This window comes from Triplophysa dalaica, chromosome 17, assembly GCF_015846415.1.
Source record: "Triplophysa dalaica isolate WHDGS20190420 chromosome 17, ASM1584641v1, whole genome shotgun sequence".
NCBI lineage: Eukaryota > Metazoa > Chordata > Actinopteri > Cypriniformes > Nemacheilidae > Triplophysa > Triplophysa dalaica.
The window spans coordinates 17508600-17640000 of NC_079558.1; the positions used below are offsets into that span (position 1 = coordinate 17508600).

Below are 131401 nucleotides of genomic sequence, written 5' to 3' on the forward strand. Positions count from 1 at the left end.
TCTCAAATGGATTGAAAAACTGAAATACCTTAAAACCTACTTTAGTAGCATCTTTTGCACCAGAGGATGCGGCAGCTTTTGCACCATTGAATGCAAAAGCTTTTGCACCACAGCATCTGACAGCTTTAGCACCTGCCGTGATGCCCAATTGAAAACATAATCCTACAACAGATAAAATCAACATTTCCGGAATGGCGGCAGCAATAGTAGCATTCAGTCCACCTGAATTTTGAAACAACAAGGACCTGGTGAATGTTCTGATAAATTCCAAGGGAACATCTACATTATTTCGTCTTGCCACTGCGGACATAATTTGAGTGGCCATCTCACAATCTACATCTGAAGATCCATGAGCGCCATTTTGTTGAACTCCACATTCCTTCTTCAGATTTTCTATTGCCTTCTGAATGTTCTTTACAATCTTCTCATCTTCTTGCATGATATTTTTAGCGTCCTTCATAGTACTGCCGGAGATGATTGCCTCTATTGCTGTGGAAGCGATGTCGACAGCAGCTCCCGCTATGGTCCCCACTGTTGTGGCAAGAAGAGGGGCGGCCAGACCTCCTGTCAGGAAAGTGACGACTCCTGCTGTAGTCAGTGCAATCACGGACGTGGCAGATCCTACAAATTGAAAAGCTGTACTTTTTTCATGAACATCCTCCAACTCCTTTGCCAAATCCAAAAGCTTCTCTTCACACTGCTTCCTCTTTTCCAGCCATAAAAACAGCAAACCGCACAACTCGTCTGCTTCATCCATGGTAGCAAAAACTGTTAAAAAGGAAGAAATGCAAAATGAAAGAGTGTGCGCTGTTTGTCGAATAAGAAAAAAGTTAGTGATGCTTGTCTTGTGCCAATTCCAGCCACTTTTCAAATTCTTCAAACTGAATTATATATTTGGACTGCTTATGTTGTTTGCCAGGGGAGAACTATGAAAATCAGGCCATGTTAAATAACAGATCCTAACAGACTCAGACTCAAAAAACATAAGGATCCATTGGCTCCTATAGAGGAAAAACACAGGCGGCAAATCATTTTTTACACAGAAGCCACAAAACTTACATTTTTAAGTGATATACTTTTAGTTATCATGTTGTATGTGCATCTTCCCTCTCAGGTTTTGCTCACATAAATCTTTTTTCAAGTTGCTTTTCCTCATAAGCAAGGGCATACAGAAACTACAGACTTTCCATGTTAATTCTGCACTAAAATTTGGGAAAAATCTGCAGAATTCTGTGGAATACTGTCAACTGTGTTTACATTTGTCCACAAATATAGTTGTGTTAATGTGTTCAAATAGTCTTAAAATGCTGCATGTCTATTCTGTATATTTAAATCCAGTTGATAGCGGAGTTGGTTCTGCTCATTTAAAAAGTGGCAGGGAAGATTTTGTTATTGATTGAAGCTAAAACGACAACCTGTTTAAACTCTGAATATACATGACCAAATGTGTACTCAGAAAAAATCATGTCAATACCATTTTAATATTATATTTACTGTATTAAGGAGTAAATATTTTATTGTTTATAGAGCTTAAAGCAAAAAGAAAGGGGTTGTGTTAATACGTCATTATATTGACTGTAGTTTGTGATAATGACTATTTTCTTATTATTTTATATTATTATGTTCACATTCACAACACAGATTACTTAAAATAAAACTTAACAAAAGAATTTGCATGTCGTTTAGTTCCCTGAACTTCTCCGTGGATAGATTCGTTTAAAACGTCTCAAATATCACATTATTCGTCCTTAGGCTCACTAAAATCTTTCACAGCAAACACGGCATCATAATTCGATCATGTTGTGTTTGTATATTTGTCAATAACAAGCACTCAAATCTGTGGAATTCCATGGAGTTTTCTACAGGCGCTCCTGCAACGAGGCATTAGAGTCCGGCGATCTTACGATGAAAGACTGCAGCCTCTAGTGTCTGTCGCTAGAGCACCTCTTGGGTCGGGTTTACCAGCTCTCTCTCCCTTCACACACACATGCGCACAGGGGTAAAATTTGAATACGGGAAATGTCTTCATAATACAGTATATTGTGCCCTATTTTTACGGATTTAAAAAAAACTGTTCTTGTTTACCTGTTTTTATTTATGAGCCCTGAAGATCGTCTGATGTATCAGATCTCAACACTTCAAACTCGGTTGATTTCCTCAGCTGCAGCTGCTTTACTGAACAGAAAGCAACTGCTGCAGAGCTTTTATATTGTGACATTTTTGCTTTCACTTTCAAGATGACTTAAAAAGGCCCTTGTGATAAAGCAGAGGAAAATTAACTATGATCACAACCTGAACGACAAAACTACACCTGTACACATTCTCCATCATACATGATTTACATCATATCAATATCAGAAATGCATTTCATGAACCAACAGCAACAACATCTATTAATTTCACTGTACCTAACTGGCATATGCAAGCACACCTCTTCCAATTCAGTTCTATCTGTCAGATTCTTAAAACTTCACACAAAAACATACATACACACACACCTGTTAAAGGGCCGCAAATCAAGGTGTTTTCTGCAATGTAAAAATTGTCAGTGGTATCCCCAGAATGTCTTTGTAAAGTTTCAGCTCAAAATACACCACATATCTTTCATTACAATATGTGGAACATGGCCATTTGTGGCTGCAATGGAAAACGTGCCATTTTGTGTGTCTCTTTAATGCAAATGAGCTTCTCTGCTCCCCTCCCCGTATGCAAAATATGACATTGAGCGCTTACACATGTGCTTTGGATGACAACAAAAAAAAGAAATATGGAGGAAAGCGCAATTATGTGTGTAATGCCCTATCCAACCAAAGCCATACACTAACTGCAATAATAATCACCTTAATGCCTTGTTCATAAATACGAATTAAATGGAGAAGACAAAAACATAGATAGAACAATACATGCTGTTTAAAATGTTGGCCATTGATGATTAAAACTTAAGTTTAAATAAGTTTAAAATGCATTACCCTAAACATTTATTCATTTGTATTGGTATGTACAGTACACTGGGTTCGAACCCGCGATCTTGTGTTATTAACGCAATGCTCTCACCACTGAGCTACAGCAAAGTGTTTAAATAATAACACACGCGTGTATTATAAATATAATGAAATAGCATAAAGTTATAAATAATAACTATTTAAATTTCCCAAATATTATATTTCCAAGTATTGTATCACATCAGCTCCGCCATTCACTTGCGTGCGTTTGTATTGGGAACGTTGCCACCACTAATATGGCGGCGCCGTACATTAGACGTAAGATCCAGCAACCAACGCATTGTCTAAATATTTCTTATATCTATGGGGTTTACGACATATTAACACATCGGTAAAAATTAAAATATTTTGTAAAACAGAGGAGCTGCGAGCCAACAACACACCATTCCACACTGGTATTCAACAACACTCTTTCCCTCCCTAACTCATATTCACCCGCCTCCACCCACCTTGATACGAGTCTTGAGTGAACCGAGTCTCTCCTGAGTCACTCTCGGATTCTCATAGACTCGTATCAGCCAATACTGTCCCTGTATCCAGTGTCTACTAACAACTAACACCAGCTCGCAGCTCCTCTAATAACCGACTATTGTCGCCAGCTATTTATACCATCAAAAAGTAACACCTGTTTCATCAATGGTATTTTTTGAATATATTGATTTCACACTTTAGAAGCTGAATTCATCAGAAATTGATTTGTTATACACATTACTACCCAAAACAAGACTTCAAACACAACTATATTAATAAGTGACAATAAAAACACCCCCAAAACAGCTCCCAGGCCTGGGTCATTAATTATTCAAACGACAGCCAATGGGAAGTCTCCAACAGCAGACCTAGCAATGTGTTACAATTAATATAGCTTTTGTTATATTGTTGTTAAATAATTTAAAATAACATATTTTATATTATAACAACAAGTGTGTTGAAGTCTGGAGACAATAATGAGATTGAAGGAGGGGATATTTTGCGTAATGTTATGTGAGTAAAGGAGATCAAAGCAGCAGCCGAGTGAATTACAGTAAACTGGTTACTATTTATACCTTTTTCATCTTTTATATGTGTATCATCTATGTCGGATTATGGGAATAGTTTAAGATTCTCGTAATGTGTCCGTGTGCGGCTTCAATGTGATATTTGCAGTATGTCCGTTACACTGACGTACAAATTAAAGCCAGATTCGTCACAAACACAGATGTCACACAAAACACAAAAGTCTTTGTAAAACACAATTTTCTTACCACTGAAGGACGTCGAGTATTGAATATGATATAAAATCCAAACACATAATCCTCAGTGACACACAAACCGGTTGTGCTTCCCTGAAAGAAAATGGCAGCACCAGCAATTAAGCGGGAAAGCGCGTGCACACCTCGTGCACTTCTGCTGGCGCAAAAAACTAAATTATTTGTGATCTACAAAATCTTTGTTTTTGTCACGCGATTGTTTTTTCTCAGAGTTTGTGATTTATCATTTAGACTTTGGAATTAAATGTTTTAGCTCCTATACTTGATCATACGAAAATAAACCAAGAGTACTAGCGACTATAATACATAATCCATAAAACAGAATATGAACTAAATAAATTAATTAATATTCTGCGAGTTTCCTTTGATGTTTGGTGAAAACTATAATATATTTCATGTTGATGGCTGTATTTTGTTGTCCAATTTTGTTGATTAACTGCATGAATTGTTTGCTTTTGCTGCATGTTTTTTAATGTTTATTGAGTGAAGAAGGATTTTTACAAACAAAATGTGTCGTTTTGATAAATAAGCTTCAGTTACAGCCTTTGTGTTAATTGATTTGAGAATGTGATGTCAGAGTGCACAAATGTTTAAGCAATAGACAAAAACTGTGAAGGGTGTTGTTACTGTAAACTTCAAATCAGTGTACATGAGAGTTAAGATATTAAAAATTATGGGTGAACTAATAATAGTCAGATTACAAAAAAATCATATTCAGTGCAACAAACAAGTTGTTAAGGATAATATAGTATATAGTTATTCGATTTGTCCGCTAGATGGAGCTACATATTAATGTGTGTAATAGTGAACAAATAGTTCAAGCTCCTGGGTCAAAACTCAAAATCTACTCAAGTCGTCCAATTTTGTTGATTGACTAAATACATTTTAATATTTGCTTTTGTTGCATGTTTATAATGTTTTGTGAGTGACTAAACACGTATTGTGGTAAACAGGAGCATGTATGAGTGTACTGGGCTAAAACTCTATTGGGAGCGCGCTCCCGTCGCCTGCACGCGCCTCAAAAGTGTTTACGATTGAAAGCGCGAAACTCGCACCGAGTGTTTCTCTACATTCATAATTTGCCAGTAAACCTTTAATTTGATCTTGAATTGTGTTTCTTATCAAATAATCTGAAAGAGTGAGATTTGACTTTTATATACAATAAATAAACAGGCTATACATTAAAGTCATTACCTTGATTATTTAATTAATTAAATAATTTAGGCGTTATTATTACTATCGAATACTCATACGATTCTTTGAATTGTTATTATTTTTGTCATAAAAATGTATAATGAAAAATATATTATTTTAGATGCAAAATATTTGTAAAGGACAGTACGTTACGTGATTTGATGCCGGCATGACGTCATGTAGACGTTAATCACTGCGTGAAGTTGTACGTGCAGAAGATCGTGGCGATAACAAAACTTCGTTTGTTATTCATTAGATATTTTGGTTTTGTTCTTCACTTTTTTGTGAATTTACATGAATTCACTCCGTCATTTAAACATGAGGGACGTGGACAAGACGACTCTCCAGAAGCAGAAACTGCCGTGTTTCATTATCACAGGTAACCCTACAAAAAACACTTGTTACAACCAAAACCGGTGGTCTGGTCTTAGCTGGTCTCTCAACCTCGTTCTATAGCTGATAAAAAGCTGTTGAAGGAGGCTCGTTTCGGACACTTTTTTAAGTTCAATCTGGTTTAAGCTGCTCCTCCACCCTGACCAGCTGAACTCAGGGCTGCGATGTTTACCTTTTATTACTCGGCGGACCGGCAGGCGGCGCAGTCTAATCTGTCCCGCTATTGTTTTAAACGAACCCAAAATGTTTTTACACTTCACAAAACAACATAAATATTTTCAAAGTTGGTCGCCTTGTTTTATCAAAGCGTCTGTCAATCACAGTGCCGGGAGTGCCCCGCCCCCTCAGAGAAACACTAAAGTTAAAAGTTTATTGAGTTTTTATATAAAGTTCATTACACTGTGGACTTAACAGATGTATAGTCACTTCAAACTTTAACTTCTAATGTTTTGCCTTGTTTTTAATGTATTTATTAAATATGTATCACAGGTAAAAGGCTTTCTGGCAGACCTTCTGGAATTTCTTCATCAGAGATTGGACAGAAGACAGCTAGAACTTCCTTCTTGCCTGAGATTGTGCAGAAATCGGCTTCAGATGGAAGACCTGCAGGCCGTCGAGGGCTGAGAGCTCCTTCAGATTTGACTGTCCTGTCAGAGGGAAATCAGAGGGACTCTCCATGTAAGCCTGGCAGGACCAACACATTCCTTCCACCTTTATCTCGGCTGCACAGTCTTGCCGGTCAACCAGCCCGGGTGGACAACTCTACATTCAAAAGAAGCAAAAGCATGCTTAGGATCCCTGACAACATGTCTGTTTTAAAACCATTGTGTGTTTCCATTGAGCCTATCACCCGCCCACAGAAAACAGGCAATGCTTTTACGGAGAGACCACGGCTGCCCAGTCTTGTGAGTCAACCAGTCAGTTTGGACGACTCTATATTCAAAAGAAGTAAAACCATCTGGAGGATGCCTGACAACATGTCTGTTTTGGAACCATCGTGTGTTGCTATCAAGCCTGTCCCTCGCCCTAAGAAAACAGGCAATGCTTTTACGGAGAGTCCACGGCTGCCCAGTCTTGTGAGTCAACCATTCAGTGTGGACGACTCTACATTCAAAACAAGTAAAACCATCGGGAGGATGCCTGACAACATGTCTGTTTTGGAACCATCGTGTGTTGCTATCAAGCCTGTCCCTCGCCCTAAGAAAACAGGCAATGCTTTGCAGAGACCAGGCTGCAGTGCCTATCCATGTCATGACATCTCATCAGATCGACAGACTGTCCTAAAGTCCACAAGAAGAAAGGAAATCATATTTTGTTGGACATAATTTTTGTCTTTTCTGTATTTAAGATTTAAGATTAACCCGACTGCTCTGGATTAAAAAATCTTGTTTGCATCAAAACAAGTTTACTGTGCATCATAAAAATCTTGTGTGCATCAAAAACAGTTTACTGTGCATTAAAAAGCTTGTGTGCATCAATAAAGTTGCACTCTTTGTAATAAAGACCTTTCAAGAAGATCTTGTGTGTGTGACTTGTTGCTTTACAAACATAAAGATATTAACCATAGTGAAACTGATGTCATTCACATTGTATTTTATTTACAAATAGTGAACAAATGTAGGTCTTGACATCAATATTCTATTGCTGTGCTTGAACTCATGTTGGTTTCTAAACACAATCTGTGTTTCCTTTTACTGTAACGCAAATGCTAAAAGATTTTCCTTCACACAGTTTGTGTATTCTGAAAAGTAAAGACTTGATTTAGATCACCTTAAATACATGATAAAGTAATAGTATTGGATTTTGTTTGGTTTAATCATTAATAATAAATAAATAAGTTATTTATTAAGGATACAATTGTAATGTTGTTAATTTAAAACAAACATTTTAAGATATAGTGTACAGTTTAATCACAGATCCTTTCCGAATATGTTCGATAAGATGGTTTAATGAGTGACTCTGGCATAAACTGACAATTTATATAAAATAAACATATTTTTAGACACATCAACCTGCAGAGCCGCAAAGGCAAATCTGAATATTTCTAACCAGTGGAGAATGTGAAGTTAGTAATCCGGTTTCTGATCACAGCACCACTTCTGAATATCTGTAATCTCTTAGATTCTATAAATTCTGCCCTCATGACACTGTTGACCTGGTGCTGTGAAACAATATGATTCTCCAGCTCTGAATAGAAACACTCAAAAATCATCTAATGTGTTGAAATTGTAGACTTGTTTCACAGCTTTGCTAGATTAATGTTCAGAAGCATAAGTGTGTCTGTCGTGTCTCTCGGATCAGATCCCGACCTTTTCAGAAAATTGAGTTCGCTGTTTAAGTTTGTACAGAGGTAAGTAATGTTCAATTATTGATTAATGGTTAGATACAAAAAAGCACATTTATTCAGTGTTACAAACAGGTTAAGTGTAGTTCTGTATAAATATAGTTCTTCTGTATATCCACTATATGGAGGTTCATATTTATTTGTATTATTGTGAACAATCGCACTGTTTCATTACACATAGAAGCTCCTGTGTCTGACCTCAAAATTTTACTCATGTTAAAATTTAAAAACGCAAGCAAAGTATAAACTTAACATTAAAAAACGTTGAAAGTTAACATACTGTACAAGTTTCCTGGTTAACAGGATGATGTATGAGTGTTCTGGACGAAAACTCTATTGGAGCGCTGTGGGAGGCTACACGCACCTCAACATTGTATTCCATAGAGAGAGCGAGACTCACAGTTTATTACTGTATATACCCGAAAACAGACACTCGGCATCTCCATCCTCCATATCTGTGAACTTCATGGTGAAAATCTGCTTGTCTGTGTTGTTTTCATCTTTATGAGATAGAAGATCAGAAATGAACCAGCAATAAAGCCACAGAAAAGTTATTATAAATATTGGCCCTGAATGAAAAGAGTTTATTCTTTACAGAAAATGCAGCAGGGTTTTTTATTCATGTGGATGAAGACACAAACCCGTTTCTCTCCTCCTAAGGATTGTTCAGATATGAGTGAGGACTTCTGTTCAGATTGCCGTTATCAGTTCTCCTAAAATGATGAGAATTCGTGCGGGTCTTAAGTTTCTGTGAGAAATATCAATGCTCTGATGAAGGGAATTGAGGCAATGTTAGATTTTCCTGAATTAGTTAGATTTTATTTGAGCACAACACCATTGTGTTTAAAGTGAAACATACCTTTAATGTTCCATTGAGCATGGCTTGTACAGATGGTTTAATGTAGCCGCTGCTGGTGATCATGAAGAGGGTGAACTGGAAATATCTGGCCAGACCTGAATGTGTGCCACTCATCACCACATTGTCCTGTCTGTAGAGATCTCCGTACATCACTTTCAGCTCACGCAAAACCTGCACTGGTTTCAGATCAATGTTCATAAAAATCTACAGCGCATATGCCGAGATCATAAATGTTTCATTAACTTTCAGAACGGCAGCAAAGAACGGGAATTGGTTTAAGATTTAATTTTGAAATGACTGAAGTAACTGTCCTGCCATAAAATATATATTTTGTATATTTAAAAGAAGTGATTGTGACACGGTCAGAAATAATTCTCACTGTAATATCAGTTACATATTTTTTATCTTTTGTCACCCTATCCAGACCATGCCCAAGTCAGAGGTGACAAACAGCACTCGTCTGCTTCCATCATCCACGATGAAGGCTCTGCTGAACAGATGCGTCTGAATACTTCGTGCTAGCTGCTCAGTGTTGTTGTAGCCCATGTATCCCAAAAAAACAATAGATAAATTATATCACTAAAACATATTTATGACACGTGATCAATGCAAACATCAGTAATAAACATCATCAGACTGTGATAAGTGATGGATCGACAGCTTTCATAAGTCCTCACCTATACAAGTAAACAAAGTATAACATAACAGGCAGTGGTTTTATCTAGCGCTGATATGCAGAAATAATGCAAACAAACTGACCAGAGGTACATCATCCACAGGTCCTGTGCAGTCATAGCTTTCCTGTAGCTCAGTGGTAAGAGCATTTTGTTAGCAACACAAGGTTGTGGGTTCGACCCCAGGGGATTGCAAATACCTACAGTTGAAAGAAAAAGTATGTGAACCCTTTGGGCTTACTTGGATTTCTTCATAAATTGGTCATAAAATGTGTTCTGATCTTCATCTAAGTCACAACAATAGAGAAACACAGTCTGCTTAAACTAATACCGCACAAACATTATACGTTTTCATGTTTTTATTGAACACAACATGTAAACATTCATAGTGCAGGGTGGAAAAAGTATGTGAAACCCTAGGCTAATGACTTCTCCAAGAGCTAATTGGAGCCAGGAGTCAGCCAACCTGGGGTCCAATCAATGTGATGAGATTGGATGTGTTGATTAAAGCTGGCCTGTCCAATAAAAAACACACACCAGTTTTGAGTTTGCTGTTCTGAAGAAGCGTTGTCTGATGTGAACCATGCCTCGCACAAAAGAGCTCTCAGAAGACCTACGATCAAGAATTGTTGACTTACATAAAGCTGGAAAGGGCTACAAAAGTATATCTGAAAGCCTTGATGTCCATGTGTCCACGGTAAGACAGATTGTCTACAAATGGAGAAAGTTCAGCACTGTTGCTACACTCCCTAGGCGTGGTCGTCCTGTAAAGATGACTGCAAGAGCACAGCGCAGAATGCTCAATGAGGTGAAGAAGAATCCTAGAGTGTCAGCTAAACACTTACAGAAATCTCTGGCACATGCTAACATTTTTGTTGACAAATCTACAATAAGGAAAACATTAAACAAGAATGGACTTCATGGGAGGACACCATGGAGGAAGCCACTGCTGTCCAAAAAAAACATTGCAGCACGTTTGAAGTTTGCAAAAGAGCACCTGGATGTTCCACAGCACTACTGGCAAAACATTCTGTGGACAGATGAAACCAAAATTGAGTTGTTTGGAAAGAACACACAACGCTATGTGTTGAGAACAAAAGGCACAGCACACCAACATCAAAACCTCATCCTAACTGTGAAATATGGTGGAGGGGGCATCATGGTTTGGGGCTGCTTTGCTGCCTCAGGCCCTGGACGGATTACTGTCATCGATGGAAAAATGAATTCCAAAGTTTATCAAGACATTTTGCAGGAAAACAGGAGAAGTCATTAGACTAGGGTTTCACATACTTTTTCCACCCTGCACTATGAATGTTTACATGTTGTGTTCAATAAAAACATGAAAACGTATAATGTTTGTGCGGTATTAGTTTAAGCAGACTGTGTTTCTCTATTGTTGTGACTTAGATGAAGATCAGAACACATTTTATGACCAATTTATGAAGAAATCCAAGTAAGCCCAAAGGGTTCACATACTTTTTTTTTTAACTGTATGTAAAAAGTAAAGGATAAAGCAAAGTATGTTGCTTCCAAAGCGTCTGCCAAATGCCTAAATGTAAATGTTAATTTAAATATCTGCTCGGCCTACATCAATGAGACAGCAGGTGTCTGAAGGATTCACTGTGGGGATTGTGGGTTCCTCTGGTTCTGCATAGGAAAACAGTGCACGTTTATTTGAATTAAGCTGGATATTGAAACATACAAACTAACAAATACCTAATAAACTCAGCAGCAAAACACTGCACAGAAAATCACAATTTGAAGGAGATCAGATTCAGTCTATACTGTGCGCGTACCCGCTGTGGAACAGATTGACAATCTCTATCATCAGGTGCATGCAGACAGGGTTTAATACCCCACGGGGCATTTTTAATATCTAGTCATGCCTTTTGGACTTTCTAATGCCCCGGCCGTCTTCTAGGCGCTCTTTAATGAGGTGCTCCTTGATATGATCAATAAACTTGTATTTATGTACCTGGATGACATTTTAATCTTCTCCTCTCCCCTCCAGGTTAACATTCAACTGTCAAAGGTAAACTTGCTTTCCTTTTTGAAAAAATAAATACTATTCGGATGTTACACTTGTTCCAGGTTTTGCTGTAATTAAAATAAAAAAATAGAATGAAAACAGAAAACCATTTAGTTGATTCAACAGCAAAACCTGTAAAACAGAGCAGTTTCCATGCACGACATTTACAATAAAAAAAGTAAATGTCTGTCTATTTGTAATGTAAATGTGAATTACTATTAAGAGTTGGTATATTGGGAATTGGTCATAAGTCACTAAGAATGCTAAATTTTTAAATGGAACTACAAACAGCCAGGGTGGAAAGGTGATCATAATACATCATTAAAGAAGAACCCATCACCTCCTTGTTATTACACACAATTTGTGAACCAAGAACAAATCCTAAAGGTGAATTTAGGATACCTTCATAAATTATTCTTTGCAAAGAAAATTCTTAACATCTCCGTAAAGTATTTGTTTGTGTTGTTATATACTGTATATGCTCAAAGAGCCAGCTTCCCTTTATATATATTGGATGAGTGTTTGTATACAAAATTTTAAATATGTGCACGCACACCGTAAACAATGTTTGTGTAGCATATAATTAATAATCCTGTAACATGTAGGCACAATACAAGTGAACAATTTTACAGTATGTGGCTAAGTACCTGTTTGTACATATTTAAAATGTTTTGCAGGCAATGTTTTCTGGTGCCTAAATCCAATTTTTTTAAATGAAAATGTTTATTGTTTTTTTAAGATTTCACATTAAGCATTACTGAATTGTTACAATCCTGCTCTCTTGTTCAGGTTTTCTAGTCTTGTGTCAGTACCCATGTGTTTCGTGTGGAGAGAGACATGCCATTGTTTGTTTTGACTCTCTCTGGTCTCGTCTTTGTCCCCGCCCTCTCGTTTCCTCATAATTGATTATGTTATGGTTTATGCCCTGCACCTGTTCCCCTCTTGATTTGGTTCCCTATTCAATCTCCCTGTGTTTCCTGTCTTGTGCCAGTTCGTTAAACTGTGTTTGTACGAAAGTGATGCCTTGCATATGCCTGCATTGGATGCTATCATTGGAATCGCCGGCGTGTATGAGAGTGCCACATCGCGCGCCTCCGTCAAGTTTGCTATTTGTTTAGTCTTGGTAATTTATGTCAATTCTTGTTAGTCCAGTTAGTGTTAGTTCCATCCTGCCTAGTGTGTTCCCCTTCAACAACCTTGTGGGTTAAGTTTATTATGAGTTAATATTAAAGTGTTTTGTTTGCCTCTACACCAACTGTGCCTAGGTTCTGCTCCTTGCCATTCCTGATATGAATTACTAGCATCACATTTTTTTTATACTACAAAGTAGTTGTTTGCAGAACATTGATACAAAAGCTTTTCTTAAAGGCCAATAATGGGAACACCATGAGGTCGGTTGGCCACTTTGACATCTTAACCGCAACATTTTCTTAATTTTCCAACACAAACTGGAAATTCTCAAAGACACCGAAACTCAGCTACTCAATGACCCAACAGGCATCTTTAAAGTTTAGCTATTTTCATTGTGGCCAAAATAAAAAATATATATTGTTTTGGCTTTTCTCATTTCAAAATGGTGTTGCATTTAAACTAGTTGTAACAAACTCTTGAGCTAGTCTAATATTCCATAATATAAAATGAACAGCGCACACTTGTTTTCATCTCGGACAAATATTTTTCTTTCTTAAAAATCGTTCTACACCACCAAGGTGAGTAATGCACCTAACACTGTGCAGCTTTACAAGACATTTAACTCTCTTCTTTGCCCCCCTCCTCCCCCATCTACTTCATCTTTGACTGCGGAGGACTTTGCTGACTTTCTCACTGAAAAATCATCATCTCTTGAATACATCAAGTATTCATCTCTTCTGTGAATACTTGAGAGGCAAATTAAAATATTTTCCAGCACTTTAGACACAGTTGCTCAGTTGCGCTTAAAACAGATAAAAGAAAATAGTCCAACACTGTGATACAAGGGGCCCTCAAGAGAGCAGCCAGAAAAATGGAGCACAGTTTGAAAAAACAAATCGAGAGGATTTTCACATTTCGTGAAAAGAGAGCACAATTGCATATAGAAAGGTCTTTAAAAAGGTTAGATCTGATATTTTTATTCTCTTAGAAGACAACAAATGCAATGCTAGTGTAAGAATATTACTTTTTGTCTAGGTAGAAGGTTGAAGAGTCTGGTCGATGGAACACACAGAGTTGCAGGCCTGGAGACCAAGAATGACACAGACACAGAAGTGCAGTTCAATCAGAGTCCAAAGTTTATTGAATTTGGGACCAATATTTATATGGATAAAACAGCAAGTCAGATGCGTCATGGACAAGCACCAGACCTCCGTTTATATCATTTATCAAAAGACAACATGTGATTAGCATCATCTGGAACATTCAAGGACATCTGTTATCTTGGTCAGCACATAAAATTGATGAAAGTAAGTAAGATTAAACATAACTTGTGATTGTTACTAATCCCAATCATGATGTAGTGCTTAGAAAGCTTAGATATGGGTTAACAACAGTCATGAATACATTTCACATAATATGTGGGACACAAGCAAAACCCCAATTCTCACAATGGCCACTTTCAGACCAACGGTCTTACAAACAATCCTGTGTCCCTTAAAAGAACAAAACATATTTGAAAAAGGTGTTAATATAAAATCTATAAAAATGTATTAATACAAAAGTGATATATATCAAAAGGAAAGTTGCACTAGCGTATTTTTGTTTGGTTTTCTGGTTTGCAAGCTGTTATGAGATAAAAGAAACATTCAAAACAGATTCTAATAAAAACATAAAACAAAATCACATCACTTCCTCATCATCTTCCTTATTAATCTCTATTATTGAAACTTCAATCTGATCCTCTCTTTTCACTTCATGTTCATTTCCTCCATCAACATTCCTAGGACCTTCTACCACCGGTACTGGTTCTGCTTCTAGTTCATACGTGTGAACATTATCATCCTCATCAGCGTCAGTATCATAATCAAATGTTGATTCCCACAATCAATTCTGTTCTTCCGGATGATAACCGTCCGGTGTGTGTCTATCCATCCTAGTCTGATACACTTCAGTCGTTCTCCCAGCCAAAATCATTTGATAAGTTCCCTGACTTGTCAAGGATTTAACAGATCTTTTAACACATCCAATCATACACTGTAAAGTACAAGGCATAAACAGTAATAACGCTAATCCAGTAATAACAATTGGAATAACCGTACCAGTAATCCAATATCCCCATCCCCCCGATAGGTTGTTTAACCATTAAAACCATGTTGCGTCAACTCTCTTTGGTTCCCGGATAGATTCTCTCATATGTGTCACAATATCAGTGATGTTGTCTGAATAGTCTGGAATTGAAAAACAACAAGATACTCCTAGCATTTTGCACACTCCTCCCTTCTCTGCTGTCAATATATCCAAAGCAAGTATATGTTGAACAACAGCTATTCTCATTGTCTTCAATTAAATAGATATTAGATTTAAAGCTTGTGCTGTATAATTTTCTAAAGAAAGAACTTGCCATGTAAGACCATTGATCTTGTTCAGGGCAACAGTAGTACCTGTTCCTGTAAGAAAACCTGCTACAGACCATCTTAAATTCTCCAAAGGGGTAGTCCATGGATCACTAGTCTTGTGACCTTCATAGAAATCAGGCAAGAGTTTCACTTCCCTTCTCTGACTAGTCAATGATGTAGTCTTATCTCTATTTTCTCCCCTTTTCATTATGGTAGTTCCTGTTGACGAAATAGCAGGATAACAACAACCTTTCCAGTCTCCTGCATCTAAATGGTAATACGCAATTTCACCACAAACCCACACTGTTCCTGGTGCACTGTCTAAGTGTGAGAATGGACATTCAAATCTCTCAATAGTTTTGTTGAGATAGTTTATGGTGCAATTATAACTTCCATTTTTTGATTGAGCAAGAGTGATCATATTTTTACAATCAGACATTCAAACTACATGTCTGCCTGCTCTGGAACCAGTGTTGGGTGTAACTAGTTACTAAGTAATTAGTTACTGTAATTTAATTACTTTTCCCTTGAAAAAGTAAAGTACGGGATTACTCATATGTTTTCTGTAATTTAAATACAGTTACTTTTGATGTAATTAAACTAAATACTTTGTTAAATATATGCGTGTGCAATAGCGTAATTGACTTCAAAATTCAAAGTCTTATTTTAAAATCTGTGCTTTAATGTATAATTCTCACATTTGTAATACTTTGGTCAGTTAATAATATTATTTGAATGAATTCAATAAGCCGTTTCATGTATATCCTTGAATCACTTAACTAAGGTTGATGTATGATATAGAAAGTAATTAGTAATGAGTAACTAAATACTTTTTGGACAGAGTAATTTGGACAGTAATCTAATTACACTATTGAATATGTAATGAGTAACTAGTAATTAATTACTTTTTCAGAGTAACTTACCCAACACTGTCTGGAACATACACATAATTCTGCTGGATGAGCCTGCACATGAAACGTAGGTCCTTGAAAAGGTTCCCCTGTGTACGAACAGTTATAGTCTCGAATTATATATGTTGGTGGTCTATGTTGGTGGTCTTCCTTCTCGCACATTTAGAGTCATTTCTACTATTAAAGACATTTGTTTTGGCATTTTGCATACACCTTTGTCATTTTATAGCATGTCTGCTGTAAGCTCTTGGGTTTTCCACATTGAGTGGAGCTGTAGACATACTCAACAATCTCCTCTAACCTCATCCGTTACTACTCCTCTCTGCAGTAAAGCTAGAGCACGAGTGTAACCGGCAGAGTAGTCACTGTCTGATAGAAGTTTGTCCCTCGGCAGTTATGGTAGCCCTCTGACGTCACCCAGCTTGCTGTGAGTGGCTAAACAGCTCATTTGCGGCTAGGCTGGTTTCTATAAAACCGTCTTTACTTTTGGACTTAGTGCGATTCACTGGTTGTTACGGCAGTGGTATACGGTTCTCCTGTGCAACAAAGGTGTTTAACTGATTGCCAGACGCCCTCCGGGTAGTCGTGTTGTGTATTGCCGAGGGTCTTGGGCAAAGCACCCGCCGGGTAGCTGTACCGCAAATCAGACGTAACGTCAAGAAGGTAAATGTCGGTTGTTTATTGTTTATTGTCCTCCAGTGGGGAGGACTAATAGCTTTGAAGACGTGTAAAATAAGTTTTATTGTGTTGTCCTGACGTAATGCATGGCTGTGTTTTATTGTCAATACATAATAGAAATGTATTTAATGAATATGCTGTGTGTAACCATTATGTAGGGGTGTGAAGATTGGCGCAAAGGGCTGTTTTTCCACGGTGTCATTTCATATGTCAACATTGAGGTAAAAGAAAAGGGTTTTTTTATGAAATGTTTGGACGCTATGTGACTATGTATGTGTATATTAAGCACTAATTTTAATGATTTTGTCTGCAGGCAGATTGCTCCTGCTGCTTTGCCTTGCCTAAATGAAGTGTTTTTACAGATCTACATTTTCTTTTCTTTATTATGGTTAATTTACCGTGGTATTGGCTGTTCACGTAGTGTATAATTTTATATTCTTATTGATAAAAACTTTCTTGTCCTTTCTCTCTTTCTCTCCCGAGTATTAGAGTAGCTGCTCACAAGGGAGGTTCCTGGTTCGGTTCTTACGCATTGCTCCATGCGTTGTAGTGGTAAACTGCACTTCACAATATTGATTGAATTATTAGCTTGTAGTGGTTATGCCTGTCTGTGTGTGTGTGTGTGTGTGTGCGCGCATGCATGCGGTTGTGGGCCCTAGAGTCCAGAGCACGGGTGGTGAACGTCACACGTATCCCGGACAGGTAACTTGCCTTGATAGTGGGTTAGTATTTCTTGGTTAATTTGTTAATTGTATTGTCCCTTGAACAGCCAATGCCAGGTCAGTTCTCTCTTTAGCCTAATCATTGTCGTTTTGTACCTATTGCGCCTCTTGCGTGATGGCGCCAAATTATGTTTAAATTATGTTTATGTATAATAAAGTATAATTGTTTTTCTATTGAAAGCACGTCTCTGTCTGGTTCATCTTTGGTGCATTTCTATGAACCCGCTTGCCTCAGATGATGTTTTAAGCAGTTGAGGTGCAGAGTATATCCTGGTGTGATAGGCACCAGGTGGCGTAGTCAAGAACCATTTAACCTAGATCTGGTCAAAGTTCCATAAGGTCATACATGCATAGTTACCACCATATTAAGCCTTTGCTACTCTTACTTCTTTTGTTTCTTGGTTAAGATTAGAACTCATGAAAAAATCAATATCATGTGATGCTTCTCCCTATGCATCTGAGCAGCCGCTAGGCATGTTTGCACCTAGTTACTTAATCATGTCTTTTACTCCTTTCACTTCAGGTGGTTCTATTTTAGGTGGTTCTACCGTAATTCGTATCTCCTAATATCGGTCTTTACCTAATAGGGCCCATGCACAATAATAAATTCCTTCATCCTCAAGTTTTACATCTTTTATGGTGACATTCATCACCCATGCATAACTCTGCATAACTGTGGGTTTTACCAAAAGTACAGGTATGGTATTTTTTCTGTCACAAAATACACAGCGTGTTCCTCCCCACGTTGTTGTGGGGAGGAACTTTACAATCCAACTTTACAATCCTTATCCCAAACCTGGGGTCGGTGCCTATGGCTTAAGTGCCATGATACGCTGTTACCTCTGACCAGCCACAAGATCCCTTGCAGATTTAAAGTCTTTCTCCGAAATTGTCTGACTACTTCTCTATTGTCATTCATCCCCATAGTTACAGATATTGGGTCATAAAGGAAACTTGCACTGCTCCCTGTCCTCAAAGTGAACTTAAGTTGGTCATCATCAGGGTAACCATTATCCATTTCCCTTTTTGGTAGAGTTTCATTTCTCTCTCCATCTAGTTCTACTTCTCGAATAAGGATTATACCAGTGATTATTATAGTTATTAGGGCTAGAATAGTCGTTGTTCCGCGTAGTCCACACATACCTGGCATCCTGAACGGGTGCCATGGCCTGTTATATTCCACAAGATTATTCTACCTGGCTGTGGGCGCTGCGGCACTACTCTTGTTGGTTCAGGGGCAACGTCTAACGTTGCTTCTACTGTCCTAAGAATGTCTGGACCAAACACAATAAGGGCTTCTGTAAGGGTGCACTCAGTATAAGAATTTATATCTAAGAGATCCATAAGAAATTTGCCCTCTGTGCACTCACTATAAGAATTTGGCCCTCGGTGCACTTCAGGGGTGATTAATTAGTCAGCACTTTTGGCTCAATGGGCCGTCTATCTTCTTGCTTTGGGTAGCCCCCACCTCACGAAAGGTAGTTCTTTCCTCACCGTAGTCAGTGCTTTCTCCACCCTGAGGTGCAGTAAGGTGAATCCCCTGTTGAGATTCTATTTTAAATTGAAGCTTGCCTGCTATCCTGAAGAACACAATTTGAGTCTGGAAGCGTGTATCCACTGTGGCTGGTAGTCCGTCAGAACTCCTGTCCGAGTTACGGCAATCACAGTCGCTGGTCCGTGGTACTTTGGTTCTCCAACTTTGGTCGGCTTGAGACTCCTCACAAAGACTTTTTGTCCTGGAACAAAGTTATGAGTAGGCTGTTCTGAGGGAAGATGAAGACACAAAGAAACATCAGCACATATAGAGTTCAACTTTTCGACTAGGGAAGTCACGTAGTCCTCCTGGATCACCTCCAAGTCACCTAAAGAAGAAATGCCTGCGCGGTCTTTGACCCACGGGGTCGGGAAAGGTCTACCAATCTAGTATCTTCGGTCCACGTTTTCTTAAAACGCACAAAGAATTGAGCCGCTGATTCTCTGGCTGTCTGTTTAGTGCTTGTCGCAAAGGATGTTTGCTTCCTCTTCAAGAATAACTCTCAACTGTTTAAAACATGTTTCAACATTTGCAGAAGTCTTCCAAAACAACTCATGCGGGTTTGCAGCCGTACCACTGTTGGTAATTTTATCATTGTCAATTGATAATGTAGGACACTTTTCAATCAGTATTTCTTCCGTTACATCTTTCTCGAGTGTTCTTTACAACACCGCTCGGAAGTCGCTACCTGTAAAATGTGCATATTTCGTATGTGTTTGCAAAATCGACAAGTATTTTCCCGCTTCCTGTGGGGAAGGCAAGCTTTTACAGATTGCTTCCATATCAGACATGCTTAACGGTCTCACATTTACAGTGTTGCCAGCTCTCTTGGTTTGGCAAGGAGCAGAGTATGCCGGCGGCTATTCTGACAGCCATCGCTTTAGGTTTGCGACATAAGCAACAATTTTTGATTTTTCGGGACCCTGTTCCCAAACCTTTTTCATATCTTTCCATACGGCACAAGCTTTATTCATGTATTGATAGTCCCATAATGGGTCGCCCCAACCTTCTTTCACCATGTCCTCTGCCAATGCCATGCCCTCATCAGAAAATGAGCCGTCCCTGGTATAAGTAACATCAATTTGTGGTTTCATTCCCTCTGACCATCCTGCAAGTTTGTTAACATACGGTTTGACGTAAAAACCTTGATTATTTCTGTACACAAATGCAACTGGCGTTTCACCAGGCAACGGTCTTGAAACAGAACTCCCCATCTTTCACTTCAAGGATGGCAATGATAGAAATAATACAGATATAAATAGTAGCAGTTGAAACTTTGAAAAGTTTCGGTTCTAGGTACCAATATATATTATATAACTCTCGTGTTCAATCGACCAACAGTTTCAAGTATAGTGCATGTAACGTATTGTGATCGTGGGTGATTTATTAAATCCACCGTCTTATCAACATACAGTAATAGTGATATCAATTATTTGTTTCCCATTTTAATACAACCTTCGAATAATAAATGAACTGTTTCAGAATAAACATCAAACAGATTTTTCTGAGTAACAAAGCACATTTTTCTGAATAGCAAAGCTTACACCGCAATCCAAAAATACAGTGTGATCAGGACTGTTTATCGAATTCATACTCGTGAGTTAATAATTGGTTTAACCAATTACTGTTGCCAGCCGCATTGTCAAAACAATAGGACTTGAATCACACTAACAATGAGTTGAAAAACCCTATTACGTCTGTACGAAATAAATCTCACAAAAATCCTACAGGGTAAGCAATATACTTCTTCAAGTCAGAAAAATAAATATTAAAAACACTAACCCCTTTTAATGTAGGTCTGTGACCCCTCGTCAGTGTGCCTGCCTCAGGTATGCTTTGGTCTCTTGGTTCAAAGAGGTCTTCCCCCTTTCACGGACGATCCCCCAACTGTAAGAATATTACTTTTTGTCTAGGTAGAAGGTTGAAGAGTCTAGTCGATGGAACACACAGAGTTGCAGGCCTGGAGACCAAGAATGACACAGACACAGAAGTGCAGTTCAATCAGAGTCCAAAGTTTATTGAATTTGGGACCAAAATTATATGTATTTATTTTAAACAGTGGCTTAATGAACAAGAAATAAAGCTTCAACCCCATGCAGACATTTCCCAACAACACAACAGTAAGAACTTTATGAACTTTATGAACCATTAGGCAATCGTAGCCTAATGGTTAGAGAGTCGGACTCGTGACCAGAAGGTTGCCGGTTCGATCCTCAGGGCCGGCGGGTAACGATTGCGGTGCCCTTGAGCAAGGCACCTAACCCCTACACGCTCCCCGGGCGCTGCAGTGATAGCTGCCCACTGCTCCGGGTGTACGTGTGTTCACCACTTGCTGTGTGTGTGTGCTCACTAATCACTGGATGGGTTAAATGCAGAGGTCACATTTCGGGTATGGGTCACCATATCTGACAAATAGGTCACTTTCACTTTCAACTTCTTTATTTGAAAGATTGATAAATATTAGAGAGAAAATTATATCTATGCAACCATCTATTACAGTATCTCATCAGACTGTGCACTGTAGTGTCACTGAGGAAAACACAAATTCATTCATTGCTATAGGAGAGGAAGAAATGTCTAAATCCACAACATGTTTGTTAGACCATATACCGATAATATACTGAAAGAGATGCTTCAAAAGGTCGTAGATGCTGTTCTTTACATAATTAATTAATCACTGTCATTAGAACACATACAAAAAACTTTTAAGCTGGCTATTATTAAAATACTTGTTAAAAAAATTCTACTTGATCTTACAGAATTAGTCAATTACAGGCCGATCTGGAATCTACCTTTTCTGTCAAAAGGCAGGTAGAAAAGGCAGAATCGTCACAACTTTGCTCTTTTTTAGAAAGAAGTGGTTATGATATCTCAAATTATGAAGATCTTGCCATTATATATTATTAATGTACCTGTAATCCCCATGTAGTACCTGTAAGTGGTATGTGTGAGTATTTTCAGTCAGGATTTAGACCGTTTTATAGAACAGACATATTACAGAAACTGCTCTCATTAGAGTTTACAAATGATTTGCATCCGACCGTGGTTGTATCGCGCTATTAGTGTTAGGGAATTTAGAGCTGCATTTAATATTATCGACCACAACATTCTTTTGAACAGACTCAAAAATTATGTTATCATTAGTGGAAGGCATTGGCATTGTACAAATCATACATATCTGACCATTATCAGTCTGAAGAAGTAAATGAAGAGATGTCATACCGATCACAAGTTCAGTATGGAGTACCACAAGGCTCAGTCCTAGGAACGTTGCCATTCCTGTACATGCTTCCATTGGGAGATATTTTAAAGAAGCATGTGTTTGCTTTCACTGTTGAACTGAGGATGGTCAACTCTATATTTCTTTGCGCCCTGACGAAACTTACCAATTCATGAAATTGATATGTATGATAAAAAACTGGATGACTAGTAATTTCCTACTTATTAATTCTGAAAAAACTGAGATCCTAATTATTGGACCAAAAATCTCTGCACGTACTAAACCTAGAATACTGTCTGACAATTGATGGCTGCTCTGTCAAGTTTATATTGTCAGTTAGGAACTTGGGTGTGCCCTTTGATTCCAGTCTTTCATTTAAAAGCCACGTTTCTAGCATCTGCGAAACCACATTCTTCTTAAAAATATATCTAAATTAAAAAATAAACTCTGAATGACCAATGCAGAACAGTTAATCCATGAGTTCATGACCTCAAAACTAGATTATTGTAATGATCTACAGGGGGTTTTCCCTGCTCGCTTAATAAATAATCTCCAGGAAGTATGACCAGGAAGCATGACCATATTACCCTGGTTCTGTCAACACTGCATTGGTCAAATCTTGCTACTTACCTATAAAGCACTAAATGGTTTAGCCCCGTTGTACTTGAATGAGCTCTTAATGCATTTTAGTCTTTTACGTCTGTTACAATCTCAAAATTCTGGCCAGTTGATAATACCTGGAATACTAAAATCGACTGCTGCTGGTAGATAATTTTCCTATTGAGCCCCCAAACTCTGGAACGGCTTTTCCAAAGACTGTCTGGGAAGCAGACACACTCTGTCATGAATCTAGACTAAAAACACATCTCTTTATTGTAAACATTATCTACTTCTATATTTCAAATCATGTGAATAGATATGCAGGCTGCATAAATTAGGCCAGCCGGAACCAGGAACACTTCCCATAACACCTGATGTACTGGTTACTTCATAAGGAGAATGGTGTCTACACTAATATAAGTCTCTCTGTTTATCCCGAGGTCTACTGTAGTCTGCACGATCCAGGCCGTATCCAGATGAGATGAAGGACCAGCAGAAAATACTAATATGTCTGTATAGTGAATGCCAGACAAGTGATTTGGCGATTTCGCATTGTAGAAATAGAATACGCGTCTGCGCATATGTGCATTCAAAAGCGCATGCCTATAGACTGAACATGTAAAACGCATGTACACCGTAACAGGTCTCAAAGATTCACTTTTTGAAGTAGATAAGGCAATAATGTTTCTTGGAACCTCTCAAAATTCGCATTTTCAAGTCTCAAAACCCCGTTGTCATGCAAAAAGGTGGCTAAAACGCATTAAACATGCATTAAAGGGTTATGGTTTCCAGTTATAATGTTGTGTAAGAAGTAAGTTAATAACTTATGATTTTTACTACAGAAATAAATTAATAAAAAAAAAAACTTTTTATAGAGTTGCTGTAAAGCCAAAACAATATCTGTCCTATGACTTTCCTTTTTTCACTGTAAAGCTGCTTTGAAACAATATGTACTGTAAAAAGCGTTATACACATGAAGGTGACTTGACTTGACTACTGAACCACACCCAAGGAAATATGACCTATGAATAACCACAGCCTGTTATGTGTGATGTAAACAAGTTGTGGGGCTGAATGTGCAATTTTTCGATTCTGGAGAAAGGGGAGGGCACTTCCTCATACCCTCATGAATATTTATATTAATATGTGTAAAAGCAGCGGGACTAGTTGAGCTCTAAAGCCACTGTAGAAGTCGCAGCAGAGGAAATCTCCTGTGGTGTCCTGTCAGATCACTATTGCTACGGTCTTCAGTATAGTTCGTAAAAACTAAGGTAATGTGAGACTATATTTTCAGTTTGGAATAAACCTGCTATTAATAGTTCATCCTACATGGAAGTGGATGGAATCTGTTCAGTACTTTATATTTGCCTAAAGTTTTTTCTTTCCAAGCCATGAATTTTGGAGACCTCATTTCATATCGGCGTCCTGGGTACACACACTGGGCAGTGTTCACCGGGAAGAATGAAAAGGGACAAGATACAGTTGTCGAGTTTGCAGGTACATTGATTCTCTGTAGAAACTTCAAATCATGGTTTCATATCTCTGACTAGCCTCTGTCTTACTAAAAGTGCTTTTAAATACTTTTTTAAAACTTTACAAGAACATTGATAAACTGCTAACTCCTTCGTTTCAGCTACTGCCTTATGCAGTAAAGGATTAAAAACCAGTTATAGTCGATATTTGACAGACCCGGATTGGGGGTAAAAGGGTAATTTATCATAATTTCAGCCTTTCAAAAGCATGGTTCTATATGTGAATCACACGCATAATTGTATTCATGGTCTGTTTGCGCAATGTAATGTGAATATCCAACTAATGTCGATTATCGAACGTCAGCTTGTTATTTTACCAGCAACAGTTATCAGTTTTCTTTTCTTTTATTCATGTCTCAAAGCACTACTTCTATCACCCCAGTCCTCATTCCTATTGTCATAGGCAAGAATGCAATGTATTTAACTACATAATGAAGAATTAAACTATAGATTCTAGCACCAATTTTCACAAGTACATATTCTGAATAGTATATTGCCTATTAATTGATTAAAAATGCATTTAAGGATACACTATACTGTGCAGGATGTGCTGAACTCTTTTATATTTTGTTTATCATCCAGACATGGTCATGCGACTTAATTGTTTGTTATATCAAATTGTTATTTTTACATACAATCACCCAGTTGGGCTTTTACTGGATCAATCTATGTATTGGGAAAACAGTTCGACTTTGACAGTTAAACATTTCCATTAGGTGAAAGCGGATTAAACAGTAAAGCAGGAGCCAAGGTGAAGGAAGGTCTGCTCCAGCCTGGTGGCAAAGTCGACAATCAATTGGATTCGAAATTACCACGAAAATCTGACTCAGAAATGAAAGCAACTATTAAAGAGATGATGGGTGATGGTGCTGGAAAATACGGAGTACTCGACAACAACTGTGAGCACCTAGTCACACGTATTCGCTACGGGATTCCCAGATCACTACAGGTACATTTAAATCGTATTCTATATACTGTAACTCTGATTACAAACAAATCTTTCTTTTTAGAACCTTTTTAGAGGCCTGAAATTATCACAATACCTTATAATAAGGTGTTCTGCACATTGAACATCAGCTTCTAATTGCCTAATACTGTTTTTTTCTCTTTTGTGCAGGCAGAAAAAGTTATCGAGTCGAATGTCCAGTTTCATGGAAACCTTACCAGTGAACTTTCTGATACATTCGGTGCAACTTTCCATCCACCATCACCACTCTCAAAATTTAAATAATTTCTTTAATCTGAATACCTCCTTCACTGCACTTGTAGTGAATGTTTTTTTATTCAATCATATTAAAGTTGATTTGGCTGCACTGTGTAATATGCACTGTTCCTAACACGAACACACACACAGGAATACATTTGTGAGACTAAAACAAACGCATCTCTTATAATTTGTCAAATAAAATAATCCAAAATGCAGATCCACCACAAAAATAAATTGATGACACTGAAAACAATGTGTACACGCACAAAAATAAATTTGGCTCATAAACAAGATGACATGTGTATTTGTACTCAATATGTAATAAAACTGTTCATTTCTGGTCATTTTTGTTCTCTTAGTTGGTAACTGAAGTGCAGATTTTTTTTTTTTAATTAAATGAAAAACAGATGATTGAAATAAATCATAAGACTCCAACTTTTCTCTTTTTAATATCTTTTTCAGGTTCGATTCTAATTATAATATAACATTTTTGAAAAACAGATTTTTTTCAGTACAAAAAAATGCTAAAGTTTGACAAAATATTTTTTATTGTTATTTAATAGTATTTAGATATGAGTGAAAGTGACCTATATCCGAAATGTGACCTCTGCATTTAACCCATCCAGAGAGTGAACACACGTACACCCGGAGCAGTGGGCAGCTATCACTGCAGCGCCCGGGGAGCAAGTGGGGGTAAAGTGCCTTGCTCAAGGGCAACTCAGTCGTTACCCGCCGGCCCTGAGGATCAAAACGGCATCCTTCTGGTCAAGAGTCCGACTCTTTTTTAGGCCATTAGGCCACGAATGCCACTTTTTTGTAGGAATTGGAAGACCGCTCCATTTATCAGTTTCAATACCGTTTATTTGACATCCATCACTGAAATGCCGTGAACAAACAAACACACCTCTATCGCAAGAGTAACGAGTTGCAGCTACAGCCGAAGGCCCACAGCGCAGCCAATCTTGACGCAGCGCAACAAATCTTGATGGAAAGCGGGTCTTCAACGGTCGTCTGTTGACGCATGGGCAGGCTATTTCTTTCGCCTTGCCGTGGCATTAATTTCCAGGAAAAATAGTTACGAAATGGAATTTCATTTTTTTTAAAAAACTTTACGAAACCTGTACGAATGCTGGGGGAGTGTGTCGAGCACAGAAATACTACGTAACATGTCCAACTCGCTTTTGACAAGTTGTCCATGTCAAGAATAAGAAGATGTCGGGGCAAAATCGATCATCAAATGTTGAGACCAAGAAGCCAAGTTTCAAAGGTTTCAATCTTTAATTTGTTCGAACAAGTCAAAGAGGGACATAAAGAGTTCATCTGAAGATGCCCAACGAATACACATCTGACTCCATCTTTTATACATTGTTCCCAAGTTGTTATCACAGTTTAAACCAATCATGTTTTACCTGACATCAACTTCTACCAATCAGTTTTCATATGATATCACCTTTTCATTAGCCCATCCCTCTGTGCTCGCTACCCTTGTAGTTCCGGCCTACAATAGTAGCGAGAGCCTCTCAAAAACTGGTGCCTCTTTATCTTGACACTTTTCCGGGGGTTTCAGACGATACATGATTTAACCTTGATTTATAAAAAATGAGCTCATTGTTTAGCAATAATGAGCTACCCAGTGTCCTTCTTTGTATGCGATTAATTAAACTTCTCTACAAAAGTGTGTGGGGTGTACGTCTTAGTGTGTTCAAAGTCATACAATTAGTTTTAAAAATGAGCTCATTGTTTAGAGATTCCCAGCGTCCTCGGCTCTATGCGACAAACCAAACTTCTTTATGAAAACTTATGTGTGGTGTAAGTGCAGTTAAGATAAGATATTTGTTGTTCATGCAGGTGTTCAAGAGATCAAACTTAAACATGAGGCCCAATATTAATTCTGAAGAATACATGAAACCTATAACTAACTAAATGTATTATTTTATATAAGAAAACTCAATACTATATTGGAAAAACCACTAGCATATTAAACATTGTTAATTCGTCAGAATTCATGAAACATGGCCCTTTTTAGGCCAAAAACCAGTTTCCCAGAATTAGCCGCCCCCGAACAGACACATTAAAGTGGACTAGAAAACCAAACACTCGCTTGAGGAAAGCCAACCCAAGCTAAAGAACATTTATCTTTGTAGCACCTTAACGTCTGAAACGACGGAGGGAATCATTTCTTACGCCTTCCTGTCATTCAGGCCTATCGTGACGTTTGGAAAATATTTTTTCTACTATCTGGCATCTTTTTTATCATAAACCCTTTAAACGCGTCTGCTGCAGGCACTTATTTTGACATGACGGGCTACATGCGTTACATGTTTTGGTGAGCTTCGCATTACTGCTTCCCCTGAAGAGGAGGCGCCGATCCCCACTGTTTCTCAACGGTGAATGTGACATGACTCAACTGGAACCAATCCAACAGCTTCTGGTCTGTGCACGCGCAGGGCTGTGCAGTATTTATGATACATGTATTTAAAATACGTATATCTTAAATACAAAATAGTATTTTGATGAAAATGGCTTCATATTTTGTATCAAAATACAAATATGTTTTATGTATTATAAATATAATGAAATAGCATAAAGTTATAAATACTCACCATTTAAATTTCCCTAATATTATATTTCCAAGTATTGTATCACATCAGCTCCGCCATTCACTTGCGTGCGTTTGTATTGGGAACGTTGCCACCACTAATATGGCGGCGCCGTACATTAGACGTAAGATCCAGCAACCAACGCATTGTCTAAATATGTCTTATATCTAAGGGGTTTACGAAATATTAACACATCGGTAAAAATTTAAATATTAATTTTCGGTAAAAATTTAAATATTTTTTAAAATAGAGGAGCCAAAAACACACCCTTTTCAAGATATAAAAAATTCTGGGTGAACTATCAATAGTCAGATTACAAAAAAAATTCGGTGTAATATGTTTTTATTACAACATTAGTTTCTCGTGGTAAAGAAGAATATGTTTTCATAACAACATTAGTTTCTGGTGGTAAATAAGAGTATATTTCCCTCTGCCTTCTCTTTAGCCCACCTGATCGTGAGAATGAAATATTATTTTCATTAGGCCAAACCCACAAACAACTATAATCACACAGTGGGCAGGGCAGTATTATCAGTTTTGGACTTTTTGTTATTTGCCAAATCATCACCATCAATCAGTGGAGTGAATATCCTATGGGAATAGACAGAAATTATACAATTATGTTTATTTTGAGCTGGCAGTGATTTATCTACTAATCCTGTCAAACATTGCCCAAAATGCTCTGAATAAGCTAGGGCTCATAAAATGCCTATTTCTCGCGGTCATAGCGGTTTGATCACATGTGAAGGCATACTGTGATCTCCAGTAGTCTGGCAATGGTGCACTTTGACCTCTGACCAAACAGGCAGCCAGGTGCACAGTGGCTGTTTTCTTATAGATCATTAATATGTAGGACAGTGCAAAAATGAACATAAAAAAGGCGTCTCTCTTAATGCCTGTACACAATCTATTGGGACCAAGTATGGAATAATAACCCGACCATCTCTGTCCATGTGTCCCTGAAGGCTTTGAAACTCTTTCCACGCTGGTTCATCTGGTTGCAGAGGGGTCAAAACGATCAGTGGGACAGGTAGGAAAGATCTTTGCATGTGGTTCCAGTGATCAGGTAAGGGGTTTGGCTCAAACAGAACTGGCTGGTTTGGATTGTAAAAATGTCTGCCCTCCGTGTTATTCCATCCCTCAGCAATTGCACTTGCAACACGAGAATTAATTAGACAGTTCCACGGAGAGTAGAGAACAGTGTCCTTAATGTTAGGAGGCGTCAAGAGACTCGCTGGCAGGGGCACGTTCGTGATTGCACCATGAGCCACAATCACAATGTCTATGTGACCTCCAGCGTTATTCATCAAACGTTCTGGAAGGGATTTCAAATATAACACGAAAAATGTAAGAAGGTTTAGAAACTGAATCTGATGAGGTAATGTCTTCAGCCAGGACACGACCTCATCATTCGTACATGATTGAATGATCCAATTAATGATTTTCTGTCCAGTCTCGGTCATGCTCAGAGAATATTTCCGCAAGCTCTTGATACGATTTTTCAGTTTCCTTATTTTTTGGGTGATTTTTCTGTAATGAGAAATGTTTGAGAAAAACATGATTTAGGAAGGACTCAAAGTACAAATATAAACGTTACATAGAGAAGAGGAAGACATTTAAGCCTATGCTGTAAAGTATCACAGTTATGTTTGTTAGTTTTAGTTCATGATCTTCAGATTTGTAACACAGACTTTTTGCATGTTTTCCATCAGTTTGCAGTTTCTTTTGTCTATGTTTACCGCTCATCATTTGCAGGTGAGAAGGAAGATTGTCCAATTGTTGCTGGTTGTTTTGCAAAGCATATTATGTTTTTGAGACAGATTCTTGTTTTCACACTTCTCACATTCGCTTTGTAAAAAATGGGTGACTATTCCAACGTGATAGTGTTTTTTGGAAAGTCCTGAACACACAATACTGTTGGTTGCAAGCTGTGTATTTGTGGTTTAAAAGTATAAAACAGTAGAATTTATATAAGAAAATGACTAATCGTTTAGCTAGAAAACACCCAAATTTATCGGCTGGTGTCACATATAGCCATTTAAAGCTGCGAAAAAACTGAAATTGGCCCTTTAATCAGGCTTCCCATTAAATCCATTCTAGGAAGATCCGGAAATGTTTTCCTCAACAACCTTGCATTAGTTTACAGAAGCAATAAAGACATTGACGTCTTGGATGACTTGAGGGTGAGTTAACAATCTTAAAATCTTAATTCTTAAGTCAACCATTCCTTTAATCAATAATGGCTTTTTTCAGTTGTGTGATAGGAGGGCTAAAAATGACTGATTATTGGACGGAGACACAGAGGAAGGCAGGTCAACTTTTTGATGTCCACATGAAGAAAAATTAAAAAAATTACATACTTAAAAGATCTAAAATGAACGTAACATTTTGATTTTGTGGTGAAAACATAACTAGACTGTGTTAAAATTATTACTCGCTAGTCATCAAGATGGGAGTTTTGACATATTTTTGTGTATTTGTCCTTTAGGCACATACCCAAAGTATACATTTGCGAGTACATGGGGAGTAAAATAATATTTTTAAAAAAAAAATTATTTGGATGAACCTTTCCATTAACAAGTTTTACTGTGGTCAGAATATAAAGTTAGTATAATAAATGATCATACTTCATTGCATCGAGTGGTTTTTCCAGGTTTCCCCTGGCTTCCTGTATTTCCCTGGCTGCAGCTCGCAGAGCCTGGCTGGCCTTTGTGCCCTGATTGTTGTTTATCATTTCTTCACAACTCGAATACAAGCTGTACAGAGAGATGCCGAAACCAATAGCACCAAGTGCCTAGAAGGATGAAAACACATGTACAAAATAAGCGTCAAATCTAATGTCAATTCGAAATACTGGATAAAATACAGAATTCTCAACAGTTCTCAAATGGATTGAAAAACTGAAATACCTTAAAACCTACTTTAGTAGCATCTTTTGCACCAGAGGATGCGGCAGCTTTTGCACCATTGAATGCAAAAGCTTTTGCACCACAGCATCTGACAGCTTTAGCACCTGCCGTGATGCCCAATTGAAAACATAATCCTACAACAGATAAAATCAACATTTCCGGAATGGCGGCAGCAATAGTAGCATTCAGTCCACCTGAATTTTGAAACAACAAGGACCTGGTGAATGTTCTGATAAATTCCAAGGGAACATCTACATTATTTCGTCTTGCCACTGCGGACATAATTTGAGTGGCCATCTCACAATCTACATCTGAAGATCCATGAGCGCCATTTTGTTGAACTCCACATTCCTTCTTCAGATTTTCTATTGCCTTCTGAATGTTCTTTACAATCTTCTCATCTTCTTGCATGATATTTTTAGCGTCCTTCATAGTACTGCCGGAGATGATTGCCTCTATTGCTGTGGAAGCGATGTCGACAGCAGCTCCCGCTATGGTCCCCACTGTTGTGGCAAGAAGAGGGGCGGCCAGACCTCCTGTCAGTACAGTGAAGACTCCTGCTGTAGTCAGTGCAATCACGGACGTGGCAGATCCTACAAATTGAAAAGCTGTACTTTTTTCATGAACATCCTCCAACTCCTTTGCCAAATCCAAAAGCTTCTCTTCACACTGCTTCCTCTTTTCCAGCCATAAAAACAGCAAACCGCACAACTCGTCTGCTTCATCCATGGTAGCAAAAACTGTTAAAAAGGAAGAAATGCAAAATGAAAGAGTGTGCGCTGTTTGTCGAATAAGAAAAAAGTTAGTGATGCTTGTCTTGTGCCAATTCCAGCCACTTTTCAAATTCTTCAAACTGAATTATATATTTGGACTGCTTATGTTGTTTGCCAGGGGAGAACTATGAAAATCAGGCCATGTTAAATAACAGATCCTAACAGACTCAGACTCAAAAAACATAAGGATCCATTGGCTCCTATAGAGGAAAAACACAGGCGGCAAATCATTTTTTACACAGAAGCCACAAAACTTACATTTTTAAGTGATATACTTTTAGTTATCATGTTGTATGTGCATCTTCCCTCTCAGGTTTTGCTCACATAAATCTTTTTTCAAGTTGTTTTTCCTCATAGGCAAGGGCATACAGAAACTACAGACTTTCCATGTTAATTCTGCACTAAAATTTGGGAAAAATCTGCAGAATTCTGTGGAATACTGTCAACTGTGTTTACATTTGTCCACAAATATAGTTGTGTTAATGTGTTCAAATAGTCTTAAAATGCTGCATGTCTATTCTGTATATTTAAATCCAGTTGATAGCGGAGTTGGTTCTGCTCATTTAAAAAGTGGCAGGGAAGATTTTGTTATTGATTGAAGCTAAAACGACAACCTGTTTAAACTCTGAATATACATGACCAAATGTGTACTCAGAAAAAATCATGTCAATACCATTTTAATATTATATTTACTGTATTAAGGAGTAAATATTTTATTGTTTATAGAGCTTAAAGCAAAAAGAAAGGGGTTGTGTTAATACGTCATTATATTGACTGTAGTTTGTGATAATGACTATTTTCTTATTATTTTATATTATTATGTTCACATTCACAACACAGATTACTTAAAATAAAACTTAACAAAAGAATTTGCATGTCGTTTAGTTCCCTGAACTTCTCCGTGGATAGATTCGTTTAAAACGTCTCAAATATCACATTATTCGTCCTTAGGCTCACTAAAATCTTTCACAGCAAACACGGCATCATAATTCGATCATGTTGTGTTTGTATATTTGTCAATAACAAGCACTCAAATCTGTGGAATTCCATGGAGTTTTCTACAGGCGCTCCTGCAACGAGGCATTAGAGTCCGGCGATCTTACGATGAAAGACTGCAGCCTCTAGTGTCTGTCGCTAGAGCACCTCTTGGGTCGGGTTTACCAGCTCTCTCTCCCTTCACACACACATGCGCACAGGGGTAAAATTTGAATACGGGAAATGTCTTCATAATACAGTATATTGTGCCCTATTTTTACGGATTTAAAAAAAAACTGTTCTTGTTTACCTGTTTTTATTTATGAGCCCTGAAGATCGTCTGATGTATCAGATCTCAACACTTCAAACTCGGTTGATTTCCTCAGCTGCAGCTGCTTTACTGAACAGAAAGCAACTGCTGCAGAGCTTTTATATTGTGACATTTTTGCTTTCACTTTCAAGATGACTTAAAAAGGCCCTTGTGATAAAGCAGAGGAAAATTAACTATGATCACAACCTGAACGACAAAACTACACCTGTACACATTCTCCATCATACATGATTTACATCATATCAATATCAGAAATGCATTTCATGAACCAACAGCAACAACATCTATTAATTTCACTGTACCTAACTGGCATATGCAAGCACACCTCTTCCAATTCAGTTCTATCTGTCAGATTCATAAAACTTCACACAAAAACATACATACACACACACCTGTTAAAGGGCCGCAAATCAAGGTGTTTTCTGCAATGTAAAAACTGTCAGTGGTATCCCCAGAATGTCTTTGTAAAGTTTCAGCTCAAAATACACCACATATCTTTCATTACAATATGTGGAACATGGCCATTTGTGGCTGCAATGGAAAACGTGCCATTTTGTGTGTCTCTTTAATGCAAATGAGCTTCTCTGCTCCCCTCCCCGTATGCAAAATATGACATTGAGCGCTTACACATGTGCTTTGGATGACAACAAAAAAAAGAAATATGGAGGAAAGCGCAATTATGTGTGTAATGCCCTATCCAACCAAAGCCATACACTAACTGCAATAATAATCACCTTAATGCCTTGTTCATAAATACGAATTAAATGGAGAAGACAAAAACATAGATAGAACAATACATGCTGTTTAAAATGTTGGCCATTGATGATTAAAACTTAAGTTTAAATAAGCTTAAAATGTATTACCCTAAACATTTATTCATTTGTATTGGTATGTACAGTACACTGGGTTCGAACCCGCGATCTTGTGTTATTAACGCAATGCTCTCACCACTGAGCTACAGCAAAGTGTTTAAATAATAACACACGCGTGTATTATAAATATAATGAAATAGCATAAAGTTATAAATAATAACTATTTAAATTTCCCAAATATTATATTTCCAAGTATTGTATCACATCAGCTCCGCCATTCACTTGCGTGCGTTTGTATTGGGAACGTTGCCACCACTAATATGGCGGCGCCGTACATTAGACGTAAGATCCAGCAACCAACGCATTGTCTAAATATTTCTTATATCTATGGGGTTTACGACATATTAACACATCGGTAAAAATTAAAATATTTTGTAAAACAGAGGAGCTGCGAGCCAACAACACACCATTCCACACTGGTATTCAACAACACTCTTTCCCTCCCTAACTCATATTCACCCGCCTCCACCCACCTTGATACGAGTCTTGAGTGAACCGAGTCTCTCCTGAGTCACTCTCGGATTCTCATAGACTCGTATCAGCCAATACTGTCCCTGTATCCAGTGTCTACTAACAACTAACACCAGCTCGCAGCTCCTCTAATAACCGACTATTGTCGCCAGCTATTTATACCATCAAAAAGTAACACCTGTTTCATCAATGGTATTTTTTGAATATATTGATTTCACACTTTAGAAGCTGAATTCATCAGAAATTGATTTGTTATACACATTACTACCCAAAACAAGACTTCAAACACAACTATATTAATAAGTGACAATAAAAACACCCCCAAAACAGCTCCCAGGCCTGGGTCATTAATTATTCAAACGACAGCCAATGGGAAGTCTCCAACAGCAGACCTAGCAATGTGTTACAATTAATATAGCTTTTGTTATATTGTTGTTAAATAATTTAAAATAACATATTTTATATTATAACAACAAGTGTGTTGAAGTCTGGAGACAATAATGAGATTGAAGGAGGGGATATTTTGCGTAATGTTATGTGAGTAAAGGAGATCAAAGCAGCAGCCGAGTGAATTACAGTAAACTGGTTACTATTTATACCTTTTTCATCTTTTATATGTGTATCATCTATGTCGGATTATGGTAATAGTTTAAGATTCTCGTAATGTGTCCGTGTGCGGCTTCAATGTGATATCTGCAGTATGTCCGTTACACTGACGTACAAATTAAAGCCAGATTCGTCACAAACACAGATGTCACACAAAACACAAAAGTCTTTGTAAAACACAATTTTCTTACCACTGAAGGACGTCGAGTATTGAATATGATATAAAATCCAAACACATAATCCTCAGTGACACACAAACCGGTTGTGCTTCCCTGAAAGAAAATGGCAGCACCAGCAATTAAGCGGGAAAGCGCGTGCACACCTCGTGCACTTCTGCTGGCGCAAAAAACTAAATTATTTGTGATCTACAAAATCTTTGTTTTTGTCACGCGATTGTTTTTTCTCAGAGTTTGTGATTTATCATTTAGACTTTGGAATTAAATGTTTTAGCTCCTATACTTGATCATACGAAAATAAACCAAGAGTACTAGCGACTATAATACATAATCCATAAAACAGAATATGAACTAAATAAATTAATTAATATTCTGCGAGTTTCCTTTGATGTTTGGTGAAAACTATAATATATTTCATGTTGATGGCTGTATTTTGTTGTCCAATTTTGTTGATTAACTGCATGAATTGTTTGCTTTTGCTGCATGTTTTTTAATGTTTATTGAGTGAAGAAGGATTTTTACAAACAAAATGTGTCGTTTTGATAAATAAGCTTCAGTTACAGCCTTTGTGTTAATTGATTTGAGAATGTGATGTCAGAGTGCACAAATGTTTAAGCAATAGACAAAAACTGTGAAGGGTGTTGTTACTGTAAACTTCAAATCAGTGTACATGAGAGTTAAGATATTAAAAATTATGGGTGAACTAATAATAGTCAGATTACAAAAAAATCATATTCAGTGCAACAAACAAGTTGTTAAGGATAATATAGTATATAGTTATTCGATTTGTCCGCTAGATGGAGCTACATATTAATGTGTGTAATAGTGAACAAATAGTTCAAGCTCCTGGGTCAAAACTCAAAGTCTACTCAAGTCGTCCAATTTTGTTGATTGACTAAATACATTTTAATATTTGCTTTTGTTGCATGTTTATAATGTTTTGTGAGTGACTAAACACGTATTGTGGTAAACAGGAGCATGTATGAGTGTACTGGGCTAAAACTCTATTGGGAGCGCGCTCCCGTCGCCTGCACGCGCCTCAAAAGTGTTTACGATTGAAAGCGCGAAACTCGCACCGAGTGTTTCTCTACATTCATAATTTGCCAGTAAACCTTTAATTTGATCTTGAATTGTGTTTCTTATCAAATAATCTGAAAGAGTGAGATTTGACTTTTATATACAATAAATAAACAGGCTATACATTAAAGTCATTACCTTGATTATTTAATTAATTAAATAATTTAGGCGTTATTATTACTATCGAATACTCATACGATTCTTTGAATTGTTATTATTTTTGTCATAAAAATGTATAATGAAAAATATATTATTTTAGATGCAAAATATTTGTAAAGGACAGTACGTTACGTGATTTGATGCCGGCATGACGTCATGTAGACGTTAATCACTGCGTGAAGTTGTACGTGCAGAAGATCGTGGCGATAACAAAACTTCGTTTGTTATTCATTAGATATTTTGGTTTTGTTCTTCACTTTTTTGTGAATTTACATGAATTCACTCCGTCATTTAAACATGAGGGACGTGGACAAGACGACTCTCCAGAAGCAGAAACTGCCGTGTTTCATTATCACAGGTAACCCTACAAAAAACACTTGTTAAAACCAAAACCGGTGGTCTGGTCTTAGCTGGTCTCTCAACCTCGTTCTATAGCTGATAAAAAGCTGTTGAAGGAGGCTCGTTTCGGACACTTTTTTAAGTTCAATCTGGTTTAAGCTGCTACTCCACCCTGACCAGCTGAACTCAGGGCTGCGATGTTTACCTTTTATTACTCGGCGGACCGGCAGGCGGCGCAGTCTAATCTGTCCCGCTATTGTTTTAAACGAACCCAAAATGTTTTTACACTTCACAAAACAACATAAATATTTTCAAAGTTGGTCGCCTTGTTTTATCAAAGCGTCTGTCAATCACAGTCCCGGGAGTGCCCCGCCCCCTCAGAGAAACACTAAAGTTAAAAGTTTATTGAGTTTTTATATAAAGTTCATTACACTGTGGACTTAACAGATGTATAGTCACTTCAAACTTTAACTTCTAATGTTATGCCTTGTTTTTAATGTATTTATTAAATATGTATCACAGGTAAAAGGCTTTCTGGCAGACCTTCTGGAGCTTCTTCATCAGAGATTGGACAGAAGACAGCTAGAACTTCCTTCTTGCCTGAGATTGTGCAGAAATCGGCTTCAGATGGAAGACCTGCAGGCCGTCGAGGGCTGAGAGCTCCTTCAGATTTGACTGTCCTGTCAGAGGGAAATCAGAGGGACTCTCCATGTAAGCCTGGCAGGACCAACACATTCCTTCCACCTTTATCTCGGCTGCACAGTCTTGCCGGTCAACCAGCCCGGGTGGACAACTCTACATTCAAAAGAAGCAAAAGCATGCTTAGGATCCCTGACAACATGTCTGTTTTAAAACCATTGTGTGTTTCCATTGAGCCTATCACCCGCCCACAGAAAACAGGCAATGCTTTTACGGAGAGACCACGGCTGCCCAGTCTTGTGAGTCAACCAGTCAGTGTGGACGACTCTATATTCAAAAGAAGTAAAACCATCGGGAGGATGCCTGACAACATGTCTGTTTTGGAACCATCGTGTGTTGCTATCAAGCCTGTCCCTCGCCCTAAGAAAACAGGCAATGCTTTTACGGAGAGACCACGGCTGCCCAGTCTTGTGAGTCAACCATTCAGTGTGGACGACTCTACATTCAAAAGAAGTAAAACCATCTGGAGGATGCCTGACAACATGTCTGTTTTGGAACCATCGTGTGTTGGTATCAAGCCTGTCCCTCGCCCTAAGAAAACAGGCAATGCTTTGCAGAGACCAGGGTGCAGTGCCTATCCATGTCATGACACCTCATCAGATCGACAGACTGTCCTAAAGTCCACAAGAAGAAAGGAAATCATATTTTGTTGGACATAATTTTTGACTTTTCTGTATTTAAGATTTAAGATTTACCCGACTGCTTTGGATTAAAAAATCTTGTTTGCATCAAAACAAGTTTACTGTGCATCATAAAAATCTTGTGTGCATCAAAAACAGTTTACTGTGCATTAAAAAGCTTGTGTGCATCAATAAAGTTGGACTCTTTGTAATAAAGACCTTTCAAGAAGATCTTGTGTGTGTGATTTGTTGCTTTACAAACATAAAGATATTAACCGTAGTGAAACTGATGTCATTCACATTGTATTTTATTTACAAATAGTGAACAAATGTAGGTCTTGACATCAATATTCTATTGCTGTGCTTGAACTCATGTTGGTTTCTAAACACAATCTGTGTTTCCTTTTACTGTAACGCAAATGCTAAAAGATTTTCCTTCACACAGTTTGTGTATTCTGAAAAGTAAAGAATTGATTTAGATCACCTTAAATACATGATAAAGTAATAGTATTGGATTTTGTTTGGTTTAATCATTAATAATAAATAAATAAGTGATTTATTAAGGATACAATTGTAATGTTGTTATGTTAAAACAAACATTTTAAGATATAGTGTACAGTTTAATCACAGATCCTTTCCGAATATGTTCAATAAGATGGTTTAATGAGTGACTCTGGCATAAACTGACAATTTATATAAAATAAACATATTTTTAGACACATCAACCTGCAGAGCCGCAAAGGCAAACCTGAACATTTCTAACCAGTGGAGAATGTGAAGTTAGTAATCCGGTTTCTGATCACAGCACCACTTCTGAATATCTGTAATCTCTTAGATTCTATAAATTCTGCCCTCATGACACTGTTGACCTGGTGCTGTGAAACAATATGATTCTCCAGCTCTGAATAGAAACACTCAAAAATCATCTAATGTGTTGAAATTGTAGACTTGTTTCACAGCTTTGCTAGATTAATGTTCATAAGCATAAGTGTGTCTGTCGTGTCTCTCGGATCAGATCCCGACCTTTTCAGAAAATTGAGTTCTCTGTTTAAGTTTGTACAGAGGTAAGTAATGTTCAATTATCGATTAATGGTTAGAGACAAAAAGCACATTTATTCAGTGTTACAAACAGGTTAAGTGTAGTTCTGTATAAATATAGTTCTTCTGTATATCCACTATATGGAGGTTAATATTCATTTGTATCATTGTGAACAATCGCACTGTTTCATTACACATAGAAGCTCCTGTGTCTGACCTCAAAATCTTACTCATGTTAAAATTTTAAAACGAAAGCAAAGTATAAACTTAACGTTAAAAAAACGTTGAAAGTTAACGTACTGTACAAGTTTCCTGGTTAACAGGATGATGTATGAGTGTTCTGGACGAAAACTCTATTGGAGCGCTGTGGGAGGCTACAAGCACCTCAACATTGTATTCCATAGAGAGAGCGAAACTCACAGTTTATTACTGTATATACCCGAAAACAGACACTCGGCATCTCCATCCTCCATATCTGTGAACTTCATGGTGAAAATCTGCTTGTCTGTGTTGTTTTCATCTTTATGAGATAGAAGATCAGAAATGAACCAGCAATAAAGCCACAGAAAAGTTATTATAAATATTGGCCCTGAATGAAAAGAGTTTATTCTTTACAGAAAATGCAGCAGGGTTTTTTATTCATGTGGATGAAGACACAAACCCGTTTCTCTCCTCCTAAGGATTGTTCAGATATGAGTGAGGACTTCTGTTCAGATTGCCGTTATCAGTTCTCCTAAAATGATGAGAATTCGTGCGGGTCTTAAGTTTCTGTGAGAAATATCAATGCTCTGATGAAGGGAATTGAGGCAATGTTAGATTTTCCTGAATTAGTTAGATTTTATTTGAGCACAACACCATTGTGTTTAAAGTGAAACATACCTTTAATGTTCCATTGAGCATGGCTTGTACAGATGGTTTAATGTAGCCGCTGCTGGTGATCATGAAGAGGGTGAACTGGAAATATCTGGCCAGACCTGAATGTGTGCCACTCATCACCACATTGTCCTGTCTGTAGAGATCTCCGTACATCACTTTCAGCTCACGCAAAACCTGCACTGGTTTCAGATCAATGTTCATAAAAATCTACAGCGCATATGCCGAGATCATAAATGTTTCATTAACTTTCAGAACGGCAGCAAAGAACGGGAATTGGTTTAAGATTTAATTTTGAAATGACTGAAGTAACTGTCCTGCCATAAAATATATATTTTGTATATTTAAAAGAAGTGATTGTGACACGGTCAGAAATAATTCTCACTGTAATATCAGTTACATATTTTTTATCTTTTGTCACCCTATCCAGACCATGCCCAAGTCAGAGGTGACAAACAGCACTCGTCTGCTTCCATCATCCACGATGAAGGCTCTGCTGAACAGATGCGTCTGAATACTTCGTGCTAGCTGCTCAGTGTTGTTGTAGCCCATGTATCCCAAAAAAAACAATAGATAAATTATATCACTAAAACATATTTATGACACGTGATCAATGCAAACATCAGTAATAAACATCATCAGACTGTGATAAGTGATGGATCGACAGCTTTCATAAGTCCTCACCTATACAAGTAAACAAAGTATAACATAACAGGCAGTGGTTTTATCTAGCGCTGATATGCAGAAATAATGCAAACAAACTGACCAGAGGTACATCATCCACAGGTCCTGTGCAGTCATAGCTTTCCTGTAGCTCAGTGGTAAGAGCATTTTGTTAGCAACACAAGGTTGTGGGTTCGACCCCAGGGGATTGCAAATACCTACAGTTGAAAGAAAAAGTATGTGAACCCTTTGGGCTTACTTGGATTTCTTCATAAATTGGTCATAAAATGTGTTCTGATCTTCATCTAAGTCACAACAATAGAGAAACACAGTCTGCTTAAACTAATACCGCACAAACATTATACGTTTTCATGTTTTTATTGAACACAACATGTAAACATTCATAGTGCAGGGTGGAAAAAGTATGTGAAACCCTAGGCTAATGACTTCTCCAAGAGCTAATTGGAGCCAGGAGTCAGCCAACCTGGGGTCCAATCAATGTGATGAGATTGGATGTGTTGATTAAAGCTGGCCTGTCCAATAAAAAACACACACCAGTTTTGAGTTTGCTGTTCTGAAGAAGCGTTGTCTGATGTGAACCATGCCTCGCACAAAAGAGCTCTCAGAAGACCTACGATCAAGAATTGTTGACTTACATAAAGCTGGAAAGGGCTACAAAAGTATATCTGAAAGCCTTGATGTCCATGTGTCCACGGTAAGACAGATTGTCTACAAATGGAGAAAGTTCAGCACTGTTGCTACACTCCCTAGGCGTGGTCGTCCTGTAAAGATGACTGCAAGAGCACAGCGCAGAATGCTCAATGAGGTGAAGAAGAATCCTAGAGTGTCAGCTAAACACTTACAGAAATCTCTGGCACATGCTAACATTTTTGTTGACAAATCTACAATAAGGAAAACATTAAACAAGAATGGACTTCATGGGAGGACACCATGGAGGAAGCCACTGCTGTCCAAAAAAAACATTGCAGCACGTTTGAAGTTTGCAAAAGAGCACCTGGATGTTCCACAGCACTACTGGCAAAACATTCTGTGGACAGATGAAACCAAAATTGAGTTGTTTGGAAAGAACACACAACGCTATGTGTTGAGAACAAAAGGCACAGCACACCAACATCAAAACCTCATCCTAACTGTGAAATATGGTGGAGGGGGCATCATGGTTTGGGGCTGCTTTGCTGCCTCAGGCCCTGGACGGATTACTGTCATCGATGGAAAAATGAATTCCAAAGTTTATCAAGACATTTTGCAGGAAAACAGGAGAAGTCATTAGACTAGGGTTTCACATACTTTTTCCACCCTGCACTATGAATGTTTACATGTTGTGTTCAATAAAAACATGAAAACGTATAATGTTTGTGCGGTATTAGTTTAAGCAGACTGTGTTTCTCTATTGTTGTGACTTAGATGAAGATCAGAACACATTTTATGACCAATTTATGAAGAAATCCAAGTAAGCCCAAAGGGTTCACATACTTTTTTTTTTAACTGTATGTAAAAAGTAAAGGATAAAGCAAAGTATGTTGCTTCCAAAGCGTCTGCCAAATGCCTAAATGTAAATGTTAATTTAAATATCTGCTCGGCCTACATCAATGAGACAGCAGGTGTCTGAAGGATTCACTGTGGGGATTGTGGGTTCCTCTGGTTCTGCATAGGAAAACAGTGCACGTTTATTTGAATTAAGCTGGATATTGAAACATACAAACTAACAAATACCTAATAAACTCAGCAGCAAAACACTGCACAGAAAATCACAATTTGAAGGAGATCAGATTCAGTCTATACTGTGCGCGTACCCGCTGTGGAACAGATTGACAATCTCTATCATCAGGTGCATGCAGACAGGGTTTAATACCCCACGGGGCATTTTTAATATCTAGTCATGCCTTTTGGACTTTCTAATGCCCCGGCCGTCTTCTAGGCGCTCTTTAATGAGGTGCTCCTTGATATGATCAATAAACTTGTATTTATGTACCTGGATGACATTTTAATCTTCTCCTCTCCCCTCCAGGTTAACATTCAACTGTCAAAGGTAAACTTGCTTTCCTTTTTGAAAAAATAAATACTATTCGGATGTTACACTTGTTCCAGGTTTTGCTGTAATTAAAATAAAAAAATAGAATGAAAACAGAAAACCATTTAGTTGATTCAACAGCAAAACCTGTAAAACAGAGCAGTTTCCATGCACGACATTTACAATAAAAAAAGTAAATGTCTGTCTATTTGTAATGTAAATGTGAATTACTATTAAGAGTTGGTATATTGGGAATTGGTCATAAGTCACTAAGAATGCTAAATTTTTAAATGGAACTACAAACAGCCAGGGTGGAAAGGTGATCATAATACATCATTAAAGAAGAACCCATCACCTCCTTGTTATTACACACAATTTGTGAACCAAGAACAAATCCTAAAGGTGAATTTAGGATACCTTCATAAATTATTCTTTGCAAAGAAAATTCTTAACATCTCCGTAAAGTATTTGTTTGTGTTGTTATATACTGTATATGCTCAAAGAGCCAGCTTCCCTTTATATATATTGGATGAGTGTTTGTATACAAAATTTTAAATATGTGCACGCACACCGTAAACAATGTTTGTGTAGCATATAATTAATAATCCTGTAACATGTAGGCACAATACAAGTGAACAATTTTACAGTATGTGGCTAAGTACCTGTTTGTACATATTTAAAATGTTTTGCAGGCAATGTTTTCTGGTGCCTAAATCCAATTTTTTTAAATGAAAATGTTTATTGTTTTTTTAAGATTTCACATTAAGCATTACTGAATTGTTACAATCCTGCTCTCTTGTTCAGGTTTTCTAGTCTTGTGTCAGTACCCATGTGTTTCGTGTGGAGAGAGACATGCCATTGTTTGTTTTGACTCTCTCTGGTCTCGTCTTTGTCCCCGCCCTCTCGTTTCCTCATAATTGATTATGTTATGGTTTATGCCCTGCACCTGTTCCCCTCTTGATTTGGTTCCCTATTCAATCTCCCTGTGTTTCCTGTCTTGTGCCAGTTCGTTAAACTGTGTTTGTACGAAAGTGATGCCTTGCATATGCCTGCATTGGATGCTATCATTGGAATCGCCGGCGTGTATGAGAGTGCCACATCGCGCGCCTCCGTCAAGTTTGCTATTTGTTTAGTCTTGGTAATTTATGTCAATTCTTGTTAGTCCAGTTAGTGTTAGTTCCATCCTGCCTAGTGTGTTCCCCTTCAACAACCTTGTGGGTTAAGTTTATTATGAGTTAATATTAAAGTGTTTTGTTTGCCTCTACACCAACTGTGCCTAGGTTCTGCTCCTTGCCATTCCTGATATGAATTACTAGCATCACATTTTTTTTATACTACAAAGTAGTTGTTTGCAGAACATTGATACAAAAGCTTTTCTTAAAGGCCAATAATGGGAACACCATGAGGTCGGTTGGCCACTTTGACATCTTAACCGCAACATTTTCTTAATTTTCCAACACAAACTGGAAATTCTCAAAGACACCGAAACTCAGCTACTCAATGACCCAACAGGCATCTTTAAAGTTTAGCTATTTTCATTGTGGCCAAAATAAAAAATATATATTGTTTTGGCTTTTCTCATTTCAAAATGGTGTTGCATTTAAACTAGTTGTAACAAACTCTTGAGCTAGTCTAATATTCCATAATATAAAATGAACAGCGCACACTTGTTTTCATCTCGGACAAATATTTTTCTTTCTTAAAAATCGTTCTACACCACCAAGGTGAGTAATGCACCTAACACTGTGCAGCTTTACAAGACATTTAACTCTCTTCTTTGCCCCCCTCCTCCCCCATCTACTTCATCTTTGACTGCGGAGGACTTTGCTGACTTTCTCACTGAAAAATCATCATCTCTTGAATACATCAAGTATTCATCTCTTCTGTGAATACTTGAGAGGCAAATTAAAATATTTTCCAGCACTTTAGACACAGTTGCTCAGTTGCGCTTAAAACAGATAAAAGAAAATAGTCCAACACTGTGATACAAGGGGCCCTCAAGAGAGCAGCCAGAAAAATGGAGCACAGTTTGAAAAAACAAATCGAGAGGATTTTCACATTTCGTGAAAAGAGAGCACAATTGCATATAGAAAGGTCTTTAAAAAGGTTAGATCTGATATTTTTATTCTCTTAGAAGACAACAAATGCAATGCTAGTGTAAGAATATTACTTTTTGTCTAGGTAGAAGGTTGAAGAGTCTGGTCGATGGAACACACAGAGTTGCAGGCCTGGAGACCAAGAATGACACAGACACAGAAGTGCAGTTCAATCAGAGTCCAAAGTTTATTGAATTTGGGACCAATATTTATATGGATAAAACAGCAAGTCAGATGCGTCATGGACAAGCACCAGACCTCCGTTTATATCATTTATCAAAAGACAACATGTGATTAGCATCATCTGGAACATTCAAGGACATCTGTTATCTTGGTCAGCACATAAAATTGATGAAAGTAAGTAAGATTAAACATAACTTGTGATTGTTACTAATCCCAATCATGATGTAGTGCTTAGAAAGCTTAGATATGGGTTAACAACAGTCATGAATACATTTCACATAATATGTGGGACACAAGCAAAACCCCAATTCTCACAATGGCCACTTTCAGACCAACGGTCTTACAAACAATCCTGTGTCCCTTAAAAGAACAAAACATATTTGAAAAAGGTGTTAATATAAAATCTATAAAAATGTATTAATACAAAAGTGATATATATCAAAAGGAAAGTTGCACTAGCGTATTTTTGTTTGGTTTTCTGGTTTGCAAGCTGTTATGAGATAAAAGAAACATTCAAAACAGATTCTAATAAAAACATAAAACAAAATCACATCACTTCCTCATCATCTTCCTTATTAATCTCTATTATTGAAACTTCAATCTGATCCTCTCTTTTCACTTCATGTTCATTTCCTCCATCAACATTCCTAGGACCTTCTACCACCGGTACTGGTTCTGCTTCTAGTTCATACGTGTGAACATTATCATCCTCATCAGCGTCAGTATCATAATCAAATGTTGATTCCCACAATCAATTCTGTTCTTCCGGATGATAACCGTCCGGTGTGTGTCTATCCATCCTAGTCTGATACACTTCAGTCGTTCTCCCAGCCAAAATCATTTGATAAGTTCCCTGACTTGTCAAGGATTTAACAGATCTTTTAACACATCCAATCATACACTGTAAAGTACAAGGCATAAACAGTAATAACGCTAATCCAGTAATAACAATTGGAATAACCGTACCAGTAATCCAATATCCCCATCCCCCCGATAGGTTGTTTAACCATTAAAACCATGTTGCGTCAACTCTCTTTGGTTCCCGGATAGATTCTCTCATATGTGTCACAATATCAGTGATGTTGTCTGAATAGTCTGGAATTGAAAAACAACAAGATACTCCTAGCATTTTGCACACTCCTCCCTTCTCTGCTGTCAATATATCCAAAGCAAGTATATGTTGAACAACAGCTATTCTCATTGTCTTCAATTAAATAGATATTAGATTTAAAGCTTGTGCTGTATAATTTTCTAAAGAAAGAACTTGCCATGTAAGACCATTGATCTTGTTCAGGGCAACAGTAGTACCTGTTCCTGTAAGAAAACCTGCTACAGACCATCTTAAATTCTCCAAAGGGGTAGTCCATGGATCACTAGTCTTGTGACCTTCATAGAAATCAGGCAAGAGTTTCACTTCCCTTCTCTGACTAGTCAATGATGTAGTCTTATCTCTATTTTCTCCCCTTTTCATTATGGTAGTTCCTGTTGACGAAATAGCAGGATAACAACAACCTTTCCAGTCTCCTGCATCTAAATGGTAATACGCAATTTCACCACAAACCCACACTGTTCCTGGTGCACTGTCTAAGTGTGAGAATGGACATTCAAATCTCTCAATAGTTTTGTTGAGATAGTTTATGGTGCAATTATAACTTCCATTTTTTGATTGAGCAAGAGTGATCATATTTTTACAATCAGACATTCAAACTACATGTCTGCCTGCTCTGGAACCAGTGTTGGGTGTAACTAGTTACTAAGTAATTAGTTACTGTAATTTAATTACTTTTCCCTTGAAAAAGTAAAGTACGGGATTACTCATATGTTTTCTGTAATTTAAATACAGTTACTTTTGATGTAATTAAACTAAATACTTTGTTAAATATATGCGTGTGCAATAGCGTAATTGACTTCAAAATTCAAAGTCTTATTTTAAAATCTGTGCTTTAATGTATAATTCTCACATTTGTAATACTTTGGTCAGTTAATAATATTATTTGAATGAATTCAATAAGCCGTTTCATGTATATCCTTGAATCACTTAACTAAGGTTGATGTATGATATAGAAAGTAATTAGTAATGAGTAACTAAATACTTTTTGGACAGAGTAATTTGGACAGTAATCTAATTACACTATTGAATATGTAATGAGTAACTAGTAATTAATTACTTTTTCAGAGTAACTTACCCAACACTGTCTGGAACATACACATAATTCTGCTGGATGAGCCTGCACATGAAACGTAGGTCCTTGAAAAGGTTCCCCTGTGTACGAACAGTTATAGTCTCGAATTATATATGTTGGTGGTCTATGTTGGTGGTCTTCCTTCTCGCACATTTAGAGTCATTTCTACTATTAAAGACATTTGTTTTGGCATTTTGCATACACCTTTGTCATTTTATAGCATGTCTGCTGTAAGCTCTTGGGTTTTCCACATTGAGTGGAGCTGTAGACATACTCAACAATCTCCTCTAACCTCATCCGTTACTACTCCTCTCTGCAGTAAAGCTAGAGCACGAGTGTAACCGGCAGAGTAGTCACTGTCTGATAGAAGTTTGTCCCTCGGCAGTTATGGTAGCCCTCTGACGTCACCCAGCTTGCTGTGAGTGGCTAAACAGCTCATTTGCGGCTAGGCTGGTTTCTATAAAACCGTCTTTACTTTTGGACTTAGTGCGATTCACTGGTTGTTACGGCAGTGGTATACGGTTCTCCTGTGCAACAAAGGTGTTTAACTGATTGCCAGACGCCCTCCGGGTAGTCGTGTTGTGTATTGCCGAGGGTCTTGGGCAAAGCACCCGCCGGGTAGCTGTACCGCAAATCAGACGTAACGTCAAGAAGGTAAATGTCGGTTGTTTATTGTTTATTGTCCTCCAGTGGGGAGGACTAATAGCTTTGAAGACGTGTAAAATAAGTTTTATTGTGTTGTCCTGACGTAATGCATGGCTGTGTTTTATTGTCAATACATAATAGAAATGTATTTAATGAATATGCTGTGTGTAACCATTATGTAGGGGTGTGAAGATTGGCGCAAAGGGCTGTTTTTCCACGGTGTCATTTCATATGTCAACATTGAGGTAAAAGAAAAGGGTTTTTTTATGAAATGTTTGGACGCTATGTGACTATGTATGTGTATATTAAGCACTAATTTTAATGATTTTGTCTGCAGGCAGATTGCTCCTGCTGCTTTGCCTTGCCTAAATGAAGTGTTTTTACAGATCTACATTTTCTTTTCTTTATTATGGTTAATTTACCGTGGTATTGGCTGTTCACGTAGTGTATAATTTTATATTCTTATTGATAAAAACTTTCTTGTCCTTTCTCTCTTTCTCTCCCGAGTATTAGAGTAGCTGCTCACAAGGGAGGTTCCTGGTTCGGTTCTTACGCATTGCTCCATGCGTTGTAGTGGTAAACTGCACTTCACAATATTGATTGAATTATTAGCTTGTAGTGGTTATGCCTGTCTGTGTGTGTGTGTGTGTGTGTGCGCGCATGCATGCGGTTGTGGGCCCTAGAGTCCAGAGCACGGGTGGTGAACGTCACACGTATCCCGGACAGGTAACTTGCCTTGATAGTGGGTTAGTATTTCTTGGTTAATTTGTTAATTGTATTGTCCCTTGAACAGCCAATGCCAGGTCAGTTCTCTCTTTAGCCTAATCATTGTCGTTTTGTACCTATTGCGCCTCTTGCGTGATGGCGCCAAATTATGTTTAAATTATGTTTATGTATAATAAAGTATAATTGTTTTTCTATTGAAAGCACGTCTCTGTCTGGTTCATCTTTGGTGCATTTCTATGAACCCGCTTGCCTCAGATGATGTTTTAAGCAGTTGAGGTGCAGAGTATATCCTGGTGTGATAGGCACCAGGTGGCGTAGTCAAGAACCATTTAACCTAGATCTGGTCAAAGTTCCATAAGGTCATACATGCATAGTTACCACCATATTAAGCCTTTGCTACTCTTACTTCTTTTGTTTCTTGGTTAAGATTAGAACTCATGAAAAAATCAATATCATGTGATGCTTCTCCCTATGCATCTGAGCAGCCGCTAGGCATGTTTGCACCTAGTTACTTAATCATGTCTTTTACTCCTTTCACTTCAGGTGGTTCTATTTTAGGTGGTTCTACCGTAATTCGTATCTCCTAATATCGGTCTTTACCTAATAGGGCCCATGCACAATAATAAATTCCTTCATCCTCAAGTTTTACATCTTTTATGGTGACATTCATCACCCATGCATAACTCTGCATAACTGTGGGTTTTACCAAAAGTACAGGTATGGTATTTTTTCTGTCACAAAATACACAGCGTGTTCCTCCCCACGTTGTTGTGGGGAGGAACTTTACAATCCAACTTTACAATCCTTATCCCAAACCTGGGGTCGGTGCCTATGGCTTAAGTGCCATGATACGCTGTTACCTCTGACCAGCCACAAGATCCCTTGCAGATTTAAAGTCTTTCTCCGAAATTGTCTGACTACTTCTCTATTGTCATTCATCCCCATAGTTACAGATATTGGGTCATAAAGGAAACTTGCACTGCTCCCTGTCCTCAAAGTGAACTTAAGTTGGTCATCATCAGGGTAACCATTATCCATTTCCCTTTTTGGTAGAGTTTCATTTCTCTCTCCATCTAGTTCTACTTCTCGAATAAGGATTATACCAGTGATTATTATAGTTATTAGGGCTAGAATAGTCGTTGTTCCGCGTAGTCCACACATACCTGGCATCCTGAACGGGTGCCATGGCCTGTTATATTCCACAAGATTATTCTACCTGGCTGTGGGCGCTGCGGCACTACTCTTGTTGGTTCAGGGGCAACGTCTAACGTTGCTTCTACTGTCCTAAGAATGTCTGGACCAAACACAATAAGGGCTTCTGTAAGGGTGCACTCAGTATAAGAATTTATATCTAAGAGATCCATAAGAAATTTGCCCTCTGTGCACTCACTATAAGAATTTGGCCCTCGGTGCACTTCAGGGGTGATTAATTAGTCAGCACTTTTGGCTCAATGGGCCGTCTATCTTCTTGCTTTGGGTAGCCCCCACCTCACGAAAGGTAGTTCTTTCCTCACCGTAGTCAGTGCTTTCTCCACCCTGAGGTGCAGTAAGGTGAATCCCCTGTTGAGATTCTATTTTAAATTGAAGCTTGCCTGCTATCCTGAAGAACACAATTTGAGTCTGGAAGCGTGTATCCACTGTGGCTGGTAGTCCGTCAGAACTCCTGTCCGAGTTACGGCAATCACAGTCGCTGGTCCGTGGTACTTTGGTTCTCCAACTTTGGTCGGCTTGAGACTCCTCACAAAGACTTTTTGTCCTGGAACAAAGTTATGAGTAGGCTGTTCTGAGGGAAGATGAAGACACAAAGAAACATCAGCACATATAGAGTTCAACTTTTCGACTAGGGAAGTCACGTAGTCCTCCTGGATCACCTCCAAGTCACCTAAAGAAGAAATGCCTGCGCGGTCTTTGACCCACGGGGTCGGGAAAGGTCTACCAATCTAGTATCTTCGGTCCACGTTTTCTTAAAACGCACAAAGAATTGAGCCGCTGATTCTCTGGCTGTCTGTTTAGTGCTTGTCGCAAAGGATGTTTGCTTCCTCTTCAAGAATAACTCTCAACTGTTTAAAACATGTTTCAACATTTGCAGAAGTCTTCCAAAACAACTCATGCGGGTTTGCAGCCGTACCACTGTTGGTAATTTTATCATTGTCAATTGATAATGTAGGACACTTTTCAATCAGTATTTCTTCCGTTACATCTTTCTCGAGTGTTCTTTACAACACCGCTCGGAAGTCGCTACCTGTAAAATGTGCATATTTCGTATGTGTTTGCAAAATCGACAAGTATTTTCCCGCTTCCTGTGGGGAAGGCAAGCTTTTACAGATTGCTTCCATATCAGACATGCTTAACGGTCTCACATTTACAGTGTTGCCAGCTCTCTTGGTTTGGCAAGGAGCAGAGTATGCCGGCGGCTATTCTGACAGCCATCGCTTTAGGTTTGCGACATAAGCAACAATTTTTGATTTTTCGGGACCCTGTTCCCAAACCTTTTTCATATCTTTCCATACGGCACAAGCTTTATTCATGTATTGATAGTCCCATAATGGGTCGCCCCAACCTTCTTTCACCATGTCCTCTGCCAATGCCATGCCCTCATCAGAAAATGAGCCGTCCCTGGTATAAGTAACATCAATTTGTGGTTTCATTCCCTCTGACCATCCTGCAAGTTTGTTAACATACGGTTTGACGTAAAAACCTTGATTATTTCTGTACACAAATGCAACTGGCGTTTCACCAGGCAACGGTCTTGAAACAGAACTCCCCATCTTTCACTTCAAGGATGGCAATGATAGAAATAATACAGATATAAATAGTAGCAGTTGAAACTTTGAAAAGTTTCGGTTCTAGGTACCAATATATATTATATAACTCTCGTGTTCAATCGACCAACAGTTTCAAGTATAGTGCATGTAACGTATTGTGATCGTGGGTGATTTATTAAATCCACCGTCTTATCAACATACAGTAATAGTGATATCAATTATTTGTTTCCCATTTTAATACAACCTTCGAATAATAAATGAACTGTTTCAGAATAAACATCAAACAGATTTTTCTGAGTAACAAAGCACATTTTTCTGAATAGCAAAGCTTACACCGCAATCCAAAAATACAGTGTGATCAGGACTGTTTATCGAATTCATACTCGTGAGTTAATAATTGGTTTAACCAATTACTGTTGCCAGCCGCATTGTCAAAACAATAGGACTTGAATCACACTAACAATGAGTTGAAAAACCCTATTACGTCTGTACGAAATAAATCTCACAAAAATCCTACAGGGTAAGCAATATACTTCTTCAAGTCAGAAAAATAAATATTAAAAACACTAACCCCTTTTAATGTAGGTCTGTGACCCCTCGTCAGTGTGCCTGCCTCAGGTATGCTTTGGTCTCTTGGTTCAAAGAGGTCTTCCCCCTTTCACGGACGATCCCCCAACTGTAAGAATATTACTTTTTGTCTAGGTAGAAGGTTGAAGAGTCTAGTCGATGGAACACACAGAGTTGCAGGCCTGGAGACCAAGAATGACACAGACACAGAAGTGCAGTTCAATCAGAGTCCAAAGTTTATTGAATTTGGGACCAAAATTATATGTATTTATTTTAAACAGTGGCTTAATGAACAAGAAATAAAGCTTCAACCCCATGCAGACATTTCCCAACAACACAACAGTAAGAACTTTATGAACTTTATGAACCATTAGGCAATCGTAGCCTAATGGTTAGAGAGTCGGACTCGTGACCAGAAGGTTGCCGGTTCGATCCTCAGGGCCGGCGGGTAACGATTGCGGTGCCCTTGAGCAAGGCACCTAACCCCTACACGCTCCCCGGGCGCTGCAGTGATAGCTGCCCACTGCTCCGGGTGTACGTGTGTTCACCACTTGCTGTGTGTGTGTGCTCACTAATCACTGGATGGGTTAAATGCAGAGGTCACATTTCGGGTATGGGTCACCATATCTGACAAATAGGTCACTTTCACTTTCAACTTCTTTATTTGAAAGATTGATAAATATTAGAGAGAAAATTATATCTATGCAACCATCTATTACAGTATCTCATCAGACTGTGCACTGTAGTGTCACTGAGGAAAACACAAATTCATTCATTGCTATAGGAGAGGAAGAAATGTCTAAATCCACAACATGTTTGTTAGACCATATACCGATAATATACTGAAAGAGATGCTTCAAAAGGTCGTAGATGCTGTTCTTTACATAATTAATTAATCACTGTCATTAGAACACATACAAAAAACTTTTAAGCTGGCTATTATTAAAATACTTGTTAAAAAAATTCTACTTGATCTTACAGAATTAGTCAATTACAGGCCGATCTGGAATCTACCTTTTCTGTCAAAAGGCAGGTAGAAAAGGCAGAATCGTCACAACTTTGCTCTTTTTTAGAAAGAAGTGGTTATGATATCTCAAATTATGAAGATCTTGCCATTATATATTATTAATGTACCTGTAATCCCCATGTAGTACCTGTAAGTGGTATGTGTGAGTATTTTCAGTCAGGATTTAGACCGTTTTATAGAACAGACATATTACAGAAACTGCTCTCATTAGAGTTTACAAATGATTTGCATCCGACCGTGGTTGTATCGCGCTATTAGTGTTAGGGAATTTAGAGCTGCATTTAATATTATCGACCACAACATTCTTTTGAACAGACTCAAAAATTATGTTATCATTAGTGGAAGGCATTGGCATTGTACAAATCATACATATCTGACCATTATCAGTCTGAAGAAGTAAATGAAGAGATGTCATACCGATCACAAGTTCAGTATGGAGTACCACAAGGCTCAGTCCTAGGAACGTTGCCATTCCTGTACATGCTTCCATTGGGAGATATTTTAAAGAAGCATGTGTTTGCTTTCACTGTTGAACTGAGGATGGTCAACTCTATATTTCTTTGCGCCCTGACGAAACTTACCAATTCATGAAATTGATATGTATGATAAAAAACTGGATGACTAGTAATTTCCTACTTATTAATTCTGAAAAAACTGAGATCCTAATTATTGGACCAAAAATCTCTGCACGTACTAAACCTAGAATACTGTCTGACAATTGATGGCTGCTCTGTCAAGTTTATATTGTCAGTTAGGAACTTGGGTGTGCCCTTTGATTCCAGTCTTTCATTTAAAAGCCACGTTTCTAGCATCTGCGAAACCACATTCTTCTTAAAAATATATCTAAATTAAAAAATAAACTCTGAATGACCAATGCAGAACAGTTAATCCATGAGTTCATGACCTCAAAACTAGATTATTGTAATGATCTACAGGGGGTTTTCCCTGCTCGCTTAATAAATAATCTCCAGGAAGTATGACCAGGAAGCATGACCATATTACCCTGGTTCTGTCAACACTGCATTGGTCAAATCTTGCTACTTACCTATAAAGCACTAAATGGTTTAGCCCCGTTGTACTTGAATGAGCTCTTAATGCATTTTAGTCTTTTACGTCTGTTACAATCTCAAAATTCTGGCCAGTTGATAATACCTGGAATACTAAAATCGACTGCTGCTGGTAGATAATTTTCCTATTGAGCCCCCAAACTCTGGAACGGCTTTTCCAAAGACTGTCTGGGAAGCAGACACACTCTGTCATGAATCTAGACTAAAAACACATCTCTTTATTGTAAACATTATCTACTTCTATATTTCAAATCATGTGAATAGATATGCAGGCTGCATAAATTAGGCCAGCCGGAACCAGGAACACTTCCCATAACACCTGATGTACTGGTTACTTCATAAGGAGAATGGTGTCTACACTAATATAAGTCTCTCTGTTTATCCCGAGGTCTACTGTAGTCTGCACGATCCAGGCCGTATCCAGATGAGATGAAGGACCAGCAGAAAATACTAATATGTCTGTATAGTGAATGCCAGACAAGTGATTTGGCGATTTCGCATTGTAGAAATAGAATACGCGTCTGCGCATATGTGCATTCAAAAGCGCATGCCTATAGACTGAACATGTAAAACGCATGTACACCGTAACAGGTCTCAAAGATTCACTTTTTGAAGTAGATAAGGCAATAATGTTTCTTGGAACCTCTCAAAATTCGCATTTTCAAGTCTCAAAACCCCGTTGTCATGCAAAAAGGTGGCTAAAACGCATTAAACATGCATTAAAGGGTTATGGTTTCCAGTTATAATGTTGTGTAAGCAGTAAGTTAATAACTTATGATTTTTACTACAGAAATAAATTAATAAAAAAAAAAACTTTTTATAGAGTTGCTGTAAAGCCAAAACAATATCTGTCCTATGACTTTCCTTTTTTCACTGTAAAGCTGCTTTGAAACAATATGTACTGTAAAAAGCGTTATACACATGAAGGTGACTTGACTTGACTACTGAACCACACCCAAGGAAATATGACCTATGAATAACCACAGCCTGTTATGTGTGATGTAAACAAGTTGTGGGGCTGAATGTGCAATTTTTCGATTCTGGAGAAAGGGGAGGGCACTTCCTCATACCCTCATGAATATTTATATTAATATGTGTAAAAGCAGCGGGACTAGTTGAGCTCTAAAGCCACTGTAGAAGTCGCAGCAGAGGAAATCTCCTGTGGTGTCCTGTCAGATCACTATTGCTACGGTCTTCAGTATAGTTCGTAAAAACTAAGGTAATGTGAGACTATATTTTCAGTTTGGAATAAACCTGCTATTAATAGTTCATCCTACATGGAAGTGGATGGAATCTGTTCAGTACTTTATATTTGCCTAAAGTTTTTTCTTTCCAAGCCATGAATTTTGGAGACCTCATTTCATATCGGCGTCCTGGGTACACACACTGGGCAGTGTTCACCGGGAAGAATGAAAAGGGACAAGATACAGTTGTCGAGTTTGCAGGTACATTGATTCTCTGTAGAAACTTCAAATCATGGTTTCATATCTCTGACTAGCCTCTGTCTTACTAAAAGTGCTTTTAAATACTTTTTTAAAACTTTACAAGAACATTGATAAACTGCTAACTCCTTCGTTTCAGCTACTGCCTTATGCAGTAAAGGATTAAAAACCAGTTATAGTCGATATTTGACAGACCCGGATTGGGGGTAAAAGGGTAATTTATCATAATTTCAGCCTTTCAAAAGCATGGTTCTATATGTGAATCACACGCATAATTGTATTCATGGTCTGTTTGCGCAATGTAATGTGAATATCCAACTAATGTCGATTATCGAACGTCAGCTTGTTATTTTACCAGCAACAGTTATCAGTTTTCTTTTCTTTTATTCATGTCTCAAAGCACTACTTCTATCACCCCAGTCCTCATTCCTATTGTCATAGGCAAGAATGCAATGTATTTAACTACATAATGAAGAATTAAACTATAGATTCTAGCACCAATTTTCACAAGTACATATTCTGAATAGTATATTGCCTATTAATTGATTAAAAATGCATTTAAGGATACACTATACTGTGCAGGATGTGCTGAACTCTTTTATATTTTGTTTATCATCCAGACATGGTCATGCGACTTAATTGTTTGTTATATCAAATTGTTATTTTTACATACAATCACCCAGTTGGGCTTTTACTGGATCAATCTATGTATTGGGAAAACAGTTCGACTTTGACAGTTAAACATTTCCATTAGGTGAAAGCGGATTAAACAGTAAAGCAGGAGCCAAGGTGAAGGAAGGTCTGCTCCAGCCTGGTGGCAAAGTCGACAATCAATTGGATTCGAAATTACCACGAAAATCTGACTCAGAAATGAAAGCAACTATTAAAGAGATGATGGGTGATGGTGCTGGAAAATACGGAGTACTCGACAACAACTGTGAGCACCTAGTCACACGTATTCGCTACGGGATTCCCAGATCACTACAGGTACATTTAAATCGTATTCTATATACTGTAACTCTGATTACAAACAAATCTTTCTTTTTAGAACCTTTTTAGAGGCCTGAAATTATCACAATACCTTATAATAAGGTGTTCTGCACATTGAACATCAGCTTCTAATTGCCTAATACTGTTTTTTTCTCTTTTGTGCAGGCAGAAAAAGTTATCGAGTCGAATGTCCAGTTTCATGGAAACCTTACCAGTGAACTTTCTGATACATTCGGTGCAACTTTCCATCCACCATCACCACTCTCAAAATTTAAATAATTTCTTTAATCTGAATACCTCCTTCACTGCACTTGTAGTGAATGTTTTTTTATTCAATCATATTAAAGTTGATTTGGCTGCACTGTGTAATATGCACTGTTCCTAACACGAACACACACACAGGAATACATTTGTGAGACTAAAACAAACGCATCTCTTATAATTTGTCAAATAAAATAATCCAAAATGCAGATCCACCACAAAAATAAATTGATGACACTGAAAACAATGTGTACACGCACAAAAATAAATTTGGCTCATAAACAAGATGACATGTGTATTTGTACTCAATATGTAATAAAACTGTTCATTTCTGGTCATTTTTGTTCTCTTAGTTGGTAACTGAAGTGCAGATTTTTTTTTTTTAATTAAATGAAAAACAGATGATTGAAATAAATCATAAGACTCCAACTTTTCTCTTTTTAATATCTTTTTCAGGTTCGATTCTAATTATAATATAACATTTTTGAAAAACAGATTTTTTTCAGTACAAAAAAATGCTAAAGTTTGACAAAATATTTTTTATTGTTATTTAATAGTATTTAGATATGAGTGAAAGTGACCTATATCCGAAATGTGACCTCTGCATTTAACCCATCCAGAGAGTGAACACACGTACACCCGGAGCAGTGGGCAGCTATCACTGCAGCGCCCGGGGAGCAAGTGGGGGTAAAGTGCCTTGCTCAAGGGCAACTCAGTCGTTACCCGCCGGCCCTGAGGATCAAAACGGCATCCTTCTGGTCAAGAGTCCGACTCTTTTTTAGGCCATTAGGCCACGAATGCCACTTTTTTGTAGGAATTGGAAGACCGCTCCATTTATCAGTTTCAATACCGTTTATTTGACATCCATCACTGAAATGCCGTGAACAAACAAACACACCTCTATCGCAAGAGTAACGAGTTGCAGCTACAGCCGAAGGCCCACAGCGCAGCCAATCTTGACGCAGCGCAACAAATCTTGATGGAAAGCGGGTCTTCAACGGTCGTCTGTTGACGCATGGGCAGGCTATTTCTTTCGCCTTGCCGTGGCATTAATTTCCAGGAAAAATAGTTACGAAATGGAATTTCATTTTTTTTAAAAAACTTTACGAAACCTGTACGAATGCTGGGGGAGTGTGTCGAGCACAGAAATACTACGTAACATGTCCAACTCGCTTTTGACAAGTTGTCCATGTCAAGAATAAGAAGATGTCGGGGCAAAATCGATCATCAAATGTTGAGACCAAGAAGCCAAGTTTCAAAGGTTTCAATCTTTAATTTGTTCGAACAAGTCAAAGAGGGACATAAAGAGTTCATCTGAAGATGCCCAACGAATACACATCTGACTCCATCTTTTATACATTGTTCCCAAGTTGTTATCACAGTTTAAACCAATCATGTTTTACCTGACATCAACTTCTACCAATCAGTTTTCATATGATATCACCTTTTCATTAGCCCATCCCTCTGTGCTCGCTACCCTTGTAGTTCCGGCCTACAATAGTAGCGAGAGCCTCTCAAAAACTGGTGCCTCTTTATCTTGACACTTTTCCGGGGGTTTCAGACGATACATGATTTAACCTTGATTTATAAAAAATGAGCTCATTGTTTAGCAATAATGAGCTACCCAGTGTCCTTCTTTGTATGCGATTAATTAAACTTCTCTACAAAAGTGTGTGGGGTGTACGTCTTAGTGTGTTCAAAGTCATACAATTAGTTTTAAAAATGAGCTCATTGTTTAGAGATTCCCAGCGTCCTCGGCTCTATGTGACAAACCAAACTTCTTTATGAAAACTTATGTGTGGTGTAAGTGCAGTTAAGATAAGATATTTGTTGTTCATGCAGGTGTTCAAGAGATCAAACTTAAACATGAGGCCCAATATTAATTCTGAAGAATACATGAAACCTATAACTAACTAAATGTATTATTTTATATAAGAAAACTCAATACTATATTGGAAAAACCACTAGCATATTAAACATTGTTAATTCGTCAGAATTCATGAAACATGGCCCCGTTTAGGCCAAAAACCAGTTTCCCAGAATTAGCCGCCCCCGAACAGACACATTAAAGTGGACTAGAAAACCAAACACTCGCTTGAGGAAAGCCAACCCAAGCTAAAGAACATTTATCTTTGTAGCACCTTAACGTCTGAAACGACGGAGGGAATCATTTCTTACGCCTTCCTGTCATTCAGGCCTATCGTGACGTTTGGAAAATATTTTTTCTACTATCTGGCATCTTTTTTATCATAAACCCTTTAAACGCGTCTGCTGCAGGCACTTATTTTGACATGACGGGCTACATGCGTTACATGTTTTGGTGAGCTTCGCATTACTGCTTCCCCTGAAGAGGAGGCGCCGATCCCCACTGTTTCTCAACGGTGAATGTGACATGACTCAACTGGAACCAATCCAACAGCTTCTGGTCTGTGCACGCGCAGGGCTGTGCAGTATTTATGATACATGTATTTAAAATACGTATATCTTAAATACAAAATAGTATTTTGATGAAAATGGCTTCATATTTTGTATCAAAATACAAATATGTTTTATGTATTATAAATATAATGAAATAGCATAAAGTTATAAATACTCACCATTTAAATTTCCCTAATATTATATTTCCAAGTATTGTATCACATCAGCTCCGCCATTCACTTGCGTGCGTTTGTATTGGGAACGTTGCCACCACTAATATGGCGGCGCCGTACATTAGACGTAAGATCCAGCAACCAACGCATTGTCTAAATATGTCTTATATCTAAGGGGTTTACGAAATATTAACACATCGGTAAAAATTTAAATATTAATTTTCGGTAAAAATTTAAATATTTTTTAAAATAGAGGAGCCAAAAACACACCCTTTTCAAGATATAAAAAATTCTGGGTGAACTATCAATAGTCAGATTACAAAAAAAATTCGGTGTAATATGTTTTTATTACAACATTAGTTTCTCGTGGTAAAGAAGAATATGTTTTCATAACAACATTAGTTTCTGGTGGTAAATAAGAGTATATTTCCCTCTGCCTTCTCTTTAGCCCACCTGATCGTGAGAATGAAATATTATTTTCATTAGGCCAAACCCACAAACAACTATAATCACACAGTGGGCAGGGCAGTATTATCAGTTTTGGACTTTTTGTTATTTGCCAAATCATCACCATCAATCAGTGGAGTGAATATCCTATGGGAATAGACAGAAATTATACAATTATGTTTATTTTGAGCTGGCAGTGATTTATCTACTAATCCTGTCAAACATTGCCCAAAATGCTCTGAATAAGCTAGGGCTCATAAAATGCCTATTTCTCGCGGTCATAGCGGTTTGATCACATGTGAAGGCATACTGTGATCTCCAGAAGTCTGGCAATGGTGCACTTTGACCTCTGACCAAACAGGCAGCCAGGTGCACAGTGGCTGTTTTCTTATAGATCATTAATATGTAGGACAGTGCAAAAATGAACATAAAAAAGGCGTCTCTCTTAATGCCTGTACACAATCTATTGGGACCAAGTATGGAATAATAACCCGACCATCTCTGTCCATGTGTCCCTGAAGGCTTTGAAACTCTTTCCACGCTGGTTCATCTGGTTGCAGAGGGGTCAAAACGATCAGTGGGACAGGTAGGAAAGATCTTTGCATGTGGTTCCAGTGATCAGGTAAGGGGTTTGGCTCAAACAGAACTGGCTGGTTTGGATTGTAAAAATGTCTGCCCTCCGTGTTATTCCATCCCTCAGCAATTGCACTTGCAACACGAGAATTAATTAGACAGTTCCACGGAGAGTAGAGAACAGTGTCCTTAATGTTAGGAGGCGTCAAGAGACTCGCTGGCAGGGGCACGTTCGTGATTGCACCATGAGCCACAATCACAATGTCTATGTGACCTCCAGCGTTATTCATCAAACGTTCTGGAAGGGATTTCAAATATAACACGAAAAATGTAAGAAGGTTTAGAAACTGAATCTGATGAGGTAATGTCTTCAGCCAGGACACGACCTCATCATTCGTACATGATTGAATGATCCAATTAATGATTTTCTGTCCAGTCTCGGTCATGCTCAGAGAATATTTCCGCAAGCTCTTGATACGATTTTTCAGTTTCCTTATTTTTTGGGTGATTTTTCTGTAATGAGAAATGTTTGAGAAAAACATGATTTAGGAAGGACTCAAAGTACAAATATAAACGTTACATAGAGAAGAGGAAGACATTTAAGCCTATGCTGTAAAGTATCACAGTTATGTTTGTTAGTTTTAGTTCATGATCTTCAGATTTGTAACACAGACTTTTTGCATGTTTTCCATCAGTTTGCAGTTTCTTTTGTCTATGTTTACCGCTCATCATTTGCAGGTGAGAAGGAAGATTGTCCAATTGTTGCTGGTTGTTTTGCAAAGCATATTATGTTTTTGAGACAGATTCTTGTTTTCACACTTCTCACATTCGCTTTGTAAAAAATGGGTGACTATTCCAACGTGATAGTGTTTTTTGGAAAGTCCTGAACACACAATACTGTTGGTTGCAAGCTGTGTATTTGTGGTTTAAAAGTATAAAACAGTAGAATTTATATAAGAAAATGACTAATCGTTTAGCTAGAAAACACCCAAATTTATCGGCTGGTGTCACATATAGCCATTTAAAGCTGCGAAAAAACTGAAATTGGCCCTTTAATCAGGCTTCCCATTAAATCCATTCTAGGAAGATCCGGAAATGTTTTCCTCAACAACCTTGCATTAGTTTACAGAAGCAATAAAGACATTGACGTCTTGGATGACTTGAGGGTGAGTTAACAATCTTAAAATCTTAATTCTTAAGTCAACCATTCCTTTAATCAATAATGGCTTTTTTCAGTTGTGTGATAGGAGGGCTAAAAATGACTGATTATTGGACGGAGACACAGAGGAAGGCAGGTCAACTTTTTGATGTCCACATGAAGAAAAATTAAAAAAATTACATACTTAAAAGATCTAAAATGAACGTAACATTTTGATTTTGTGGTGAAAACATAACTAGACTGTGTTAAAATTATTACTCGCTAGTCATCAAGATGGGAGTTTTGACATATTTTTGTGTATTTGTCCTTTAGGCACATACCCAAAGTATACATTTGCGAGTACATGGGGAGTAAAATAATATTTTTAAAAAAAAAATTATTTGGATGAACCTTTCCATTAACAAGTTTTACTGTGGTCAGAATATAAAGTTAGTATAATAAATGATCATACTTCATTGCATCGAGTGGTTTTTCCAGGTTTCCCCTGGCTTCCTGTATTTCCCTGGCTGCAGCTCGCAGAGCCTGGCTGGCCTTTGTGCCCTGATTGTTGTTTATCATTTCTTCACAACTCGAATACAAGCTGTACAGAGAGATGCCGAAACCAATAGCACCAAGTGCCTAGAAGGATGAAAACACATGTACAAAATAAGCGTCAAATCTAATGTCAATTCGAAATACTGGATAAAATACAGAATTCTCAACAGTTCTCAAATGGATTGAAAAACTGAAATACCTTAAAACCTACTTTAGTAGCATCTTTTGCACCAGAGGATGCGGCAGCTTTTGCACCATTGAATGCAAAAGCTTTTGCACCACAGCATCTGACAGCTTTAGCACCTGCCGTGATGCCCAATTGAAAACATAATCCTACAACAGATAAAATCAACATTTCCGGAATGGCGGCAGCAATAGTAGCATTCAGTCCACCTGAATTTTGAAACAACAAGGACCTGGTGAATGTTCTGATAAATTCCAAGGGAACATCTACATTATTTCGTCTTGCCACTGCGGACATAATTTGAGTGGCCATCTCACAATCTACATCTGAAGATCCATGAGCGCCATTTTGTTGAACTCCACATTCCTTCTTCAGATTTTCTATTGCCTTCTGAATGTTCTTTACAATCTTCTCATCTTCTTGCATGATATTTTTAGCGTCCTTCATAGTACTGCCGGAGATGATTGCCTCTATTGCTGTGGAAGCGATGTCGACAGCAGCTCCCGCTATGGTCCCCACTGTTGTGGCAAGAAGAGGGGCGGCCAGACCTCCTGTCAGTACAGTGAAGACTCCTGCTGTAGTCAGTGCAATCACGGACGTGGCAGATCCTACAAATTGAAAAGCTGTACTTTTTTCATGAACATCCTCCAACTCCTTTGCCAAATCCAAAAGCTTCTCTTCACACTGCTTCCTCTTTTCCAGCCATAAAAACAGCAAACCGCACAACTCGTCTGCTTCATCCATGGTAGCAAAAACTGTTAAAAAGGAAGAAATGCAAAATGAAAGAGTGTGCGCTGTTTGTCGAATAAGAAAAAAGTTAGTGATGCTTGTCTTGTGCCAATTCCAGCCACTTTTCAAATTCTTCAAACTGAATTATATATTTGGACTGCTTATGTTGTTTGCCAGGGGAGAACTATGAAAATCAGGCCATGTTAAATAACAGATCCTAACAGACTCAGACTCAAAAAACATAAGGATCCATTGGCTCCTATAGAGGAAAAACACAGGCGGCAAATCATTTTTTACACAGAAGCCACAAAACTTACATTTTTAAGTGATATACTTTTAGTTATCATGTTGTATGTGCATCTTCCCTCTCAGGTTTTGCTCACATAAATCTTTTTTCAAGTTGTTTTTCCTCATAGGCAAGGGCATACAGAAACTACAGACTTTCCATGTTAATTCTGCACTAAAATTTGGGAAAAATCTGCAGAATTCTGTGGAATACTGTCAACTGTGTTTACATTTGTCCACAAATATAGTTGTGTTAATGTGTTCAAATAGTCTTAAAATGCTGCATGTCTATTCTGTATATTTAAATCCAGTTGATAGCGGAGTTGGTTCTGCTCATTTAAAAAGTGGCAGGGAAGATTTTGTTATTGATTGAAGCTAAAACGACAACCTGTTTAAACTCTGAATATACATGACCAAATGTGTACTCAGAAAAAATCATGTCAATACCATTTTAATATTATATTTACTGTATTAAGGAGTAAATATTTTATTGTTTATAGAGCTTAAAGCAAAAAGAAAGGGGTTGTGTTAATACGTCATTATATTGACTGTAGTTTGTGATAATGACTATTTTCTTATTATTTTATATTATTATGTTCACATTCACAACACAGATTACTTAAAATAAAACTTAACAAAAGAATTTGCATGTCGTTTAGTTCCCTGAACTTCTCCGTGGATAGATTCGTTTAAAACGTCTCAAATATCACATTATTCGTCCTTAGGCTCACTAAAATCTTTCACAGCAAACACGGCATCATAATTCGATCATGTTGTGTTTGTATATTTGTCAATAACAAGCACTCAAATCTGTGGAATTCCATGGAGTTTTCTACAGGCGCTCCTGCAACGAGGCATTAGAGTCCGGCGATCTTACGATGAAAGACTGCAGCCTCTAGTGTCTGTCGCTAGAGCACCTCTTGGGTCGGGTTTACCAGCTCTCTCTCCCTTCACACACACATGCGCACAGGGGTAAAATTTGAATACGGGAAATGTCTTCATAATACAGTATATTGTGCCCTATTTTTACGGATTTAAAAAAAACTGTTCTTGTTTACCTGTTTTTATTTATGAGCCCTGAAGATCGTCTGATGTATCAGATCTCAACACTTCAAACTCGGTTGATTTCCTCAGCTGCAGCTGCTTTACTGAACAGAAAGCAACTGCTGCAGAGCTTTTATATTGTGACATTTTTGCTTTCACTTTCAAGATGACTTAAAAAGGCCCTTGTGATAAAGCAGAGGAAAATTAACTATGATCACAACCTGAACGACAAAACTACACCTGTACACATTCTCCATCATACATGATTTACATCATATCAATATCAGAAATGCATTTCATGAACCAACAGCAACAACATCTATTAATTTCACTGTACCTAACTGGCATATGCAAGCACACCTCTTCCAATTCAGTTCTATCTGTCAGATTCTTAAAACTTCACACAAAAACATACATACACACACACCTGTTAAAGGGCCGCAAATCAAGGTGTTTTCTGCAATGTAAAAATTGTCAGTGGTATCCCCAGAATGTCTTTGTAAAGTTTCAGCTCAAAATACACCACATATCTTTCATTACAATATGTGGAACATGGCCATTTGTGGCTGCAATGGAAAACGTGCCATTTTGTGTGTCTCTTTAATGCAAATGAGCTTCTCTGCTCCCCTCCCCGTATGCAAAATATGACATTGAGCGCTTACACATGTGCTTTGGATGACAACAAAAAAAAGAAATATGGAGGAAAGCGCAATTATGTGTGTAATGCCCTATCCAACCAAAGCCATACACTAACTGCAATAATAATCACCTTAATGCCTTGTTCATAAATACGAATTAAATGGAGAAGACAAAAACATAGATAGAACAATACATGCTGTTTAAAATGTTGGCCATTGATGATTAAAACTTAAGTTTAAATAAGCTTAAAATGTATTACCCTAAACATTTATTCATTTGTATTGGTATGTACAGTACACTGGGTTCGAACCCGCGATCTTGTGTTATTAACGCAATGCTCTCACCACTGAGCTACAGCAAAGTGTTTAAATAATAACACACGCGTGTATTATAAATATAATGAAATAGCATAAAGTTATAAATAATAACTATTTAAATTTCCCAAATATTATATTTCCAAGTATTGTATCACATCAGCTCCGCCATTCACTTGCGTGCGTTTGTATTGGGAACGTTGCCACCACTAATATGGCGGCGCCGTACATTAGACGTAAGATCCAGCAACCAACGCATTGTCTAAATATTTCTTATATCTATGGGGTTTACGACATATTAACACATCGGTAAAAATTAAAATATTTTGTAAAACAGAGGAGCTGCGAGCCAACAACACACCATTCCACACTGGTATTCAACAACACTCTTTCCCTCCCTAACTCATATTCACCCGCCTCCACCCACCTTGATACGAGTCTTGAGTGAACCGAGTCTCTCCTGAGTCACTCTCGGATTCTCATAGACTCGTATCAGCCAATACTGTCCCTGTATCCAGTGTCTACTAACAACTAACACCAGCTCGCAGCTCCTCTAATAACCGACTATTGTCGCCAGCTATTTATACCATCAAAAAGTAACACCTGTTTCATCAATGGTATTTTTTGAATATATTGATTTCACACTTTAGAAGCTGAATTCATCAGAAATTGATTTGTTATACACATTACTACCCAAAACAAGACTTCAAACACAACTATATTAATAAGTGACAATAAAAACACCCCCAAAACAGCTCCCAGGCCTGGGTCATTAATTATTCAAACGACAGCCAATGGGAAGTCTCCAACAGCAGACCTAGCAATGTGTTACAATTAATATAGCTTTTGTTATATTGTTGTTAAATAATTTAAAATAACATATTTTATATTATAACAACAAGTGTGTTGAAGTCTGGAGACAATAATGAGATTGAAGGAGGGGATATTTTGCGTAATGTTATGTGAGTAAAGGAGATCAAAGCAGCACACCTCGGTGCACATTTGCCGGCGCAAAGGACGAAACTATTAGTGCTCTACAAAATCTTTTCTATTCTTCGATACATCCGCTAGATGGAGCTTCATATTAATTTCTGTACCGACAGATTGTCCTAATGTTCACAAGAAGAGAGGAAATCATATTTTGCTGGAACTCTTATTTTACTCTTTTAGTATTTAAGAGATGTTTAAGAATTACAAATGTAAGTCTTGACATCAATATTCAAGATTTCACATGTCCCCCTCTATAGGAGGGTTGTCCCCCCTCGATCAATTAAATTCGCTATTGTCATTAATATATTTATTTTTATCTAATCTAATTGTGTAATTAGTAGAAAATACAAAAGCAAAAATTGCGTTTTAAATTTAGAAACTGTTGAGTTCCCCCTCCCCTGCCTCTCACAATGGTTTGGCCCAATGCCTGCTATCCACGTTAATCTCACCTGCGCATTGCGCAACACATTCAGTCAGGTATGCGGCTCAGTTCGTCAGTGGTTGTTGAACTCCAGTAAGAAGGATATTTTATTCACTTTAAATGAAGTGATTCTCTTTAATGTAGTTCATGCTGATTCATTAATAAATTAGTTGTTTAAAAAAATGCTGATTACCGATGTATTTTTCCATGAATCTGCTATGTTAGCGATAAATACGTTACTTAGCTAGTTAACGTTAGCTTGTTACATAGGACTTCACACACTGCAACTAACACGCCAAAGCCGTTTCGCATTCATTGTTATATTTTAAGCGACCTGTCATGCTGTGAACATTAACCACAACACTTAGACACCGATCCTGCCATTCAGGTCCCGTGTCACACACAGCCGCGAACATACCGGTTACAGTTTTGTGATGTTGTTGGCACTATATCAAGCGTCCACAAAAGGTGCACAGCTTTCATTCAGTGGGAGATGATCGTTTTCTCAGCATCTATTGTGTTCAGTATGTGCGCGGCGGATAAGATAAACATTCAGTTTACTGAATCTCGGGCGATTCATCAACGAGTACAACACAGAATTTAAGTTTGTTTGGGTACACGTTCCTGTCTTCACAACAAAGACAAAAAATATATATAAATCGAAAAACCTTTATTGTTTACAGTTCAGTTATAATATGATTGCAAGTCTGCATGATGAACCTATAAACCTAATGCATATTGTCGCTTAGTGTTGTATAAGTACAATTTTGACTGTATTATTTGTGTCCCCTCCCAAAATTGCTCTTGAGAAATTTTATATGTATTGTCCCCCCCTACTGTTAAATGAGATTTACGCCCATGATGACTGTGTAATCTACTGGATCTTCATCATTCATGTCATCTCTTTGCTTGATTTCTGAAATAATTATTTTGCACGTTTGTTTATTCATTGTAAAATGCTTAGCCCATGACTTGAGATGTTTCTGCTTTTACTTGACAGGAATTGATATATTATGGTGTAGCCTATGTATGTTGTTTTTTGTCAATAAACACATACAGTATAATCATCTCTCATCTCTGACGCTTTTAAATACTTTGCTGTTTCTCTCTTGTAAATTCAATTGTGTCCTGATGGATCCTCATCGAGCTTCATGAGACTAAAACCATTCTGTACTCTTACAGTATACTGCAATGAAACCACACACTGTCTCTACACACTCTGTTTAAATAACGACCTCTGTTTACATGAATGTCTCTCTGACTGGAGGTAACACGTCATCTGAACTCATGTTGATTTAGGTCAATTTAAGTACATGATAAAATAATGATATTGCATTTTGTTGACCTCATTAATAATCTGTTAATAAGGCTGTTGGACAAGATTTAGGCATAGAAACTTCTGTGAGTAATGATATACACACAGTGACTATGTAGCTCCGTCTTGCGGATATTTAGAAGAACTATATTTATGCAGAACTGTAGTTATATCTTTATAACGTTAGGTGGCGCTGTGCGACTAAAACGCAATATCTTCCAACGAGTCAAAGAAGACACGTCTGCCTCTTTCACAATAGCAAAACAGCTTGAGTTTTTTGTTTATATTTTATCTTTAGACTTTTAACTGAACCATGTTACACATTTTGATATTTAGATAAAGATATTAAATATTTAAGAAATTCAGGCGTTAGATTCTGGCTAAAGGTGGAAAATCAGGTAATACAGCCTGCCGGATGGTACTCGCGGGTCCTTAAAACTTCGCTTGTTGGACTAGAGAGTTTGACAGCGCTGGCGAATTAAGGTAAAACACTTATATAAAGATGAGATGTTGTTTTTATGTAACTACATTCTGCATTAACCGCAATAAAATGTCCATTTAAACCCTTTACGGAAGTACCCATGTGGTGCTATGTTTGACATTTGACGTTAGTATGATGGTTAATGTTGTGCTGTTTGTATGAAGGTACAATTTTTTTAGTTTATGTAACTTACTGTTGTATCGGTACAGACAAGTTAATATGATCGAGTACTCTTCTAATAGCTATTTAAAAGAAACTAGCCTGAAACATCTACCATAACCATAAACCAGTCTAGATTTTTGTTGGTCCTTGCTGGTTTCATTTGGTATCACAGTCAGGCCAAACTGGTCATTATATGTATAAATAAAGTATACACGATATATACCTTTATCAAATATATTTTAAAGACGCCTTTGGATAAGCTATACGGTTCATTTTCTTCTGAAAAGGTAAATCTGTTTTCCTGTTCAACCTGTTTTCAGCAATTACATGTAATTTAAAGTAAAGGGATGGTTACCCAAAAATGACAGTTCTGTCATCATTTTATCACCCTCATGTAATTGTATAGCAGTATAAATGACTTTTTTCTGATAAACACAGAGACAGAGTTTCGGCAGAATGTTAGCAATTTTCACTTCTGGGACGTCGATCTCTGCCATAGTAGGAAAAAATTAAATGTTACTCAAAGGTGCCCCAGAACTGTTTTTTTTTTCTTCAAAATATCTAATTTTGTGTTTAACAGCAAAAATAACACAATATATGTTTCTGCTATGGAAGTGAATGATGTACCATAACTGATAATGACTAATATTCTTCCAAATATATTTATTTGTGTTCAGCAGAACAAAGACACTTTTACAGGTTTAGAACACATTGAGGGTGAGTAAAAGATGACAGAATTTTCATTTTTGGGTGAACTTTCCCTTTAATAATAATTACTTTTCAATGGTAATTAATTCCATTCCTACAGATATTCTGGGCATGGTGTTAGTTTGAGTGACCGCTGAAGACACAATCAGGTGAGAAATATTCACAATTATACCTAAATCATCTGCTGGTTACTGCCTTTATCTCCTACGCCAGGATCTCCCAAACAGTGTTTTTACATTTGATGTACTGATATTTGATTAATTTAAACATGAACATCTGGTTTGGGGAGAGAGAGCTGGCAGAGAGAGCCCCTCCCTATGTATTATCACAACGTTAACAAATGCTACAGGCAGAGCAGATTATGTTCTAGATAATACTCAGAGAGAACCATTCCAGTAAAGTTGTAAGTGAGCAGAGTTGGAAAATATTGCATGAAAATATGTTGGCTCAGATGGTAAATAAGGGAAACCTCTTGAATACAGTCACGTATGTTTGAACCATCATCAAAGGCGAGTTAACCAGCTGAACAACAACAAAAACTGTAGTGGCTTGTGTCAAGGCTTGATCACCATGCACTCCCAAAACAAATCTAATAACAATGTGAAACATTCATCTTACAAAACGGTAACATAGGCAATAGCAATGTTATCTGAAACACAGTTAAAGATTGTGTCACGTATGATGCTTTAATTGTAAACATCACATGTCTTTTGTTAATAAAACATTAAATTGGTTACTCAGGGTTTTGATCATTGGTTAGTTTTAACTGGTCAGACTGACATTTCTTAAGCCTGGGTCATATTCTTCACAAACAATCCATTAAAATAAATGACAATGTGCATATTTATTTATTTATTGAATTTATGGTTACAGGACAGGTTAGCGTTCAAGCTGTTGTATACATTATGTGCAAGAGACTGGCACGAATTACTCAACAGTGACTGCGCTGATGACAAATTCACCATCACGAATCAAATATGTTTGTGTGTGTTTGTCTATAGAATGGCAGGAGTTTTCACCATTGACCTGGAGGATTCGAGTGATGTGGAGGTGAGATCATACATCAGAAATTTTTCGCAATTGCAGTTTATTTTTTACAACAAATTTGACTTTAAGGCTATTATTAACTTAAAAATGTCTAAGAATTACATGTGGTTTTCACTATGACTGTGTTATGATTCATTCTGAACAATAAATGACCACCTGCTCACCTGTCAATCAACCATCTTGCTAATAAGTACCTATACTCGGCCTTTAAATGTGATTTTAATATAATCTATCTCTTCCATTAACAGTATTTGGAAATGAATACATTAACATGCACACAATTATTACTAGTGGTTCTCTAAAATAATATTAACGGTATTACTCTGACTGTCACATTTTTGTTATTAATATTTAAAAGCAGTTGTTTGCAAACTTTTGTTTGAATTTTGGCAGAAAAATTAAAGTATCAAGAGACCTTAACCCTTAAGAAAATGTAATCTTCAGGATCAAAAGGTGTATATGAGAAACTTGTATAACTGTAAATGGGTGATTCTCATGAGATTTTGATTTAAAAGATGGTCAGACAATTGTTTTTAAAACGGAATTATTATTTAATTTACCTTAAAAATCTCATTACCGTAACTAGACAATTCAATACCATACCATTTTTTTGTCTGTTACTGGGGTGACGTTTCTACCCCGCTAAACATGATGCGGCACAAAGCAAAATGTGATTGGTTGCTTTACATGTCAGTCAAATGGCCTCTTGGGCGAGCTTTGGCCAATGAAAGCCGCCAAAGTTGAAGGTCAGTATGAAAGAATGGCTACACGAGACTATTACTACCATGAGGTTTCAATGGTTTTGTGATAAGGACCCAAACAATGATTGATCCTGCATGGGATCACCCAGGACAGGCGGTGAGACCGGGTATAAACAGGGTCTCTGTGAACCTCAGTACTGACTGCCTGCTTGTACACTTGAGTATTCTCTTCATTGAATGCCTCACATGTTCTCCCTTGCCTTGTCTAGGATGAAGACTGCAACTTTACAGTAACAGAAACAGAAACAGACAGGTAGACGCTTTTGGTCCATTTATTTATATACTCAAATACTGTAAATTGTCTGAATATGCTATTACAATGTCACATTTTCGGTTTAAGTGTTCCAGCAAAAGAAGTGGAGCTGACGGGTGACAATGTGAACAGAGGGCGTGAGAAAGTGGGACCGGACTGCTTTGAGTTACTCAGTGTTTTGGGTAAAGGAGCATATGGGAAGGTCAGTGTTTGGCAATATGTGTATTTACATTTATTCATTCGGCAGATACTTCTATCCTAAACCAACAAAGTGGTTCATCCAAAGAAGTCATTTAACATGAAAAATGACAGTAACTTATGTTTCAATGTTTCAGATATAACGTTAAGTAGGCTAACACATTGAAATGAGAGTGACCTGGATTGATGTGGATCTCAATCTCAGCTGAGTTCTATACGTGACAAATAAAATCTTGAATCAGCTACTATACAAAATATGTCCTCCATTCAACTGTTTTAGTTTAGATTGTGGTCTGCATCAATGTGTACATATACATGGGTCAAAGATGTTAAGAGGTCCCCATCAAATGACATGTACAGAAGTGATATTTATGTACAAATTCAGAATTAAATAAACAACATGCTTATTCTGAGTTGTGCATATTAAAATATAAATAAGAATAAGGGAGCATATTACATTTTATTTAAATGAGTAAAAAATTCTCATTGACAAATGGGCAAAACCTAGGACAGTGGCAATTTTTTGAAAAATGTAAAATTACAACTAATTGGCATTTGAGGTACAAGTAATTAGTCTTTTAATACGTCACAAATTAGATTTTGTTGTAAATATGCTTGACAAGAATATTACACTGAATGACATGTGTGGGCGTCTTCTGTTAATCAGGGAAAAATGTACAATATTAATTTCTTTGTTCCGAAAACAAAAATGCAATTAAATTTAACAGAAAACTTTTTCATTTTTTTACAACAACAATTTAAAGCAGCATTACACTTACTGTTTTCATGCTTAAACCATTTTTCGTCATTGACCCACATATTATATTTAAAAAAATTATGTTAAATATCTATTTCTTTAGGTCTTCCAGGTGCGAAAGGTGCAAGGTGCCCAGACTGGTAAAATATTTGCCATGAAAGTCCTGAGAAAGGTATTCTTCTTCATTTTTCTTTTATTAAAATGTCCACCTTACACGATTACAAATTTTCGCTTTTAATGTCTTTAAACCAAATTGTCCAATTTTTCCATTTCCACCTGATCACACACAAGGCCAAAATAAAATGTAATGCAAAGGACACAGCACACACCCGCGCAGAGCGGGACATCCTGGAGACGGTTCAACATCCGTTCATCGTGGAACTGTGGTATGCCTTTCAGACCGGTGGCAAACTCTACCTTATACTCGAGTGTCTGAGCGGTAAGCAGAAATGTGTCTCTGCGTACAAATCATTTATTAAACGCTTACACCATGTCACCGCAATGCGACACAACCCCCGGCTTTTTCTACTGGGATTGTCGTGCCACATCGTGCCTATGGTGTGGATTTTTTTTTCAGTTATAATATGTTCTAATGCGTTCTATTGTTTCTTGTCGCATCGGGCTGCATCTGATGTAGACACGGTGTAAATCCATGGCAACTAACACAAATCCACAACTAACACAAATCCACATCTTACCAACCATGTCCTACTTTTCCTGAACAAACACTGGGTGTCTCGTGATGTTCAGGGAAGCCTCAGTATATACCTCGAAGAACTTTTATAGAATATCTGTATCAAGCATGAAAGCAGAACGAAGAGACAAACTACTGTGTGAATAAAAATGAAGAAATTTGTTCCCCTTATTTAGTTGTTAATTGAGATAATAGAAATTGAAAAAGATCAAAAATATTTTTTATAAAGAATAGATGATTTTAATGTTAAGCTCTTAAGTACTTTATTGGGTAGAAATTATGAGTTTTTGTAAATGGGAGTGGGCCCTTTGGATGTTGTTGAATACAATGGTGGTCAACGGTTGAGAAGCCCTAAAATGTCGTATGACATGTTTAGAGGGTTTTGCATATGAACTCTTCAAATGACGATTAAACAACTGAAATATTGTTTAAGCAAAAACTATGTGTTTAAGCCACCTACCACTTGCAAAGACGCTTAACAATAAAAAGTATTCTATCTGAAAAGGAATAGTTAGGTTAAGAAGTTCCTTTAATAAAACACATTGTAATACACTCTTACCAGAAATGAACAACTGCTTTCAGTTAAGAATCCCAAGTTAAAGACAGACCAGACAACAAATTCCTTTAAAACTTTTTAGTTCTATGCAATGAATTTCACTACATGTTTCTTATGAAATTATTTTGGGGGGATTTAATGCTTGCAGGTGGAGAGCTATTCATGCAACTAGAGAAGGAGGGCATCTTTCTGGAAGACACTGCATGGTAAGTTTCTTTAAAAAAAAAAAAACATGTATATTTGCAAACCCGTAGTGATGGTTCCTGAAGAAGCTCTCTGGGTCAGACCAGAGAAGATTTTATCTGCTCATGACTCTAATGAATGAAATCTACACCTTTATTCCTCTGTTCTTGACAGTTTCTATCTTGGTGAGTTAACATTGGCTTTGGGACACCTGCACTCCAATGGAATCATCTACAGAGACCTGAAACCGGAAAATATTATGCTTAATCATCAAGGTTTGTGACCATAGCATTGAACACTTTCTTATTATGGAAATAAACAGTAATGTTCCAGGTATTAACATGCAGTGACTCAACAGAGATTGGTGGATTTAGATCAATTCGAGCTCTCAGCCACATAGGCCGCATTGACACTACATGCTTCAAGTGACCCAGTTCTGATGTTTCCAAACATGTGGCACACATCCGACCCATATGACCCATTCATATGTGAAAATACATGTGATATGAATTGGATGCATGTATTTGCATCTTCCATACAAGCGGACAAATCTGATATTCCCTTCAAAAGAGCTAATTATCATTAAAAAAGCAATGGTGGTGAACCACGTGATGATCACATGACTCTTTTAATGAAGATTTTCTATTCTTGACCCTTTTCAGTGACAACATGTTTTGCTGAGGAAAGCAAAACCTTGTATATTAACTTTGGTTTCATCCATTGCATATTGCACTGTTTACTTCCTTAGCAACCTCAAGTACATCTAACTTGAATTGGCTGCCAAGTGTATATATAGTAACTGAGATGTCAGATAGGGGTCACTTTTAAAAGATGATGTAATCTAGTCAACAAAAAATTGAATGGATCATTCTCACGAAACCATTGAAACATCATTCATTCTTTTCAATCTTAGACATTCAAGATAATTCAATAATGTTCATTATATAGTTCTGTTCTCTCAAGAATTATTTTTATTTTTGAATTATTTTGTACTTTATTGCATTTCCCCATGAAAATCTCATTACCGTAACACATTTAGTTATGTGCATGATATGTTTAATCAAATATAAATATTCTTACCAAATATTTGGATGTTCTACTAGATGTTCTCACAAAATAAAACAAAAAACATTGACTATATTTATGTGAAATAAAAGTGAAGATGTAGTGGAAATGTGTCCTCATGTTTTCATCCTCTGCAACATTTCAAAGCATTGTTTAAGATTGTTACGCTAAAAAGATTTTTAAGGTGTAGTTTTGATTCAAGAATTCAAAGATTTTGTGAGAATCACCTGGATATTATCAATAAATTGAATTGTCCTATTGAAATACATGAAATATTGTCCTATTGAATGTAATGTACTTAAAATCTATTTAAACTGATAGTTCACCCCCCCCCAAAAAAAACATTCAGTCATCATTTACTCACCCTCTTGTCATTTCTAACCTTTAAGACTTACTTTCTTCGGCAGAACACAAAAGAAGATATTTTGAAGATAGTTGGTGACTGAACATCACTGGACCCCATTCACTTCTATTATATTTACACAAAACCAATGCTAGTGAAGGGGGTCCGGTGAGCAACATTTTTCAAAATATAGTCTTTTGTGTTTCGTGACAGAAAGAGAGTCATAGGGCTTTGAAACGACAGGAGGGTGAGTAAATGATAACATAATTTTCATTTTTAAATTTTCATCACTTTACTTGCATCATGAACCTGTTTCATACTAGCATCATGTTGACAATAATATATCTTCAGGATCATGATAATGTGCTCACAGTTAGGGATGCTCAATTATAACAAAAATCATAATCAAGATTATTTTGGTCAATACTAAGATCACGATCATTTAACACGATTACTCACTTACTTTGGAAACAATATAAGAATTCTAAAGAAAACTTGTCTTTCAAACTGAATTCAACAGGAAAATACTATTCAACAGGTGCACTGTGGATTTCTACCACAAGAAAAGAGAGGATTCTTTCAAAATAGAATGCAGAACAATAATCATTTTACCACGATCATATTGTTTCTGTAATTGTTGAAGGGCAAAATTGGCGATTACGATTCATTTTCGATTAACTGTGTGTCATTTGTCTCAAGTTTACACCCTTATGTTCTCTTATGTCTTAAGGACACATTAAACTGACTGACTTTGGCCTGTGTAAGGAGTCCATCCATGATGATAGTGTCACACATACTTTCTGTGGTACCATTGAGTACATGTGAGTCATCAGCTCAACTACATGTAATAAAGTACACAGACATATTTGTACCGATATGGTATAATCACATGCTAGAAAAAATGGCTAATTTGTCTAAAAATGTAACTACAACTTAGAATAATAACATTATCCACATCTTTGAATTTCTCATGTTGGGTTCTCACTTTTTACACAGGGCACCAGAAATCCTGACCCATTCAGGGCACAACAGAGCTGTGGACTGGTGGAGTCTGGGAGCCCTGATGTTTGACATGATGACCGGATCGGTGAGAGATGATGAAGGAAATACTTGATACATTAAACCATTGATATACGTCTAAGGAGGTTTTTTTGTTTGCCGTAATAGTGGAAATGTTTAGGAAAAGATTTTCTTTTTTTATTTCATACAGCCTCCTTTCACCGCAGGGAACAGAAAGCAAACCACTGAGAAGATTCTGAAGTGTAAATTCAATCTCCCGCCCTACCTCACAGCTGATGCTAAAGACATGATCAAAAAGGTCAAATGTCTCTCCGTAAAGACGCTCCAAGAAAAGGTTCCGAGTTCCTATAACAACTGAACATTTATTTCTTTCCTATAGTTGCTAAAGAAAAATCCAGCACAAAGACTTGGTTCCAGCAAGGCCGACTGTGAAGACATCAAGGTAAAATCTAGTTCTGGCCACTGCACTGAGATATTAAAAATCAATACTATAGAAGTTATATCATATGAACAAAACTGTTTTACTGAACATGTGATGACGGCCGTAATAAAACTCTTGTTTTTCTTTAATGAGGAGATTTATTTTCCAATGTTTGTGTTTCAGAAACATCATTTTTTCAGACACATCAAATGGGATGATTTGCTGAACAAACGCATTGAACCGCCATATCTGCCTAGCCTGGTACTGCCAATAACACTATTATAGCTGTCTTAGTTTTGGAAATGAATCCTGTGGATTGTGTGTCTCAGCGAGTTGAATTCTGCTTGCTAGTTTTGTCACATGTTACAAAAGCCTCATTGCTTTATTCTTCAGCAATCAGATGATGATGTGAGTCAGTTCGACAGTCACTTCACCCGTCAGACTCCTGTGGACAGTCCTGATGACACCAAAATGAATGACTCCGCTAACCCGTTTGCAGTTGAGTTTATTCATATACATCACGGACCGTAGAGTGTGAAAGAGTGTAGATTTGGGTTCTTGAAAGACTTGCCTCACATGGCACGCAATACTAGAAAAGCTTGTTTTGCGGTCATCACATAAATATATTTTAATAATAAAAGAACTTGGCATATTGGTAATTACTCCATGATTATGTAGTCATGACCTGATCAATTTTATCTGATAAATGTTAAAGCCATGACGTGTCATTACAAGTTTGCATCGAACCATTTCTTTTGAAAGAGAATTTTTTTTTCTCTAGAATTTCCAGTGACATACATTCCCAGCTGATCTTCATGTTCTTCATTTGAGTCTTTGGCCTGAATTAGAGTACAGTTACACAATATATAAGAAGTACTTGTTCTGATATGATTGTGAATGTGTTTTTAGGGGTTCACGTATGTTGCACCATCTGTGTTGGAGAGTTTAAAGGAAGGATTTTCTTTTGAACCCAAACCTCGACAGATATGCAGACAGAACAGCAGCCCACACACATCTATGAGGTACATCGTCTCATTCCATTGTGGACACGAGGACGTCCTTTGCATAAATGTTTCTTTATTTTTGATTTACAAAATGTCTACAAGACGGAAAGGATTTGGGAAACCAAATTTTATATAAGAAATTAATTGTCTGGTTAAAGGAACATTTTGTCCAAAAACTCTATTACACTCCCGTCCAAACATAAAGTCACACACTTTAATATTTCATTGGACCGACGTTAGCTTTGATATTGGCACGCATTCGCTGTGGCATCGTTTCGATAAGCTTCTGCTATGTCCAGAATGTCCATTTTGTTTTCCCGTCCAGAGTTATATACATTTTTTGCCAAAGTCTTGTATTGATGATGAGAGAGTCAGACCCCGTGGCAATGTGTTCTCCAGCACATCCTAAAGATTATCAATAGGGTTAAGGTGTGGACTGTGGTGGCCAATCCATGCGTGAAAATGATGTCTTATGCTCTCTGAACCACTACTTCACAATTTGAGCCCGATGAATCCTGGCATAGTCATCTTAGAATGTGCCCGTGCCATCAGGGAAGAAAAAAGCCATTAATGGAATAACCAGGTCATTCAGTATATTCAGGTAGTCCGTTGACCTTATTCTTTTGGCACATAACGTTGCTGGACCTTGACCTCTAATCCAGCGGTTCCCAATCCTGGTCCTCGCGACCCCCTGCTCTGCATATTTTGTATGCTTCTCCTACCGCTTCGGAGGTTTGTTTAATACGCCCATAAGAGCCCTGCGAAGTAAACATCACTAGATATTCTGCCATAAATCCCGTTCGACATGTGGATAATGTTGCGCAAATCTCAAAATTACGGTTAAATTACCCTTCAATGTTCCGTAGTAAGTTTTGTTCTTCGTGTTCTTAAATTAACGTCAGCCGATTTCATGTGTGCAGGGAGTAGAGAGCAATGAACACAGTTCAGGGAACACGTTAATCGGAACGCGGTTCATTCATTAAGCTCTCTTCTAATGAGCTAGAGATTTAGATCAGGTGTGTTAAACAAGAGAGATACACAAAATATGCAGAGCGGTGGGTCGCGAGGACCAGGATTGAGAACCGCTGCTCTAATCCAATGGGAGGCTCTTACCTACTTGCTCGGTTAAATCCAGCTGGGGACTTTTATTTTGGACGGGCTGTGTGTATTGCATTAAAATATTCGCACAATGAAGTAAAGTTGTTATTTAAAATATACAAGAATAAATCATTTCAAATTAAGACAAAGTATAGCCCAATACGATGCAAATCAATACTACATTTTACATTAAATGAATCTTATTAATGTGACTTAAATACTTTTGGGAGCGCTGTGCTATAAAAGGACAAATGTTTTATAGTGAAGTGCATATTTAGATTTACCTTATTTCTTTCTCGCTTTTCTCCCCATTTTAGCTCTTCTGAGATCTTTAAGAGCAGTGTTGATGCTGAAGAGCCTCCATATGTCCAGAACAAAACACTTTCTCTGCAGAATATTGCCACACAGCCTATCAAAACATCAGGCCGAAAGAAGAAACAGAAAACTCATCAAAGCGGCAGATGAAATATACTGAACTCTTCAGAAGTGTTTGTGGTGTATCATACCGTCTGCACTGCCTTTATTTACTTTTACATCTGTTTCTCATCTCTTATTTAAATCAAAGCATCACTGATGTAAAATGCTTCTTCATTTTCATAATTTTCATCAGATTATGAATACATTCAAGATTGGTTCTACATGCGTCTTTGATATTATTATTGACTTGACTGATATTTATTTCCTTTGGGCACACATACATTACATATCCTCGGTTGAAATGTATTGATAATTTCGCAGTCATCATGTGTCTATGGCTGACCATACATGTTTATTACTCTCAGTAACTCTTGGGTTGCAAAGGAGTAATGCAAGAGGAATGGATTTGGACAATTCAGTGTTATGGATGTGACATTTGCAGGTCAAACTTTAAACATAAACTTTTAGAGAATGTATTTTTCTGTTTATATTTTCCTAAACCCCTGTTGAATGAGTGCACACCTTGGAAAAAGATCACATGTCTTCTATGAGGGGAAACGTATATGCATTATAGATGTGACAGGGGATTTCTGTTCATTAAAATGCACAAACCAAACATCTGACAACAGCCAACAACTAACATAAAATTATGTTTCAATTCTCATTTGTCCATTTAGTAGGAATATGGTCCGTTATGGATGTGACAGTTCAGACTATAGAAAAACATACTTTAAAACATAAAGAGAGACCTTACATGAGTATATAAATTGCCAAATATTGACATGTGACATGACGTGCAAATTTATGAAAGCCTTTTTTTTCATGGCATCAGCCTATGGTTTACTGATTACACAACTTCTCAACAAGTGTATCTAAAGCTGTTTTTTTACTTGATTATTATTTGCAGCTGTGTTTTTAAGACAATGAATAATGGATTTGTTTCAGTGTAGTAAAACAAAGATGTATGTATCGCTTTTAAAGCCACAGTGATGAAATCTGTGCTTCAAGGAATAAAAAATATAGTGAAGTTTATTTGTAAATGTAACACAGGCCTTAAATATAATAAAGTTTGGTCCTTATCCTTTGAAATGAAGACATTTCAAGAATGAAGACTGATGTGGATTACATTTGCTGTTTCATTTTCAAAGTCAAATTTTGAAGTAACTTACTTCAAGAAACTTCTCTGAGTTAATGGTTTAACAATTTATTGAAGCTTTCCTGTAGCTCAGTGGTAAGAGTGGTTGTGGGTTCGATCCCAGGGGATTGCAAATACCTATGTAAAATGTATAGGATAAAGCAATGTAAGTCGCTTTGGATAAAAGCGTCTGCTAAATGCATAAATGTAAATGTATGGACCATATGTTTTAAGAATAATATCCCAATGCATTTTATAAATCACTCATTCCTACTAGCCAGCATCCTTTATGGATACATCCCATCATGTAAGAGCATGCAATTCTATTTTTATACATGCTTCTAATTTTAATTCAGTTTTAATACATTGATTTAATTTAATATATAACTTTATTTATTTCCATTTTACTCGTTTTGTACACAATTAAAAAGTTTGCTAGTAAATGTTTTGCTATATAAAAGTACAGAAAATATAACGAAACAACTGTGTTAAAATCCACACTATAATAGTATTATAAATAATAATTTAGTATGTTTCCATGTTTCGCTATGGTCAGTGCTGTCGGTCACCTCTCAAATGAATTAGGGCGGGCTCATGTTTAGTTTCAAAAGAGCGGTTACACTTTCAACGTTCTTCAATTGGCCACCTTAACAGTCACTTACGCCACCGCAAAAATCCATTGGCTATAACAGGTTTCTTATAGCCAATCAGAGGCCTTCGCGCGGAATTTTGAATTTCTCGCAAACAGTGGGAGTTATCAGTCTTGTGTACCTCCGCTCGTAGTAAAGAAAATAGGCCCTCGTGTTTATAATGAATAATATGAGATGTTAATATTTTAACAAAAGCTAGATGCGTCGTGTTATTAACGATGCGTTATTATACGTACATTTAAGCATATAAACGTGTAGATGTTTCATCTTTTTGCGGATGGATATATCTGACTGACAATAGTTCGTGTTGGTGTGCGCCGCCGCTGCTGAGCTTGACTAGTGTAACGTTAACCTGGAGCAGCAGCGACCGTCGGGACGATAAACCTCATGTTGGATTAATGTGTTTTTATCAATAAAGCCACGATTGACGTCGATGGAATATTTTTTATTGTGTTAATACGCAGAAACTCAGGTAATAATCGTGGGACTTCAAACGTTTAATTTTCATGTGACAATTGACTTCTCAAACGTTGTTTTTGCTAAGATGTTTGCTATCATTAACTGTTACTTGCATTTAACAAATAAAACGAATCACTACTTTTATCTGAATTTATTCTACCACCAACGTTTAATACCAGTTTGGCCTTACAACCAGAAATGTTTTTCGCATGCTATTTGCCCATGTGCTAACGTTACGGATTGGCTAATTATTTTACTTGCATAAATAAAATGGAGTAACTTAAGTTATGCACATAATTCGAGTCGAGACGTTATAAGTAAACGTGTTATTATAGTGAATGACGGAAATCTTTTGTGTTGATAAAGGTAAGTTGTTTTAAAATGCCTTTGCTGGGGAAGATAGTGGTGATCAAGAGAAATGGAGAAGACGGCACTGAATTTCCTCTCACAGCTTCATGCCTTTTCGGGAGGTAAGTAACGTTTATAAACTTTGCCATCATTTTGTATTCTATATTATTTGATGACAGGTTTACTTTTTATTAAAGTGAGAAGTAAAAAAGATGCAAAGGAAAAACAATTGTTTTGCAATGATATCAAAATTTGAATGATAATAAAAATAATTTTTAAAGGCTATGAAAAGTCACAAAAAAGGTGTTTGGGACACGTGCGGTTTAAAACTTGATTCCAGGCGGGCTGTTCAGGAAACGTCAACCCATTCAACCAATGAGAATACCGCATGCTAAATTACAGGAAATACGGATTTTCACACGTTGTATTGCCGCATGGTTGGGCTTTATTGAATGCCTGGCTTTTTACTTTTTATTTTGTTTCAGACTCCAGTGTCTGTGTTAGATTTTTTTAAGGCAGTAATAAGTAAATACAAAAGCTTTGTTTGTAAAAATTAAGACAATTGTATATGTGATTTCTATCTGATCAAACATATGACCAATAGACAATTATGAATAAAAAGGAGCAGGATTATATAAAACATGTTTTGTGGTGTTGCTTGGCCAGTTTTTTCTAGAAAGTGATAATCTACATGTATGTTTAACGCAAAAGGTTTGAGACATAAACAGTAGATGTCCTCCCTTTACTACAATCTAGGTTTTGCACTATTGTATAAGGTCACAACATAAGAGATAATATTTATTAAAGATAATAAAAAAGCACCTCCGAATATTTTAAACCCTATATGTAGATATTTTCATATCACGCAAAGAGAACGAAAGGGATAATAGCATTTGTACTGTTTGCTCATTCCATGTTTTTAGGAAACTTAATTGTGATATTCGGATTCAGCTGCCACAGGTCTCCAAAGAGCATTGTAGAATTGAGCTGAATGAGAATAAAGAGGTATGTGTACATCATGGCCGTGTTTTTTTACCTTGCCTTTCTCAAAAACACATTATATTAACAATCAACTATAATCAGAAACTTCAAAAGATTTCTCATTATTTCACCTTGTTTTAGCTCATTTTGACAAATTTGAGCTCCGTGAACCCCACGCTTATCAATGGAGAAGCACTGCAGGAGATTGAACGTTTGAAGCATGGTGATCTCATCACAATCATTGATCGTTCTTTCAGGTGAGTCTTTTTTAATTACAACATTGGACATGTCAAACAATATAGCCGGAATTATGTTAAAGGATTAAGTTAGTCCATATTTTATAGCTTAATATTTTGTTTAACTGTTCAGGTTCGAGTACCCACCTCCAAAGACGCCGAAGAAAAAGAGGCTGTCCACAACTGGACAAGACAAAACACCTCAGGTATGTATAAGGGACGTCAGCCTTGATGAGCCTGAAGTGCAGTTTGTGTGTGCACATTACAGGTGGACGAAATGGCCAAAAATCTATTTCACGGAATGAGTCTTTTATTTCATGATATCAATCTCCCATTATAATTCTATATCTTCTACCTCGTTTTTCTTTGATTGATTTCCTTTATTTATTTATTTATTATAGTTCTTTAAAATGCTCACCATAGTTAAAACAGGCAAGTTATGAAAACGTACTGAAGATATCAGATTATGTTCTGATAATGAGATTTATTTATCTATATTTGTCTTGTAACTATATCTTACGTATACAGAAGGAAGATAGACAACAATTATTACAATGAAGTATGAATAAATGCACAAACAATGAGAGTACAGTATATGACTGGTGTTCAAGGGGTCTGTACTGTAGGTCTTTATCGCTCTTTACTCTCTATTAGATCCGCTTTTTTTGTGTGTTGCGCCTGTTGGTTTGTTTAGTGGCGCGTCACATTAAAAGGCTCACGCGGCAAGTATCATCATGCATTTAAACTCAAGTTTCACCTTGGGCGCCTGAAGTTCAACTTAATTAAAACTATTAACAGCTTCACAAAGCAATCTGACTTCTGAAATACGTGCTGAGAATAAGCTTTTTTTATATGCTCTGGTGAGAGTGAAAGATCCAGTCTGGAGTGCATCACTAAACTACAGACTGACAAAAGGTCAAAAGAATATTTGATAAGTGAATTAATCCACCCATAACAAATTAACGTGTTCTTTCAGAATATCGCCCAATTTGCAGAGCGCCGAGTTGACAACCTCAATTTATTTACTTTCTGGGGAATACACAGAATAGAAAAATCTCATACGGTTGACATTTTATTCCGCAGTAACGGAATATTCCTTCGTACCGCCCAGCCCTAGTACACATGTGATCTGCTCTTTTTGCGGTAGCAAAGGTGCCAGGCACTTGTGTTAAAATATCTTGGCTCTACCCCTTCTGAAATGCCAGGTTTTTTGAATAATTGCCAAGTTTACAGTCTTAGTGATTTGTGTATATTCAATTTCTAATGGTAATTTTGTTTTTTTGGAGAAGCTGGAGAAAAGCACACCTGTACCTGTGGAGAAAAGGAAGTCCGAGCATTCATTTGGTACGTGATCTGAGATTCGATCATTCTCTGTAGTGCTAAAGATAATTTTTTCTAAATGTTTGCTAATCGGTTGTTTGTGTTTTTTTAATGACATATAAATGTTCTTGTCCACTATATTTACAGACACCTGTTTAAAGGATGGGTCCAATTTGCCTCAGTCATTGGAGCAGACTGTTGAGACTGCAGCAGATGAGAAACCTAAGAAGGACAGCATGTCTCCATTCGGTGAGCTTTACCAAATGGTCAAACAGGACCTGGCTGCTAAATCGCCATGGAAGTCTGGGCTAGCCAAGACACCTCTCGCAAGACCTCAGGTTGACCAAGTTCCTACATCAGATGTTAAAAACAATCCTAAACCTGTCACAGCTCCATCTACCAAGAGAAGAAGATCCTCAAAAGGCAACTTTGAAGACCAGACTGGAGTATATGTTCCTCAGAGCTCAACAAACGCCACCCCAGAGGGAGAACCTGCCGAAATGCCATCAGTGGAGTCCAGCACCCCGTTAGTGTTGGAGAAAAGCGGAACCCCTGTCTCTCAGAAAAATGGAACGCCTTCAAAAACACCTGAGACGTTCAGCGCTGGCGAGGTGGTCCAGCAGATTCTTCCAGAGCCACAGCCCGAAGAGAAAACACCCAGATCCCCAAAGAGGAGGAGAAGTGGTGCGTCTCAGGATCAAAGCCTTGCCCTCCAAATATCTTCCAGCCAGCCTCCGACACCAGGACCAGAGGAGAAGAACACCGATGTGAAAATGTCACCAAGAACGTCCCCAAGAGCAAATGCTGGCAAAAGGTTTCAAGTCCAAGATGTTCTGTCTGAGATTACAGCGGACACACACACTGATGTAGCCATTCGACAGTCCAAGAAAAAGCGTGTATCATTTGGAGGTCAGTTAAGTCCAGAGCTGTTTGACAAATGTATGCCCCCTAATTCCCCTCTTCACCGTGGAGCGACCCCAAGACGAAGTCTTGGACCTTCTCAGAAGCCCCTATCTCTCCTGCGAAGAGCATCCACCATTGGTCTTTTGGTAAAAAAATATTTCTAACCTAAAATATTTTGTGGTCACACTTGTTCAACGCTTTAATGTTGTTAATCAAAACATGTCTTGTTTTTTTAGGCTCTCCGACTTGAGGAAACTGATAGGGAGAGTGCAAAGGCTCAAAGTAGTCCAGCAAAGAAAGCTTCACCTAAACGTGCAGCCACTAAGACTCCATCACCTGCCAAGAGGTCACCGAGGGCTAAAACTCCATCACAAAAACCTCAGAAGTCTCCTTCTGGTGCAGCCACTGCTTCACCCAAAACTCCTGCCTCTTCTAGGAGATCTTCCTCATCATCGATTGAGGCAGCGGGTAACGGTTCTGCCATTGAGACTCCGAAGGTGCAGGGGCGATTTTCAGTTTCCCGCATCAGCACACCTTCACCTGTCCAGGATCAGATGGATGAAGGGGAAGACATGCCTCAGGTTTCAGGAACGCCAGCAATCCCACTACGGAGGAAAAGCATGAAATCTGCACGAAAAACACCCAAGAGTGCCATGACGAGTGCACTTAATGTTATGCGCTCAAGGCGCAGTGGAGCATCACGCGCTAATCTGAAAGGTAAATTTACTTGCATTATGTTTTTGAAGAAGATTATATTGAAACAAACAGGTTTTTAGTTTTGGTTGTGCTTCTCTGTTTTAAGTGTTAAACTCTTGGGCTGATATTGTAAAGTTTGGTCAGTCCAAACCTCAAACGGATGTTACAACCAAGAAAACTACAAAGAGCGTCGTGGTCAAGAGAACCGTAGTTCCAAAGCCCAAGGTAAAAATACTAAAGGTTCTTTTTGTTGTAAGTAAATTTCTAGTTTATAAATGACTGATCTGATAATCCCCTGACAGACCCCTGCACGGAGGCTAAAGGAAGATATCAGCACTGGGCATGCCATGTCTCCAGTCACCCTTGTTGTCGGCAGAGCTCATTTAAGGACGAACCTGTCTGTTGGAACAGCCCCTAAAATTGTGCCTAACATAGCAGTGCTCAAGAAGGACATGAAAATGGATGAGGATCTGACAGGTCTGTTCAGTCCCGTAGAACCTTTGTTTATGCATAGTAGAAATTCTAAATGTTATATTTCTGTTGTTAGGTATTGCAGACATATTTAAGACTCCGGCTAACAAGTCCAAGAATATGGCTCGCATGAACAGCGCATGTCCAGAGACCCCTCTGGAAGATTTTTCAGTCATGAAAACACCGGAAGAATCAGGTTGGTCTTTAGTGAACATTTTGTGTTTGATCTTTTGTGAAATCTCTTGCAATTTAACATTTTGTTTTGTTGATGCAGGTGAAATGATGGTATCACCATTGAGCATGGTGTCCACTGCCAAGCGTGAAAACTACAAAAATGAAGCAGTGACACGGCTACTTCTGGATAACCAAGAGGATAGTTTATTGAATGAGGACCGTCTTTTACAACCAGCTGACAATTCAAATGACGCACAAGAATCTGTGGAGATGGCTGAGAGTGATCAGACAGAGGAAGCGGAGAGTGTTCCCAAAGTGGTGGTCAAAACTCCCAAACAGGCCGCAGTACCGTCCTTGTGCCTCACTGGAGTCAAGCGCCTCATGAAGACCCCCAGACAGAGGGCTGAACCAATTGAGGACCTACGAGGAAAGCTGCTCAAGACCCCCAAAGCCCCTAAATATCCACAGGAAGAAAGTCTGGAAGGTGTGAAGGAACTCCTGAAGACTCCCAAACACGGAGGAGTTGTGGTAGAAGACATGGTTGGAGAAATAAAAAGACTGACGCAGACACCTAAAGAGAATAACCCGGTGCTTTTTGCGGATGGTAACGAAGACATCACTGCTGTGAAAGAACTCATGAAAACACCAAAAGTAATGGAAGAAGAGGACCTGAATGGCCTTAAACAGCTGATGAAGACTCCTAAACACAAAGGAGAACCAGTTGAAAATCATCTGGGTTTAAAGAGACTGATGCAGACCCCCAAAGAGAAGGTTGAGCCTTTGGAGGACCTCACCGGTGTGAAGCAGTTAATGAAGACTCCCAAGCACAAAGGTGAACCTGTCGGGAATCAGCTTGGAGTCAGTAAACTACAGAAGACCCCAAGACAGAATGGAGCGGCAGCTGAGGAGGAATTTACTGGCCTTAAGGAAATTGTTGAGGAGCCAGAGAGCAGTTCTACACAGAATAAATTTACGGAGTCTTTTGAGGTAAACATCACTATCTCTCGACATTTTGCACAGCGTGTAGTGTTAATATAGTCTTATTTATCCATATGAATTTTGTCTGTAATGTTTGATGCAGTAAATCTTTATTGTTTGAAGACTGGTCTAGAATCCTTCAGTAATATATTTCTCGTCTAAAACTAATCTACATGTATATAATATTTAGACACTAGAGCCTGTGCCAGTGGTGGCGAATGACGACGCTTCCATGCCCGCTAAAGGTGAGTTTGATTGTGTAATGGCTGGAGATTTCTCTTTTAAAAAATCAATAATGAATATGATATTAGATACTGTCCTTGTTTTTATTTTATTGATATAAATAGCCCTGCTTCCTTAAAACCGCACAGTGGTTTAGATAAAAAAATATCGGCTGCGTCCTTGGTAATAGCAGCTTGTTACCTACAGAAATTCTCATTAATTTAATATTAATTCAGCATATCATATGTGATGAATTGTTTTGTTTATTAATACCGTCTTTTATAGATTTTGATATGGAATGCGACAAAGAAAATGTTTGCCCAGTTGAACCCATGGAGACCGAAGTTTTCAAATCTGTGGATCTGCCGTGCACCACCGAAGCATTCGATTCACAACTGAAGATTGAATCTGTAGCTGTAGTCCCTCAGGAAGAACACTGTGATCAGACAAAAGAGGAGTCTGTTTCAGTTCAAGATATTGATGTTTGTTCTTCTGAGGTCGATGAGAAGACAAAAGAGCAGACTGAAGAAACTACCTCTGAGAACAGTGGTGTAACTGCTGAGTCTACCCAACATTCACGCACTGCTGAGCAAGAAGAAGAAGAGGCAATAAAACCTTCACTGGCCAGCAAACCCCAGCAAGGCAGTCGAGGAAGAGCAGCTCAGAAATCTAAGGCACCTGCGGTGTTGTCAATAATTGAGGAAAGTGCACCACCTCCTCCAAGCCCTGGCAGAGGAAGGAGAGGAAAGCAGCTCATTGAAGTCACAGACGTTGCTGCAAGCCCATTAAGAAAATCAGCCCGTGGAAGAGTCTCCAAGCCCAGCTTCGAGGTCGAAGAGGTAAAGAATACAGAAGCTGTCCAGGCACCTGTGGCCTCCATGAAAACGGAGGTATCAGACAGCCAACCTGAAATTGCAAAGACCAAGAATGGAAGAAAAGCTCAAAAAGATGATGCTGAAATTGAGCCTGTGGAAGATGCAAGTGCTTTGGCTGTGCAGTGTTCTGATGTACCAGCACCAACTGGTAAAGAAGAACGGGTCCAAGCCACTGTTCCTAAAGCTGGCAGAAGGAGGATGAATAAAATGGAAAGCCAACCTTCAGAAGAACCTCAACAAATAACTGAGACAGTTTCTGAAGAAAACGCTGTTACAACAGGGAGTGTCAGTCTGCAGACCTCAGAAGTTGCTGAAGCTCTCGTCACTGCAACAAGAGCCCGAAGAGGAAGGCCACAAAAGAAGGAAAACGTGAAAACTGAACCCACTCCTTCATTGGAAAGTGATATGACAAGCACACCGGTTGATGTAGTTGCTGAAAAGCCACCGGCAAAGTCAGGGCGAGGTAGAACATCTAAAAAAGAAACCATCAAGGACCAAACTGTGGATGATGAACCTAAGTTTGAGGCTGCGGTTGACAGTCAAGATAAACCTGAAGCCCCGGTGGTCAAGTCTGTCAGAGGACGACGGGCCAAACAGCAGAAACCACAGATGGCTGAAGACGTTGATATCCAGTCTGTTGCAGATGCCAGCACACATGCGACTGTGACTGAAGAATACCCTGAAATAGAGGTGAAGTCTGTCAGAAATGGGAGACGAGCAAAACAAATCTCAAAGCAGATTCCGGTTGAGGCTGAAGAGAACGTTGTTAGTGTGGCAGAGCAAGCAAAGGTCCCTGTTGTAAAAGCGACCCGTAGAAGGCCGATTGCAAAGGAAGTTGAATCCGTGGCAGACGTTCCTGTAAAAAGAGGCCGTCGTGCTGCTCTCGATCCCACACCTCCTGTTGCCGTAGTGTCCGGCCGTGGCCGCAAAGCTGCCGTCAAGGCAGAGCTGGAGGTTACGGAGGACGTGGCTTCATCTGAAGAGCAAGTTAAGTCCATTAAACAGACTAGACGAACAGCAAAAGTGCCTGAATCAAAGAAGGTTAGTTCTGAAAGTGTTGCTGATGAGAATACCGTACCGGACAAAGTGGGCAGAGCAACTCGTGGCAAAAAAGAAAAGGGTTCGACCAAGGACACCGCTAAAACCCAGATGAACGATTCTGTGACACCTGAGGAAGACACCGTTACAAAAAGCTCAAAAACTGTCAACTGGAGCCCAGCTTTGGGGACCTCTAAAGAAATTGAAGACTTTGAAACTTCTACAGATGTCAAAGAAGCACCACTGAAGAGATCCAAGAAGTTGGATAAATTATCTGCTAAGACGATGTGTACAGAAAGCGATCAGTCGGCTGATCAGCCACTCAGAGGCCGCAGAGGAAGAGGAGCAAGAAAAGAAGAGGAAGCCTCAGTTGAAGACCTTCCCGAAGAGCCTCAGATGAAGGCCAAGCCAGTGAGAAGAGGAAAAGCAGCGGCTTCCGCAGCACCTAAAGCAGAACCCAAGGACATCAAGGCATCAACTCCACTGAAGAGGAAACGTAACGAGCCGTTGGAGGTAACTGAGGACCCGAGAGATAAAGAACCTTTACCCAAGAGAAGAGGTAGAGTAGCCAACAGCACTGAAGTTGTTTCCAGCAAAGAGAAAACTCTTGAACCTGAACCTACTCCCAAGAAGACTAGTAAAAGAACGACAAGAGGACAGAACAAGAAACTTCAGGAACCTGATCCAGCACCTGTCCCGGCTCAAGAGTCTGTTTCAGGTGAGTTTCTGACCACCGCATAATTTTTTTTTTACTCTCTCATCAAATAAAGTACAGAATATTATCGCAGTTAGAATTAGTTTGTGGTTGTCAGAGTAAGTATAGGTTTATAGCATTTAGATTGTTGGTAACACACCTATGTATCCTTTGTACAGGCACTCGTAAAGCCAGAGGTGTGAAGAAAGCAGAAGCAGCTGATATCTCTATTGAGGCCGCTCCTCTCAGGCGCACCCGCAGAAAGTGAAGCACTGATCTTACAGAGTGGTCTTTATCTTCAAGCTTGGAAAAAATGTTTGTTTTATATTTTTGGACTTTTGATTATGATTATTTCCTATCTGTACCAGGTTTATTTTTCTATAATTTTAGCTGATTTTATATTTGGGGAAAAAATGAGTAATGTGAACATTTTATCTAGTATTTTTGTATACGTTCTTTTTGTTACATTGCATTTTAAGTCAGAGAACCTGCATTTTCAAGCATCGTGCCTATGCAGATTTGTTAAGATTCTCTATTTGTGTACTGTTAACCGAAAACTTGAATTCATTCCTTGTCCCTGTTTGCTTTTTTAATTGTATTAAAAGAATGAAACAAGTGCTGTGTGAAAACATTAAGCTGCCATAACTCTGAAATGCTTTCATTAAAATGTCGTTGTTCACCTCGTGTTTTAGTTTTTATTTGTATGAATGAATATAAGATGACAGATGGACTTTTTATAAACTGTGTTTTACATGATAAAGGAATGCTATTAATCATTGCTTTACAGAGTATAAAATGTAACACTTGTAACAGTTACTTTATTAAGTTCAAAGCACATGGAGCTTATAAAAGCTCCTGTCTAATATTGGAGGTGAATGATGGGAGTGGACCATTGCTTTGAGCCAGGTTAAACTGGGAGAAAGTAACATGCCACAATGATAATATATGGTAATGGGATTTATATTTTATGCTTATCGTACATTTTTATAGCCTAGGCAAATCTCACAATACATCATTTTACTTTTAAAATGTTGGCTGCGCCCCCCGGTGGGCCCTAGCGGTATTGCAGGAGGTAATTGGCTTAAATATTAAAACGTAGTTTTAATTGCCATAATAAATGGTCAATACTTCTGTTATACTATATGTAAGTAGTATGCTGTCTTGTCGATTTGTAAAATTATTTATTTACATCTGGAATGTTGGAAATGAGAGAAAAAGATATGGAAATAGAAGAAGGATGTCATTATTACAACACTAAGAATTGGACATACAGCATTAATCTATACACTTTTTAAAATAGGTACGCATGAATCGGTGAGAAACAGTGAGGCATATCCTAAAGAGTGTTCTGCATATGAAAGAGAGATTCCAATTAATACAAGAATTAGACTTGTTGGGAGTGGATAATATCTTTTTAAAAGTATTGTTAGGAAACGGGTCAAGGCAATCAAGAGTACATGAAATATTATTTAAATACCTAAAAAACACAGGAACATCAGATAGAATATAATTATATTATTTTTTTGTGTTTCTTCCTTCTTAATCTTAGTACTCTCCACACTCCAGATCATTAGGTGGCGGTAATGCACCTTTTCGTGGGTTAGAAGAAGAAGAGAGACAAGCGCAGTTCTCCGCCCGACCTGCAGGGAGCAGTGCTCCGAACGTGTGGTGGTGACGTCACCAGAGCGAGCCGTTGAACAGCATTGGCGGAAATTTTTGAAATCTAACAGAACCATCGGCGAACAACAGAAGAGTGAAAATAATATCGTAAAGTTTAAGTAAATTTACCTCATTTATGTGCTAAGGTTCAATACATCCGAGTAACGTTACATTTTATGTAAACCGAGAGGATCGTTTTTCAGCTGAAGTTTAATATCGGAGGTAAGTTAACGTTATATGTTACGAGTAAATTCTTTATTTCTTTATTGACCTCTTCAACTTACTGTAACGTTAGATTAATTGTGTAAAGTTCGTGTATTATGGATCAACAAAATTATACATTTTTGAGCGTTGTTGGAGTATTGATAATGTCGTTGTTTTCTTACCTTACCGTCGTATTTGACGTGAAAGAAACCAGATAACGTTACACATTTATATTGAACTTATATATTAACATACAGATACTACAGGTAGTTAAGCATACACGTGGTTTAGCATAAATGTGTAGGCAGTGTATCTAAACAATTTGTTGACGTTTACATGCAACTTATGTGTTATAGTTTGTTATCAGAAGTCACGTTAATTTTACTAATACAACCAGTCACTAGTCTGGACACACCTCCTCCTTACTAATACTAATACTAATAATAATAATAATAATAATAAAGTCGTCAAATCACCTACAAAGTTAAACATAACTCTCCATTCAGCCTGCTTCATCAGGTGCATTGTGGGATGCCTTTTAAAGCATGCAGAGATGTATGCTGAACACTGTATGCGTTCTGTTATTTATCTGGTTGATTTACATTCATTTCATAAAATACACAAAAGAAAAGTGTATTTATCCAACTTTTTTTAAGCACTTTTCGAAATAAACGTAATGGATCATATGGACATTTTTGCTATCAGTCAAATTCTTCTTGAAAAAATGTGTTTTATCTTTTTAACCAATTGTAAATGGTTACTAAATTATTTACAATTTGTGCGTATTGATTGATCTCAATAATCATGGTTTAAACAGGACAATCATTGTTAACGCCAATGATTTTTCTGATCTCTGGTGTGTGTGTTTGAAAGGTCAAGATGAGCCGGAGACCCACCAACAGATATTCAGAGATGCCTATGCGTGTGACGGACAGCAGAATGAGTCTGATCAACGCCACACCTCAAAAGTACAATACTTGTTTTAAATAAATCATGGTACTTGTGTTTTGTGGCCATGTCTAACATCTTCACTTGAATTTCAATACAGCAAGGACAATGTCTTTGGCAAGCTTAACATTCCTAAACCTCAGTCCAGCACGTCTGAGAGACGAACAAGCTTTTTTGGAAAGTGAGTGTGGAAACGCATGTCAAGTTCAGTTTAATGATTTTAATTTTATCTCACAAAGTACATTAATCCGTGTTGTGTAGTAAAACAGTGTTTACTAGCCTCTTGATCTTTCCACAGAGGTATTGGGGCAGGCGGCCAGAGGACCAGCATGTTTGGGGCATATGGGGGCCCGGAGAAAATGAAAGACCCCAGACCCTTACATGACAAAGCTTTTGTCCAGCAGTGTATTAAGCAGCTTTGTGAAGTATGTCTGATTTTTGAAAGTATGTTTGTTGGCTTTAGACAAGATTACAAACCCCAGATAACTTCTGCTTATAGATCTTTAAAGGTCCATTTGTAGGTCCCAAAAAAGGTTTTCACTTTGTACATTTTTTACATGATTTCTTTTTTCTAGTTCCTGGTCGAGCGGGGCTTCCCTGGCAGCGTCACAGGAAAGGCTCTCCAGTCACCATCCACAAAAGAGTTTTTAAAGATATTCGAGTTCATCTACAATTTTCTGGAGCCCTCTTTTCAGATGCCTACTGCTAAGGTTGAAGAGGAGATCCCGAGGATGCTGAAAGATCTGGGGTAAAAGCAAGGGGAAACAATATGACAAGTTTTTTTTTAATTGGTACTTATGAGTTCAAATAGAATCCAATAATCTGTGCGCTTATTTTGTAAACCAACAAATGTTTGTCTGGATCACGAAAAGTTTGCGGGTTTTGTTTTAGATACCCGTTCGCACTGTCAAAAAGCTCCATGTACTCCATTGGTGCTCCTCACACGTGGCCTCAGGCTCTCGGGGCTCTTATCTGGCTCATCGACACAGTCAAGGTAACACATATACCAATAGAACTGTTGCAGGTTAACATATATGGCTACTTTCAATACACGAAAATTAAAATCGTTCATTGTTTATTCACTCTCTTGTCATATTGAGAATGTATGACATGCGTCTGTATTATTGTGAAAAATGTTGCCAATATTGGCTTCAGTTGACATCCATTGTATAGACACAAAATTCCTTATACATTGCTAAATTATCTTCTGTGTTTTGCTGACGAAAGAGTCATACACAGGCTTGAATGATGTGAGGGTGAATATATGATGACAGAGGTTATACACCCAGTAATAGTGGTACTGTATGATATAACACAGTTTTGTTCTTGCAGCTGTTCAGTGGTTTGAGAGAGCAGGGCCTGCTGTTCTCTGACTTCTCAGAAGAACTTTGTGATTTAGAGGAAGGGGCAGAATACAACAAGGTACCGTAGGCAGAAGAAATGTCTATTAATCATTAATTAAGCCTGTAGACATACAATTTTTGCTAAAGTTGTAACCTGTGCGTTACCTCTGTAGCTTCTCATTGACTACTGCTCAGACACCTACAACAAGTTCATGCATGGAGCAGATACGTTTGAGGATGAAGAAGACGACTATCTTAATAAACTAAGTAAGTCACAACCCACTTGATGATGACATGTGTACTTTATTACTTCCATTCGCAGAGCATTGTGTGAGCAGCAGAACATATACTGAAACAAATATATAGCTTGAACGCAAAGTAAGTCACTTTGAATACAAATGTCTGCCAAGAACGTGAATTTTACCTTCATGAGGAGAATGTGTTTAGTGATGTTCATCTATGTGTCATCTTCTCAGGGAGACTGTATAATGTGGATGAAGCGTTATTACACTCTCAGCAAGAGAAACATGCGATGCTGATGGAGCACGTCGAGAGGCTCGAGAGAGAAAGCCAAACCGTGAGTCTTCATGCATTTCTATTCGATGGTGAATCATTTCATATTTTTCTCAGGTTTGCTTGAGCAACCCTATTTTGCCATGAAGTGCCAAATCAACACGGAACCTTACATTTTGAGTTTGTTACCAAATGTCCAGAAATGTCTTTTTTGAACAAAGAACAAAAAACTTTGTACGTATTTTTTTTTTATAATTCACTGCACAAAACACTATGCAATTACATGCATGGATACATTGATGTCTGTCTAATATTGGTAGCTATATAACGATTCACTCAGCTCAGGATGCGATGTGACATCTCACGATAAGAATCATTCACAATTTATTTTTACAATATCAGTTGAGACTATTTAGAAACGAAAAACAACCCTTTTATTATTCCTCAAGTGCTCCACATTCCTTTGTAAAATAAAAGTAACTTGTGTCAAATAACAAAACTTAACTGCATTTTCAAAACAAATAAAAAAATAATAATGCAAAAGACTCTTTAAAATAAACAAACTAAGACTTTTTCTGCGCTTTTCTTGAATTTCTTTTTTAATAAAAAAATGTCAGCAATATCCACGTTTTTCAAGTTTGCTGTAAACACATCGGGCCCTGCTGTTCAAAACATGTATTGCGAGTCAAATAACATCTCAACCGGCTCGAATCCTCACATATAATCGATTTTCGACAGGATCACGGTGAATCGTTACATCCCTAATTATTAGGACTCACTGATGTGTATAATCATACTAACGCTAGCTCTGTGTGTGTTGTGAAAGGATCGTTTGGTAGGAAAGAGGACCGAGAAGCTTCGATTGCAGGCTGATCTGCAGAAGCTTCAGAATTACCGCTGCACTCTAGAGGCTCACAAAGTCGGACTGGAGAAAAAAGCTACAGGACTGGCTGAGGAGCTCGAGGGGGCTGGTGGGACACATTGATTATAAACATGTTCTACAATAGTCACGCATGACACTGTCCAAAAGGTGGAATACAAATTTCTGTTCTCTGTACAGAGGTGCAGTTGGACGGTCTGAAGCAGGAGAGGACGAGACTGCAGCACATCCTGGAGAATCAGAAGTTCACTCCCGCTGATATTGAGCGGATTAACCGAGAGAGGAATGAACTGCAGCAGACCGTTACCGGTCTAAACCAGAGCCTTGAGGAGGCGGAGCAGCTTGTGTGGAACGAGGAGGTCAACTTATCCAAAACCAAAGAGAAGGTCTGGATTTGACTTTAAATCAGTATCTCACATAGCTGCTTTTCTGAATACCATTGTAAAATCCGGAGTTCTTGCAATATGCCTCCTGAAACTCGATTTATCATATAAATTTTATACATTGTTAGTATAAAATTTTGTTAGCTTTGTTAGTTAAACATTTTGCGATGTTTGACATTTTGTTTCAGGCAGAATTGAAGGTCACTGAATATAATAAACTGGGTCGTAAGCTGAAGCTCATCCCTCAGTCAGCAGAGAACGCCTGCGGTCATGACTTTGAGATCAGAACGGACTATAGTGCCACCACCATCTCACAGTACAAGACACAGATACAGGTACAGACACTTTAAACCCCCATAACCATGAAGACTATAAAAGGGATAGTTCAACAATAAAGGAAAATTCTGTCAACATTTACTTATCTTCTTGTCACTCTTTCTTCCACAGAACACAAAAAGAAGATATTTTGAAGAATGTTGGTAACCGAACAGCACTTGAACCCATTCACTTCTATTGTACCGACACAAAACCAATGCAAGCGAATGGGGTACATTTAGCAACATTCTTCAAAATATCTTCTTTTGTGTTATGCAGAAGAAAGTCATAAAGGTTTGAAATGACAAGAGGGTGAGCAAAAAATTATTTTTGGGTGAACTATCACTTAAATACAGGCTTTATTCATTTATTTATCTTTTCTGTAGAATCCTCTGAAGAACATGTTGGTAGATGTAGAGGACGAGTGCAGCAGACTCACTAATGTGAGGCTGAGTTTGGAAGAGGCTGTTGAACAGGTATGTTGTTCTACTCCTTTTGCCCTGTAGACTTTACATGTAAACAATCTTTTCGATCAGAAATGAGCTTACATTCCAAACATGAGTTAATAAAAATGGCAATGTTGATGTACTAAGACTTCATTCTACAATCCTGAAAGCGAGACATTCTCCATCTGTTAACAGGTGAAGTCCAACATCTTTGATAAGGAGAATGACCTCAAGCAGCTCAAGGAACAGATCCGCAGAGTCGACCTGCAGCTGGAACACGAAATGCAGGTAACATTCAGCAGCATGCGACATTCTGATTGAGTCTACGGGATTTTAAAATGTATGTGGTTTTAAGAAGTGTACATGTGGTCTTGCGTGTAGGAAATGGCCCAGGAGGAAGAGAAGTGGGCAGCCGAGGTGGATTCTGCTGAAAATCACAAGAAGCGTCTGGAGGTGAAAGTAACGCAGGGATGTGAGCAGGCTGAGGAGGAACTCAAAGCTGCCCAAAAACAGTGAGTATATCCCTCGTCATCCTTCTGCTTCATTTCCACTTTATTTTTCTCAATACACCTCTGAACTCTCCATCAGGTATCACCTCGTCGTGCAGGAGACCAATGAAGAGAACCGCATGGTCTTCAAAAATCTGACGGACGTCTTCACCTCCGCAGTAAACCATCTGTGTGCTGTTGAAGTATGAGAGGGTTTTACATACTTTTTGTATATTTCTTTTCATGTTTGTAAAGCAGTTGTAAGAAGTTAAGTTTTTCTCTTGTAGAAGCACTGCAGCGAGCAGATGAAAAGGTTCGAAAAGATGAAGGACGTTATCCAAGAGGATGAGGCTGACCTGGGACAGCTGACTGATCTAGTGGAAAACTTCATAAAGAAAGCCAACAGCTTTTAAAGCCTGACACGTATGATTTGTATATATTTTACTGTTGTTGAACTAAAGTCAAATTCTGGACTAATGGAAAGATTTAGCTGTAGAGAAACATGCTTTGTATTTATCCCGTATTTACACGTTTGTTTACAAAAATAAATTTGTTTTGAAATATATGTTGATTTGCTTGTCTTTGGTTACATGTCATACATAACTGGTTTACATATTTTGCTAGTTAGGTTTTACTCAGCCTGAATAAAATAACTGTTGATATTACATTGATTTTATGAACAAACTGACTTTTGTGTAACTCGAATCGGTATACAAAACTGCCACATTTGACTTATATATTTTTTATCACAACATGTAGGTTTAAATATGTATAGGTACTGTGAGTAGCACATAATCCTTTTTTAATTTAATTATATAAGTATAATATTAGGTTGTAGTAATATAAGGTTGTAGTACTTATGCCTCAAAACCAAAAAATGACTTTAACAAGCCATTTTTAATTTTCCCCTTTAATTAAAATGGTCTTTAAAAAACAAACAAAAACCAATAGCTTTGCTCAATACTGCTGTTGCTAACAACTGAACTTTTTCTAATTTTATTCCCAGTTTCACAGACAACGCTTGGACGCTTAAAACTAGTCCTAGACTCAAATAAATGTGTGACTGGTCTTAACTCAATTACACTATATCCAGACATGTATCAGTGCCATTTTTATGTCTCAAGATGCATGCAAGTAATGAATTATTCTAATCATTCTCAGAAAAGCGACATAAATATCTTTATTCAACTAGGTCAAGGTCCTGGCTTAAGCTACACAGTGTCTGTGAAACCAGGCCTTTAAGGTTAAATTCACCAAAAGGTTGATGAAACTTGGTGGTGTATGTATTCAGGATCTTAAAATAGGAATAAGCTAAAGAATTAGAGATAAACTGTCTAACTCCTCAGAATTAATCGCTATAATAGTGGGGTAACAGTGGATAGAACAGGTCAACCCAAGCAGGAATGTAATTTGCATCAGCTCTTCAAGGCATTATGTCTACAAAATCAGACAAAGAAGATTTATTGGTGAAAGAAACATTAATGTACAGATTAAAGTATTACATTGCACTTTTGTTGGATTCCAGCACATATAGGGATTGCAGGCAATGATAAGTTAGGAAAGAAGGCATTACAGAAAGAGTTTGAAGATATCAAGGTACATTTGGGGAGAAGAGAAGCTAAAACAGTTATTAATAGGGAATTAATAGGTACATGGCAGGAAAGTTTGGATAATAGCAGTAAACCAAGATGGTTTTATAATTCTGGAAAAAAGTAGGAAAAGGCAATGTTATGGGAGATGTAGGTTTCCATTCTTAAACTAGCACAAACAAGTTTAAATTCTACACATGAAAGAGTAGGGAAGCATGAAGATTGTATGTGTGAAGAGTGTAATGTGTTAGAAACAGTGGAACATGTATTGTTTAGATGTAATAGGTAAAGAGTGTGACAAGTCTTCTTAGAAATGTTAAAGATAAGACAGGTGAGTGGTATGGCCATTTTATGTAAGTGAATAACCTTTTTAAAAATCACAGGATAAGAGGATAAGATATAGTGCGTGGAGAATGGGATGCTTCTTTTCATCCTGGAGGTTGAGGGGCCTCGTGTGGAAGATGATGGAGGAGCTGGAGTGACAGATGATGGAGGAGCTGGAGTGACAGATGATGGAGGAGCTGGAGTGACAGATGATGGAGGAGCTGGAGTGACAGATGATGGAGGAGCTGGAGTGACAGCGCCATCTGAAACACGGGCTATGATCCTCCTGGGTGAGGGGGGCATCACGTCTCCAAATAAAACAACAACAACAGAACAATACAGATTCATCATTCAAGATATACAGTAGGTAGCGGTAATACTCCAAAGGATTGATCGGCCATAAAACTGGACGAAGAAGAAGGTTGACGGACGTCGAAGCGGAACAATTACGAAGCGCACATTGTTTCCGACGGAAGAGTGACGGGGCGGACACAGAGGAACATCATGGAGGGAGATTTGACTTGTTGTGTGTAGAAACTGGAGCGAACTTTTGAAAAAAGCCCACAGCTTCACGATGGAGACCGATAAAGACATCAAGACCACTCAAAGAGGATTTCACTGTAACATCTGCGATGTAAACATACCCAACAGTGAGTTAAAAACACGACGAACTACAAACATCAGCGCTGACGTACACACGTTTCTATAGAAGGAGTTTCGCTTAGCCATTATAAGGCTATGATTTTTAGGTCATGTAACATAGAAATAACATGCTATGAAAATATTAATTGGATTTTGAAAAATTGTATTATTCATGAATATTTAGTCATTTTACAATTACTATAAGGTAATGTATACTATCTGTAAACATCACTGCACAAACACTAACAGTAACTTGATGTATGACATTAAGAAATGCTCTGAAATCACTCATCCATCGGTTTTTCGTTAGAACCGAGTATGGAGGACCATGTCAAAGGGAAGAAGCACCAGCATCTTGTGCGGCTCAGATCTCAGAGGAAAACTCAGGAGGAAAACAGTGTGTTTGTGAGCGGATTTAAACCAGACACGTCTCACACTGATCTGAAGGAGTATTTCACACAGTTTGGACCGGTGACAGATGTGATCATGGACAAGCAGAAGGTTCGGGTGCAGACTATCTTTGGCTAACTGAAATGTTTGTTCCCAGTGGTTGTCATTTACTTGTCTCTTCTTAGGAAAATACAAAATACTGCCATCAGTTGGTAATGTTTCTGAACGTCACTATTACATTTTATAATTACCCGAAGATCAAACGTTGTCACCCTAAACATACGTTATCATGTCTGTAAAACATCTTTGGAATATTAGAACTAAAAATAATGACACTCATGGGCATCATTTACTTCATTAAAAGGGTCTTTTAAAAGTGCTGTTTAAATCAGGGTTTCCTAAAAGTTTCAGCCCGCTACCCCCAAAATAACAATGCCAGGCACTCTAGACCCCCACTATCCTCATAGGTGGTTAACGTATACAAACATTTCGCCTATTAGATCTATCCAATGAGCACGCATAATGACAACACAAAAGAACACAGTCTAAAATAAAATGACATGTATATTAATAACTATATATATATATATATATTTACTAATTATTTTACTTGTTGTTATACATAAACCATCTATTACTACAGAAGGTCAAATTTTATCAAACTGATATGAGTTCTGATGGATGTCCTCTTTATGCAAACGCCGGTGTAGTACCGAATTTTGACTCTCCATGAGATTTTGACTCCCATCTCTAAAGCCCCCCCACACCTAATCCTTACCCCTAGCCTTCGTAGTGGAAAACGGGGGAGTCGTAATCTCACGGAGTCGGATTTTGATACAACACCGTCCTCTTTTCATAGCCTACTTGAAGACTTTGTGACTTCAGCGCTTCTCGCCCGTCCTCCACTGTTATCCCTGCATTGTCTTTGGTCGATATGAAACAACGATTCATTTCCACCCCAAAAATAAAGTACTAAATTTAAAGCCTTAAAAAATAATCTGCATGCACATATGGGAATGTTTAACGTGGTGCTGTAAACCAACCTAATGCGGTTGCTAACGTGATGTAATCACTTCAGGGATCACAATCGAGGGGGAGGAAATTCCAAAGGCTGGTGGCTTTTTGTTTGCATGGTTTTATTTTTAACATAACTAATATTTGTATGTTGTGATACACTTATTGATTAATTAGGTTATTACTACTAATAAAAAAATCTGGAAATCATCTTGAGACCCCCACCTTCACGGCCTTGCGAACCCCTCCGGGGTCCCAACTCCTACTTTGGGAACCCCTGGTATAAATTACCTTTTTATAATACATGTGTAGATTGTTTCTAATCTATCAGCAACAAAAAGCTTCTCTATGTTGAGATTTATGTATGGGTCACAGTGTTGTACTTTGAGCCGATGGTGGTGTTAATATGAGATGTTGTTTTTTGTAGGGTGTGTATGCAATCGTTGAGTTTTCTAAGCCGGATGATGCTCAGACAGCTCTTGCACAGCTTCAGCATCAGTTCAGTGGACTCAAGCTCCGCGTGAAGCCCAGAGAGAAGAAAGATTTCAAACTGGCCAGCAGAGGGAAACACGACTCCAAACATCAGATCAGCATGGACAAACTCAACTTCGAACTCTGCAAGGCTGCATCTGTAAGAGACACAGCATTAACATACGTATCCATTAAAGCAGTTTAGAGGTTTAAATGAATACTTGCATTTTGCAACAGGTCAATGAGCAGTTTCAGGCGGTGATGGAGAGTGTTGAGCTGAAGGACAACGAGAAGAAAGTGAGAGATCTTCTGGTTCAGCTGCTACAGGAAGTCTTAACAGAATTCTTTCCAGGTCTGTCCGTTAATACAAGATGAACCAGATATCTGCAGGGATTGATTAAAAACTTGATTGTTATATCCCTAAATTAACATATATAAGGAAAAAAATTAACCAACTTGTTTCTGTTTGTGATGTTTTGCAGATTGTCTTATCGTACCATTCGGCTCCTCTGTAAACACATTTGGAATTCACTCATGTGACCTCGATCTGTTTCTGGACCTTGAGAACACAAAAGTCTTTCAAGCTCGTGCGAAGTCAGCCGATCAGGTGTGTTAGCAGTCAACCTATGATCTCAAACCTCAATGAAACAAAGTATTCATGTCGAGTTCTAATCGCTGTTCCTGGTGTATTCAAGCAGCCGGGAGAGAATCCGTCTGAGGACTGCCGCTCCGAGGACTCCATTCTGTCCGACATAGATCTCTCCTCAGCCACTCCTGTGGAAATTTTGGACCTTGTAGCCACCATTTTGAGGAAGTGTGTTCCAGGTGTGCACAAAGTACAGACGCTCTCCACAGCTCGACTTCCCGTTGTGAAGTTCAGTCATCGAGAGCTCAACCTTCAAGGAGACATCACCATCAACAACAGGTTGAAACCCGTTGCTTTTGGATGTGTTTTGAAATCCCATGCAATCTTAAACTTCTCTGTTTCTGCTCCAGATTGGCAGTGAGAAACACTCGATTTCTACAGTTGTGCTCTGGCATCGACTCCAGGCTTCGTCCTCTAGTCTACACCGTCCGGTTATGGGCCAAACAGAAACACTTAGCAGGTTGTGTATTGTTGCTAATTGTGAACACATCATGTGTAATGAACAGTTTATAATTATTACAATTGAGCATATATGATCAAATAAAAGCTAAAATGAATGACTAAGCTTTTAATCTAAACCGATGGTAATGAGTTCAGTTTCTTAAAATTACAGTAGTTCACTATAGCTGAAAATTTCATAATTACTTTAATTCAATTCTTTTTATTGGTAATGTCACAGGAAACTCCTCCGGCCCTGGACCGTTGTTGAACAATTACGCTCTTACCCTGCTCGTGATCTTCTACCTCCAGAATCGAGATCCTCCTGTTCTGCCATCTGTGAATAAACTCAAGAGCATGGCCTGTGCGTATAGATCAACTGTTTATTTCACTTGTTTTATCTGTTATTTTATCAGTATTTTTTTATTTAAGAAAAATTAATAGAGCACCAGGACTTTTTATGTTTCTCTTGATGCTTGTTTTCGACTTACTGACACTTACTGGTGTGATGCAAACTCAAAAAGTTAAACTAACAGACACCATTGTAGAAAAACTCTGTCCCTATGGGTATTTTTCAATATGAAACGTCACTTAAATAAAGCGACGTTCAGCTGATCGTGTGATGTCAACATGGCATTCCCATTATGTTGATCCCCTTATGTGGAATAATGCATAATTTCTAGGCCATTGATGTGACTAGAGTGTACTCGATTGAACATTTCCCACTGCACCTTTCCTTCACAAAGGTAATATTGCTGACATTAAACATAGAAGCATGTTTTATTAAAGGGAATCAATAAACTGGGCATCTGTCACAAAAATATTAAATTTGTGTTAGAAGTATTAACGCTTGTTCTTGTTTGTGCAGGTGAGGAAGAGACGTGTGTTATTGAGGAATGGGACTGTACTTTCCCAAGTCAACCTATTAGTGTTCCAGGCAGCAAAAACACTGAAGACCTGTGTAAGAACCACCACACATACTCTGTTCTTTTCAGACTACTTAAAGGTGTCATATGGCGCGGATATGTGTTTTTTTTCCCATGCATGTATTAGACTCGTAAAATTGCAAAAATGAAAGTGTGGGAACAAAAGATGAATTCTATTTAACAGCGAATGCTCAACGCCTCATGTAACCACACCCCCATAAATCTACTTCAGTTGGTGGTATGATTTGACTAAGACCGCTTAAATGTATACGAAAGTAAGGTGGAGTACCTGTCAGTACAATTGAAGAGGAACCTGACGTTCAAAATATGGTAAGAGGCGTTACATTTCTGACACACGCTTGCTCTATTCCACCAATCACCACGTATGGTTAACTGGCCAATCATAGCACACCAAGCTTTTCAGAGCGATGAGCTTTGTAAAAAATCTGCATGTTTAAGAGAGCGGGGCAGAGAGGAGATAAATTTTTTAACCTTAAATCGTGTATACACATTACATTACATCTAAAACAAACATAATATTTGTTTCTGCCGTGTCATATGACCCCTTTAAAGTGATATGTTTCCTGTTTAAAACCCTAGTGAGCTGCCTTCCTAGATGGCATCATAGGCGTTCTTCCAACACAACTGGCACTAAAACTTTTATGTACAAAATGTATTTTGTGTCCAGTTTTTTTGAGGAATTTCCTCCGTGTTTACCCAAATATGAACATTTTTGATATTTACTGACCCTTCTGTCATTGACATGATATAAGAAGATATTTTTAAGATTGTTTCTTTTTAATCAAGCAACATTTATTTAAATAAAACCACTGAGACATGTACAACCTTGACATGAGGATGAATAATTAAGGACGGCATTTTCATTTTGGGGTGTTTAGTCCCTTCAACATGTCAAAACTTGACATTCTTTGCCTTGAACAAAAAAGTTGTTTCAATTGCTGTTAGGATTGGACCATTGATGGCAAGTTATTATTGTTCTCCCTGTAACCTTCTCCATATCTCCTCCCTCAGGCACACTGCTTTACGGTTTCTTCACCTTCTACTCCAAGTTTGATTTCTCTGCTTCAGTGGTGTCTCTGAGAGACGGTCGAGCACTGTCTATCACTGACTTCCTCCACAGAGACAAGGATGAAGTAACCACAGCCGAAGCCTCTAGTCCCAAACCGAAGCGTTCCTCTGCCCCTAAACTGGGTCCTATGAACGTCTTGGATCCTTTTGAGCTCAGTCACAACGTGGCCGGAAACCTAAATGAGCGAACTCAAATGAGCTTTAAGAGAGAATGCAGCGAGGCCGAGAAATATTGCCGCAGTTTACAATACCAGCGCAAATCGGCCAAAGGGAAATCGTGGGGTCTCGTGCGTCTGTTTGCACCTCCGAGTGAAGCAGGACCTCGTTCCCACGCCGGGACTGAGAAGATCTTGGAGGTCAGCATCCCGTTCAAGGCAGACATTTTGCCGAGACCCTTATGTTCCCAACTGGCAGTAGCAGGGGAGGCTTTTAGAGGTCTCTGGTTTGCAAAGGTTTGCTCCGCCGTGTACACGGTTTTTAACGATATTTTGAAATGCTCACCCTCAGATCCGAGTCAAGAAACTGTCTCCGCTCAAAGTCAAGAAAAAGATGGAAATGAAACTGAGGTGAATAATAACCAAAGCATGCAAGATATTGATCCTCAAACCACAGGGCAATCAGCTAAGAAGAGACCTCTTACAACAGATGACGGCCCATCCACGTCCTCCTGTACACAAGCTAAAAGACAGAGACTGGATTCTGATGTGGAGCAGCCGGAGCCGGTCCACTGGAGCTGGAAACATACACATCACGTCTGGGCGGGCCGACGGAAGGTCCGGAGGGATCTTTTGAAGACGAGCGACGAGACCTCCAAACCTGAAGGGGGTTGCGTTGACATAGAGAGCAAGGTGACGCAGAGAATCGTGGAGAACGAGCAGGAAGTGCAGGGTTTGCTGGAATTTAAGGTGGATGCAGAAGTTGTGGGCGGTAGTGAAAATACCAAAGTTAACCTGCGGTTTAAGCCCAGCCAGGATAAAGCAGCGCTCTTTCAAGACTTCTTCCATTTTTTAGAGTCCTTCCTACCCAAGATGACAGAAACCCTTTTAGGGAAGACGGAGAGTGTTATGGAGGTGTCATGATTTTTTTCTCAAGTAAAAGTAGTTGAATTATCTGTGTTGATTTACATTTTCAAGTAGGTATGACAAACAAAACGAGTAGGGTTTTTTTGAGTTTAGAAAAAGTGTTTACATGCTTATTTTCTGAGATGTGTGGTTAGTTAAAAATATTTTTTTCTTTTTCTCCTCTACAATGTTAATGCAATAAACTTGTACCACATTAAAATGAAATTCTGAAAATAAAACGTGAGATTTGAATGTGTTAAAAGGTTATTTCAGCCAAAAATTAAATATCTTCTGCAGAACACAAAAGAAGAATTAAAGAATGTTGGTAACCAAACAACATTTACCTCCATGTAGGAACGCAGAACATTTCTCAAAATATCTTCTTTTGGGTTCCACAGAAAACAGTGTCACAAACTCTGAACGAAGTGAAGCTGAGTAAGATATAGGAATTAGGGATCAAGTACATCTAGTCAATTATCACAAAATAATCATATAATAACAGTGTGATTAGTGACCTTTTGTGATATTTGTGGATCTAAATTTGAATGCTTATTACACAAATTCTTGTTAAATAAATGATTTCTGTTAATATCTTTCCTAACTGCATTTTTATGTTGAAATTTAAACAGAGTAAAATAAGGTTTAGAATGTATTTTTGTGAGTTAAAAGTGCAAGTCATAATAAAATGTATGGTGAAAGGATTTAAAGGACTTTACCATAATTTCCGTGTGAAATCACATTTGATTTAAATGATCACATTTCTTATATTTGTTATAGCAGTTTTTTACTTTGGGGATATCTGAAAGATTTAGTTTTTAAGGTTGTAAATGAGAATCTCCACCCAATAAGGCATTGAAGGTTCACAGAGGGCGTCTATAAAATTTCCAAAAGAACATGTTTTGGATTACGTGTCATGCATCAGTCTGATGCACCGAAATTAAACTTCTGGGCCAAAAATTCAATTGGCACTAGGCCGAAAACCGATACTGAAAATTAGTTGTAAAACTTTGAAATAATTGTTATTGAATTCTATTAATATCACACACTAAAACCAAAAAAATTATCGAGAACATATTTTATAACAATACAAAAAAATAAATGTTCCTTGTCTTTTTTTACCAATCATCTAAATGTTGCAGTTCTATAATTATTAGGTCTATATGCATAACAGTATTTGTCTTTCACCCAAAACCGATAATTCCATTTTCTATGTTTCTTTGCCATCCCCAGTTTCTGTGGTGGAATACTTGTGGACTGGGAATGTTATAAGGCGTGTGCTTAGATAAACGACTGTAATTAGCCTCCACAATGAGGTACAATTCTTCATTACAGCGGCGCGCTCCTTTAGTCACAACTGAACATCACCCGTCCTGTCTTCTGTCGAGCACTCTGGATTGATAGATGCAGACAAGAGGAAATTACGTTGTAAGACTTGAGTTATAATTCAAATGTTAAGAGGACATTTCAGAGTTGTAATTGAAATCTTTGGGAGCGATGCCGACCTGCAGAATGATAAGTGAGATTATAGAATGTGGCAGATGTGTCACTCAGTGATTATAGCGGGTAAAATAAATGTTGACCATGTCACTAGTTTTCTCAGAAAATACATTTCTCATGGTGCAGTTGACAAGGAATTTTCACCAGGTGTCGTTCACATCCCATAACATCAAGTTCACTAATTAATTTCTGTGTTATAAAATGTAATGACACCGTGGAAAAGTATTGAACACGCTTACTGAAATGTATTTAATACTTTGTACAAAAGCCTTTGTTGCTAATGACAGCTTCAAGATGACTCCTGTATGGAGAAATGAGTCGTATGCATTGATTTTCGCCAATTCTTCCACACAAACATTCTTTAAATCTTGACGGTTCCGTGGTCCTCTTCTGTGAACTCTGATCTTCAGTTCTTTCCATAGATTTTTCATAGATTTTCTATTGGATTCAAGTCAGGTGATGGCTGGGCCATTCTAGCAGCTTTATTCTCTTTCTCTGAAACCATTTGAGCGTTTCCATGGCTTTATGTCTACCCTCGTTTCATCCTCACCATTCTGGTAGATAACAGCAGGTTTTTAGCAAGAGTATCTCTGTACATTTGTCCATTTATCCTTCCTTCAATTATATAAAGCTTCCCAGCGCCGTATGCTGGAAAAAAAGCCCTACACCTCCAAACTTCACTGGTGGTATGACGTGCAGTGCCATTTGACCTCTAAACACGTTGTGTATTATGGCATCCAAAGAGTTCAGTTTTGATCTCATCTGACCAGACTATATTCTCCCAGTATTTCACAGGCTTGTCTTAATGTTGCGCAGCAAACTTTAAATGAGCTTTAACATGTTTTTGCTTCAGCAACGGAGTCTTGCGTGGTGAGTGTGCATACAGGCTACTGCGGTTGAGTGCGTCACTTATTGTTTTCTTTGAAACAATTGTACTTGTTAATTCCAGGTCTTTCTGAAGTTCTCCAAAAGTGGTCCTTGGCTCTTGGACCATGATACTACATTTCGTTACACTGTACTTGTATATGTGTAATGACAATAAAGTTGAATCTAATCTAATCTTATTCTTTTTACTCCTCTGTCAGAAATCTTGCGTGGAGCATCTGGTCGTGGTTGATTTATGGTGAAATGATGTTCTTTCCACTTCCGGATTATGGCCCCAACAAACTGAAATCTTCATTTCCATTGACAAGTGCTTTCTCATTACTGATAGATTTCAGCTGGTGTCTTGGCTTTCCAAGCCTTTTAGCACCTCCCGTTCTTCATGTCTTCAATACGTTGCCTTGTTCATTCCATTTTATTATACATAACTTAATTTGTGAACTTATTTGTTTTGTTTTCTTGGTATGTATTGCTTATTTGGATTGTTGCCGACATCTGGTGAAAATTTCATTTCGACAGCACATTGAGAAAAATGGTCATGTGTTCAAAACGTATTTTACCCACTATATATACTGTATATTATAGGTCTCTTAGTATTTATATCAATTGTGTTCTCTTTTTCCTACTTTTGAGCGAATGCCAGTCAAAGCAATTTGTGCTTTCATATGAATCACCTCTTAAAAAAGATTCCTGGAAAGGTGTATCATCTCTGTCAAATCTAGTCTGGTTTGGTTTAATTATATTTGGTTGGGTTCTGGCATTTTGGGGAATCAACCAGTTTCCCGTCTCTGTCTGAGAGAACTGGAGCATCCTGTCCATTTAAAGATTTTTATGATCAGGAGGGGCAAATACTGTAGTTAGTTTTGTTGTAAATTATTCCAATGTAAGGATATATTTTTCACTTTGACAAGTTATGCATCAAACAAACAATTCTCATCATTTGTCCATTCATTAGTGTCCGATGGTTGGGTCATTCTCACGAAAGCTCTGAAACATCATGGCACTTAAGATTTGAATTATCATTTAGTAACAAAAAAATGATCATATTCTATAACATTCTCTTTGCACAACACTTATCACCTCTGGTCACCCCACCTCCTGCGCTTCAGATCTGTGAAGAGGATGTGTATCGAGTCTTTAGAAAACAGAAGACAAGGTAAGCCCCAGGATCAGACGCTGTCTCCCCAGCCTGTCTAAAACCTGTGCTGATCAGCTGACCTCCATCTTCTCACTTATCTTCAACAGATCACTGGAGTTGCGCACGCTCCCTTCCTGTTTCAAACCCTCCACCATAATCCCCATTCCAAGGAAACCCAAAATCACAGGACTGGATGACTACAGACCCGTCGCTCTCACATGGTCCGAAGTAGGACAAACACATTTGCTCCATTGCTAAGAAAGCCAAGCAGAGGTTGATACATTATATGCATTATATAAACAGAGTAAAATTAAAATATCATAAAAAAATGTGGATGTCCTGTAGATGTTGTCAATTGACAAAAAAAAAATGATTGACAGAATATTCATGTAGGCCTATAAAAACAATGAAGAAATAGTAGAAAATAGAAGTGATCATGACTGATATTCTCATCCTCAATGATATTTACATTCCATTCCATTCCATTCTATTTACATTCAAGTTTGATTTTATGTGAAGAAACACATCTGCCAGTAACAGGTTAACAGATACATAGTGTTCTTGTTAAAAGCTTATTAACATGACTTTTTTCATTTTCATACGCTCATATGGTCTTATTATGCATGATTCATAAAAACTGACTTTTGCATTGTGGCTTTGCTTTTTTATTAATAAAAGCACCCTATGGGATTGACAGTTTTAAATAGTTAAGGTAATGAGACTTTCTCAGGGCTTTTTTGTCAAAAAATTGCTTTAAACTGTCAGCAAAAGTTTTAAATGTTTTTGAAACACCTTGTGTGAATTATAAGGAAATGTGGTGATGCGAGTGTTTGTAAGAAATAATTGATTGATGAGAATCACCCAGTTATGGATAACTGTCAGGGAGACTGTACAATTAGTTGTCATATTCTCTATTACACACAAATTGTTTCAATAGATTTCACAGCTTTCCACAACTTCTCCTTACAATACCTCAACAGCTCTAGAGATGAAAAGGATTGCAGCTTTGGCGACAGAAAATACCAAAATACATAAAATCAACTTGGTTGAAAACAAAGTGACGTCACACTCAGTGCAACAGGAGCCAAATGAATTAAGAAGTAGACCACATTTCCAGCTCATAATTCTTTTACAGTTTATTGACTCGAGACCAGACACAAAAGACACGTTTAAGCCATACATCTTTAATGACACATCGGGTGGTTAATTAAAGAATCCTCATTGAACAAAAAAAGCATTACGTGTTCTTGTAACCTCAGGTCGACTCTCATGGGAAATCATTCTGACCGTTGGACATTACATATAAGCGAGGAGACTGTATTATTTATACTAGTATGCATAAAATAAGTACAGTTGCTTGTTTTAAATTGTTGTTGTATTCCCATGGGAGATCGGAGATATGTCAAGGAAACAGCTCTGAAACAATGTGTGTTTAGCGAGTTTTAAATAAATCTAGGACTAGTTTTAGGTGCTGCCCGGACCTCCCCAATATTTTAAACTTAGAAGTTTAATTAACCCAAAAACATATTCATTTACTCAATTCAGGAACACCAATTCTTTGGTGGCGAATTTTTCTGATGTTTTAATGTATAAAATGTATTAAAAAATTCTTGTTTTCATAAAATGCCACAAACTCTGTGGCCCCCTGGATCTATCTTGGGGCCCTCCAGGGGGGACCGGGACCCCCAGTTTGAGAACCACTGATCTAAGCAGTACAATTTCATCCTCTGCATATGAATTTTTTAATAAACCTATTTCAAGTTTACTCTAACAGGGTACTTTAAAGTCAAGGTCAGTACGTCAAATAAAATAAAAATAAATATTTCTATAAATACCAGGGTTAAAAAGCCTACATTGCTGTAATGCTCATATACTTTATAGTTTACATATTTGACCTTTACAAAACACTTTGAAATATTTAAAGCACTCAAACTAAAAATGGCACATTTCTCTCCGAAGTCTTTTTTCTACACTGACATTTTTACCATCAGTATTTATTTGGCTCTCATGGATCATTGAATCGTTCTCGCCGTCGTCTCTCGGCGCTGAATGAGTTCATGTAAACACACTGAAGCACTACTGCAGCACTCTGCTCACATCAGAGATGCAATAACACGCATGATAAGTCTGATAACAATCCCATGTTTCCCACTGACTCCTGTAACGTCACCTCTGAGACAGGATGACGGCCATAAACGCCGGAAGTTTGCAGAATGTTGTGAGCGTAAATGGAAGGGCGCCATTCGGTAGCGAAATTAAAATAATTTTACACTTGGAGGTTCATAAATGGCTTTTTTTGTTTTTGACGTAAGCTTTTGCTATCTGATTGGTGGCAGTGAACATCGCTCAGCGTCTGTTAGCTGTGTCTTGTTTATTATGACTTAATAGTTTTTTGTTTTGCAAAGATTTAAGAATATCTGAACAAAGTGGCTGTTTGTACAAGGAATTGAACTTTTAAAAATCAAAATGAGTTCAATTAGAGGTCAAATACACTTAAAGATTAATCGCGATTAATCGTATCCAGAATAAAAGTTTGTGTTTACATCATACATGTCCAGTGTTGGGTAAGTTACTCTGAAAAAGTAATTAATTACTAGTTACTCATTACATATTCAACAGTGTAATTAGATTACTGTCCAAATTACTCTGTCCAAAAAGTATTTAGTTACTCATTACTAATTACTTTCTTTATCATACATCAACCTTAGTTAAGTGATTCAAGATAGACATGAAACGGCTTATTTAATTCATTCAAATAATATTATTAACTGACCAAAGTATTACAAATGTCAGAATTATACATTAAAGCACAGATTTTAAAATAAGACTTTGAATTTTGAAGTCAATTACGCTATTGCACACGCATATATTTAACAAAGTATTTAGTTTAATTACATCAAAAGTAACTGTATTTAAATTACAGAAAACATATGAGTAATCCCGTACTTTACTTTTTCAAGGGAAAAGTAATTAAATTACAGTAACTAATTACTTAGTAACTAGTACACCCAACACTGTATATGTCTATGTACTGAGCATATAAATTTTGTGTTTTTAAATACAAACACATTCACATGTTTACATATTTAGGAAAAATGTACATGTTTTATTTATATTTTCCAATAATTGAATTATATATAAATGTTTATTAATTTTAGATTTTTCTTAAATATGTGAATGAATGTGTGTGTTAATAAATACAAAATTATTACGCACAGTACACAGATATATATTATGTAAACACAAACTTTTATTCTGGATACGATTAATCACGATTAATCTTTTGACAGTCCTAAAAAAAGGTAAAATTTGGTAACAGTTTGAAATTTGTATAATTGTTTAAATTGTAGTGTGAATGTTTTGTTATTTGAGTCCCCTGAAAAAATATTTCCCCCACAAAAAAGTGTTCTGTTTGCAGCTGTTAAACAGAATCTGTGGTTTTTAATCTGCTGTAGAAATCCTCCTTCATTTTATTGTCTGTTTTAAACTTATCTGTTTGATGTGTACTCTATAAACCTTTTTTTCTTTTCTCAAACATACTTTTATGATTTTTCAGATAATTACATTTGATGCTGAGTGGGGCATGAACCCACTTTAACCTAAAATCGATAAAATGAAGCCCGTCTCTGCACCAGTAAAGTTTTCTCAGTATTGATGTAAAAATATATCACCATTGATTTCTACATTAAAATACCAACATTCAAAATACACAACGCTCAGATTAGAGTCATTCTGTTGACTTTATAAAGCACATTTCTTCTCCGAGCTCTCATCCGAACATTAATGGCTCTTTGGATGAACATTACAGTAGAGTCATCATAGCGTAAGAACCGGCCCAATCATGTCATGCCAGTCTTATCTAAAGTGCCTTTCTCGTTGTTTATTCGTGCTGATAAGCTGAAGTGTGCTATCAATATCTACTGTTTGTTGTTTCTCTTCATTGACTTTTATAGTTAGGGTCAGGCGACTCACAGAGAATTTTATAACAGAAGCCACGGAGGAAATATTGTGTGTTATCACAAGAAAACAGTCTGCTGCAGCGATCTGCATCAACAGATGGCTTGTGACACATTAATGGATGATTGACTCAGATCTTTATTAAGATCAAACCATTTTTTTAAAGATTTGCTTTAAAGATCCCTTGTGACAACAGCAATGTACAGACCACACAGTGATGAATGCAGATTCCATATGCCTTAATGATCAGACGTGACATAAAGATTTACACTTTAATCTCTTCTGCTTATACGTGTGCTCAGGGAGTTAGTGCCATACACACAAACAAATTTATTTTTGCCTGCTACAAATGCATTTATATTATCTTAAGCATAAAATGACATGTTTAAATATTGATATGTTAGTAGTTGACAAAGAATAATTGGAAAACAAGAACATTTAATGCCGATTTTAGATGCTTTTTTCCATATGTATACTAAAATGATTTAACAACTTGATGAACAGCATTTTGAATATCTCTAAAACAAAAAAATTGTGTCATTCCAAAAAACAAAAGATGTTTCTAATTTTGGTAACTAAACAGCCCTCATGACTGTCATTTGTATGAATAGAAACCGCTATATATTCTTTTGTGTCCCAGAAGAAAGAGTCTTATACAGATTTAGAATGATAAATATACAGTATGATGACTGATTTATTTTAATTTTGGGGTAGACCATCCTTTAATAGCATACAAGTGAGGAATTCTCCATTCGTAAAATATGGATGTAGAAAACAAAGACTGAATAATGCATGAATGTCATTTTACAATTGCTTTTCCCAAGTCTGGTTTGCAATGTTTTCCAGAGAACTAAGCTATCGGTTGGTGTTTGTGATGCACAGTTTAGATGGTCTTATTTAAAACCCTTAAAGATTCATTCTACTGGCAGGGGATTCAGACAAGATCACACTATTGATTCACATTTCCTGCCTTCTTTACTGATCAATGATGTGTAATTAACTTTCTGGCTCTTTGCTTGCAGGGCCTTTATTCTCAATGAATTTCATTTCGAGTCTTTTCGTGATGTCTTCATCACTTTTCTGCCATTGTGTGAGACCCTTTAGATACTTATCCACACAATCTAGGTTATCACATCTTTTGTAAGACTCTTTTAACAATTGTTCTGAAAGTTAAAACAATAGTGTTCTGATATTACCGTTTTTACTAATACTGTGGAAGTCTGATGAAAATGAAGGCGTTTTACATCTCTTTACGTGTCTGCACGCATCTGGCCCCTGCAGGCGCGAGGTTGACTCAGCTGCGCCATCTGCTGGATTCACTCTTAAATAAATTAACAGATTCATTTTTTAACGAAAAACCTGTTCGTATAGCTATTATGTAGCCTTATGTTAAATAAATTATTAGGCAACTATTAACCTACTTTAATATGTCAAAAACATGCGGATAAATGCTTATAGTTTCTATAAAAAATATATTAAGGAACCGTCAGCTGTTCTCTAAAACCATTATAAAATTATTGTATGAAGTGAATTTAATGATGCTCTATTGGTTCCACAAACAGTCCAACACATTACCAGAAGGGACCCACATAGACTATTACAGTTACCGAATACAATGCATAGGGCTGGCAGGGGCTTTTACAGGGCCCTAAGTAGAATTTTATTTTGGGGTGCCCCCAATACAATCAACTATTGTCAATTTTTGATTATTTGTATGCACAGTTTAAATCTAACACACCCAATTCTATCAGTTGTAGCTGTGTGTTGGATGTAGGAATGGCATAATAACAAAAACACAAACCTTGCATTACGTGTGATTTTCAAAACTTTTGATAATTTAATTATTTTAGGGGAACTGTTCCTTTCAGTTATGATTGCAGACCATACAATGGTTTTTGAATTTATTGTTCAATGCATTTAACTATTTGCAAAGATTTTGTTGAAAATTTTTTTTTTGTTGTTTAACCACAACCTATAGAATCCTTGATTAAATCATCCTAGCCCTTAAGGATGATTTAATCTTTGTTTGTGTGTATTTACTTCTTAACCATAACAATACACACACAATTATTCTTAACCCTATCTCAAATAAAACGCTGAATTGACAGATAATCATAAATGACATAAATCACGTAAATTACATATTTTTCATCTAAATCTGCATTTGTCGTTTGCATCAGTGAATACAGTCGGATATTCAACATTTATATCGTTAAACACTAAACAGTTGTCAAATATTGAATGTTTTAAGTCACAATCTGGGGGGTCTTTTAACTACAGCTGAACACGTGACAGTAGCTCCGTCTTCTTTGATTCGATTGGTCACTGCTCGCCTCTTTATCCAGTAACTCCCGCCTCTTTTCATTTGATTGGCACCTCACTTATTTTGATATTGCATTGTTGCGTTTAGGCAGAAACTTCCCAAATTTTGACACAAACCACAGAAAGAATTTAATATACGGCCCCACGTGAGAAAATGCATGTCGTGAATGTATCACAAAAAGCTTTAATCGAATGTGCTCTTGGGGGCCCCCTAGTGGCGGCGAGGCTCCAAGCAGCCGCTTAGTTATCTTATCTGAATGCCCATTATTTATAACCATATGTGAATAATTCACTAGAATTTCGGTAATGATTTCTATCGTATTCTTCATCAGGAAGGGACAATATGTTCAGGATGATTCAACTTTTTTGGCTTAATAAAATAATATTTTTATGAATTAAGTGTTTCAATAATGTTTTGATTATATAGGAGTCGTTTATAAAACTAAACAAAGGCTATTATGAAAATAATCCACGGGGTTACTATAGTAAAAGTGTGAGCTACTTAAATTATGTGAATTTTGTAGTGTAGTATTTGTTTGTTTTGTTATTTGTTTTATGGGCTACTTTGGTTAAACTATAGTTCATTTGTGGTTTCTGTGGTTTAACTATGTTTAGTGGTTTTGTTTTCAGTAAAACCATGGTACATTTTTGTAAGAAAGGTGGCATTGTAAAATCAGTCTTTTAAATCAGTCTTAATTTATTCCAGTTATACTTTATTTCATATGTAGCTTCATATGTATTACACAATTCTCACTGATGTTCATAGGGGGTCAGATATGTTCAAATCAAAGTGTTGGTTAGCATGTGCCAATGACTCATTAGTTCCTCATTAACACTGGTGTGTAAGTCCTGGGTGGGGTCTGGACCTCCCACTGGGGTCTCAACAACTATATAAGCATCAGGATTCAGAGAGAAGAGCAGAACTCCAACAATCAGCATCAGCTCTTCGTGACCCTTCCTGGACTGAACATCTATAAAACAGTAAGTCGAATTTTGATCCTTCAGAGCAAAAACCCTGATACAGTTTTAGTCGATGATAAACTCAATGATAACTTCATAGATTTAAAGAAAGCATCAGATTAAAGAGCACAGACAAGCTCCACAAAACGTTCATGTGATTCTGTGAACTTGATTCTAAATGTTTCAACCATTTCTCAAATCTGATTTTCTCTCTGTTTATCAGATGGCTTGTGGCATGAGATCCTGGACCGTGCTGGTGGCTCTTGTGCTGTGTGTAATAGTGTGTCTGAGCAGCCTGGCTGAAGCGTACCCACCCAAACCTGAACCTCCGGCGGGAGGCATGGATCGAGATGAGTTGGCCAAATACCAAACGGCGCTACGACACTACGTCAACCTCATCACACGACAGAGGTGAGACAAGCCAAACCCACGTTATGATTTGCTGAATATAACAGAGGAATCTTTCAGTTCACACTTTATTATTACTGTTGGACCTTATTTCATAATATCAGAATAATTTCGATCACCTTACATTTGACTTAAAGACATTTTTTTAATGTTTGTTTAGTTAATCTGTTTACATTAGTGTACCAAATAAATGTATGTTGTTGAAAGTTACTATAAGTTATCGTAACAAAAATTAGAGTTAGAGTTTACAAGCTTCATTTATAATGCGCATTTAATAAATCTCAGTGTAAATTGTTGAAGAAACCATCACTATATTATCAAATTAAATGCAATGCCAAATTTATTGCAAAAGTGGACAAATGAGCTTTACACACTGCTCTGCTCATGTATGAAAGATTTGTGAGAGTGAGAAAGATCATGTTATGAAGAAACTATATACTGGGGAAAATGAATGAAAAACATCTAATGCGCCATTGAATGATGCTGTCTGGAGATTATGATGTCCATTTTTCAGTGGCACCAATTTAATCCATTTTCCAATCTGTGCTTTATTATTTGAGATAAAATTAAATTGGTCTAAATAATAACTATCTCTTACAAAATGCACTGTGACATAACATGGTACAATGATCATATGATAATATTCTTGTACCATGATACTGAAGGATTATTGTGAAGGCCAGGATATTTTCGCAAGAACTTTAAACAATACCTAGGTACTTCCAAATTACATATTTACAGACGAATGAACTAAAATTGAAGTAAAAAACTCAACTCGAATGTGTGTTTTTTATGTGTACTCCACCATATGTGCGAGGGTGGGCTGCATTGCCAGATCTCCTTCAACCTGTACGCAACCCCTAATTATTCTGCTGCTTGTTCAGATAGATTGTTATTAAGTGGGATTCACACGTCTGCCGATTTATCTTTTCTGTGGCGTGCCCCGCAGATGTACCCTGATATTTTCTGGGTACCACAAAAGGCCACAATTAAATGGTGATGCTCATGTGTTATTTTTGCTCAGTTCCAGGTGTGGTGAATATTCTTAGACCACAGATGTGCCATAATGAGGCTTCCGTCGAGATGCCATAAAAGAACCGTTTCTAATTTCCCAGAGAATCTCTGAGCCATATGCAGACCGAGTTGTTTTGTAATATAGGCCACTAAAATAACAGTAGCAAGCACTGATAGCAACCTAGCAATCGAAAAGTCAAAACGGCCCGACAGGTGCATTGCTCAGAACGTCTCGTAGACTCATGTGAAATATATGTGATGTTTCTACTTCTTCAGATATGGGAAGAGATCCAGCCCTGAGGCCGTTGTGGCTGAACTGCTGTTTGGTGATGACGAACAGGACATCAGGCCCCGGTGAGCAATGACAACACATCCAAATATATGTTGGTTACCCTGCAATACATTTATGCATTTTATAGGCATGCATTACCCATTTATATTTGAATGGGTCACGTGAATATAAAACCTTGAGATTGTGTATCTTGCACATGCTTTGCGACTTGAGCGACATTACCTTATTTTCTTTCATGTTCGTTTCTGTGCAGTGTTGAAGACAGCCTGGTATGGTGACGTCACTCATCTCTCCTCCTCTTCTGAAGCTGGTGCATTGAGTTTCTTCGTCTGTCCATCTCAATGATCATAAATGAGTTACTGAACAGCAGAGACCAGCATGAGCCAAACACTCTTTAAAAAGAGGATTCCAAAACACCTCATGATATCTGTCACTCACTTTCTCTTTCTCTGTCATTTGGTTTAATTTCTGCTTTGTGAAAGACAATTGTAAATAATTTATTATTATTCACTGACAAAATTGACAACTATAAAGAGTAATTGAATGTTGAACACACGACTTCTCTCTTTATTTGCACATTTAACATATGAATCATGTATTTCATTTTCCATCTAACTGACATGCTTTAATTTCAATCTCAACATTTCTGAGCTAATACATCTATGTGCCACTAGGGGGAGGAAATGAACCATATTTAAATCTTTTTTTATGTCAAACCAGCGTTGGCTTATTATGAGGGATCACAGTTTAGCCCTACGGTATTTGGTTTGGATTGTTGATTTAAAATTAAAATCAAACAAAGATCATGCGAAAAATAAAATAAATGAAAATATTATACTACATATTACAAAATGGCTTTTCCACAATACTCTTTTCACGCATTTTAGATGCGATGTCATTATTATGAGCTATTATATTCATAATAATTCAGTCCTATGAGCAATACTATTTATAAATGGAAAATATCAGCAAAATGATACTATTATCGCGGAAATGCAACAGTTCTTAGGATGTATGTTTTTAGAAAATAGCTAATATTAATATTGCCCCCTTTGGTCTCCTTTCGCTATGACAGTATACCTGTGTGTATAAGGTAACAGTATGTAAAGGGGGACTGTCTGCAGTATATGGCGAATTTCTCTAAAAGCTGCAAAAATCTCGGTGACGTCACGTAACAGAGCTGGTGCGATGCGGTGGGGTCCGCAGAGAGGCGTGGAGTGCGTTGCCTCTTTAAGACTCATAGCGTCTCAATACAACAGCAGCGCGTCGCCGGCGGTCACACACATCATTTACAGCGCATACACAGATCGTTAAAATCTCGCTCTAGAGTTATTAAAACACTATATGAGCTAGTTTGAAGTGTTTCTGCGTGATAATAGTGCAGTGTATCGGACTCGCTGGCTGCTGTTGTTTCAGGTGAATATCTGACTGGTCGCATGTGGATTTTAAGCGTTAATTCATTGATGATAATGATGATGACAGTGTGCGGGAACTGAAGGACGTGTTGTTTCATTTCACCTGTCTCGCATCACAGGTGAGTCCTGAACTGACTCATCTCATCACTAATGTCACGGTTACTGTAATGTCATCATGTTCTGTAAAGCACCGTAGTATCATGATGATGAATTTGGTGACGTAGCTTGCATCAAAGTACCCTGGTATAACCATTTCACACCGTCACTGCATAGTGCTTTGTATGAAGACAGGACCAAAAAATGAATTACATTTTCATTGGTTAAGCGACAGAAGCAAGCTATTGGAGTCGATGAATGATTTTGTGTGAATTACCTCTGAAAGTTCAGATACCTGAAAGACAGCACAGATCATATCACAGATCATAAAGACGTCAGATATTACATTTAGACATTTGGCAGACGCTTTTATCCGAAGCGACTTACATTGTTTTAACCTGTACATTTAACATAGGTATTTGCAATCCCCTGGGCTCAAACCCACAACCTTGCAATGCTCTTACCACTGAGCTACAGGAAAGCTATTTATGAGATACATCGGCATTTACACTTTAAGGGTTTCATATTTTCCTAAAACATATGCTTGTATACAAACAGCTGTGGAAAACCATTGCAAAGTTTCATTTAATTAACATTGTGGAAATTCACCCAAATAAAACATCAGGAGTGACATAAGTCATCCAACAGCAATGTGAAAGACTGATACTTGAAAACCGAGAAAAATTCAGGTTATCATATTTAAAAAGCATTTTTGAACTTTTCCTTAAATATGTAGAAATATTATTGTTTTATTGCTTGAAAGGGAATATGATTTCGTTTTCTTTGTAGTATTTGAGGTCTAGGAAATACTTTTCTGGCATTTTCAAGCATCAAGCATTGTTTTATTGCAAATATGAACTTATTTTTATTTGATATTTGGAAGAAATCTTTTTAGTAGTTCATAGAAGGAACAACAAATTAACATTTTAATGAATCTCACCTATCGATAGTACATTTAAAATCAGAAAAACTGATTTTGAAATTGTGTCTTAATTTTTTCCACCCCAGTAGCCTAAATGGGTGATTTATTTATGAAATAGTTATTTAACAAAATAACTTTAAGATAAACTGAACTAGGATCAGTGTTGGGTAAGTTACTCTGAAAAAGTAATTAAATTACAGTTACTAATTACTTAGTAACTAGTTACACCCAACACTCTAGATTAGCGCAGAGTTCAGGTCAAGTAATGTTTTTTGTCTACATTCCTTAAAGTGATAGTTCATTCACAAAAAAATCGTCATCATTTACACACCCTCGTGTCATTTCTAACCTATTTGCCTTTCTTTCTTCTGCCAGACACAAAAGAAGATATTTTGAAGAATGTTGTTGAGTAGCCCCATTCACTTGCATTTGTTTTGTGTCCATACAATAGAAGTGAATGGGGTCCAGTGCTGTTCGCTTACCGACTTTCTTTAAAATATCTTTGTTTGTGTTCTGGGGAAGAAAGAAAGTCATACAGGTTTTAAATGACAAGAGGGTGAGTAAATGATGACAGAATTTTTGGGTGAACTTCAGTTGTCAAAATGCAAGTCATAAGTTTTGTTAATAAAATGTTATTATTATTACATACATCTGAGAAAGTGAGAGATAAGCATATCCCTGCCCATTCTTTCTGTTATTATTAGTTTTATTTATTTATTCTTGTGAAGTTCTATTTTATTTAGTCTCAAATTAGTTAGACAGTTATGTTGGTTATTTTGTTCATTTTCTTCGTTTGTTGTTATTTCTGTTTTTAAAATAGTCGTATTTTTATGTATTATTTATATGTAATTTCTATACTTACCATTTTTATTTGACTTGATTGTATTCTATTATTATTGTTGTGACATATATGTCTGGCTGTTTATCTGTTATTTTCCATGTATGTGCTGGCCTGTGTGGGAAAATCGGCACCTGTGTAATCTTTCCGGCTCTTTCCCCCGTCTCATTCATAAACATGACTTTACCTCTCTGTTTATTCCACACGGTGTATGACAGCTTTCCCACATGTGCAGCTCCAGGGAGTGTTTCCATGAAAACCATTGATGTAGTCAGTGCACTTGATAAAGAGAGGTGACAGCGAAACACCATCGACTGAAGAAAATCACAGAAGGTGGAAGACGTTTCATTGATAGAATTATATCTAAAATCATGATTGGCTATTCAATCACAAATGAATTGAATATTATCTAAATATTATCAGAAATCTGCTCTCTCAGTGGAGATTGTATCATGCACCAGGTGTCGCAGAGCTTTTTATATTGCCATTGCAGAGGTGACAGCCTATGAAGAAAAAAACTATTTTAATAATCTCAAGACTTCTGAAACATGACCACGGGTTGTTCAAACCTAAATGTTGTCTGCTTACTTGAATAATGCACAGGCATTTATTAGAAAAGAACGTTGATTCGCATTTCTGAACGACTTAACACAAAATGCTATTAACAATATTGTTCCTCTGGTCCATTCAGAAAGCATGTAGTAGAGGCTCTTTGGGATTTGCTGTGTTACCAGGCAACCGTCGCTGCAACTGCGCAGTCGGAGTGCTCTCGCTACACTACAGATAGTGCCGACCTCCCACTGTTATGACTCCTTTTGTTTAAGCTAATTGAGCTTGTGTGTGTGTATCTGTAGCGCAGCTGTTTAACACAGTACTAACATTCATGAATCATGGAAAGAGAGAAAACTAGTTTTAAAATATTGGGAAGAAAATCGTCGAGCGAGCCGTGTTGTTGATGGAGCGTTCTGGGTGGGTGCTCATTGAACCTCGTCCGACCCCAAATATCAGTGATGCTCTGGTCTCTTGGTATGACTCCGCTCATTCAATGACAGTGTTTATACTACACTTATCCTTAATCAGTCACACAACATTAGTTGTCATTCGCATCTGCTGCATAAATGTGTGGACGAGTATCTGCTCAAATCTTTAACCTCCAATACGTTGAATTTTAATAGTGACGCTTGACTTGGCGAACGTTTCATATTTGCTTAATTTACCAGTATTTATCTCTCCTTGTAAATGCTTGTGACCGGAACGGTGCGCCCGATCAGTGCGTTGTCATTGAATTACCTAAACAAAGGCAATCGTTTTGAGTCACGCTGGTGAGATAATTGGCTGGCAAATCAGAAGACCTCTTACAATGACACAAATTTAAAAAAGTAAATTTTCGGTTACTTTTAAAAGTAACATTTCAGGGCATTAAGCCTTTTATGGGACAGAATAATGGAGAGCAGACGGAGATGTTGGGTTAGGGGAGTGGGATCAGCAAAGGACCTGCCGACATGGGGGGGGTTCTAACCACGCCATCTCCGATGGGATCTATTCCCTAGTGTCAAACTATATTGAAATTGATACTTATATGACCAACATACCTCTGGTGCAGTTGCTCTGCTATCTACATCAACCTAAAACCTCAATGAAACAACTTTTTGTTTGGAACCATTTCCATAATATCGCTCTTTTGGGCAGCCCTAATAAGATCAGAAGGTCAGCTTTTATTACGTGTTTTTTTTTAGATTGTGCTGAACGTCCAAAACAATGCTCTGGATAAAGTCTCTGCCATTTAGTAAATGTGTTTCAGTTCACATGTCAGCTACTAGATCTCAGAGGAATGAAATCACATCAATTTAATACAGAAGAGTTTTAATGAAAATGTGTGTAACAGTTTAAATTGTTGTGCTGTATTGTAAGTGACACCATGTCTATTCCGGAGGCGCCAGGCGTGATGCAACATATCAACCTGCTTGTTCTTAATGGGTTTGTCGCGTCACACCGCGCTGCATCCAGTGTGGACGATATTTGAAATTATAATGGGTTCTTATGCGTTTCTAATGTCTTCTGTCGTGTCGTGTTGCGCCTGGTGTGGACACTGTATTCTGTGACTGTATTCGCAATATAACACTGTTTCTTGTACCTTGTTGTTTAATTTAAAGCATCATCCTCATCCTCTGGTCAACAATCACCATCTTGGTGTTCGGCTGTAATTATTTTTTAATGCAATCTATGTTGTTGCTATGGCGAAGCAGCACCAAGCAGAACAGAAAAAAAGGAAAAGCCGCATTTGTGCGCGAGCGGCGCATTAGGTTGTCTTGGTTACAAGCATTGTCCAATGTGAAGTATTGAGAAGCCTGACCTGTGGGAACTGAATAGAGCTATTTCTAGCTCTGACTCCAGAGGACCTGTGGATTTCTGCCAGTTTTAAATGTTGCTTTAAGGACAGACTACAGACCGAGCTGTGCTTGAAGTTAGTCCCTTTTGATTGTTAAGGTGTTAATGGTAAATGACAATATTTCTATTTATAGACTTTGCTTTTGCCCATTTGATGTTGAGTTTGGGGGTGTAGCTTCACTCTTGCTCTTTTAATAAGCGTGTGTAGAAGTATGTTTTTGTGTGGTTTATGGAAAAAGGCTCCTGTGTAAAATAGCGATGGCATAGAGCCAGTTATCTCTCATATTTGACTGCTTTCTAGTTTAAAGGGATACTTCACCCAAAAATGAAAGTTCTGTTATTATTTACTCACCTTCGAGTTGTTCCAAATCTTTATCAATGTTTTTGTTCTGATGGACACAGAGAAAGATATTTGGAAGTATGCTTGGAACCAACAGATCTTTCCCCCACGTTGACTCCCACAGTAGAAAAAATACTGTGTTTTGTACCGTTGAACACAAAAGAAGACATTTTGAAGGATGTAGGACAGCAAACAGTTTTGGGGCATTGTGTTTTTGCCTTCTATGGAGTCAATGGGGGGCAAAATCTGCCTGGTTACAAGCATTCTTCCAAATATCTTTCTCTGTGTTCATCAGGACAAAGTATTTTATACAGATTTGGAACAAATCGAAGGTGAGTAAATGATGACAGAATTGTCCTTATTTGGTAAAGTATCACTTTGATGGGATGGTTATTAGGCTAATGGCTGTTCATTTACAGGTTGGAAGTTCGTCCTCAAAGAGGTCACTCTTATGAAACCTCCTAAGGTACTGACGCTGCAGGTGAAGAACAAATAACAGATGACTTTGCAGGTGCCTGCAGTGAGATCATAGCATGACAATGCATCTTTCGACTGAAGGTCTTGAACTTGATGTTGTTTTAGCTGACTTTCGGCAAGTTGGGTGAACGGTGATATTGCTATATGTGACCCTTGACAACAAAAGCAGTCTTATGGGTACATTTTTTTAAATTTAGATTTTTACCTAATATGCAAGCTGAATAAATAAGCTTTCTATTGATGTATGCGTTGTTAGAATATGACAATATTTGTCTGAGATACAACAGTTAACTCTGGAAATTGAGAGTGCAAAAGAAATCAAAATATTGAGAAAATTGCCTTTGAAGTTATTAATCTGCGGCACTGTAGCAGGCCATCCACTCACAAAAATAAAGTTTTTATATATTTATGGTAGGAAATTTACAAAATATGTTCTTAGAACACGATCTCTACTTAATATCCTAATGACACAAAAGAAAAATGGATAATTTTGACCCATGCAAAGTAATCTTTTTTCTTAAAATGTTCCCGTGACTGCTTTTGTGATCCAGGGTCACATATGATAATGTGCCTTTTCCTTATATAAATGTAACTTCTGTAACTTTGTTCATTTTTCACTTGATTTATAAGCACAAGTCAACAAATGACTTAGTTCATTTGAATTTGTCGTGACAGAATACACAAACTCAAACTTTTGCTAGTCTGTGGACCACAAAATGTTTTATTTCTTGTTTTCAAGCTTTTTTGTCAAGCATTTGATTGTGGCATTTTTAAGGTTTAGTAAGACATTTGAGCTTTGTTGGGAATCTATGTAGGATGTGTCCTTAGTTTTTTTTGTAAGGTCATTTATTATTAAAAGAAAAATATGTTTTTCTGGTGTAAAGATATGTTTTGTATCAGTGCTGGATCATATCTCCTGTCAGAAGCACACACACAAACACACAACGTGTACAGCTGTCGAGGGTCCTGAGCTCACAGGAAGAGCTGATTGTTGGGTTCTGTCCCACTGACGGAAACAGATGTCACAACAGACATGTTAGAGAAAGAGAGACACACACAAACAGAGAGATGGCTTAGTGCTCCTGACTACAAATAGCACACTACCGTACTTCTCATGCTGTTAGTGTGCAGTATGTATACCCAGAGGAATATGTTATTGGTCAGAGGTTCCTCCTTTATAACTCAGGAGATCTAATGGATAAAATCAAAGATTCTGTCAGTATTCTCTCATCCTCTTGTCATTTCAAACCTGTTTGACTTTCTCTCTTCCACAGAACACAATAGAAGATACTTTTCAAACGTGCTTAATGAAGATCTCTCTCTCTTTCACACACACACTCATTCAGCTGAGTTATGCAAAGCCATGCTGAGATGCACAGTTAAACTGCTTCAGTCAGACCTGTGTGAGTGTGCTTGCGTGTGCGTGTTTTACTGTGTGATCACATGACATTGTTAACACATTGAATTTCTTTATTAATCTCTTATCTCCAGTTGTGCCCTCGAAATCGTGTCAAGGAGCAAAAATGCCCAAAATGTCTTTATATGCCGCTTATAAGACATCACAGTTATTTTTCCATGTGGGCAGTCAATAGTTCACAGCATTACAGATACATTGAGTGTTCGGTGTGTCAGATCATGTACGAAGTCTTTTTCTTGGTTTCTTGGGTTCAGGACTTACAAAATAAAGCGTGAAGCCGGCATTACAGCTTACATCAGTGTGTTTGCCAAATGAATGTTAGATGGTGAGTGCAGTCTGATTAGCTGAGGGTGTCTCTATAACTGTCACGGTCCTGAATCAATGTTTCATCTACAGGAAATAATATTTCCTTATTTGTTTGCTTCATTTATGAATTACATGTACAAGCTAGGTTTTAGCTCAATAATAGTTTGAAATGTTTGCTGGATTTTTTTCAGTTGTGTGTCCAGTGATGTGCATGTCAGACCAAGTTCATGGGTTCAGATACTGCGGATGCACACTTTTGTGACTCCGTCTAAACTTCCGGGACACATTCACAAACAACAGAGTGCCTGTAGATTATTTCTGATAACAAACAAAAGAAACCGAGAAGAACCATTTCTTGGCTAAACTTGTCTCTCCAATATTTTGAATTTAGACTGCAATACCAAGCTATACCGCTAGATGGCAATGTACCGTACAGTTTGTTTGAATGCGACCGAGCTACAGGACCCATTCAACAAATAGTTTATTTGATAAAATGAACATACAACAAAATTGAACAAATCATTTATTTAATTCAATTATTTATTGTATTAATTTGCATAAATTATATAAAACATTAATAGATTAAAACCGTCTATAGAATAAATAAAAACGTGAAAACTAGGGATGTAATGATTCCCTTAGCTCAAGATGCGATGTGATTCACGATTCTGATCTCACGGTGTGATTTAATCACGATGTTTTTACAGAATGAGTTGAGGAAAAGTTTAAATAAACCATATTGCAGTTTTAAAATGAATTCCAAATCAAATAAAAAATGAATAATACAAAAGTCTCTTTAATATAAACTAACTTTAACTTTGTGAAGAAATATCCTCATATCCATGTATACCAAGTTTGCAGAAAAACAGCGGCCCCTGCTGTTCAGAACATATTCTGCGATTTTTATAATGTCTCAACCTACTTGAATCGTCACATATTATAATCGATTTTCAACCGGCTCACGGTGAATAGTTACATCCCTACGGAAACAAGTATACAATACATCCTATGATGAAAGTGCCAAATAAATTAATGTCCAGCCTTAAAGCCACAGGTTGTAAAATCCACCGCTAGACGGCGCAGATTCAAAACAACAACAATGGAGTTTGGAATGATGGGATCTGTTATCTTCAACTCCACCGCTGATGTCCTCAAATCAGACGTGAACGAGAAATCATGTTAATCATTGTTTCTACTTCAGTAAAGGTGGTAAAAAGGTGGTAAAACAGTACCTTTAACTGACTCAGGGACAGTTCATTAACCCATGAAAATGTTCTGACATTGAAATGAAATGTATAGTAATGTGTTTCAGGCAGTGAGGATTAAATTGTGGTAAATGTTTGAGCGGACACACAAAAACTCATTCTCTCTGTCTCTCCCTCTTTCTCTCTAGCTGACCGCATACTCGTCTGATACTCAGATAGACACACAAAACAACGAAAATGCCTGTGGCATCTGCCAGTTCTGACTCAGGTAAGAAGCACTTTATTAATAATTTATCAAACAAAAGACGCACAAAAGACTTCTGTGAAATAATGAGCTGTGACAACTGTGAACACACGAGTCAGCCTTTTTAGAGAAACCTTTTGCAGGGATAAAAGTTTGTGCTTCATTGATCATCTGAATCTGATCATCAGCTAAACTTTTTACACCGTCATTAGTTTGGAGGGATACAAGCGCTTTCGTTTATTCCATACACACAGAAGAATAACGTACGGGATTCACTACTCAAAATCCAAAGATTTTTAAATTTAACACTTTAGCACTTTATCTTTGAGTTTCAAGCGTTCTGCAAATCCATAGTTGAACTAGGCCTAGTTAATTAAACAAAATGACATATATCCTTTTTGAGCATGTTGATGGGCGTGCTCTTCCAGGAGAAGTGCCCATAAAAGGAATTCCGCCCCTAATGACATCATCCAGGGCCATAATAACAAGGTGATGATTTGATCATCTTTGGCGTAGTCAGTATTCATGTAGAATTTGCAGAAGTATTCTCATGTATATCAAACAGTTCACCTCGAGACAATGGTTGTTCACATTGCTTGTTATATTCACTGATTTTTTTAGTCCAGTTCATCCATTTCAGAAACGTTTTATTAGATACAATTTACGGAAGAAAATAATATGTTTGGACATTTATTTTTTGGATTTTTTATTAGTTTCAGATCAAAAGATTTGGAAGGTCAAGAGACACATTTCACTCAAATGACCGGCTATATATATTATTTGCTAAACAAAAATCTGTCAGTTCTAGTGCCGCAGGACATTAGTCTTTGCTTTTGCTGTGTCATGCTGAGTCGCTTCGTCATCAGTGCATTTTGTTTGTCCAAAATCTGCTTCCACACACAGCTGCCGGACATTAAGAATTTCCCGATTGATTTGTCCAAAGTCATATCACATCACACAAATGTGTGACCCAGTCGGTGAAAGTCAGGCTAAAGTCCCAAAATGAGCAATGAGCAATTTGACATTTCTTTACAATATGTAGAAGTAAATAACAAAAAAGGTGTCATGATTCCATAGATTGACCACTTTTTGCTGAATAGTATCTAAAGAAGATGATGTAAATCTGTGATTAATCTGTGATGTAAAAATCAAACGTTGATAGGAGATCATGTAAAGATGCACTGTTGATCGTGCATCAAACTTTTTTGGTAAATGCAGGAGGAGGCAGAAAGAAATCAAGAAAATCTGATCAGTTTCAAACACACGGGCAGAAACGGTCCAGCAGGAAGAAATAAAAGATCTAGGAAGGAACAAGTGAGAGGGAATAAGCTTTTTGGTAATTGCTGCTGACGTCAAAGAGGTGGAAAAAGATAAGAAATGAAAAAAAAGCCTTGTGCAGTGAATGAGAGGCAGAAAACAGGGTTAAGAGCGAGAGACTGAAGTATAGATGGTGGACTCTTTGAAGGACTTTGTATGAGTAAGACCTCTACAGAGTGCAGAAGGTAAGAATGTGAGACATCTTCAGACATCATAAGGATGGGAAAATACTGTGGATCATCATTGTCATATTTTTATAAATCCTTTAGTCTGTCTTGTGATTTTCAGTTGACATCATAGCTGCGCAGCTTTGATGAAAGAGGACTCGATTAACATCCTAAAGAGAGAATAACAATGTTCATGAGACGTCATGACCTTTTAGATGACGTAATCGGTCAAGGAATACATTTTATAATATGTTTATACAGTTGCTGGGGTGTTCAGGATGGTTGTAGTGTACTATAGTGTGTTAACAAGAGCATTCTGGATGTTTCTCTGTTGTCTCTGTAGTGCCCTTAAAGGAATACCTCACCCCCAAATTCTGTTATGAATTACCAACCCTCAATTTGTTCCAAACCTGTATACATTTCTTTGTTCTGTCGAACACAACAAACGATATTTGGGGAAATGTGAGCAACTGACATCGGGGAAGTCAAAAAATGGTAGTCAATAAAATACCTTCTTTTGTAGAACAAAAACGTACAGTTTTTTACTATGGTAGTCAGTGATGCCTCAGAATTCTCAGTTAGTAACATTCATCCAAATATCTTTGTGTTCAACAGAACAAAGAATTTGGTACAGTCTTCAAACAGTCTGTGGTTTGTTTAAAAATATCACTAATGTGAAGTATGACCGTAATATAATAGCTCATGAAGAAGTGTATTGCTCTATTACAGTTTTTCTCAATTGTTTACACACAAATTCTGGTACTTGAGACACAATGACCACAACATGTAACTAATTCACCAACCCCATGAACCAATTCTGCTAAACTACAAGCACAGTTCCTTCTTTACACTCAAATTGCAGTTCTAAAACACACTTTTTTCAAAACACTACACACAATTCTCTGCTTTTGGCACAATTTTCATGCAGAAAATATCTTGTTTTCATAAGGAACACACTGCCATTCAAATATGCACACTGACTTATCACAAGGGCAAACACCCGTCACACAGATTTACAATTAGCAATCAGAGCTTTAGCATAAAAGGGCAATATGTGCGCTCTTCTGTTTTGGAGCAATGGATACCAACATTGGAAACAGAGTCAGAGCCTGAGGAGTAAGAGTAAGAGGAGGAGGAGGAGGACGGGGAGTACAAGTACGAGGATGAAGAAGGCCAATGACCGTAATCTCTGATGAGATCCGAGCCACTTTGGTTGATCATGTGGTCAACCATGGTCTAACAATGAGGGAGGCTGGGCGAAGAGAACAGTCACATTTGAGCAGGTACACTGTAGCATCAATCATATGGACCATGTCTTGCGCAGAAATCATCTCAGGATGAAGCAGGTCTACAGGGTGCCATTTGAATGCAATTCATAAAGAGACAAAGAATTGCGATATAACTATGTGCAAGTGAGTCCCACAATTGATGCATACTCTCAACACTGTATACAGTAAATTCTTCTGTTGTTTTGTATGTAGTGTGTGTGCAACTTTATGTTGGTCGGGAATGGGACGAACTGTGTACATTGTTTTTGCGGGACAAATAAACTACAATTTTACCGTGTATTTGTGTGTTCTGAGTATAAAAACAATATTCTCAATATTTTACAACAC

General features: G+C 37.6%; 15 protein-coding genes across 28 annotated transcripts in view; 10 read left to right on the plus strand and 5 right to left on the minus strand.

The window, feature by feature from the left end:
* LOC130439536 (uncharacterized) overlaps positions 1–4346 on the minus strand; it is a 6849-nt gene extending 2503 nt beyond the window's left edge. The window contains exons 1-2 of one of the 2 annotated variants that reach the window (XM_056772196.1): positions 4247–4346; positions 41–768 (exon numbers count right to left, since the gene is read on the minus strand). In XM_056772196.1, the coding sequence (XP_056628174.1) occupies positions 41–757 (717 nt within the window). In that variant the 5' untranslated portion in view covers positions 758–768; positions 4247–4346. Of the gene's footprint in view, positions 1–28; positions 769–4246 lie in introns of both variants that reach the window. The other variant, XM_056772195.1, reaches the window with a different exon arrangement.
* Positions 3866–7354, plus strand: LOC130439537 (uncharacterized). Of its 2 annotated transcripts, none has more exons than XM_056772198.1 (2): positions 3866–3986; positions 6329–7354. In XM_056772198.1, exons 1-2 carry the CDS (start codon positions 3950–3952, stop codon positions 7162–7164), a joined length of 873 nt encoding a protein of 290 aa, XP_056628176.1. In that variant the 5' UTR covers positions 3866–3949; the 3' UTR covers positions 7165–7354. The 2 variants fall into 2 exon arrangements, with proteins under 2 accessions (XP_056628176.1, XP_056628175.1); XM_056772197.1 differs by lacking the exon at positions 3866–3986 and adding an exon at positions 5632–5825.
* Positions 7355–8863: 1509 nt separating this feature from the next.
* LOC130439535 (neutral ceramidase-like) lies at positions 8864–9221 on the minus strand. Its single transcript, XM_056772194.1, has 2 exons — positions 9043–9221; positions 8864–8951 (listed from the first exon to the last, which is right to left on the minus strand). The coding sequence occupies exons 1-2, from the start codon at positions 9190–9192 to the stop codon at positions 8874–8876; spliced, it is 228 nt and encodes a 75-aa protein (XP_056628172.1). The 5' UTR covers positions 9193–9221; the 3' UTR covers positions 8864–8873.
* A 14854-nt stretch (positions 9222–24075) lies between these two features.
* LOC130439181 (phospholipase A and acyltransferase 4-like) lies at positions 24076–26020 on the plus strand. Its single transcript, XM_056771650.1, has 4 exons — positions 24076–24208; positions 24327–24434; positions 25186–25418; positions 25587–26020. Exons 2-4 carry the CDS (start codon positions 24329–24331, stop codon positions 25698–25700), a joined length of 453 nt encoding a protein of 150 aa, XP_056627628.1. The 5' UTR covers positions 24076–24208; positions 24327–24328; the 3' UTR covers positions 25701–26020.
* Positions 26021–28654: 2634 nt separating this feature from the next.
* On the minus strand, positions 28655–66402 carry LOC130439178 (uncharacterized). 2 transcript variants are annotated; one of them, XM_056771645.1, is made up of 5 exons: positions 66331–66402; positions 35405–35535; positions 31198–31925; positions 30904–31070; positions 28655–29806 (listed from the first exon to the last, which is right to left on the minus strand). In XM_056771645.1, exons 3-5 carry the CDS (start codon positions 31912–31914, stop codon positions 29119–29121), a joined length of 1572 nt encoding a protein of 523 aa, XP_056627623.1. In that variant the 5' UTR covers positions 31915–31925; positions 35405–35535; positions 66331–66402; the 3' UTR covers positions 28655–29118. The 2 variants fall into 2 exon arrangements, with proteins under 2 accessions (XP_056627623.1, XP_056627622.1); XM_056771644.1 differs by having other exon boundaries at positions 31186–31925.
* Positions 36790–38506, plus strand: LOC130439180 (uncharacterized). The gene is made up of 2 exons (XM_056771649.1): positions 36790–36983; positions 37487–38506. The coding sequence occupies exons 1-2, from the start codon at positions 36899–36901 to the stop codon at positions 38320–38322; spliced, it is 921 nt and encodes a 306-aa protein (XP_056627627.1). The 5' UTR covers positions 36790–36898; the 3' UTR covers positions 38323–38506.
* Positions 40022–40379, minus strand: LOC130439183 (neutral ceramidase-like). Its single transcript, XM_056771653.1, has 2 exons — positions 40201–40379; positions 40022–40109 (listed from the first exon to the last, which is right to left on the minus strand). The coding sequence occupies exons 1-2, from the start codon at positions 40348–40350 to the stop codon at positions 40032–40034; spliced, it is 228 nt and encodes a 75-aa protein (XP_056627631.1). The 5' UTR covers positions 40351–40379; the 3' UTR covers positions 40022–40031.
* LOC130439182 (phospholipase A and acyltransferase 4-like) lies at positions 55235–57179 on the plus strand. The gene is made up of 4 exons (XM_056771651.1): positions 55235–55367; positions 55486–55593; positions 56345–56577; positions 56746–57179. Exons 2-4 carry the CDS (start codon positions 55488–55490, stop codon positions 56857–56859), a joined length of 453 nt encoding a protein of 150 aa, XP_056627629.1. The 5' UTR covers positions 55235–55367; positions 55486–55487; the 3' UTR covers positions 56860–57179.
* LOC130439179 (uncharacterized) lies at positions 59802–63181 on the minus strand. Of its 3 annotated transcripts, XM_056771648.1 has the most exons (4): positions 62959–63181; positions 62345–62880; positions 62063–62229; positions 59802–60965 (listed from the first exon to the last, which is right to left on the minus strand). In XM_056771648.1, exons 1-4 carry the CDS (start codon positions 63071–63073, stop codon positions 60278–60280), a joined length of 1506 nt encoding a protein of 501 aa, XP_056627626.1. In that variant the 5' UTR covers positions 63074–63181; the 3' UTR covers positions 59802–60277. The 3 variants fall into 3 exon arrangements, with proteins under 3 accessions (XP_056627626.1, XP_056627625.1, XP_056627624.1); XM_056771647.1 differs by having other exon boundaries at positions 62357–63181; XM_056771646.1 differs by having other exon boundaries at positions 62345–63181.
* Positions 66403–68281: 1879 nt separating the features above from the next.
* LOC130439200 (ribosomal protein S6 kinase beta-2-like) lies at positions 68282–80359 on the plus strand. 3 transcript variants are annotated; one of them, XM_056771678.1, is made up of 18 exons: positions 68282–68549; positions 69387–69426; positions 69518–69566; positions 70419–70467; positions 71435–71478; positions 71566–71680; positions 72537–72605; positions 72725–72872; positions 73832–73889; positions 74041–74141; positions 76005–76095; positions 76271–76361; positions 76485–76592; positions 76674–76736; positions 76899–76976; positions 77109–77213; positions 77625–77737; positions 79135–80359. In XM_056771678.1, exons 4-18 carry the CDS (start codon positions 70420–70422, stop codon positions 79280–79282), a joined length of 1380 nt encoding a protein of 459 aa, XP_056627656.1. In that variant the 5' UTR covers positions 68282–68549; positions 69387–69426; positions 69518–69566; position 70419; the 3' UTR covers positions 79283–80359. The 3 variants fall into 3 exon arrangements, with proteins under 3 accessions (XP_056627656.1, XP_056627657.1, XP_056627655.1); XM_056771679.1 differs by having other exon boundaries at positions 69390–69426; XM_056771677.1 differs by lacking the exon at positions 69387–69426.
* An 858-nt stretch (positions 80360–81217) lies between these two features.
* On the plus strand, positions 81218–91093 carry mki67 (marker of proliferation Ki-67). 4 transcript variants are annotated; one of them, XM_056771786.1, is made up of 16 exons: positions 81219–81491; positions 81845–81948; positions 82750–82831; positions 82949–83064; positions 83177–83249; positions 84330–84387; positions 84511–84612; positions 84754–85412; positions 85503–85983; positions 86069–86187; positions 86265–86439; positions 86510–86629; positions 86708–87594; positions 87776–87830; positions 88093–90438; positions 90594–91093. In XM_056771786.1, exons 2-16 carry the CDS (start codon positions 81860–81862, stop codon positions 90680–90682), a joined length of 5451 nt encoding a protein of 1816 aa, XP_056627764.1. In that variant the 5' UTR covers positions 81219–81491; positions 81845–81859; the 3' UTR covers positions 90683–91093. The 4 variants fall into 4 exon arrangements, with proteins under 4 accessions (XP_056627762.1, XP_056627764.1, XP_056627763.1 ...); XM_056771784.1 differs by having other exon boundaries at positions 81218–81491; positions 84511–85412; XM_056771785.1 differs by having other exon boundaries at positions 84333–84387; positions 84511–85412.
* Positions 91094–92095: 1002 nt separating this feature from the next.
* On the plus strand, positions 92096–98158 carry ndc80 (NDC80 kinetochore complex component). The gene is made up of 17 exons (XM_056771541.1): positions 92096–92295; positions 93151–93245; positions 93326–93406; positions 93524–93650; positions 93801–93973; positions 94117–94219; positions 94558–94647; positions 94742–94835; positions 95045–95145; positions 95908–96052; positions 96142–96347; positions 96533–96679; positions 97046–97135; positions 97301–97393; positions 97487–97617; positions 97694–97796; positions 97881–98158. The coding sequence occupies exons 2-17, from the start codon at positions 93157–93159 to the stop codon at positions 98004–98006; spliced, it is 1899 nt and encodes a 632-aa protein (XP_056627519.1). The 5' UTR covers positions 92096–92295; positions 93151–93156; the 3' UTR covers positions 98007–98158.
* A 1840-nt stretch (positions 98159–99998) lies between these two features.
* Positions 99999–106408, plus strand: tut1 (terminal uridylyl transferase 1, U6 snRNA-specific). Of its 2 annotated transcripts, none has more exons than XM_056770502.1 (10): positions 99999–100156; positions 100459–100649; positions 101980–102183; positions 102261–102375; positions 102506–102630; positions 102719–102948; positions 103020–103129; positions 103349–103471; positions 103976–104068; positions 105066–106408. In XM_056770502.1, exons 1-10 carry the CDS (start codon positions 100081–100083, stop codon positions 106199–106201), a joined length of 2403 nt encoding a protein of 800 aa, XP_056626480.1. In that variant the 5' UTR covers positions 99999–100080; the 3' UTR covers positions 106202–106408. The 2 variants fall into 2 exon arrangements, with proteins under 2 accessions (XP_056626480.1, XP_056626481.1); XM_056770503.1 differs by having other exon boundaries at positions 102722–102948.
* Positions 106409–116917: 10509 nt separating this feature from the next.
* On the plus strand, positions 116918–119068 carry pyyb (peptide YYb). Its single transcript, XM_056771239.1, has 4 exons — positions 116918–116960; positions 117163–117350; positions 118638–118715; positions 118907–119068. Exons 2-4 carry the CDS (start codon positions 117163–117165, stop codon positions 118929–118931), a joined length of 291 nt encoding a protein of 96 aa, XP_056627217.1. The 5' UTR covers positions 116918–116960; the 3' UTR covers positions 118932–119068.
* Positions 119069–119905: 837 nt separating this feature from the next.
* The window catches only part of mpp2b (MAGUK p55 scaffold protein 2b), a 26861-nt gene continuing 15365 nt past the window's right edge, over positions 119906–131401 (plus strand). For 2 of the 3 annotated variants that reach the window (XM_056771234.1, XM_056771236.1), the window contains exons 1-2: positions 119906–120187; positions 128246–128325. In XM_056771234.1, coding sequence (XP_056627212.1) covers positions 128295–128325 — 31 coding nt within the window. In that variant the 5' untranslated portion in view covers positions 119906–120187; positions 128246–128294. The remainder of the gene's footprint in view (positions 120188–128245; positions 128326–131401) is intronic. The other variant, XM_056771235.1, reaches the window with a different exon arrangement.

Excerpts from the sequence above, each read along its gene's own strand:
- LOC130439537 (XM_056772197.1), top strand. The coding sequence starts at position 5,741 with ATGAATTCACTCCGTCATTTAAACATGAGGGACGTGGACAAGACGACT. Across the intron at positions 5,826-6,328 it reads GCCGTGTTTCATTATCACAG|GTAAAAGGCTTTCTGGCAGA; the intron begins GTAACCCTACAA and ends TATGTATCACAG.
- LOC130439535 (XM_056772194.1), bottom strand. The coding sequence starts at position 9,192 with ATGTACGGAGATCTCTACAGACAGGACAATGTGGTGATGAGTGGCACA. Across the intron at positions 8,952-9,042 it reads TGCTCAATGGAACATTAAAG|AGCATTGATATTTCTCACAG; the intron begins GTATGTTTCACT and ends TCCCTTCATCAG.
- LOC130439181 (XM_056771650.1), top strand. The coding sequence starts at position 24,329 with ATGAATTTTGGAGACCTCATTTCATATCGGCGTCCTGGGTACACACAC. Across the intron at positions 24,435-25,185 it reads TACAGTTGTCGAGTTTGCAG|GTGAAAGCGGATTAAACAGT; the intron begins GTACATTGATTC and ends CATTTCCATTAG. Across the intron at positions 25,419-25,586 it reads GGATTCCCAGATCACTACAG|GCAGAAAAAGTTATCGAGTC; the intron begins GTACATTTAAAT and ends TCTTTTGTGCAG.
- LOC130439178 (XM_056771644.1), bottom strand. The coding sequence starts at position 31,914 with ATGGATGAAGCAGACGAGTTGTGCGGTTTGCTGTTTTTATGGCTGGAA. Across the intron at positions 31,071-31,185 it reads CTACTAAAGTAGGTTTTAAG|GCACTTGGTGCTATTGGTTT; the intron begins GTATTTCAGTTT and ends TCATCCTTCTAG. Across the intron at positions 29,807-30,903 it reads AAACCACTCGATGCAATGAA|AAAAATCACCCAAAAAATAA; the intron begins GTATGATCATTT and ends TTCTCATTACAG.
- LOC130439180 (XM_056771649.1), top strand. The coding sequence starts at position 36,899 with ATGAATTCACTCCGTCATTTAAACATGAGGGACGTGGACAAGACGACT. Across the intron at positions 36,984-37,486 it reads GCCGTGTTTCATTATCACAG|GTAAAAGGCTTTCTGGCAGA; the intron begins GTAACCCTACAA and ends TATGTATCACAG.
- LOC130439183 (XM_056771653.1), bottom strand. The coding sequence starts at position 40,350 with ATGTACGGAGATCTCTACAGACAGGACAATGTGGTGATGAGTGGCACA. Across the intron at positions 40,110-40,200 it reads TGCTCAATGGAACATTAAAG|AGCATTGATATTTCTCACAG; the intron begins GTATGTTTCACT and ends TCCCTTCATCAG.
- LOC130439182 (XM_056771651.1), top strand. The coding sequence starts at position 55,488 with ATGAATTTTGGAGACCTCATTTCATATCGGCGTCCTGGGTACACACAC. Across the intron at positions 55,594-56,344 it reads TACAGTTGTCGAGTTTGCAG|GTGAAAGCGGATTAAACAGT; the intron begins GTACATTGATTC and ends CATTTCCATTAG. Across the intron at positions 56,578-56,745 it reads GGATTCCCAGATCACTACAG|GCAGAAAAAGTTATCGAGTC; the intron begins GTACATTTAAAT and ends TCTTTTGTGCAG.
- LOC130439179 (XM_056771646.1), bottom strand. The coding sequence starts at position 63,073 with ATGGATGAAGCAGACGAGTTGTGCGGTTTGCTGTTTTTATGGCTGGAA. Across the intron at positions 62,230-62,344 it reads CTACTAAAGTAGGTTTTAAG|GCACTTGGTGCTATTGGTTT; the intron begins GTATTTCAGTTT and ends TCATCCTTCTAG. Across the intron at positions 60,966-62,062 it reads AAACCACTCGATGCAATGAA|AAAAATCACCCAAAAAATAA; the intron begins GTATGATCATTT and ends TTCTCATTACAG.
- LOC130439200 (XM_056771678.1), top strand. The coding sequence starts at position 70,420 with ATGGCAGGAGTTTTCACCATTGACCTGGAGGATTCGAGTGATGTGGAG. Across the intron at positions 76,096-76,270 it reads TGTGGTACCATTGAGTACAT|GGCACCAGAAATCCTGACCC; the intron begins GTGAGTCATCAG and ends CTTTTTACACAG. Across the intron at positions 76,362-76,484 it reads TTGACATGATGACCGGATCG|CCTCCTTTCACCGCAGGGAA; the intron begins GTGAGAGATGAT and ends TATTTCATACAG.
- mki67 (XM_056771784.1), top strand. The coding sequence starts at position 81,860 with ATGCCTTTGCTGGGGAAGATAGTGGTGATCAAGAGAAATGGAGAAGAC. Across the intron at positions 83,250-84,329 it reads GACAAGACAAAACACCTCAG|AAGCTGGAGAAAAGCACACC; the intron begins GTATGTATAAGG and ends GTTTTTTTGGAG. Across the intron at positions 87,595-87,775 it reads AATTTACGGAGTCTTTTGAG|ACACTAGAGCCTGTGCCAGT; the intron begins GTAAACATCACT and ends TATAATATTTAG.
- ndc80 (XM_056771541.1), top strand. The coding sequence starts at position 93,157 with ATGAGCCGGAGACCCACCAACAGATATTCAGAGATGCCTATGCGTGTG. Across the intron at positions 94,836-95,044 it reads CGACTATCTTAATAAACTAA|GGAGACTGTATAATGTGGAT; the intron begins GTAAGTCACAAC and ends TCATCTTCTCAG. Across the intron at positions 97,797-97,880 it reads ACCATCTGTGTGCTGTTGAA|AAGCACTGCAGCGAGCAGAT; the intron begins GTATGAGAGGGT and ends TTTCTCTTGTAG.
- tut1 (XM_056770502.1), top strand. The coding sequence starts at position 100,081 with ATGGAGACCGATAAAGACATCAAGACCACTCAAAGAGGATTTCACTGT. Across the intron at positions 102,376-102,505 it reads CTTAACAGAATTCTTTCCAG|ATTGTCTTATCGTACCATTC; the intron begins GTCTGTCCGTTA and ends GATGTTTTGCAG. Across the intron at positions 103,130-103,348 it reads CAAACAGAAACACTTAGCAG|GAAACTCCTCCGGCCCTGGA; the intron begins GTTGTGTATTGT and ends GTAATGTCACAG.
- pyyb (XM_056771239.1), top strand. The coding sequence starts at position 117,163 with ATGGCTTGTGGCATGAGATCCTGGACCGTGCTGGTGGCTCTTGTGCTG. Across the intron at positions 117,351-118,637 it reads AACCTCATCACACGACAGAG|ATATGGGAAGAGATCCAGCC; the intron begins GTGAGACAAGCC and ends CTACTTCTTCAG. Across the intron at positions 118,716-118,906 it reads GAACAGGACATCAGGCCCCG|TGTTGAAGACAGCCTGGTAT; the intron begins GTGAGCAATGAC and ends GTTTCTGTGCAG.